Source organism: Ranitomeya variabilis, chromosome 2 (genome assembly GCF_051348905.1).
Source record: "Ranitomeya variabilis isolate aRanVar5 chromosome 2, aRanVar5.hap1, whole genome shotgun sequence".
Lineage (NCBI taxonomy): Eukaryota > Metazoa > Chordata > Amphibia > Anura > Dendrobatidae > Ranitomeya > Ranitomeya variabilis.
In genome coordinates this window covers 388,475,662-388,619,840 of record NC_135233.1, presented here as the reverse complement: position 1 = coordinate 388,619,840, position 144,179 = coordinate 388,475,662, and the positions used below count along the sequence as shown (strand labels likewise).

At 47.3% G+C, this 144,179-nt stretch overlaps 1 protein-coding gene and 1 long non-coding RNA gene across 10 annotated transcripts; one reads left to right on the top strand and one right to left on the bottom strand.

Moving 5' to 3' along the window:
• Positions 1-39,499: 39,499 nt before the first annotated feature.
• Positions 39,500-62,775, bottom strand: TENT5D (terminal nucleotidyltransferase 5D). Of its 8 annotated transcripts, none has more exons than XM_077286441.1 (3): positions 62,721-62,775; positions 52,287-52,389; positions 39,500-41,646 (listed from the first exon to the last, which is right to left on the bottom strand). In XM_077286441.1, exon 3 carries the CDS (start codon positions 41,623-41,625, stop codon positions 40,450-40,452), a length of 1,176 nt encoding a protein of 391 aa, XP_077142556.1. In that variant the 5' UTR covers positions 41,626-41,646; positions 52,287-52,389; positions 62,721-62,775; the 3' UTR covers positions 39,500-40,449. The 8 variants fall into 8 exon arrangements, with proteins under 8 accessions (XP_077142556.1, XP_077142551.1, XP_077142552.1 ...); XM_077286436.1 differs by lacking the exon at positions 62,721-62,775 and adding an exon at positions 62,373-62,583; XM_077286437.1 differs by lacking the exon at positions 62,721-62,775 and adding an exon at positions 62,351-62,579.
• On the top strand, positions 62,642-94,153 carry LOC143806255 (uncharacterized). 2 transcript variants are annotated; one of them, XR_013221417.1, is made up of 4 exons: positions 62,642-62,756; positions 90,902-90,992; positions 91,289-91,391; positions 94,105-94,153. It is a non-coding gene; the product is annotated as an uncharacterized LOC143806255 (long non-coding RNA). The 2 variants fall into 2 exon arrangements; XR_013221416.1 differs by having other exon boundaries at positions 91,098-91,391.
• Positions 94,154-144,179: the final 50,026 nt, after the last annotated feature.

Below are 144,179 nucleotides of genomic sequence, written 5' to 3'. Positions count from 1 at the left end.
TTATATTTAATTCAGCGCGAGATAGCACAAAAGCCGGTAATTCAATTGCCGGCTTTGGCTATCTCCTTCACAAACCCGACAGGATATGAGACATGGTTTACATACAGTAAACCATCTCATATCCCTTTTTTTTTGCATATTCCACACTACTAATGTTAGTAGTGTGTATGTGCAAAATTTGGGCGCTGTAGCTTGTAAAATAAAGGGTTAAATCGTGGAAAAAATTGGCGTGGGCTCCCGCGCAATTTTCTCCGCCAGAGTGGTAAAGCCAGTGACTGACAGCAGAGATTAATAGACTAGAGAGGGTCCATGGTTATTGGCCCCCTTGACTAAAAACATCTGCCCCCAGCCACCCCAGAAAAGGCACATCTGGAAGATGCGCCTATTCTGTCACTTGGCCACTCTCTTCCCACTCCCCGTGTAGCAGTGGGATATGGGGTAATGAAGGGTTAATGTCACCTTGCTATTGTAAGGTGACATTAAGCCAGATTAATAATGGAGAGGCGTCAATTATGACACCTATCCATTATTATTCCAATAGTACGAAATGGTTAACCCCTTCCCGACATGTGACGGTATAGTACGTCACATGTCGGGACCCCCGCTTTGATGTGCGCTCCGGCGGTGAGCGCACATCAAAGTCGCGACATGTCAGCTGTTTTTTACAGCTGACATGTGCGCGCAATAGCGGCGGCCGGCGGGTGAAATCGCGATCACCCGCCGCTATTAACTAGTTAAATGCCGCTGTCAAGCGCAGACAGCGGCATTTAACTACCGCATCCGGCCGTGCGGCCGGATATGAGCGCATCGCCGACCCCTGTCACATGATCGGGGGTCGGCGATGCTCCTCCATTGTAACCATAGAGGTCCTTGAGACCTCTATGGTTACTGATTGCCGGTGGCTGTGAGCGCCCCCCTGTGGTCGGCGCTCACAGCACACCTGCATTTTAATAATAATAATAATAATAATTTTATTTATATAGCGCCAACATATTCCGCAGCGCTTTACAACTTATAGAGGGGACTTATACAGACAACAGACATTACAGCATAACAGAAATCACAGTTCAAAACAGATACCAGGAGGAATGAGGGCCCTGCTGCTCTGATGATCGCTGTTATGTAGCAGAGCCGATCGGGCTGTGCCTGCTTCTAGCCTCCCATGGAGGCTATAGAAGCATGGCAAAAGTAAAAAAAAAAAGTTTTTAAAAATGTGAAAAAAATAAAAAAAACATAAAAGTTTAAATCACCCCCCTTTCGCCCCAATCAAAATAAATCAATAAAAAAACCAAAAACCTACACATATTTGGTATCGCCGCGTTCAGAATCGCCCGATCTATCAATTAAAAAAAAGCATTAACCTGATCGCTAAATGGCGTAATGAGAAAAAAATTCGAAACGCCAGATTTACGTTTTTTTGGTCGCCACGACATTGCATTAAAATGCAATAACGGGCGATCAAAAGAACGTATCTACACCAAAATGCTATCATTAAAAACGCCAGCTCGGCACGCAAAAAATAAGCCCTCACCTGACCCCAGATCACGAAAAATGGAGACGCTACGAGTATCGGAAAATGGCGCAATTTTGTTTTGTTTTGTTTTTTGCAAAGTTTGGAATTTTTTTTCACCACTTAGGTGAAAAATAACCTAGTCATGTTAGGTGTCTATGAACTCGTAGTGACCTGGAGAATCATAATGGCAGGTCAGTTTTAGCATTTAGTGAACCTAGCAAAATAGGCAAGCAAAAAACAAGTGTGGGATTGCACTTTTTTTGCAATTTCACTGCACTTGGAATTTTTTTCCCGTTTTCTAGTACACGACATGCTAAAACCAATGATGTCGTTCAAAAGTACAACTCGTCCCGCAAAAAATAAGCCCTCACATGGCCAAATTGACGGAAAAATAAAAAAGTTATGGCTCTGGGAAGGAGGGGAGCGAAAAACGAAAACGGAAAAACGGAAAAAGCTCCGGGGGTGAAGGGGTTAATAAAACACACACACATTATTAAAAAGTATTTTAATGAAATAAAGACACAGGGTGTTTTAATATTTTATTATACTCTTAATCCACCTGAAGACCCTCGTTCTGTAAAAAAGGAAAAATAAAAAATCAACAATATCCCCCATACCTTCTGTCGTTCTGTCACGTCCCACGATGTAAATCCATCTGAAGGGGTTAAATCATTTTACACCCAGGAGCTCTGCTAATGCAGCTGTGCTCCTGTGTGTAAAATTTTGTGAATGAATGGAGAGCAGGGGAATGTCCTGTAGTTACCTTGAGTTGCGGTGATGCGCCCTCTGCTGGATGAACTCATATGAACTCGAGCCTGGGAAAAGTTCCCACGCTCGAGTTTATATGAGTTAATCCAGCAGAGGGCGCATCGCTGCGCTTTTACCGGCTTTTCTATAGAACACCGCTGCGTATTTCTCGCAAGTCACACTGCTGGTCCGTGTGTAATCCGTATTTTTCTCGCCCCCATAGACTTTCATTGGCGATTTTTTTTACGCAATATGGTGACAAACGCAGCATGCTGCGATTTTGTACGGCCGTACAAGACCATATAAATGGATCCGTAAAATACGGCTGATAGGAGCTGGGCCATAGAGAATCATTGTACCGTATGCAATCCGTATTTTCTGCACCTCTCATACGTCCGTAAAACTCGCTAGTGTGACGCCGGCCTCAGTCTTCCACGCTGGTCACACCTGGAGCCTCCGTCTAACACAACAATAACACCATAGGCCTCCATCTTACACACTGGTCAAACCTGGGCCTCCGTCTCCCACACCACTCACACCGGGGCCTCGTTCTTCCATGTTGGTCGCACCCGGGGCCTCAGTCTTCCATGCTGGTCACACCCGGGGCCTCAGTCTTCCACGCTGGTCAAACCCGGGGCCTCCGTCTCCATGCTGGTCACACCTGGGGCCTCAGTCTTCCACGCTGGTCACACCCGGGGCCTCCGTCTCCACGCTCGTCACACCTGGGGCCTACGTCTTCCATGACAATAACACCACAGGCCTCCTTCTTACACACTGATCAAACCTGGGCCTCCATCTCCCACAACACTCACACCTAGGGCTTGTTCTTCCATGCTGGTCCCACCCGAGCCTCTGTCTTCCACGCCAGTCATACCCAGAACTCCCCACACAATTTTCTATTTACATCATGTCTTGTACTCTAGTCATATCCAGAGCTGCAGCAACAAATAGCCCTGGTAATAATACTGCCATCTGAGTAGCTGCCAGTTATCAGCGCCATTTCTGGCTTTAAAATCATCCCTCACAGTAACGTCATTAACAACGTCATTAACAACAGCGCCATCCGAGTGTGTGATACTAGTACCCCGTAATTCTGCCATCACAGCTCTCATAGTGCAGATTCATTGTACCATCTGTGCCCCTTTTATGAGGTCATTGTAGCCCCTCATTACTAGCAGCACCCGCGGGGTGTCCTCATTACTGGCACTGAGTACTCCCAGTAATAGTGTAGCGCCCCCACTGCCGCAGGGCCGAGGGGTACCCGGTACCGGGCCTCTGAGTCTCTGTTCTGGGGTTGTCACGGTGGCTAGACCCGGTCCGTGACCCTGCTGAGAGGCGTACAATGAAGGTGGAGGTATGGTGATGATGTTATGATGTGGTGCAGGTCGCAGTAAATAACGAGGACACCAGGTTGCAGTCTCTTTACCTCTTTACTGAAGGCTTCAGGATCCTCAGTCCGAAATACGGTTAACCGGGCTGCGCAAGTCCGGCCGGTCCGATGGCACCTCCAGAGTTCCCTTTGCAGGTGGAAATCTGTGCCGACCTTCTAGCGCTTGTGTGTTGTGGTCCTCCCCTGCTGTGCTTACGGGATAGTCCCCACAACTGTTGTGTCTGTTTCTGAAGTTCCCTCACAACTCGATTCTGATGTTCTTCTCCGTCCCCCAGATGATATGGCTAGGATGCACCCGTATGACGGGTAGGCTCGGAGCTCTTCCTGGACCCTAGTGTCGCCCTTCTCCTGTTGTTGCCCCCTGTGTCTTCATAGGTGATTTGTGTGAGACAGCTCGCCTATAGCTGACTGTCCTGCCGTAGGTTTGAAGTTAGGCCTGGAGCTCTATACTTCCTCGGCGTTCCGGCCACCGGCTGCGCGCCTCAGTAGGATGTTGCCTCGTCTTACAGCACGACTCCTACTGGTGTTTCTCCTTGTTGCGTTGATCTCGTTTCTCACTCAGCACAATAAACCTCGCTTCTTGTCCTTTCTTAGGGTACCGCCGCGATCAGGTGCAGGCGCGGTCCCGTAATGTTCTCTCAGTTCGCTAGGCCTCTGTCAGGATCCCACCCCTGACAGGGACCCCCCTGAGTCTCTCCCCACAACACCCTCTGCCACAGGATGTTGCCTGTTCGATTCCCAGTCAGCTTCTGTCTAACTTCCTGCCTAACCCCCAGTTTTACCAGATTGTGAGGAGTGGCCTAATACATAGCACCCTTAGCTCCCCCTGGAGGCCAGACTGTGAAGTGTATTGGTGTCTGTGATACCTGGTCAGGTGGACTCCTTCAGTGCCATCAGACGTACCATAGCCCCCCTTAGCGGCGGAGCATCAGTACTGCAACGACCAGGACTCTGGGGCGCTGCACTCCCCCCCCGGTTAAATCCAGTACTCCTGGACTGGGAAGAAAACAACAATACATGTCAGCAAAAAGACATACAATTTTGAAATGCAATAACAATAAGTAAGTTTAAACAGAGCTTCCCTTTATGGGAGGTGAGGACACTTGAACGTTACAAACATAGCTAAATACTTTAAATAACATACTATAAATAACTTTTCTTACCCAACCGGGTATTCTACTAAGTGCAAAATTTCGAACAATAATTTAACGTTGCCTTTAAGGACGTACACGCTGAATCCACTAAAGATCTTCTTATAAAACATTATAAGGCTAATCAACTTTTCTTCATTTTCCATCTTTACATCTGCAGGACCGCCTGTCTACTTGCCCAGGCCTACCGCCTCTCGTTCTAGTACAGGACCGCCCCTTTCTGCCCGGGCCTACTGCCTTTCTACTACTATACACAGTATAGAACTTATCATCCATCTCTCATTTTAGGACCGCGGAGCCATCTCTGTATGGCTCCTAGGAGGACTCAGTGACTAACCCCGTACGGGTTTACTTCCTGTCCTCATTCTCTCATCACATTATCAAACATTTCTCACAATCAGTCAAGTAACTACTCATAACTTTTCCGGGAAAGCATTATTACTATTTCTTCTCTTTAAGGCATCATTATACTTTAAGTACTATAGGTGAACATTCCCTTTAAGAGGGGACCAAGTCTCTATGAGGTAGTGCAACTTCTCAAGCTGCAAGTCCGTATGCAGCAAGGACTCCTGTACTGTTTCCAGGAACAGTTTCTTCGCAAAGAGTCCTTTTCTTTTATGTAAAACCAGTAGAGAACACCTTTAAGAAGGTGTAAACTATTTACAATAAGTTTGGTATCATGCAGCGTTCATGATCCAGGAGTTCTTTTCAACATGAATAGACAAAAACAAAAACAAAAGACAAAAATAGGGATCCCGGGTAAACTAAGGGATCCCTTTAAGAGTTAACCCTAATCGGGTTGCAGCAGCAATAAAGCAGGAAGACAAACAGTTAAATAACTATATACAGTTTCAGGTTTCCGAGGTTTACTCCTGCTCTGGCGGCCGTAGCTCCGCATAGACCTCGCCCGGCAAGGGGATCGGCGAGCTCGGGGCCTTTAAGAAGTGCTCCATACCCGGGACCTGATCCCAGGGTGTAAGGCGCCGGAGTCTATAGGTCCCAGGGAGAGGGGGTGCCGCAACGGGGCCTATCAGCAGGTCCTCTGCTGGCGAGGCAGGGTCGTTCTTCATACCTGCTTCAGATGCGGTCCCTCCGGTGCCGATCTGCTCCGTCTCCGCTGGGATCTGGAACGCTGGTTGCAGGGCCTTGCGCTGCGGCGTTGCCATCTCCGTTTGCAGCATCTCGCTTTTTGGCAGGGCATTGCTTTCTGGCTTTGGAGCACTGGAACTTCTTTCTTGCTCCGGACCAGATGAGGCTGCCGACAGATGTCTGGTGAGGCTCCCGATGATGGTCTTCTTCCACCCGGCCTCAGTGCTCAGCTGCATCTGCAGGAGTTGGTGGATCAGCTCGTCCGCTCCGGTCTGCAGGAGGTCAGCGTGAACTGTGGAGGTCTGGCTGCGGTGCCTCTCCGGGTAGCTGGGGGAGTCCTCTGCTCCTACCCCACGCTCCGACTCCGGGTGGCTCGCCATGGCGTCCTCCATGTCGCTGACTCCTTCCTGGTCCTTTTCCCGCTCTCTCCTTCGTGGGCGGTATCGCTTTCTTTGCCTCCGCCCTCCATTAAGGATTATGAGGCGGATCTCGGCTGCTGACGGACACGTCCTCAAGGGACAGAAATACTTAGACTGGGCGGCCATTGTCTTTCGCGCTCTTCAGCTTGTTTACGCCCACTTCACGCCCCTCTTCTTCTTGTGCGCTCTCCTTAGCGCTGTAATGGCGGCTGTTCTTGGCGGGAACTTTTGGCGGCAAGTGGCAATGCACAGTCTTTGCAATAAGTCACAGTCCAAGTACAACAAATCACAGTTCCAAGGCACACATGACCTGATTCTTCAGGCTTAAGTAGATCCTGTTCGTGACGCCAAGTTGTAGCTCCCCCACTGCAGCAGGGCCGAGGGGTACCCGGTACCGGGTCTCTGAGTCTCTGTTCTGGGGTTGTCACGGTGGCTAGACCCGGTCCGTGACCCTGCTGAGGGGCGTACAATGAAGGTGGAGGTATGGTGATGATGTTATGATGTGGTGCAGGTCGCAGTAAATAACGAGGACACCAGGTTGCAGTCTCTTTACCTCTTTACTGAAGGCTTCAGGATCCTCAGTCCGAAATACGGTTAACCGGGCTGCGCAAGTCCGGCCGGTCCGATGGCACCTCCAGAGTTCCCTTTGCAGGTGGAAATCTGTGCCTACCTTCTAGCGCTTGTGTGTTGTGGTCCTCCCCTGCTGTGCTTACGGGATAGTCCCCACAACTGTTGTGTCTGTTTCTGAAGTTCCCTCACAACTCGATTCTGATGTTCTTCTCCGTCCCCCAGATGATATGGCTAGGACGCACCCGTATGACGGGTAGGCTCGGAGCTCTTCCTGGACCCTAGTGTCGCCCTTCTCCTGTTGTTGCCCCCTGTGTCTTCATAGGTGATTTGTGTGAGACAGCTCGCCTATAGCTGACTGTCCTGCCGTAGGTTTGAAGTTAGGCCTGGAGCTCTATACTTCCTCGGCGTTCCGGCCACCGGCTGCGCGCCTCAGTAGGATGTTGCCTCGTCTTACAGCACGACTCCTACTGGTGTTTCTCCTTGTTGCGTTGATCTCGTTTCTCACTCAGCACAATAAACCTCGCTTCTTGTCCTTTCTTAGGGTACCGCCGCGATCAGGTGCAGGCGCGGTCCCGTAATGTTCTCTCAGTTCGCTAGGCCTCTGTCAGGATCCCACCCCTGACAGGGACCCCCCTGAGTCTCTCCCCGCAACACCCTCTGCCACAGGATGTTGCCTGTTCGATTCCCAGTCAGCTTCTGTCTAACTTCCTGCCTAACCCCCAGTTTTACCAGATTGTGAGGAGTGGCCTAATACATAGCACCCTTAGCTCCCCCTGGAGGCCAGACTGTGAAGTGTATTGGTGTCTGTGATACCTGGTCAGGTGGACTCCTTCAGTGCCATCAGACGTACCATAGCCCCCCTTAGCGGCGGAGCATCAGTACTGCAACGACCAGGACTCTGGGGCGCTGCAATAGCACTATTGATGCAATGTGATTGCACTGCTGATCTGTTCCTGGATAGTTATATGGTGCACGCATAAAGAATGGTGGTGGGGGTCTCCAGGGTGGGTCTGGATGATGGGATTTGAGGGAGTGGAAGTTTCCGGATCTTCCGCCTAACGAATAGTAATTCCCCTATTTACCAGGATGATGACAGTAATGACTCCCGCCCCTGGTGCCCACAAACATCTCATTTTTATCTGTCACAATACTTTCACATTAGTCATTAATTTGGTTAATTTAGGTAAATGAGATGCATTTCTCCCCTCCCGTGGTAACGAGCTTGTGCCGTAGAATCAAAGCCTAAGAATTATCTCATGAGTAGACGTGTGGATCTTGTATAATGTGCCGCCGTGACGTCTCCTCGCCCCGTTACCAGCCACTGGAGTCTACGTGTTGGTTTAGAAAATAAGATCGTTAACATGTCGTTATTCACGGCTTCGAGGTGACCGGCGCTGACTGTGAATATATTAGAGATGACACAAAGCGCAGTCTCAATAATCAACAGGAAATGTCCCGGAGCAGAAAAAAATCCTACCACACGTCTCCATCTGATGATCGATCCACCGGCTGCTGAATGGTCTATTAGTAAGTCTAATAATTGCCATGATTGGCTGCAGGAGGACCTGGTTGTGTGATCAGAGACTGTGATTGTCTGCAGGGAGCCCTGATTTTGAGATCCATGGCTGTGACTGGCTGCAGGGGACCTGGTTGTGTGATCCAAAGGCTGTGATTGGCTACAGGAGGAACTGGTTGTGTGATCCAAGGCTATGATTGGCTACAGGAGGACCTGGTTGTATGATCTGAGGCTATGATTGGCTGCAAGAAGACATGGTTTTGATATCTGAGAATGTGATTGGCTGGCTACTTTGATTGGCTGCAGGATTTGGTTGTATGATCGGTAACTGCTCCTTATGAGATGTCTCTGACATAGCGGCTGCCACTAACATGGAAGTAACTGTTATCCTTCAGTGCATCTTCATCTCGCTACAGTCTTCTCTTTTGTTCTCCTCGTACACAGAGATACATTTAATTTTTCAATTAACTGATGGTTACAATATCATAGAAGGGAAGGTCCGCTACACGCCGCATCAGGGGAGAATTTTCCTTTTTGACTATGAAAAATAGGATATCAGAGGCGTTGTGGACTTGAAGGAAGATCTGTGTTACGCACCTATCACAGATCTGTGCTTTGCTTCCTTCACCCCCGTCTGCTAGACTTTCTTGTCCTCCAAGTTGGACTTTGCAAGGTGTGGTGTGGACCCATGCGTTCTATTTCCTAGGCCTATATAAGGTCTCCCAGGACACAGCTGTGTCTTGGTTTTGCTAGTAACTCTTTTAGTTGTGTGTGCAGTTCCTGTCCACAGTTCAGGATGTCTCCTGGGTGTTTATGGATTCCAGTCCATGAGTTACTTGTTTGCAGCTCCCAGTAACCCTGCTACCTGTCATTGATCTCCAGACGTCACCTGTTTGTCTATGGCTTCCAAAACCCTGCTCCCTGTCTGCCTGCAGTTTCCAGGACTCTATGAAATACTTTTTAGTTTGCCTTTGCTACGTGTCCACTTGCGGTTTTCAGGACGTACCCGCCTCCTGCACTGACACCCTTGGCCTATGTGCCCACCTGGACCTTGGGCTTAGAGGATCCACCTCACCCAATGAGCCCACATTATGTAAAAAGCTGTAGCTGACCCACCAACTTATGCATCACACTGGTGATCCATCTACCCTCTGATTCGGCTCAGGATTCTTTGTGCCCCTTAAGCATAGAGGTTCGGATGTGTCTGATACCTCCGCGATCCCTGAAGCGCCCCTCGTGTCTTATGTGGCCCCTATGGCTCCAGAGCACAGATGGGACTAGAGGTATACCCATCTGTTACCTCTGCAGCCTTCTATCTACGCCCCAGACCGATACCCCTACATACCTACATCTAAGCCTCGGACCGATACCCCTACACACCTATATCTACGCCCCAGACCAATACCCCTACACACCTATATCTACGCCCTGGACCGATACCCCTACATAAATATATCTATGCCGCGGACCGATATCCCTACATATCTATATCTACGCCGCAGACCGATACCCCTACACACCAATATCTACGCCGCAGACCGATACCCCTACACACCAATATGTAAGCCCCAGTCCGATACCCCTACACACCTATATCTACGCCGCAGACCGATACCCCTACATACCTATATCTACGCCCCGGACCGATACCCCCACATACCTATATCTACGCCCCAGACCAATACCCCTACATACCTATATCTATGCCCCGGACCGATACCCCCACATACCTATATCTACGCCCCAGACCGATACCCCCACATACCTATATCTACGCCGCAGACCGATACCCCTACATACCTATATTGATGCCCCGGACCGATCTCCCTTCATACCTATATCTACACCCCAGACCGATACCCCTACATACCTATTTCTACGCCCCGTACCGATACCGCCACATACCTATATCTACGCCGCAGACCGATACCCCTACATACCTATATCTATGCCCCGGACCGATCCCCCTTCATACCTATATCTACACCCCAGACCGATACCCCTACACACCTATATCTACACTGCGGACCGATACCCCTACACACATATATCTACACTGCGGACCGATACCCCTACACATCTATATCTACGCCGCAGACAGATACCCCTACATACCTATATCTACGCCGCGGACCGATACCCCTACATACCTATATCTACATGGCGGACTCTACCTCTGCATCCTCCATTGCTGTGCCGTTGTCCCTGGGTATGTCTCTTAACCTCTGATTTCTCTGCATTTCACCTGAACACTTGGCGTCCACATGTAAAAGTGCCGTCGCTGCGTTGTCGCTATAACAACATGGCCTTGACAGCATTTGGCCGGTGACAGGTCTGTATGACTCACTGCCTGTCCTGACATTAAGGACATAATTATCTGTGCCGCTCGTATCTGTTAACATCACTCTGTTTCTAGAGTGAGAGAAAACAAAGTAACAATAAAACTCCATATGTAACATATCATGGTGGTTTCCATAGAGGCCAATCCGAGCTTAGCTGCGCGAGGAAGAAACCGCAACGCAGCACAGATGTAGAGTTCATGCAGTATTGTTAAAGATTGTGTCCACCAGCCCTGACCTGCCGCCCTGGCCCGCTAACTACCGCCCTGACCTCCCACTCTGACCCGCCACCTGCTGCCCTGACCCACCTACCTGCCGCTCTGATACCCCACCTGCCACCCTGACCTGCTAGCTACCGCCCTGACCTCCTACTATGACCTAGTACCTGCCGCTCTGTCCCACCAGCTGCTGCCCTGACCCACCACTCTGACCCGCCACCGACCACCTGCCGCCCTGACTCTCCACCTGCCACCCTGACCTCCTACTATGACCTACCACCTGCCGCTCTGACCCTCCACCTGCCACCCTGACCTGCTAGCTACTGCCCTGACCTCCTATGACCTACCACCTGCCGCTCTGTCCCGCCAGCTGCTGCCCTGACCCACCACTCTGACCCGCCACCTGCCGCCGATCACCTGCCGCCCTGACTCTCCACCTGCCACCCTGACCTGCTAGCTACCGCCCTGACCTCCTACTCTGACCTACCACCTGCTGCCCTGACCTCCCACTCTGACCTGCCGCCAAGCCGACCACCTGCTGCCCTGACTCTCCCCCTGCCACCCTGACCTGCTAGCTACCGCCCTGACCTCCCTGCTGCCGCCCTGACCTACCATCTGCCACTCTGACCTGCCACCCTGACCCCCCACCTGCTGCTATAACCCACCAGCTGCTGCCCTGATCTGCCAGCGGCCGCCCTAACCCGCCACCCCGACCTACCACCTGCCCGATCTACAGCACAGAACATGTCATCCTGACTTTAGAAATGTTTCACATATTTGTGTCCCCAGAAGCTCATACTCTGATCTCCACAAGACTTACAATGTATCACTCCCATCATCCCTGCCCCGGAGTATTTGAGCCATGGTCTCCATCAGGATCAGGAGCGCCGTCATCTTGTCTCACTGAATGAAGGCCATGCAAGCCGTAACGCTGGAGGCGGCAGTGATGTCCGGTCAGATTACGTTGTGCTTTGTTAGCTGATAATCTGTCATTTTCCTCATTGCACCGAGCTGTTAACTCCACGACCTCTGATATTTTTCCTGAAAATTACATCTGTCATTCCTCTCCCTGATCTCTACCAATTATGAGGGACTCCCAGCAATGGCCACAGAATGGAGATTAACCCCATCCCTACCACAAACTCATGTCATCATTCAGAAGGTCATCTTTTCTAAGGTTGAAGGTCGACGCAAGTCATCACGTTCAACCTATAATCGAGCATATTAATCCATAGGCAAAAACCCCACGAGGCCGATGCTAATTGCCTCATATTAGGGGAAGAATTAATTCCCGACGCCACAAAAACCAATCAGATGAGGTCCCATGATCAACGTCCATCACAGAATCTAGTGCCCATAGCCTGTAATATATTTATCAAGAAAGGCGTCTGGACCTCCTGGAACATCATCAAAATCTCTGCAGTTTAACCCCTTCATGACCCAGCCTATTTTTATCTTAATGACCTTGCCGTTTTTTGCAATTCTGACTAGTGTCCCTTTATGAGTTAATAACTCAGGAACACTTCAACAGATCCTAGCGGTTCTGAGACTGTTTTTTCATGACATATTGGGCTTCATGTTAGTGGTATATTTAGGTCGATATTTTTTGTGTTTATTTGTGAAAAAAATGCTAATTTGGCTAAAATTTTGAAATTTTGAAATTTTTATTCTGTTAAACAAGAGAGTTATGTGACACAAAATAGTTAATAAATAACATTACCCACATGTCTACTTTACATCAGCACAATTTTGCAAACAAATTTTTTTTTTTTGCTAGGAAGTTATAAGGGTTAAAATTTGACCAGCAATTTCTCATTTTTACAACGAAATTTACAAAACCATTTTTTTTAGGGACCACCTCACATTTGAAGTCAGTTTGAGGGGTCTATATGGCTGAAAATACCCAAAAGGAACACCATTCTAAAAACTGCACCCCTCAAGGTGCTCAAAACCACATTCAAGAAGTTTATTAACCCTTCAGGGGCTTCACATCAGCAGAAGCAACATGGAAGGAAAAAATGAACATTTAGCTTTTTAGTCACAAAAATGATCTTTTAGCAACAATTCTTTTATTTTGCCAAGGGTAAAAAGAGAAACTGGACACCAAAAGTTATTGCACAATTTGTCCTGAGTACGCCGATACCCCATATGTGGGGGGTAAACAACTGTTTGGGCGCACGACAGGGCTCGGAAGTGCCATTTGACTTTTTGAATGAAAAATTGGCTCCAATCTTTAGCGGACACCATGTCGCGTTTGGAGAGCCCCTGTGTGCCTAAACATTGGAACTCCCCCACAACTGACCCCATTTTGGAATCTAGACCCCCCAAGGAGCTCATCTAGATGCATAGTGAGCACTTTGAACCCCCAGGTGATTCAAAAATTTATCCGTAAAAATGAAAAAGTACTTTTTTTTTGCAAAAAATTTCTTTTATCCTCAATTTTTTCATTTTCACATGGGCAACAGGATAAAATGGATCCTAAAATGTGTTGGGCAATTGCTCCTGAGTAAGCAGATACCTTAAATGTGGTCACAAACCACTGTTTGTGCACACGGCAAGGCTCGGAAGGGAAGGAGCGCCATTTTACTTTTGAATGAAAAATTAGCTCCAATCGCTAGCGGACACCATGTCGCGTTTGGAGAGCCCCTGTGTGCCTAAACATTGGAGCTCCTCCACATGTGACCCCATTTTGGAAACTAGACCCCCCAAGGAACTTATCTAGATGCATAGTGAGCACTTTGAACCCCCAGGTGCTTCACAAATTGATTCGTAAAAATGAAAAAGTACTTTTTTTTTTCACAAAAAATTTCCTTTAGCCTCAATTTGTTCATTTCCACATGGGCAACAGGATAAAATGGATCCTAAAATTTATTGGGCAATTTCTCCTGACTATACTGATACCTCACATGTGGGGGTAAACCACTGTTTGGGCACATGGCAGGGCTCGGAAGGGAAGGAGCGCCATTTGACTTTTTGAATGAAAAATTAGCTCCAATCGTTAGCGGACACCATGTCGCGTTTGGAGAGCCCCTGTGTGCCTAAACATTGGAGCTCCCCCACATGTGACCCCATTTTGGAAACTAGACCTCCCATGGAACTAATCTAGATGTGCGGTGACCACTTTAAACCCCCAAGTGCTTCACAGAAGTTTATAACGCAGAGCTGTGAAAATAAAAAATCATTTTTCTTTCCTCAAAAATTATTTTTTAGCCCGCAATTTTTTATTTTCACAAGAGTAACAGGAGAAATTGGACCCCAAAAGTTATTGTCCAGTTTGTCCTGAGTACACTAGTACCCCATATGTGGGGGTAAACCACTAATTGGGCACACGTCGAGGCTCGGAAGGGAAGTAGTGACTTTTGAAATGCAGACTTTGATGGAATGGTCCGCGGGCGTCACGTTGCGTTTGCAGAGCCCCTGATGTGCCTAAACAGTAGAAACCCCCCACAAGTGACCCCATTTTGGAAACTAGATCCCCCAAGGAACTTATCTAGATATGTGGTGAGCACTTTGAACTCCCAAGTGCTGCACAGAAGTTTATGACGCAGAGCCGTGACAATAAAAAATAATTTTTCATTCCTCTAAAATTATGTTTTAGCAAGCAATTTTTTATTTTTGCAAGAGTAACAGGAGAAATTGGACTACAATAATTGTTGCCCAGTTTGTCCTGAGTATGCTGTTACCCCATATGTGGGGGTAAACCACTGATTGGGCGCATGTCGGGGCTCGGAAGGGAGGGAGCACCATTTGACTTTTTGAACGCAAGATTGGCTGGAATCAATGGTGGCGCCATGTTGCGTTTGGAGACCCCTGATGTGCCTAAAAAGTGGAAGCCCCTCAATTCTAACTCCAACACTCACCCCAACACACCTCTAACCCTAATCCCAACTCTAGCCATGACCCTAACCCCGACACACCCATAACCCTAATCCTAACCCTAATCCCAACCCTAACCCTAATCCCAACCCTAACCCCAACACACCCCTAACCCTAACCACAGGCCTAATCTTAACCCTATTTCCAATCCTAGCCCTAATTCCAACCCTAACTCTAATTCCAACCATAACCCTAAGGCTATGTGCCCACGTTGCGGATTCGTGTGAGATTTTTCTGCACCATTTTTGAAAAATCCGCAGGTAAAAGGCACTGCGTTTTACCTGCGGATTTACCGCGAATTTCCAGTGTTTTTTGTGCGGATTTCAGCTGCGGATTCCTATTGAAGAACAGGTGTAAAACGCTGCGGAATCCGCACAAAGAATTGACATGCTGCGGAAAATACAGCACAGCGTTTCCGCGTAGTATTTTCCGCACCATGGGCACAGCGGATTTGGTTATCCATAGGTTTACATGGTACTGTAAACCTGATGGAAAACTTCTACGAATCCGCAGCGGCCAATCCGCTGCGGATCCGCAGCCAACTCCGCACCGTGTGCACATAGCCTAATTCTAACCCTAATTCTAACCCTAACCCTAGCCCTAACCCTAATGCTAACCCTAGCCCTAACCCTAATCCTAGTGCAGAAAAAAAATATATATATTTTCTTTATTTTATTATTGTCCCTACCTATGGGGGTGATAAAGGGGGGGGTTCATTTACTATTTTTTTTATTTTGATCACTGTGATAAGTTTATCACAGTGATCAAAATATACCTGAAACGAATCTGCCGGCCGTCCGATTCGGCGGGCGCACTGCGCATGCGCCCGCCATTTTGGAAGATGGCGGCGCCCATGGAGAAGACGGACTGACTCCGGGAGGCTCGGTAAGTATGAGGGGGGGGATCAAAGCACGGGGGGTGGATCGGAGCACGGGGGGAGCAGGCAGGAGGACCGGGGAGCGGACAGGCGGACGGAGGGGACTACGGGACAGATCGGAGGACTGGGGAGGCGATCGGTGGCTGTGGGGGGGGGGGGCACATCAGGGTTTCCAGCCATGGCCGATGATTTTGCAGCATCGGCCATGGCTGGATTGTAATATTTCACCACTTTTTATAGGTGAAATATTACAAATTGCTCTGATTGGCTGTTGCACTTTCAACAGCCAATCAGAGCGATCGTAGCCACGAGGGGGTGATGCCACCCCCCCTGGGCTGAAGCACCACTCCCCCTGTCCCTGCAGATCGGGTGAAATTGGAGTTAACCCTTTCACCCGATCTGCAGGGACGCGATCATCCCATGATGCCACATAGGCGTCACAGGTCGGATTGGCACCGACTTTCATGATGCCTACGTGGCGTCACAGGTCGGGAAGGGGTTAAACTTATATTATATTGATCCCGAGTTACATCCTGTATTATACTCCAGAGCTGCACTCACTAGTCTGCTAGTGCAGTCACTGTGTACATACATTAAATTACTGATCCTGAGTTACATCCTGTAGATCTTTTATTATAAAAATGAAAAACATAACAACAATAATAGCAGAAAACATAACAAAAATATTAGCCAGAAAATAATCAATATACTGAACACTGGTCCAGCCGCTCATTCTCTCCTCTCACACATATACAGTATATACAGAACAATAACTACTTTGATTTTCAGGTCCGGTCACCAAACAAAATAATAACAAATAAAATAAACAATGGCAAACAGACTATATACATGAACTTTTTTTTTTTTTTTTTTTTTTTTTTTTTTTAAGTTTTAAATAAAATAACTACAAATATATACAATACTAAGCTATCCTCCATTCCCAACCCCCCGCACTGACCTGAGAGCTGGTCTTGCGTCTCATGCCTGAGTCCATGTCCAACGTCCATAGGCCAGATCAGGCAGTGCCAGTTTTTCCCCAAAACAACCCAGTGTCCCATAGTCCCACAAGATAAACCCACCTCCCCCCCTTTCCCACCACCCAACCTAACACCTACACCCAAATCTATATCCCTATATACAATATATACATTATATACAGCAGCACACACCACAATAATCACAACTCACGAAGCCCAAGTTCGGCGCTTGCAGCCCTACATCACTGTATAATCAAACAAAACAAAAATCTACAGTGTCAGCATCAGCCCACCACCAGGAAAGGAGATGACCAGACTAGGGCACACTAAAAGAAAAGCCCCTCCAGAGGAGCGCGGCTCTCCGTGCGCCCAGTCTCCCATACTCCAGAGAGCGCACCTTCACCAGGTCACCGAGTATGGTCCTAAACACATCGTCCACTGGGAGGATTTTTCGTTGCGTCGATACTAAGCACCGTGCGTTCCACGTGTGATACCTAACCACTGCGCTAACTAGAAATAAGGTGCAGCGGTCCCGACCACCCAGGTCTCCGAATGCTCCATAGGCCCATTCCGCATAGGAGAGACCGGCCAGCCGAGACCAGCCAATGAAGGCGCCCACCCTGTTGTACACCTCTGTGTTGAAGGGACAATGAAGCAGGAAGTGGTCCATGCTTTCCAGCAAGGTACCACAATGCTCCCGAGGACAATTCCTGTCCTCAGAGCTCCTACACTTCAGATTGTCCCTCACACACAGTTTCCCATGGAAGCAGCGCCAAGCCAAGTCCCAAAACTTCGAGGGGATCCTGATAGAATTCAAAAGATGCAAACCCACCCCAAGATCCCGACTTGGGCAGTCCCTGAGCGCCAGAGGCCTCTGGAAATGGGTCAAAAGAACCCTACTGTCAAGTAGTTTCCTTGGCAGAGTCCTGATCTCCCACATTCCCAGACCCCACCGACGAATTACCTTCAGAACCAAGGTAGCGTAAGCCGGAAGATGTCCATGCGGTGTGCGAAGATCCTTCACTTGCCCTCCTGTCTCCCATTCCTGGAAGAAAGGCTGAAACCATCCCCTACAGGAGAATACCCACGGAGGAGCCCTCTCTTTCCAGAGGTTTGCGATATTGATCTTAATGAAGGTATCCACAAGGAATACCACAGGGTTGACCATACCCAACCCTCCTAGTCTCCTCGTACGGTAAGTAACCTCCCTCTTGACCAGGTTCAGTCTATTCCCCCATAACAGTTGGAAGAACAAACTGTAGACCCGAGTCCAGAGAGATTCCGGCAAGATGCACACACTGCCCAGATAAATCAGTAAAGGGAGCAGGTAAGTTTTGCTCAGGTTTACCCTTTCCCTTAGGGTCAAAGACCAACCCTTCCATTGGTTCACCTTCTGAGTGGCGATCTCTAGCCTGCTGTCCCAATTTTGTTTGGGGTAATCCCCCTGGCCAAATTCGATGCCAAGGACTTTTGCAGAGACTTTGGGTCCTGGAAGGGTGTCCGGGAGATCAAAACCAGGATCTCCTCCTCCCAGCCAGAGACTCTCACACTTATCCCGGTTGATCTTGGACCCGGATGCCTCCGAGTAGCGATCTACCTCTGACATCAGCCACCCTGCCTCCTCGTGAGAGGAAGCAAACACAGTGACATCATCGGCATACGCCACCACCCTCAGAGTGGCCTCCGGTGCTGCCTGATCCATCCCGATCCCGGCCAACGGTCCACGCTCCACCCTCCTAAGAAGAGGGTCAATCGCAAACACGTACAGCAGCGGGCTCAAGGGACAACCTTGGCAAACACCGGACCCAACCTCAAAAGAGCTACCAATCCAACCATTCACAAGCGGGAAACTCTCTGCCCCACTGTACAAGGTCTTAAGCCAATCAACAAACCCCCCCGGCAGGCCATATCTCAGAAGGACGGACCAGAGGTACTCGTGATTAACCCGATCAAACGCTTTTGCCTGGTCCAGTGACAGCATGTACCCCTTCCAGTGACCAGCCCTACCCTGCTCCACTGCCTCCCGGACACAGAGCACAGCACTAAATGTGCTGCGGCCTGGAACAGAGCAATGCTGGGCCCCCGAAAGGAGTCGGGGTGCAAATTTCACCAGCCGATTAAACAGCACCTTTGCCAGAACCTTCCTGTCTGCATTGAGAAGCGCTATGGGACGCCAATTCTCAATGCAAGACGGGTCCTTACCCTTTGACAAGATGATCAGAGCAGACCTCCTCATTGACTTCGGCAGAGTGCCCGAGGAAAGACACTCATTGAATACCTCAGTCAAGAGGGGAACCAAAACGTCCTTAAAGGTCTTATAGAATTCAGATGTTAAGCCATCTGGACCAGGCGATTTTTTGGGGGCAAGCCCTTCAATCGCCAACTGAACTTCCTCTTCCCTGATCATTTCTGTCAAAACGTCAAGAGAGGGGTCTACCCCTGGTTCGGGGACAGCTTCTGCCAGGAAAGCCGACATCTCATCCCAATCAAGATCCCTCTTCCCCAAGAGGTGCGAGTAGAAGGATCTGACAACCTCCAGGATCCCTGATCTGGATCGCCTCAAAGACCCCGTAGTGTCGACCAGTCCTGTAACCACTTTACTATTCACTGACATCTTGCAGTTTCTGTAAGGGTCGGGCGAGCGGTACTTCCCGTAATCCCTCTCAAAAACCAAAGATGCGTGTCTATCGTACTGACACCTCATAAGCAAAGATTTCACTCTGGAGATCTCCTCGCGGCTACCTCCAGTTGAGACAAGATGCTCGAGTTTCCTCCTCAGACCCTGATACAGGCGGTACCTGCTCAGACTCCTGAGGCTCGAGAGCTGGCGGAAGAATCTCGCCACCCTTTCCTTGAACATCTCCCACCACTCTGACCTACTACTACAAAGATCCAGTAAGGGTACCTGGCTCTGAAGAAAATCCTCAAAGGACTGTCTTATCTCCGCTTCTTCCAAGAGAGACGAATTGAGCCTCCAAAAGCCTCTTCCCATCCGGAGGGTCTCTGTAACATTCAGAGAAAACAAAATTAAACAGTGGTCGGAGAACTCCACCTCAACAACAGACACTGCTGAAGAGACAGCTTCCTCCTTTAAATAAAACCTATCTATTCTGGACCTACAGTTACCTCTATGATAGGTGAACCCCTCGTGGCCTGGGGTGTGCTGAATGTGGACATCCACCAGGCGAGCCTCACTAGCTATACTATTAAGGGCGACGCTATCGTAAGTCAGCTTGTCTCTGGAACCTCCTCTATCTCGGGGCCTCGTGACAGCATTGAAGTCCCCTCCAAAGACAACCTGCCGACTTGTAAAAAGGTAGGGCTTGATCCTCATAAAGAGACACTTCCGGTCCCACTTAGATTGGGGACCATAGATGTTAATGAGCCGGAGCTCTTGTCCCTTCATGAGGACATCTAAGATCAGGCACCTCCCCATTTCTAACTCAATAACCCGTCGGCATTCCACTGGTGCGGTAAAAAGGACCGCCACTCCGCTATACGGCTCGGCCGCAAGAGACCAATAGGAGGGCCCGAGTCTCCACTCCCTCTTAGCTTTAAACACATCTGCCATGTTTGGCAGCCTGGTCTGTTGCAAAAAGAAAATGTCAGCTTCAACCCGGCTGAGAAAATCAAAGGCCGCAAATCTAGCTGTATTTGACTTTATGCTGGCGACATTAATGGACGCCAGCGTCAACGGAGTGGGTTCCGCTATCATTGGTGATTGAGTTAGATGGCTTTCTTTTTCCCACTCCCCTTATCCTCTGCCTCAGAGGAGGAATCCTTCCCCCTCTTTAATGACATGGAGGTATCCATTTCCACGCGTTTTTTATTTTTTTCGTCCTCGTCTCCGGACTCTGGGCCAGTCCCTCCCTCCAAAGATCTTATGTTCCCAGAAGGAGGAGACTCGGCGCCCCCTGTGAGCCCCGCCGAAGCCAGAACCTCACCCTCAGCTTCCCCCTCAGAGGAAGAGATGTTTTCAAGGGCTTGGAACCGGTTAGAAAGACCAACCAGAGGGGAGTCGGTTTTTCCTTCCTTAGGTACCTTGGTCAGAGTGAGAGAAGATTTTTTTTTTTCTCCCTTCTTTCTCTTCTTTTTGGTGCCGAGCTTACGCTTGTCCTCTAGCCACTGCCTATTATCCTCATCCATACTTTCATAATAGGAGGACTCTGAGGCAGTGGCATTCTCCTCCCTGTGGATCCTCCTGACCTCCTCATCCAACTCATCATCCCTTGGGGCCTCAGCAGCAAGACTGGCGTCCAGGACAGGGGCCGCCCCAGTAGCCCGAGGCTCGCCCAGCTCCCTATCCTGTCTGCGCTTGTCTAGACGCCTTAGCTGGGCAGGCGTCTTTTTATTGCTTTTCTTCCTTGGCCCCTCAGCTCCCTCACCCTTGCTAGTCCCTTCCCCAGCAGAATCAGCCTCACGGCTTTCTCCCACCGGGGTCACGACTGCGTTAGCGAAGGAGCGAGGACAATGGCTGAATGGGTGACCTAACTCACCACACAGGTGGCACCTAATCTCCACACAAGATGCAGCAAGATGGCCGACATCCCCACACAATGCACACTTCTGCACAGTGCAGTTTGCGCTGAAGTGTGTGGGGTCGCCGCACCTTCGGTTGCCCCTGGTAGAAGACCAGGATACGATCCCTACCCAGGAAGGCAGATGATGGTATGTGGGCAACCGTACCACCTGAACGCTTAAGTTTTACCATAAACGTCCAGGCCCCTGACCAGATACCAAACTCGTTGCGGTTTTTCTTTGGCATCTCCACTACCTCTCCATACCGGCCAAGCCACGTCATGATGTCATAACAAGAAAGCGACTCGTTACACGTCATCACGGTCACTTTCTTGACTTGATTTTGGCGAGACACCGCCTGAACGGCAAAGTCTCGCCAGCCGGGCTCATTTTTTGCCAACTCATAGTTCGACCAGAAAAGTTCAAGCCCCTCCGGCCGAACAAAGCTGACATCAAACTCAGGTGTGGAATAGGGATGTATCAAGGCATAGATGTCAATCGCCTTGAAGCCCATCCTCAGCAGGAGCTCCACAACCTTCGACCTTGGAGGACATGCATCACTGCCCCTCCACCGAAGACGGACCACATTCCTACGCACACTACCCGGCCCGGCTGTTGGGAGGGACCACACTGTATCCCCCCCTCTTTGCTCTCGGAAGGCCCCGAGGCCATGCCTCTCTATCCAGAAGGATAGATCAACCTCTCGACCCTCTACCATTAGTGATCTCTCTCCCCTCTTTAGAGCCTCCAGGAGACGCCGTTGCAACATGCCGTCCCCAGAGCCCAGAGACGAGGAAGACGCCCTATTTCCCCCGGAGGTGACAGCGGCATAACTCCTGACAGGTGCTGCCACCACCGGGAGGGCAACCGGACCAGTGACCACATCCACACCAACAGCATCACCATTACCCACCTCCATAACCTCCTCACCCTCTACCAAACCAGCAACCACACCACTAGACAAAGACTTTTCCTCATCCATACCCACCACCACATTCACTCCTGCTGGACCAGTGACAACAGGGGGTGACATTTTGGCCTCCGCATCATCAGGCACAAGGGGCTGAGTCTCCTCCACAGAACTGGAGGTGACCTCACCCCTGGTTTTATGTGTGCCCTCCGCATCATCAGTTGATATTTTCCGCTGCTTCATGGTTGCTACCAGGCGCCGTTGATCTTTAGCTCCTGTGAGGCACCGCTGATCCTTAGCATCAGGATCTTGTTGACCAGCGGCGCCAACACAGAACAGGACTTTGGTGGGAGGACCGGAACGCCCCGCCCCGGTAACCCCCTCACACTGCCGCCGCTTCTCAACTAAGTGATCAGCGGCAACAGCATTCAGGGGCACCGAGGCTACCGGAGCTGCCCCTGACACCGGGCTGCTCCCCTGTTGTGATCCGCTTTTTGGGCTCCCCTAGTGGTGGCTGGTGGTACTGGAGACTTGTGTGTTCTTTTCTGCCTCAGCTCACCTGCTTCCATCAGTTTTGGGAGTTCCCTATTTAGCCTTGCTCTCCAGTCACTTCCTTGCCGGTCATCATTGTAACCTGAGTCTTTCAGTTGCATGTTCCTGCTACCAGTCTGCTGATCAGCTAAGTGGACTCTTGTCCTTTTTGTTTTGTATTTTTTGTCCAGTTTACAGTTTGTCATTTCCTGTTACTGGAAGCTCTTGTGGACTGAAATTGCCACTCCTGTGTCATGAGTTGACACAGGAGTCTTAAAGTAATTTTCAGGATGGGTTTTTGAAAGGGTTTTTCAGCTGACCGTGAAGTCCTCTTTTGTATCCTTCCTCTATCTAGTAAGTGGACCTCGCTTTGCTAAATCTACCTTCATACTGTGAATGTCTTTTCCTCTGAACTCACCGTTAATATATGTGGGGGCTACTATCATCTTTGGGGAATTTCACTAGAGGTAAGCCAGGTCTGTTCCTTCCTCTTCCAGGCGTAGTTAGTTCTCCGGCTGGCGCATGGCATCTAGGCAGCCGTAGGAATGCTTCCTGGCTACTGTTAGTTGTGTGGTAGATTTAGGTCACGGTCAGCTTGAGTTTCCATCACCCGAGGGCTAGTCTGTTATTTTGTGTTTCTGATGTTCCCATGCCATTGGGGAATCATGACAGTATGACCGGCCACTGTTGAAGTAATTGGCAGAAGAAAGGAGAGTAAAAGAAGTCTGTAGATTTTTTTTTTTTTTTTTTTCCTCACATGTTTGCTACTTAGTTGGCTCAGTTGTATTTCTGCTCTAATTACAGCCTTGCCTTTCTCTCCTTCTAATCCTTGAATGGCTCTGATCTCTCCGGTTTAAGGATGGACTCTCAGAGTTTGGCTGCAGGTTTAAATAATCTTGCTACGAAGGTTCAGAATTTACAAGATTGTGTTATACGTACTCCTATTTCTGAACCTAAGATTCCTACACCAGAGGTATTTTCCGGAGATAGATCTCGGTTTCTGAATTTCAAATGTAATTGTAAATTATTCCTTTCTCTCAGACCTCACTCCTCTGGAGATCCTGTTCAGCAGGTTAAGATTGTGATTTCTTTGCTGCGAGGTGACCCTCAAAATTGGGCATTTTCATTGACACCAGGGGATCCTGCGTTGCTCAATGTGGATGCGTTTTTTCTGGCTTTAGGGTTGCTGTATGAGGAACCTAATTTGGAGATTCAAGCTGAAAAAGCTTTGATAGCCCTGTCTCAAGGGCAAGATGAAGCTGAGATATACTGCCAAAAATTTCGTAGATGGTCTGTGCTTACTCAGTGGAATGAGTGTGCCCTAGCGGCAATTTTCAGAGAAGGCCTTTCTGATGCCGTTAAGGATGTCATGGTGGGGTTTCCTACGCCCACAGGTCTGAATGAGTCCATCACAATGGCGATTCAGATTGATCGGCGTTTGCGGGAGCGCAAACCCGTGCACCATTTGGCGGTATCTTCTGAAGGGACGCCAGAGAAAATGCAATGTGACAGAATTCTGTCAAGAAGCGAGCGGCAGAATTATAGGCGCAAAAATGGCTTGTGCTTCTACTGTGGTGATTCCGCGCATGTTATATCAGCATGCTCTAAACGTACTAGGAAGGTTGACAAGTCTGTTTCTATTGGCACTTTACAGTCTAAATTTCTTCTGTCTGTAACTCTGATTTGTTCATTATCAGTTATTACCGTGGATGCCTATGTGGACTCTGGCGCCGCTCTGTCTCATGGATTGGTCCTTCGCCAGGCGCTGTGGGTTTGATTTGGAGCCTCTGGAAGTTCCTATACCTCTGAAGGGTATTGATTCTACACCTCTGGCTTGTAATAGACCACAGTTCTGGACGCAAGTGACTATGCGTATGACTCCAGACCATCAGGAGATGATTCGCTTCCTCGTGTTGCATAATTTACATGATGTGTTAGTGCTTGGATTACCATGGTTGCAATCTCATAACCCAGTACTGGACTGGAAAACTATGACTGTGTTAAGCTGGGGATGTCCGGGGGCTCATGGGGACATACCTTTGGTTTCTATCTCGTCATCTATTCCCTCTGAGGTTCCGGCATTTTTGTCGGATTTTGGGGATATTTTTGAAGAGCCTAAAATTGGTTCTCTCCCTCCCCACAGAGAGTGTGATTGCGCCATAGATCTGATTCCAGGCAGTAAATTTCCAAAGGGTCGTTTGTTTAACCTATCTGTACCTGAGCATGCTGCCATGCGAGAGTATGTTAAGGAGTCCCTGGAAAAGGGACATATTCGTCCTTCTTCATCACCTTTAGGAGCTGGGTTTTTCTTTGTCTCTAAAAAGGATGGCTCGCTGAGGCCTTGTATTGATTATCGACTCCTGAATAAAATTACTGTCAAATATCAGTATCCGTTGCCGCTGCTTACTGTTTTGTTTGCTCGCATAAGGGGGGCTAAGTGGTTCTCCAAGATTGATCTCCGTGGGGCGTATAATTTGGTGCGAATTAAGCAAGGGGATGAGTGGAAAACCGCATTTAATACGCCTGAGGGCCACTTTGAGTATTTAGTAATGCCTTTCGGCCTTTCTAATGCACCTTCAGTTTTTCAGTCCTTTATGCATGATATTTTCCGTGAATATCTGGATAAATTTATGATTGTGTATTTGGACGATATTTTGATTTTTTCTGAGGACTGGGAGTCTCATGTTCAGCAGGTCAGGAGGGTTTTTCAGGTCTTGCGGGAGAATTCTCTGTGTGTAAAGGGTTCTAAGTGTGTTTTTGGGGTTCAGAAGATTTCCTTTTTGCGGTACATTTTTTCCCCTTCTTCTGTTGAGATGGACCCTGTCAAGGTTCGGGCTATTTGTGACTGGACGCAGCCTACTTCTCTAAAGGGTCTTCAGAAGTTCTTGGGCTTTGCTAATTTTTATCGTCGATTTATAACTGGTTTTTCTGGTGTTGCTAAGCCTCTTACGGATTTGACTAAGAAGGGTGCTGATGTTGCCAATTGGTCCTCTGCCGCTGTGGAGGCCTTTCGGGAACTTAAGCGCCGCTTTTCGTCTGCCCCTGTGTTGCGCCAGCCTGATGTCTCTCTCCCCTTTCAGGTTGAGGTCGATGCTTCCGAGATCGGAGCGGGGGCGGTTTTGTCGCAGAAAAGTTCCGATTGCTCAGTGATGAGACCTTGTGCGTTCTTTTCTCGAAAATTTTCTGCCGCCGAAAGAAATTATGATGTCGGTAATCGGGAGCTTTTGGCCATGAAGTGGGCATTTGAGGAGTGGCGTCATTGGCTTGAGGGTGCTAGGCATCAGGTGGTGGTTTTGACTGATCACAAGAATCTGATTTATCTTGAGTCTGCCAGGCGCCTGAATCCTAGACAGGCGCGCTGGTCGTTGTTTTTCTCTCGGTTTAATTTTGTGGTCTCATATCTACCAGGTTCTAAGAATGTGAAGGCAGATGCCCTTTCTAGGAGTTTTGAGCCTGATTCCCCTGGTGATTCGGAACCTACAGGTATCCTTAAGGATGGGGTGATATTATCCGCTATTTCCCCAGATCTGCGACGTGCTTTGCAAGAGTTTCAGGCGGATAGACCTGATCGCTGTCCACCTGGTAGACTGTTTGTTCCTGATGATTGGACCAGTAGAGTCATCTCGGAGGTTCATTCTTCTACGCTGGCGGGTCATCCTGGAATTTTTGGTACCAGGGATTTGGTGGCTAGATCCTTCTGGTGGCCATCTCTGTCTCGAGATGTGCGTGTTTTTGTGCAGTCTTGTGATGTGTGTGCTCGGGCCAAGCCTTGTTGTTCTAGGGCTAGCGGGTTGTTGTTGCCCTTGCCTATTCCGAAGAGGCCTTGGACGCACATCTCGATGGACTTTATTTCTGATCTTCCTGTCTCTCAGAGGATGTCTGTTATCTGGGTGGTGTGTGACCGTTTTTCTAAGATGGTTCATTTGGTACCATTGCCGAAGTTGCCTTCCTCGTCTGAGTTGGTTCCTTTGTTTTTTCAAAATGTGGTTCGCTTGCATGGTATTCCTGAAAATATCGTTTCTGATAGGGGTACCCAGTTCGTTTCTAGATTTTGGCGGGCATTCTGTGCCAGGTTGGGCATTGATTTGTCTTTTTCGTCTGCCTTCCATCCTCAGACTAATGGCCAGACGGAGCGAAAGGGTTTCCCCTTTCTTTTGCAATTCGGGGTTTCATCCCCGTTTTTCTTCTGGTCAGGCGGAGTCTTCGGATTGTCCTGGAGTAGATGCTGTGGTGGATCGGTTGTATCGGATTTGGGAACAAGTGGTGGACAATTTGAATTTGTCCCAGGAGAGGACTCAGCGGTTTGCTAACCGCCAGCGTCGGGTTGGTCCTCGCCTTCGTGTTGGGGACTTGGTGTGGTTGTCTTCCCGTTTTGTCCCAATGAGGGTTTCTTCTTCTAAATTTAAGCCTCGGTTCATCGGTCCCTATAGGATTTTGGAGATTATTAACCCTGTTTCCTTTCGTTTGGACCTCCCGGCATCTTTCGCTATCCATAATGTGTTCCATCGGTCGTTGTTGCGGAGATACGAGGTGCCGGTGGTTCCTTCTGCTGAGCCTCCTGCTCCTGTGCTGGTTGAGGGTGAATTGGAGTACGTTATCGAGAAGATCTTGGACTCCCGTATTTCCAGGCGGAGACTCCAGTATCTGGTTAAATGGAAGGGCTATGGTCAGGAAGATAATTCTTGGGTAACTGCCTCTGATGTTCATGCCTCGGATTTGGTTCGTGCCTTTCATAGGGCTCATCCAGGTCGCCCTGGCGGTTCTTGTGAGGGTTCGGTGCCCCCTCCTTAAGGGGGGGGTACTGTTGTGATCCGCTTTTTGGGCTCCCCTAGTGGTGGCTGGTGGTACTGGAGACTTGTGTGTTCTTTTCTGCCTCAGCTCACCTGCTTCCATCAGTTTTGGGAGTTCCCTATTTAGCCTTGCTCTCCAGTCACTTCCTTGCCGGTCATCATTGTAACCTGAGTCTTTCAGTTGCATGTTCCTGCTACCAGTCTGCTGATCAGCTAAGTGGACTCTTGTCCTTTTTGTTTTGTATTTTTTGTCCAGTTTACAGTTTGTCATTTCCTGTTACTGGAAGCTCTTGTGGACTGAAATTGCCACTCCTGTGTCATGAGTTGACACAGGAGTCTTAAAGTAATTTCAGGATGGGTTTTTGAAAGGGTTTTTCAGCTGACCGTGAAGTCCTCTTTTGTATCCTTCCTCTATCTAGTAAGTGGACCTCGCTTTGCTAAATCTACCTTCATACTGTGTATGTATTTTCCTCTGAACTCACCGTTAATATATGTGGGGGCTACTATCATCTTTGGGGAATTTCACTAGAGGTAAGCCAGGTCTGTTCCTTCCTCTTCCAGGCGTAGTTAGTTCTCCGGCTGGCGCATGGCATCTAGGCAGCCGTAGGAATGCTTCCTGGCTACTGTTAGTTGTGTGGTAGATTTAGGTCACGGTCAGCTTGAGTTTCCATCACCCGAGGGCTAGTCTGTTATTTTGTGTTTCTGATGTTCCCATGCCATTGGGGAATCATGACACTCCCCCCTCCCACTGGGGAGCGCACCACAGTATCGTGGCCTGATTTTTCGCCCGCCGCCAGGCCGCCCTCACTGTCCAGCCTCTCGGCTGATGCACCTGCTGTTACGTCCCAGCTACTATAAGCAGAGACGGAGCTCAGCGCCTCACTACCGTGCTTTGTAGTCTCCCCGCACCTTTGCACCGGATCCACAGCAGAACCCAGGCTGGGCTGGGCAACGGGGCTTATACAGCGAGCTGACCCTGCAGCCGACTCAGGGGGTACAGGGAGGGGGGGCATACACATAGCTTACCGCTTCCTGGAGCTTAGGTTTGATCTTCTTCACCTTTTTTTTCTTGCCCCCAGGTGCCTCCTCTGGCAAATCATCACCAAGATGGAAGTTCTGAAGGCACACTGGGGACTCCAGGAGCTTGATCTCTGCCATTAGTGCCCCTCCCTGGCCGATGTCACTGTCCTTCCCAGAGCCAGCAGAACTGCGACGAGATGTCATTGTCGCCTGTCCAGCAGGGAGCTCGCTGCACGTGGCCTGTGAGTGACTAAGCAGGCTGCCAGGTGGGGCTTTCTGCTGGTCATCCTCCTCCTTCTCATCATCATCATCATCATCATCATCCACCTGGCTCCCAGGCTGCAGCCCTATCTGCCTTTGCTCTCTGTTATCAGCCATTTCTCTGAATCGATCTTCATTTTGCAATTTTTCTTTAAATGGTCCACTTTTTTCTTGGATAAACGCTTTTCTCACCTCCAGGTCATTAATTTCAAGCTTCAGCCTCTTTACCTCAGCCTGGAATTGCATCTTCCTGGGTCTGGAGGCGCCTGCAGCTTTTGCGCTTGTGCAGCGCAGCTCCTCCTGGAGCCTTCTCAATCTCTTGCTTGCGTCTTCATACTCACGGAGGTGGCTCATGACCCGGGAGGCATAAGTGGACACAGACTCCCGGGGTCTCTGCAGCGCCCAACCCTCCTCCGTGAGGTCGGCCTCACCTCCGTGAGCACTCAGCTTTCCTCCAGAAGGGCCGTCATCCTGCACGCTAGCAGGCTTCTCCTCCATGGAAGCCTTGCGGCTTCTCTGGGTCTCTGCAGACCTGGGGGGAGTAGGAGCCACATTGCTGCGACTCCTGGTGGAGCGTCTCACCCCCGAATCTTCTGATGTGCAGGCTGGTTGCTGGTTCCTTCTGCCCCCCGCCAGCCTGGTCCGGGAAGCAGAAGCCTGGGACTTGGCTCCTTCACTCATCCCAGGAAACCCACTCACTCCCTGGGTAAGAGAGAGAGCAGGTCCCCGGGTGGAGAGGTGGTGGTTCTCAGGAGCTCAGGAGCACACAGCAGGATCAGTGGCGACCACACCCACAATCAACACAGTGAGCAGCAGCTGAGCTGCACTCACTACTCTGAAGGTGCAGTCACTGTGTACATACATTACTGATCCTAAGTTACCTCCTGTATTATACTCCGTAGCTGCACTCACTATTCTGCTGGTGCAGTCACTGTGTACATACATTACATAACTGATCCTGAGTTACATCCTGTATTATACTCCAGAGCTGCGCTCACTATTCTGCTGGTGCAGTCACTGTGTACATACATCACATTACTGATCCTGAGTTACATCCTGTATTATACCCCAGAGCTGCACTCCCTATTCTGCTGGTGCAGTCACTGTGTACATACATTACATTACTGATCCTAAGTTACCTACTGTATTATACTCCAGAGCTGCACTCACTATTCTGCTGGTGCAGTCACTGTGTACATACATTACATTACTGATCCTAAGTTACCTCCTGTATTATACTCCAGAGTTGCACTCACTATTCTGCTGGTGCAGTCACTGTGTGCACTTCTTCTCCTGTATATTACTGTATATACCTGTACATCAGTGTCTCATAGGACAGAGGTCCTGATGTTATAACCCCCCAGTCTGACACCTGTGATAGGACGACTCACTCAGCTTCATACATAGATAGACACAGGAACCGTTTCTATTTAACGTCCCCCTGGTTTATTGCAATCCCCATAAACCACGTCACCAGAAAACGTAAATCCGGCCTTTCTCCGGCAAAAGGTAAAACAAAGTAACAAGTGCATACAATAGTGCTGGTTAGAACCTGGCTAAAGGTACCGTCACACTAAACGATATCGCTAGCGATCCGTGACGTTGCAGCGTCCTCGCTAGCGATATCGTTTAGTTTGACACGCAGCAGCGATCAGGATCCTGCTGTGATATCGCTGGTCGTTGAACAAAGTTCAGAACTTTATTTGGTCGTCAGACCGGTGTGTATCGTCGTGTTTGACACCAAAAGCAACGATACCAGCGATGTTTTACACTGGTAACCAGGGTAAACATCGGGTTACTAAGCGCAGGGCCGCGCTTAGTAACCCGATGTTTACCCTGGTTACCAGTGTAAAATGTAAAAAAACCAAACAGTACATACTCATCTTCGCGTCCCCCGGCGTCCGCTTCCCACACTGACTGAGCGCCGTAAAGTGAAAGTGAAAGTACAGCACAGCGGTGACGTCACCGCTCTGCTGTTAGGGCCGGCGCTCAGTCAGTGCAGGAAGCGGACGCCGGGGGACGCGAATGTAAGTATGTACTGTTTGTTTTTTTTACATTTTACGCTGGTAACCAGGGTAAACATCGGGTTACTAAGCGCGGCCCTGCGCTTAGTAACCCGTTGTTTACCCTGGTTACCCGGGGACCTCGGCATCGTTGGTCGCTGGAGAGCGGTCTGTGTGACAGCTCTCCAGTGATCAAACAGCGACGCTGCAGCAATCGGCATCGTTGTCTGTATCACTGCAGCGTCGCTTAGTGTGACGGTACCTTTAGGTTCCAGCTTCCATGTCCTTTAGCAAAGGACATTAAATCCAGGATATCTGCAATTTCCATATGTACAGTTTTGCTTAACCCCTTAACAACCGCTGATACGCCTTTTAACAGTGGCAGTTGAGTATTTATTCCTCAGTGCCGCTTTTTAAGGGCCCCGAGAAATAATGGTATAGCACCCCCCCAGCGTCGGAAAATCTACAGAGTCACTGCTACCTGGGGTAGCCGAGACCCTGGAGAACATGATCAGGGCAGGTTTTTATGGTCCTCTGTCACCTGATCGCTTTTATTCATCAAATAAGGGTGATCACAAAAAAAAAAAGTCTGATTTACAATTCATTTCTCTCTCCTCTAATATGATCTAGCATATCAGTAGAGAGAGAAATGGGGTCCCGCGAGCCCCCACCCCAATACCTCGGCCATCCCTGGACCCTCCTGCTCCGTCCCTCCATGTCATCTTCTTGGAAGAAAATGGCGGTTGCATGTGCCGTGTGCCCACCAAAATCTGCCAGTCTGTACCCGGCGACAATAGGAAATCTTTCCTTTTGGTTCATTTTGATCACTGTGATAGGGTCTATCACAGTGTTCGAAATAAAAATAAAAAAAAATAGTAAATCAAACTCCCCTTTGTCACATAAAAATTATCATTTTTTCCATTCTTTGCACTTAGGGTTAGGGATTGGGTAAGGTAGTGTTAGGGTTGGGGCTGTGTTAGGGTTAGTGTTGTGTTAGGGTTGGGGCGGTGTTGGGGTTAGGGTTGAGTTAGGGCTGGGTTTGGAATTAGAATAGGGGGGTTTCAAAGTAAAAAAAAAAAAAAGTGATGACGATATGATGGCTAGTCTCGACTGCACGACTCTAGTTTGCATCGGGTGCTCTGGTATGCACAGAGTATCGCAGATCCCCACATGTCTTTTGGGTGTGTCTAAGAGCCACGAAACATGAGGGGCAGGGACTCGAGCACCCGCGATATTTGGTGCACACCAGAGCATCCGATGCAAACTGGAGTAGCGAGCACTTGCGCTCAACACTAATGGCGACATATTCAATATGACGACCTAATGTTATCAAATTCTGTGTCGTACCTGTGGGTTCAAAATGCCCACTACACCCCTGGATAAAATCCTTGAGGGGTGTGGTTTCCACAATGGTGTCACTTGTGGGGGGTTTCCACTGTTTGAGCACATCAGGGGCTCTCCAAACGCGACATGGTGCCCGCCTTCGATTCCAACCAATTTTGCGTTCAAAAAGTCAAATGGCGCTCCTTCTGTTCCAAGCTCTGCCGTGCGCCCAAATAATAGTATTCCTCGACATATGGAGTATTGGTGTACTCAGGAGAAATTGCACAACAAATTCTATGGTCTATTTTCTCCTGTTACCCTTGTGAAAATAAAAAAGTTAGAGCTAAAATAAATTTTTTGTGAAAAAAGTTAAATGTTAATTTTTTTCCTTCCATATTTCTTCAGCTCTCATGAAGCACCTGAAGAGTTAACAGACTTCTTGAATGTGGTTTTCACGCCTTGAGGGGTGCAGTTTTTAGACCGGTGTCACTTTTGGGTATTTTCTGTCATACAGACCTCCTCGGAGTCACCTCAAATGTGATGTGGTCCCTAAAAAAAATGGTTTTGTAAATTTTGTTGGAAAAATGAGAGATCACTGGTCAACTTTTAATGTCCTAACAAAAAATGATTAGGTTTCCTAAATTGTGCTCATGTAAATAAGCGGGAAATGTTATTTCTGAATTATTTTGTGCGATATGACTGATTTAAGCACACAAAAATTAAAAGTTTGAAAATTGCAAAATTTTCTAATTTTTTTGCCAAATTTCTGCTTTTTTCATAAATAAACACAAGTCATATCTAAGAAATTTTGCCATTATTATGAAGTACAATATGTTACGGAAAAAAAAAAACCAGTATCAGAATCAGTGGGATACGTTGAAGTGATCCAGTTATTAACACATAAAGTGACAGTGGTCAGAATTGTCAAAATTGTCTCGGTCACTAACAGGTTAACACAAAAGCTCATCTCCAGAAATTGCACCTTCAGACCCATTCACACTAACATGCTCTAGAAAGCTGGGTATTCATCCTCTGGACTCCTCCCACTCTACAGCTGTTCAATCACCCTAGCACTAAACATGGCTGATTAACCTCTCTCATCACTTAGTGTGCTGGATGATTTTTCCAAGGTTTATATTACTGAAGCCAACAACCTCAGTGATACATATCTCCCCTCTAGAACTTTGCCAGTGACTTTGTCACACATCCCACAAGTTTCTCTTCTTTCTGGGAGTCATGTTACTATGCCTCCCCTTAGTATCACATTATTGCTATTATTATTTTGATCTTGGTCTCTTCCATACGATTCCTCTCGGTGGTGTGACGCCCTCGGGGTGTTCCCGCTTGTACCGAAGCTCCTCATATCTTCTCCTTGGAATCTTCAGACATTTCTAGATATTATTGTAGTGGAACATGTAATCAGGGTCATGTCCTAAAACTGGGGGTCATGGAGGGGGGGGGGGGGCAGCCGTATGTTCTTCCAGCCACCACCTGCACGCTGGCTGTTATCAGGACGTAGCCCGTTCTGTGGGCAGGCTGATATACAATTCCCATGATGTGCTGCCTCTAGAATCTCTAGAATCTCTCGAGTAATTTCGGTGCACTCTGTGGTTATGGATAATTATCACGTGGTCTCCAGGGTTTCTGTGTTCAGCTTCTCTGCTCTCTATGGTGACAAAATTATGTGCCGAGTCCTCATGTATAGAGTGCAGATATTCAGAAACACGCAAGACCGTGGCCCCAGAGACTGGCACAAGCCCAAGCCTGCCCGCTGCTGTGAAACTAATGTGCCTCTCCAACCTCTGCACACAGCCGCCGCTCTGTCCCTCCACATGGGCTATGACCAGACCCCCAATTTCTCAGGGTGCGTGAGGCCGTGTCATGTCAGCGCAGACAGCTCATAAAATACACTTTAGATTATGGAGGACCCATGCAGAACAGCAAGAACCACAGGAGGCGCCGCTCATCATAAAGCTTTATTGTCAGCGCCAGGTAAATCAGATTTCATACATCTGATTAATCTCCACAGGTTTCTGTACAGGATTCACATTCCCTAAACAGGGAGTTAAGGTGCAGATCAGTCGCGCTACAGCAAAGAAATAACTGCAAAACACAACAAGTATCGAGACAATGTGACTGAGTAGTGGACCACTGTAACCAGTCGTGGATCCTCCGGAGACAGTGTAACCGAGCTCTAGACCACTGTAACCAGTCGTGGATCCTCCGGAGACAGTGTAACCAAGCTCTGGACCGCTGTAACCAGTCGTGGACCCTGCGGAGACAGTGTAACCAAGCTCTAGACCACTGTAACCAGTCGTGGATCGTCCAGAGACAGTGTAACCAGTCGTGAACCCTTCCGGAGACAGTGTAACCGAGCACTGGACCACTGTAACCAGTGGTGGATCGTCCGGAGACAGAGTAACCGAGCACTGGACCACTGTAACCAGTCGTAGATCGTCCGGAGACAGTGTAACCGAGCACTGGATCACTGTAACCAGTCGTGGATTGTCCAGAGACAGTGTAACCAGTCGTGAACCCTTCCGGAGACAGTGTAACCGAGCACTGGACCATTGTAACCAGTGGTGTATCGTCCGGAGACAGTGTAACCGGGCACTGGACCACTGTAACCAGTCGTAGACCCTCCAGAGACAGTGTAACTGAGCACTGGACCACTGTAACCAGTCATGGATCGTCCGGAGACAGTGTAACCGAGCACTGGATCACTGTAACCAGTCGTGGATCGTCCGGAGACAGTGCAACCGAGCACTGGACCACTGTAACCAGTCGTGGATTGTCCAGAGACAGTGTAACCAGTCGTGAACCCTTCCGGAGACAGTGTAACCGAGCACTGGACCACTGTAACCAGTCGTGGATCGTCCGGAGACAGTGTAACCGAGCACTGGACCACTGTAACCAGTCGTGGATCGTCCAGAGACAGTGCAACCAGTCGTGGACCCTTCCGGAGACAGTGTAACCGAGCACTGGATCACTGTAACCAGTCGTGGATCGTCCGGAGACAGTGTAACCGAGCACTGGACCACTGTAACCAGTCGTGGATCGTCCGGAGACAGTGTAACCGAGCACTGGACCACTGTAACCAGTCGTGGATCGTCCAGAGACAGTGTAACCAGTCGTGGACCCTTCCGGAGACAGTGTAACCGAGCACTGGACCACTGTAACCAGTCGTGGATCCTCCGGGAGACAGTGTAACCGAGCTCTGGACAACTGTAACCAGTTGTGGACCCTCTGGAAAAACAGTGTAACCGAGCACTGGACCACTGTAACCAGTGGTGAACCCTCCAGAGACAGTGTAGCCGAGCACTGGATCACTGTAACCAGTCGTGGACCCTCCGGAGACAGTGTAACTGACCAGTGGACCACTATAAGCAGTTGTGGATCCGCATTAGACGATGCAACCAAGCAGTGGACCACTAACCAGTTGTGGACCCGCTATAACAGAGCAGTGGACCACTGTAACCAGGAGACAAAGTAACTAAGCTTCAGCCCCACTGGAAACAATGTTACAGAGCAGTGGACCACTGAAACTACCGTAACTGTATACCCCACAGAGATGATGCAACCAAGCAGTGGACCACTGTAAACAGCTACAGACCCACTGGAAACTATGTAACCGAGCAGTGGACCATGTAACCAGCTGCTGACCCACCAGAGATGAAGTAATTGAGCAATGGACCACTGTAACCAGTAGTGGACTCACTGGAGACAACGTAACTGAGCAGTGGACCACTGTAACTAGCTGTAGATCCACCAGAGATGACATAGCCAAGAAGGACCACTGTAACACTCATGGACTCAGCGGAGACAGTGTAACTTAACAGTGGACCATTGTAATCAGTCGAGACAATGTAAACGTTAGGTGAACTACTGTAATGATAGGTTGGACCCATCAGAGACGATGTAACCAAATGGGCACCTCATCAAAAATAAAATATGTGTATGTGGTCAACCCACTGGAAACAATGTATCTATGAGCTCACCCCACCAAGGACAATAAGGAGAATCTATCACAGTGTTGCAGCACTATTTTGAAATACAAATGTAGCAAATTTTGGTATGTACTGATACTTGGACACATTTTTCTTTATGCTGACACTTCTAAAAAGTGTTTACAAAAAGTAGGTGGGTAATAGGGAGGGGATGGGACCACCACTGGTAGGGCAGATTAATTATCAACTATAATGGAAATGGTTGTAAAATATAAAGAAAATGGACCGTTGATTTCAATGTCTTTTTCTTTTTTTTCTTTTACTTTCAAGATTTGCCAAATTTACTAAGAAATCCAGTTTTGAAGCCACATGCAAATAACCTGCAGGTGCATTGGGGGGGGGGGGGGGGGGGGGAAAACAAAGGCCAAAAATATGGAGATACTGTACTGCCAGGTTTATTTTTGTTAGTTCTAATTGAAAAAGGCTACAGTCACTTCAAAAATACAGCAATTACATATTCAATTATGGAATACCACAAAAAGAAAAGAAGTGAAGAAGAAGTAGTATTAAAAATAGTGAATTTATTGATAAATATTTTAAAATATGAATAGATAATACAAAAAGACACCAAAAAAAGGGGGGGGGAGGGGGTTTAAAACCAAGGGGATAGCACTGCAAAAATCCACCAGGTTAATGAGGTAAAATTAACCAGATTATATCATGAAAAGATGAAAATGATGATAAGATGATATAAGATGAAATCAAAGAATCAGGCAAGATACACAGTAATCATATGCATGCACCTACAGGAAATAAATCAAAGTATTCCATTCATTTGGTCTTCCCAATAAGAAAAGTAAGTATGGAGTGTATATCCAGCAATAACTACAACATCTAGTTGTTAATGAACTGGAGAGTAAAAGCACTATGTACGCCAAAAGAGGAGAAGTACCAAGAGGGGGGAAAAGATCCCGTATCGTGGGCTGATTACCTGCTGTGCGGATGTAAAGCTGGTGGTGCCTTGCACTGTTGGTGTAGTGCTAATGCTATTCACCCGCGCCCGACGAGCGCAGTTTCGCAAAAGCTTCTTCTGTTGGGGCAGGACAAGTTATAAAAGGTATTGAGGGGTTTTTATGCGGTGTGCTGGGGGAAAAATGAACCCGGACATGTCTCTGAGAAGTTCATGGGTGCGCATGCGGATTTTGATGTATTTCCTGTAGGTGCATGTATATGATTACTGTGTATCTTCCCTGATTCTTTGATTTCATCTTATATCATCATAATTTTCATCTTTTCATGATATAATCTGGTTAATTTTACCTCATTAACCTGGTGGATTTTTGCAGTGCTATCCCCTTTCTTAAGGTACCTTCACACTCAGCAACTTTACAACGAGAACGACAACGATCCGTGACGTTGCAGCGTCCTGGATAGCGATCTCGTTGTGTTTGACACGCAGCAGCGATCAGGATCCCGCTGTGATATCGCTGGTCGGAGCTAGAAGTCCAGAACTTTATTTGGTCGTCACGTCGGCGTGTATCGTCGTGTTTGACAGCAAAAGCAACGATGTCAGCAATGTTTTACATGGAGCTAACGACCTGTGAGAACGATCAGTGAGTCACCGTTACATCACAGGATCGCTCCTGCATCGTTCTGGAGCTGCTGTGTTTGACGTCTCTACAGCTGCAGCGATCGGATCGTTGTCTATATCGCTGCAGCGTCGCTGAGTGTGACGGTACCTTTAGTCTGGTGGTTTTAAACCCCCCCTTTTTTTGGGTGTCTTTTTGTATTATCTATTCATATTTTAAAATATTTATCAATAAATTCACTATTTTTAATACTACTTCTTCTTCACTTATTTTCTTTTGTGGTATTCCATAATTGAATATGTAATTGCTGCCAGGTTTATTTGCACAGCGCCGGCTTGTAAAATCATCCCGACAGGTTCCCTTTAAGGCAACATTTGAGCTTCAGTTGGGTAAAAGAGGCGAATGTTTATCAATTCTAATCTGAAGTAGTGAGATCAGGCCAGAGACCGAGTCCCCTCCTTCCCTCCACGAAAAAATGGTGTCCTGCTCCACCCAACAGGTAAGAACATTTTTTGTGGCCCCGGCCTGAGGATCTGTAAACATGTATAGAAATCACAGACAGTTCTGCAACCAATCTGCCGCGTGTGACTACACCCCACCATATAATGCAGAGTCACAAATCACATTATGTCCTCTACTCTAGTCACATCCAAAGCTGCAGTCACAATCTGACTGGTTGTTAATTTGAGGGGAAATCAGTGCATTATGGGAGGTCAGAAGTCACATGGCTGCGGAGCAAAACCAATTTATATCCAAGGGCAACCAGCTGATTAGTGAATGCAGCTTTGGTTGTGACTGGAGTAATACAAGTAAAAAAAAAAACCTTAAAAAACCCCAGTGAAGTATTTAACGTCACTCTTATGTATTTGCCATGAAAGGTTGTAAAATGTTGAGTTTCCCTTTAACTACAGAACAGAAACATCGAGATGACAGAGTTCATGTCAGAGCATTCATGGTCCATAGAAAAATAGTGTCGATCTATGTACAGGTCAGAGGCAGAGGGGAACGCTGCTCGTCTCCACAGACACGATACAATAGAAATGTTCACATTGCTCCTGTAAATAAACCTCGAGGGTGTGACCCCATTGGCCGCACAGAAGGGTCGATCCTGGAAATCAGGATAGAGGACGGTAGAACAAACTCCAGGGCGGGATCTGGGGTGCAGGCACTTTGGGGACATCGTCACAAACCATTGCCAGAAGAACCAGGATTAGGAACCCTCCAGAATGCTATAAGTATGGATCTCCATAGTATTCGATCTGTGGCATTTAGTCCCTGGGAGGTGGGAGGCCCGTGTGACCCCTCCTCCGAGGAGCTACAGCGTGACTACCTCCCATCTATAAACTTTATTGATAGTTTCTTGCTGGTCATAACAGAACCACAGACATCAGGCTTGTGGGTTTACATTTCTGAAGAAGGTAATGTGGGAAACCCGTCCTGGAGGTTGGAGGCTCGTGCTATAATAAGCATTAACTGGAAGCGCACAGACCTAGACACATGATTGGATAACTTGGGCCAGCTTTGCTCTGGTGCTCCACATTCTCAGTTGGCGACTTTTTCCTCCACCAAATGTCATGTGCTTTACTCATCTACAATTGAAGTTTTATACTCCAGTCACATCCCAAGCTGCATTCACAAGTCTACATTTCCCATGACGCACCACAGCAGAACATGCTCTGTACTGACACTGAACCAGCAGGCAGCCTTGTGAGGTCATGCAGCCTGAGAGCCAACAGAAGAGCAGCAGTATTGAGAGTGCAGCTCTGGATGTGATTGGAGATGGGATCAGCACAAGAGAAGTAAAGCCAATATACAAAGTGACTCATCATGAAAGCGAACGCGCAGGGGTGCAACACCCTACATCAGGGCGCAGGCAGCGCAGTCCCACCTCCCCACAAATTACACACAGCACAAGGACCCCGACATGGAATAGAAAATCACTTCTTGCTACTAAAGCCCCACAAACATCAAAGACATAAGAAACCCATTAATGACACGAGTTCCCTTGTAGAGCAGCTTCTCGTGGCACCGCAGCCGCTCCCCACAGCAGAGGCTTCTCCACCATCACATTAAATACGGGATCAATTCTGATCATCGCCGCACAGGTCACCGCCAGAATTAGTCCCATAAACTGCAGGACCCGTATGATATTACAGATTCCTGAATCTGCAGAATAGCGAGTGCAGCTCTGAAGCCCAAGATAACATTTCCCAGCATTCCGTTTGCTCAGGATCGCCTTCACACCTGGTGTCCATTCACATTGGGCTAAAACTGACAAAAATGGATGAGAAATGATCATCCGCCAGGCAATCAATCATTGGCTCAAGGGCTGGTTATCCAATACCCTACTTATCACATATGTGGCCTACTTTAAGGGGTATTCTGGTTTGTCCACCGCATTGCTGATAATTGTTAGATTAAGGTAGGTCTCACCACGGATACCTCCAGGGCCGGTCATACGTGCACCCTGTGACTGCAAGGTACTGATGAAGATCACCAAGCTCCGTGTCTTCCAACTCTTCCTGCGCAAAGTTGGCCAAGGGAGAGTGGGGGTTCAAAAAGCCTCGATTCTAGAAATCGGTGGGACCCACACTGCTCTGACAGTTATCACCTATGTACAGCATAGGTGAAAAGGTATGTAAGCCACAGTAACCCTTTAGCTGCTATTATAAAAGTGTCAAGAAGCAGAACAGAGAGTGCAGCTCTTGAGTACAGTCATTGGCTCTGCAGTTTATGTAGGACAATTCTGTGTGGCCTGTACGGCGCTGCTCATATTCTTACAGTCTTTACATAAAGTGATGTTTTGCAGAACAAACAGTCATTTCCCGACGTGCGCTGAGGGAAGAGTTTATTTCACAGTTGGGAACGCGGCTCCTTACACCAGCCCGCTCTGCAGGTGTATGTGAAACTGGTAGGGCTGGTAGAAGATGGCCGACTGTCCTTGAGGGATGTAATAGTTGCTGAAGTTTCTGTCGCTCATGTAAGGGGCCGGCTGGTAATAACACGTCACGTTGGCCGTGTTCGGGATGATGTTCTGTTCTCCGAGGACTTTCAGAGCTAAGATGGTGATCATATTAAGAGTCTGCCTGCGTTCGTGCCCCATCAGACACACCGTGCTCTCATTGACCACGGAGCGCAGGGTCATCAAATAGTCGTACTTGGTCTTCTCTTCCCCGATGAAATGATTGCGCAGGTAAGACTCGATTTTCCTCTGCTGTTCAGTCACGTCAGGAAAGTCAATGAAGAACCGGGAACACATGTAACGCTCCAGGGACTTGATCTCTGCCTCACTGGCCGGCTTGTAATCACGGACCAGGAGGTTGCTGTATTTTAGAAGTCCTCCCCCGCGGATCTCCTCCGGATTCCTGGTGGAGATAAGCTTGCCCCTTAAATGTTCCATTGCTTCCTGGAAATCTCCGTACATGCTCTCGGCCACCACGGTGGGGTAGGTATCTGAGGTCAGCTCACTGTCCTCATCCGTGTAGACATCGAGAATGGAGTCCAGGATGATCTGGAAAGAGTCCACACTAAACTCAAACTGTCTACGGAGGGAGTTCACAAACTTCAGCTCCACGTTCTTCCCGCTGTTGTTGGATAGAGAGATTAAGCTCCAGCGGTCATGGTCTGTGGACACCTTCACCATCTTCTGGACGTACGCCTCGTTCATGGTGACCGCGGTGATCTTCTCCTTGTTGACGCATTTTGGAAGAAAGTCTAAGAGGGAATCCAAGACGATGTCCTTGACTGTCTGGAAGGCTTGCTCATCTGGAAGTTCCACACCAAAAATGATGTCCAAGTCCTTGCAGCTTGTCCCGTTCTGCTGCATGAGGATGTGACTGGCCGTGGAGCCGTTGAGTCGAATGTCTCGTATAGCGATTTTCTTCCTTATCAGCTGCTCCTTCACTACGTGAATAATGTCTTTGGGTTTTACCTCCATGGTGGGGAAGTTCCCCCTGCCATGGATGGGGACGATCTCCGTCAGAACTTGATTGAGGATGGTGACTTGATCTTGGCTCAGATTGCTGAATCTGCAGTCTGACTCTTCAGTCATGGCGGACAGTCAGTGATAAAACTGCATAAAAGAAAAGGTTATAAGGGCGTTAGTACAGTATACAGAGGACAAAAGAGCAAAATCCACCTGCTCTAAAAAAAAACAAAAAACCCTGCACAATTTTGGCCACGAAGTGTGAACAGTCTTTTTCTAAATCTCAGATTCGGTAACAATCTCTTTCAGAGATAATGAGAGATGGAGATGATGATGATGAGGCGAGTAATGAATGCTCAGAAACAATTTTGCCCTGAAGCGTCTAATGCAGAGTGAACATCATTCCTTGGAGGCCGATGACAGCGATGTGCGAGCTCTAAACGGCGCATCATCTCCCTGGTGTCTGCAGATAATTACAGGTTAATGAAAGGCGATGCACGAGTGCGGCTGCTGCCTGGGACCTGGGGGCTGCGCTGCTTAACCCCCTACGGGGGGCCGTCTCTGGAGCCCGCCACGTGGACATGACTGCTCTGCAGGGCCCCCGCCACGTGGACGCGGCCGCTCTGCGGAGGCTCCCTGTAATCTACTGCAGCAGTTGTGATGCAGATCGGAGTCAGTTGTGGTCAAAGTCATCGCACGATCTAATGATTATGTTAAAGGAAAGAGATCTTTGCACCATGTTTATTAGTAAATAGAAAACAATCAAAACTGAGAGTCCTCAGAGGTTGATGCCTTTTAATAGCTGAAAAGAAGGCAACAAATAGCCGCTTTCCTGACCCCGCTGGTCTCTTTGTCAGGCGTCAGTATAACACAAAATAGTGGAGTAATGAGAAGAGGAATGGGGAGAAGTATCAGTATGGGAAGAGACCGCATGGCCGGACATACTGGTGCTTCTCCCCTTCCACGCTCACACTTCATCAATAGTTCACCTGACACTTGATGAATGGACCGGAGGGGTCTAAGAAGCGGCTATTTGTCACCATCTCTCCAGTCAATATATAGAAAAAACGAGGCAGCACTCCATCATTGCAGTTTTAGACGTGCAGGATTTTAATCAACCCACTTGTCTGGGCGACGTTTCGGCTCAGACTGAGCCTTTCTCCTTGAGAAAGGCTCAGTCTGAGCCGAAACGTCGCCCAGACAAGTGGGTTGATTAAAATCCTGCACGTCTAAAACTGCAATGATGGAGTGCTGCCTCGTTTTTTCTATATATTGACTAACCTGGATATATGGACTATTATCCTGGGGGCTCTGCACCCGAAGATAAGTAGAAAGTGTGCTGTTCCTTTTCTTTTTATCCATCTCTCCAGTCAGCCATTAACCCTGCTATTCTCCTGGTTACCACTATACACTTGTTATCTTCCGGTCATTTTTGACCGGACCTAATAAATTCTTGATTTTTAGCTAATTTAAGTGTTTTAATTGAATAATTTTTGCAGTATTATATTGTATGTGAACCTGGTTGTTTATAAACAAATGAAAAATGGAAAGAAAAACTTACTTTTTATTTTTTTTTGTCAAAACATTTGACATGGCTTTATTGGAATATTTATGCATATTGCACATACAAAAATAATGATTCATCCAACTGTAAACTATAACTAATAACAAATGTATGTGTAAATCTGCATGGACCAAAATGACCTAAATAAATTGATAAATAGTAGTAGATGTAATATATAGTCCAAAATGAGATTATAGCTCCTTTATTTTACTCATAAAATGGCTGGAGATCACTATAAAAGGCTATCGGTCATTTTTGACCGAAGAGTACAAGTGTATAAAAAATTGTGGAGCAAAAAGTAAACATAAAAAAATATATATAAAAATACGCATAGTAAGAACCCCTCAAATGAGGAAAAGTCAATCAACCACAAGTTTCAGAACCGTATCTTGAATTTTTTTAAAAATATTAAAGTTCAAAATCGGTCGTTTTTGACCGAAAACAACAGCAGGGTTAAAAAGGCATCAACCTCTTTGGACTCTCGATTTTAACAATTTCGATTATGTTTTTCCAACTTGCTTAAAAGTTCAGGCTGCCCAATAAATCTCAGAGTGTCCCAGACAGAGCGACTGCAGACACCACTATAGAGGGGCCTTCATGGGCCGAGCTACAGGGGGTCACATTTAGTACAGAGCCATACACTATGTGATGTAGTCCTGTAGGGCCTGGTGTGATCAGTGCAGCGTATATACCACCGGATGTCTCTGCACAAAGTGCAACATGTCCCGTATACAGGAGAATATGTGACTATGTCAAATATAACAGATACCAGACATATACTAATCTGTGTGCCGGATGTGCACAGACATAGCAGTCACGTATTCTCCTGCATATAACATGGGATATCCTAGACTATGTGGATACACACCATATGGGACATGCAGGATAAGTGCCTGATACATCATATATGATCTGCTTCTACAGTGGGGGAAATAAGTATTTGATCCCTTGCTGATTTTGTAAGTTTGCAAACTGACAAAGACATGAACAGTCTATAATTTTAAGGGTAGGGTGATTTTAACATTGAGAGATAGAATATCAAAAATAAAATCCAGAAAATCACATTGTATAAATTATATAAATGTATTTGTATTTTGCAGTGAGAAATAAGTATTTGATCCCCTACAAACCATTAAGAGTTCTGGCTCCTACAGACCAGTAAGACGCTCCTAATCAACTCCTGTCCACAGACTCAGCTAATCAGTCAGACTCTAACCTCTACAACATGGGCAAGACCAAAGAGCTTTATAAAGATGTCAGGGACAAGATCATAGACCTGCACAAAGCTGGAATGGGCTACAAAACCATAAGTAAGACGCTGGGTGAGAAGAAGACAACTGTTGGTGCAATAGTAAGAAAATGGAAGAAATACAAAATGACTGTCAATCGACATCAATCTGGGGCACCATGCAAAATCTCACCTTGTGGGGTATCCTTGATCATGAGGAAGGTGAGAGATCAGCCTAAAACTACACGGGGGAACTTGTTAATGACCTCAAGGCAGCTGGGACCACCGTCACCAAGAAAACCATTGGTAACATTACGCCGTAAAGGTATAAAATCCTGCAGTGCCCGCAAGGTTCCCCTGCTCAAGAAGGCACATATGCAGCCCGTCTGAAGTTTGCCAGTGAACAACTGGATAATTCTGTGAGTGATTGGGAGAAGGTGCTGTGGTCAGATGAGACAAAAATTGAGGTCTTTGGCATTAACTCAACTCGCCGTATTTGGAAGAAGAGAAATGCTGCCTATGACCCAACTAACACCATCCCCACTGTTAAGCATGGAGGAGGAAACATTATGTTTTGGGGGTGTTTCTCTAATGGTACAGGACTACTTCACCGCATCAATGGGAGAATGGATGGAGCCATGTACTGTAAAATCCTGAGTGACAACCTCCTTCCCTCAACCAGGACATTAAAAATGGGTCGTGGCTGGGACTTACAGCACAACAATGACCCAAAACATACAGCCAAGGCAACAAAGGAGTGGCTCAAAAAGAAGCACATTAAGGTCATGGAGTGGCCTAGCCAGTCTGCAGACCTTAATCCCATTGAAAACTTATGGAGGGAGTTGAAGCTCCGAGTTGCCAAGCGACAGCCTCAAAATCGTAATGATTTAGAGATGATCTGCAAAAAGGAGTGGAGCAAAATTCCTCCAGTCATGTGCGCAAACCTCATCATCAACTACAGAAAACGTCTGACTGCTGTGCTTGCCAACAAGAGTTTTGCCACCAAGTATTAAGTCTTGTTTTGCCAAATACTTATTTTTCACTGCAAAATGCAAATATATTTATATAATTGACACAATGTGATTTTCTCAATTTTATTTTTGAAATTCTGTCTCTCAATCTTAAAATTAACCTACCCTTAAAATTATAAACTGTTAAACAGTAATACTTATTTCCCCCACTGTCTGTATTGTAGGGGCCTCACTCGCACTGGTAGGCATTAGTCCTTAGTTCACACAGGCAATGCAGTTTTGGTCCAAACACATGCAGTTTTTATTGAATTCCACAGGTTGCACAGCGCCAAAACAACAAACTCATGAACATAAATCCTTGTCCAGGCGCTAACTAAACAGGACCAACCTGGCTACTCATACGTGGCTGGGCTAGCCCCGGCTCGGTCACACAAAACAGCTATTGTCCATAGTAACTAGTGATACTTGCGGTTCTCCACACACGGCCTGTGCATTTACACCGTGATCCAAATTATTATGCAAATTGGATTTAAGTGTCATAAAGATTTACAGTAATTGTTTTGTTTTTCAAATAAACTCATGGATGGTATTGTGTCTCAGGGCTCAATGGATCACTGAAACCAATCTTAAAAGACATGTGAATTAGATTTCCAGGTGATTCTAATTAAAGGAAAACCACTTTACACTATGTGAAACACGTTGAGGATTCGTGTGCGGATTTTTCCGCACCATTTTTGAAAAATCCGCAGATAAAATGCTCTGTGTTTTAGGCTGCTTTCACACTAGCGTTGGTACGGGCCCGTCGAAGTGCGTCGGGCCGACGTACCGACGAATGCTGTGAAATAAATGCCCGACATGGGCAGCGGAAGCAGTCTTACGACGCTTCCGCTGCCCCATTGCAAGGTCCGGGGAGGAGGGGGCGGAGTTTCGGCCGCGCATGCGCAGTCGAAAATGGCGGACTCGACGCACATAAAAACGTTACATGTAACGCTTTTTTGTGCCGGCGGTCCGACAAAACACGACGCAACCGTCGCACGACGGTTGCGATGTGTGGCAATACGTCGCAATGCGTCGGTAATGTAAGTCTATGGGGAAAAAACGCATCCTGCAGACAACTTTGCAGGATGCGTTTTTTTCTCCTGAACGACGCATTGCGACATATTGCAAACGACGCTAGTGTGAAAGTAGCCTTACCCGCAGATTTCGTGCAGATTTCTCCTGCGGTTTTACACATGCGAATTCCTATTGTGGAGCAGGTGTAAAACGCTGCAGAATCCGCACAAAGAATTGACATGCTGGAGAAAATACAACGAAGCGTTTCCGCGCTGTATTTTCCGCACCATGGGCACTGCGGATTTGGTTTTCCATAGGTTTACATGGTACTGTAAACCTGATGGAAAACTGCTGCGAATCTGCAGCGGCCAATCCGCAACGTGTGCACATACCCTAAAAATGATGTTCCACATTATTAAGCAGGCCACAGTTTTCAAGTAACATGGGAAAGAAAAAGGATCTCTCTGCTGCCGAAAAGCATCAAGTAGTGCAATGCCTTGGTCAAGGGATGAAAACATCAGATGTTTCCCGAAAACTTAAGTGTGATCATCGCACTGTTAAGAGATTTGTGGCTGATTCTGAGCACAGATGTGTTCGTGCTGATAAAGGCATAATGAGGAAGGTTTCTGCCAGCCAAATTAATTGGATTAAGAGAGCAGCTGCCAAAATACCATTACAAAGTAGCAGTTATTTGAAGCTGCTGGTGCCTCTGGAATCCCTTGAACCTCAAGGTGTAGGATCCTTCAAAGGCTTGCTGTGGTGCGTAAACCTACTATTCGGCCACCCCTAAACAGTGTTCACAAGCAGAAACGGTTGCAGTTGGCCCAGACATACATGAAGACTAATTTCCAAACAGTCTTGGTTACTGATGAGTACCACCATGTCTCAACAAGGCTGCAACGTCAGCAAGGAGGTGGATGAGTCATGTTTTGGGCCGGAATCATGGGGAAACAGCTGGTAGGGCCCTTTAAGGTTCCTGAAGGTGTGAAAATGACCTCTGCAAAGTATATAGAGTTTCTGACTGACAACTTTCTTCCATGGTATAAAAGCAGAAACGTGCCTTCAAGAGCAAAATCATCTTCATGCTGACAATGCCCCATCTCATGCTGCAAAGAATACCTCTGAGTCATTGGCTGCTATGGGCATAATAGGAGATAAACTCATGGTGTGGCCACCATCTTCCCCTGACCTCAACCCTATAGAAAACCTTTGGAGGATCATCAAGCAAAAGATCTATGAGGGTGGGAGGCAGTTCACATCAAAACCGCAGCTCTGGGAGGCGATTCTGACTTCATGCAAAGAAATACAAGCAGAAACTCTCCAAAAACTCACAAGTTCAATGGATGCAAGAATTGTGAAGGTGATATCAAAGAAGGGGTCCTATGTTAACATATAACTTGGCCTGATAGGAGGTTTTGGAGTTAAATAGCTTTTTTGTTCAGTGAATGTGACCTCCTAATGCCACAAATTCCACAAATGAGCATTTTCAGTTCTTTATATCAAATGTTTAGAAATTCTACTGAGCCTAATAATTAGGAACAGTGCATTCTGGTATCCAACCGCATCTTTATGGAACTAAAACCACTTCTGAAGAAACGTGCACGAACAGTGCATTGTGAGTTTTTATTCATTTTGGAGATTATAGTGTTATTATTGGAAGGTTTCTTCAATAAAATTCGATGTATAATCTAACGGATGATGACTTTTATTAGACTGACTGTCATTGGAACTGACCATTTAGCAAAATCCGAGAAAAATGTAATTTGCATAATAATTTGGAACACAGTGTAGTGATGGAAACATATGTCAGTGCGGCTCACCCGCACAGATTAGTCCTTTCTCACGGAGCAGACTTCGTACACAGAAGAGGCCCGATCCCACCAGTCTCAGTATGACCTTCAGTCTGAGCTCCAGCATCAAACATAAGTGTTCAACTTTGAGCACAGTTCACACTAAACAGGCTGCAGCTTCCACACGGTTCTCAGCAGCTCTCTCAAACACACTGCTTAGCACAGTCTCCATCCAGAGAGAGACCCTGTCACGTGTCTCTTTCAGCTATAGTTCACATTTTGACTGATCACTCATCAGTAGCACACTCACTCTGCTTCATTCAGCAGACTGACACTTTCTCAGGAGACTGAGACTGACTCCCTGAAACTACTTCCTGCTTTGTAGAGAAACCCTGAAGGTGTATCTAATCAAGACCCTGCAGAGCTGGGATGTAACCCAATCCTTCCCAGCTATGCTACAGTATGTAAATTTTGTTCTGTAAAAGCATCTATGTAGTGAGCCTAGCTTTAGTACCATATATAATATATACACACACTGTATATAGATATAGACGTGCAGTGTGACTGGATATCTCTGTATTGAGCTTGGTTCTGTGTCTGTGTAATAAGTGCCGTACTTTTGTGAAGGTATTTCAGTATAAAGTGTTAGATGTGTTGAGTCCCTTGTATGGTCATTTCATAAACTTTCCATTTGGGATGATGATGTTTCATGTCTAAGACCACTATTTATAAAAAGGTCCTTACGTCACTGAATAGGTCTATGATGTCCCAATATCACACCATCTTTTGGCTTTTTTGAAAGCTATGTTCTCACGATAAACATTTGCTGAGTTTGCAGATTTTTTTGCATTTCTGCACTTATTTCCTAAATTAGATTACTTGCATTTTTTTCATAGTGTTTTTTTCTTCATTTTTAATGCTGCGGTTTTTGTCTCATTCTAGTATGTTATGTATTAAAGGGAATACGTCAAAAGGATCAACCCTCCAGCTCCGTCTATTTGGGCATGCAAGTCATAGAAAGATGAATAAAATGACACTTTGACATCTGTGATCTGACATCTTATTCCAAGAAAATTCAGTGTTTTCCTTTATATGTAAATGAACTGTTCAGGAGTATGGACGGGACAAAGATCTCGCGGATTATCTGCCTCCGGATTCTGTTGTAAATTAAAGCGGGGCTTTATCAGTTTGAGACATGTAATGACAGAGTACTTAGCAGAACTGAACTTTGTCTCCTTAGGCTACTTTCACACTAGCGTTTTTTTGCATACGTCGCAATGCGTCGTTTTGGAGAAAAAACGCATCCTGCAAAGTTGTCTGCAGGATGCGTTTTTTCCCCATAGCTTTACATTGGCGACGTATGCACACACGTTGCAACTGTCGTGCGACGGTTGCGTCGTGTTTTGGCGGACCGCCGGCAGCAAAAAACGTTACATGTAACTTTTTTTGTGCCGACGGTCCGCCATTTCTGACCTCGCATGCGCAGCCGGAACTCCGCCCCACCTCCCCGCACCTCACAATGGGGCAGCGGATGCGTGGAAAAACAGCATCCGCTGCCCCCGTTGTGCGGCGCATTCACTGCTAGCGTCGGTACGACGCACTGCGACGGGCAGAGTACGACGCTAGTGTGAAAGTAGCCTTAGCTTCCATATCAAAGGCAGCCAGTGGGGGGGGGGGGGGGGGAAGGGCAATACCGCAGAGCTGACAACACTAGGAAAGAACAACAGTGTTTCCAATAAAACAAAGTTCTGCTGTGCTCCCCTCCCCCCACACTGGCTGCCTGTGATACGGAAGTCTTAGTTGTAATCAGGCACAACTCTGCAATAGAGCATACAGCACTATGGAGGGAAAGCTGCAGCTGTGTTTGTAATGAGACAAAGCTCAGCTGTACTGTGCTGGATGCGATCCCAGTGCAGCTGTGTGTAATTTTGAGAACAAACGGTCAGTCATTACATGTCTCTCTGGTCTACACTGGTAACTCTTCCTCTCATTTAGAATTAATTCTGGAGACAGATTCTCAGGGAGATCCATGTCCGACCCACAGAGGTTAACAGGTCATTTACATATTAAGAAAAATGTGAATTTCTCTGGAATAAAAATGTACTTTTTATCAATGGATTATCCACATTTAAAGTGAACCTGTCACCAGGTTTGGCTGATAAGAGATACAGCCATCGCTTTTCAGGGCTGATATACAGCATTCTATAATGCTGTATATCTGCCACCAAGCCGACCTGCAAGAGAAGAAAAATAACTATTATTATACTTACCTGCGGGGTGGTCTGGTCCGGTTCGAGGGATGTCACTCTTCTTGGTCTGGCACCTCCCATCTTCTTATGATCCCCGTCCTCCTGCTTGCTTCTTGTGGATGACACGTCCCTTCGTCATTCACACAGTCTCCTCGGCACAGCGCTCCTGTGCAGGCGCACTTCTCTGCCATGTCGAGGGTAGAGCAAAGTACTGCAGTGCGCATGTGCCGGGGCTCCTTGACCTTTCCTGGCATCTGCGCACTGCAGTACTTTGCTTTACCCTCGACAAGGCAGAGAAGTGCGCCTGCACAGGAGCGCGGTGACGAGGAGACGCGTCATCCACACGAAGCAAGCAGGAGGGCGGCATCGCAAGAAAAAGGGAGGCGCCGGACCAAGACCAGTGAGGCCCATTGGACCAAGACCAGTGACGCCCATCGGACCGGACCGCCCGCGAGAATAATAAAAGTTACTTTTCTTCTCTTACAGGTCGGGTTGGGGGCAGATATAAGCATTATAGAATGCTGTACATCAGCCCTGAAAGGTGATGGCTGTATCTCTTATTGGCCAAAACTGGTGACATGTTCCCTTTAATGCAGTTCTGTGGGGAAAATCTGCATAACACACTCAGTGTATCCACAAGAGAAACGAATATGGAGCGGATTTAACAAAAAAAAAACAAAAAAAAAAAACCATGGCTCAGTTTAAGATGTATAAAAAAAAAAAGCCTTGTCACCCCTCTACGAACATGTTAGTCCACAGACTATACACATAAAATCACTATTTATTGGTATCAATTAAAACTAAAAAATCATCCCCACAAAAAAAATATTAAATCCAGAGTGGCACAGGAATATTATTCTGTCCCCTAGTCTTGACCCTACCCGTCAGCGGAGGTTGGCACCTTCTTGGACACAAATGGCGCCCTGGCTCCACAACCTATTCAAGAATACAGCAAAGAAATGTGCACAAATTGCTCGCAACAAAATACAGTGTATGCAACACAATGAGAGCTACTCAGCACGCTGTTATTTTTGGTTGAGAGCTAAAGGACAAAATAGGGAGACGGCCCTGTCCTCTCGTAATAGCCCGCTACCACTATGGAATTAATATTTTTTGTGGGGATGATTTTTTTTTTTTTTACATTTTAATTGATACCAATAAATAGTGATTTTGTGTGTATAGTCAGTAAACTAATAGTGAGAGTATACACTGCAATACTGATATTCGGTGATCCCTCTATGAACATGATAGAGATGGTCATTGGCCTCGGCTGTGTGCAGGCCCCCGGCTCCGATTTCCAGCCAGCCTCTCTATTGTAGCGAGATTCCAAAAACCAAAACTTATTATGTCCTGTATATTCCATAAATTATGGGTGCACATACTTTTTTCATGGTAATCAGAAAATAGCCATTGTCTAATGTACTATTGTGTAAGTGCAAAGCTGCTCCTCCATCTATGTTACACCTGTCTCAGGTTACTCTCAGACTCCCGTTATTCTGGGATGGGTGCCAGGTGGCATTATTTATACTACACCCTATAAAGATGAACTCCGCCTGCAGAAATTAAAGGGGTGGTGCCGCACAGATTTGTTTCCCAGAAAGCACCCAGCAAGGTGAAAAATAAAGTATAATTATCTTACCAAATCCCCATCGGTCCTCTACAGCGATTGGCTGCAGCAGTCATACCAGTCCTCTACAGTGATTGGCTGCAGCAGTCATATGCCCACCAGCCAGAAGAGGAAGCACAAGACCAGTGAAACGCTATAAGATTATTATGTCTTCCTTTTCCACTTTGCTGAGTGTTCTTTTAAACCACAGATTGGGGGGTGGACAATCCCTTGAACCCACATCAGGTGCAGACTTATTGTGAGCCGCAGTAACATGGAGGCAGCGACTGGTTAAAGGTCGCCATACGCATATCTGCGCCACTCACCAGAGACGTCTCTGCCGCTCGCTACTTTATAGAGGGGGATTAGTCCGATGACTCATGTGATGATCAGGAGATTCTCGTCCGATCACATACAAACAGGAGACACCTGCAGGGAGACAAGAGACGACAATGGAAGAGAAAGAGAAGACTGCGGCACAGCTGAGTTGCGTTACTGTGTGCAATGACATCCGGATTATACGGCATGGGAGATTATACTCAGGGGATTAGTCCTCTGTAATTGATGATTAATCACTATGGAAAGAAGTTCTGCAGCTCTGGACACATTTCACACCCCATTCAGTATTGCATTTGCGCCTGTTTATATTTATTTGCAACAAATTAATCTTTCCTTTTGTGCCTCTTTTTAAGTCTTTTATCATTTATCATTTGCGACCTTTCAAAAAGTTGAAAAATTTGTTGCAAATGTACCCTCGTTAATGTACTGTACGTCAGACATTTTTGATGAATTTTTGCAGCATTTTGAGAAAGATGCAATATTTTGATCTAAAAGTGACAAAAATGGTTAAAAACAGAAAAGACGAGACTTTTTGACTTTGCGCAAATTTCATGAACCGAATACACCATTTTGATCAATTGGGTGCAATAAACGTCAGCGAATACCACAAGGTAAAAAAAAGCAAAGTGACCAAAAAAAAACAAAACAAAAAAAAAAACAGGGCGCTTGGTATCTCATTTCTCAGCATTATTAAGATCTATGCTTGCGATCACTGAATAGAAACCCATCCTGCACCTATTCCTGCTCTCAAAGCTGAGCTTCTGTTACAATTACATCCTGTATGGGTGACCTCTTTGATAAGACTCAGTCGATACATTGTAGCACACATGAAAAAAACTTCTACTTTACAGAATAGTCTATACTAAAGGGGCAACAACTTGCGGCAGGTGAGCTGCTGGGAAACTAAGGCTGTGAGGACATGTTGGGAGTTGTAGTTTCCTAACAGCTGGAGTGCCGCAGGTTGCTGATCTAGTCGTGTCAAATAGAATAACCAATAACAAAAAATAAATCAATTAAAAACAGTCTTGGCCTCGCCGCGTGCAGCAGCGATAGGAGCGTCTTCCAGAGATCCGGCGATCCTCCAGCACTACAGGTCTCAGCATTACCTGCTGATACGAGCTGCGCTCTCTGCTCCGTGCAGAGAGCGCAAGCTAAGCGCAAGCTAATTTGAAAGCCGTTTTCTCTCACTCGTCATCTCTGATGGATCCAGAAGTGGAGGGAGGCGCACACACCACCTGCGCTCGCTGACATTTCACTGTCTGCAGCGATTTCCCTGCCCGGCACTAATAACCTCACGAGCAGCGATCAGATGCCTCATGCATTATACATCCCGTGTAATGTGCGCTCGTCTATCCAGAGACGGCTACATCCAGGTGCGCACCCAGGAGCCTTCCCCACCGCCACCAGCCTCATCATCTTCACACTGCCGCTAACAAGAGACCAGATAACTGAAGCAACAGGAAGGAAGCGCGGAATCTGGCAGCACAGCCTCATGAAAAGCGAGATGTCCCCCCGTGCCCAATAATTAGAATCTGTTACACTCAGTGGAAAGTCGGCTTCCTACTGATGTACATTGTGCTTCAATTCATTACGGTTTAAATACCTCTGCTTGCTGTCACCAAACATGCACATTCGTACAGATTGCACAGCTGATGAGCTTGTTACAGTGTATCATTGCAGAGAAGATTTATCAGACTGTGAACCAGAACAAGAGATGTCGGCTGCGGAGCTTAGCCCATAGAGGATTGTGCACACTGGACATACGGCAACACCAGATGTGAAAACTCCAATCCTAAGGGTATGTGTCCACGTTCAGGATTGCATCAGGATTTGGTCAGGATTTTTCATCAGTTTTTGTAAGCCAAAACCAGGAGTGGAACAATTAGAGGAAAAGTATAACAGAAACATATGCACCACTTCTGTATTTATCACCCACTCCTGGTTTTGGCTTACAAATACTGATGAAAAATCCTGACCAAATCCTGATGCAATCCTGAACGTGGACACATACCCTAAGGGTATGTGCACACGATGCAGATTTAGTGCAGAATTGGTGCAGAACTGCAGCAGATTTTTCTGCTGCAGAAACGCTGCAGAACTGCACTGTGATTTACAGTACAATGTAAATCAATGGGAAAAAAAAAAGCTGTGCACAAGGTGCAGAAAAATCTGCGCAGAAACGCTGCAGATTTCAAAGAAGTGCACGTCGCTTCTTTTGTGCAGTTCTGCAGCGTTTCTGCTGCAGATTTTTCTGCACCATGTGCACAGCTTTTTTTTTCCCCCATTGATTTACATTGTACTGCACAGAAACTGCACAGAAACTGCAGATGCAGATTTAGTGCAGAAAATTCTGCGCCACATTTCCTACGTGTGCACATAGCCTTACACTAATAGCAAGCCAACATTACTTCAATTCTGCACCGTGTTCACAAAGTCTAGAAAGTCGCAGAACTTCATGCACGGATTATAGCAGATTATTTATTAGCACATCTATTAAGGATTATCGCTGACCAGGATTCAGTGTACTTAAAAGGGTTGTCCTTAAAGAGTGGACAACCCCTTTAAGGGTCATGACCATTGGCTGTGAATGTGGAAAATATTAAATATTAGACGTTCTCATCTATCTTTTCACATTCATGCACATTACAGCCGCGATTTTTGAACGAAGAAGGCGCTAATGTGGGGAAACTGTATCAATGGAATTGTCCATGTGGTGCAACAAATATAGATCCGGGTGAGGGTCCAAGCGCAGAGGGGAAGGCAGAATATGTGATAGCAGAGGGATGTGAGGGTCCAGAAGAGCCAGACAAGGCGGGATTGTGACAGGAGTGGGGTGTGATGGGTCTAGAAAAAAGAGGCAAATGTGACAACAGCAATATGCAAGGGTCTATGAGAGGAAGACAAGCCCAACATGTGGGGTGTGAGGGTCCAGGAGGGGAGGAAGAGGCAAATGTGACAACAGCAATGTGCAAGGGTCTATGAGAGGAAGACTAGCCCAACATGTGGGGTGTGAGGGTCCAAAAGGTGAGGATGAGGCAAATGTGACAACAGCAATGTGTAACGGTCTATGAGAGGAAGACTAGCCCAACATGTGGGGTGTGAGGGTCCAGGAGGGGAGGAAGAGGCAAATGTGACAACAGCAATGTGCAAGGGTCTATGAGAGGAAGACTAGCCCAACATGTGGGGTGTGAGGGTCCAAAAGGTGAGGATGAGGCAATGTGCAAGGGTCTATGAGAGGAAGACTAGCCCAACATGTGGGGTGTGAGGGTCCAAAAGGTGAGGATGAGGCAAATGTGACAACAGCAATGTGTAACGGTCTATGAGAGGAAGACTAGCCCAACATGTGGGGTGTGAGGGTCCAAAAGGTGAGGATGAGGCAAATGTGACAACAGCAATGTGTAACGGTCTATGAGAGGAAGACTAGCCCAACATGTGGGGTGTGAGGGTCCAGGAGGGGAGGAAGAGGCAAATGTGACAACAGCAATGTGCAAGGGTCTATGAGAGGAAGACTAGCCCAACATGTGGGGTGTGAGGGTCCAAAAGGTGAGGATGAGGCAAATGTGACAACAGCAATGTGCAAGGGTCTATGAGAGGAAGACTAGCCCAACATGTGGGGTGTGAGGGTCCAGAAGGTGAGGATGAGGCAAATGTGACAACAGCAATGTGTAACGGTCTATGAGAGGAAGACTAGCCCAACATGTGGGGTGTGAGGGTCCAAAAGGTGAGGATGAGGCAATGTGCAAGGGTCTATGAGAGGAAGACTAGCCCAACAAGTGTGGTGTGACGGGTCCAAAGGGGAGGATGAGGCAAATGTGACAATAGCAATGTGCAAGGGTCTATGGGAGGAAGACTAGCCCAACATGTGGGGTGTGACGGGTCCAAAGGGGAGGATGAGGCAAATGTGACAATAGCAATGTGCAAGGGTCTATGGGAGGAAGACTAGCCCAACATGTGGGGTGTGAGGGTCCAGGAGGGAAGGAAGAGGCAAATGTGACAACAGCAATGTGCAAGGGTCTATGGGAGGAAGACTAGCCCAACATGTGAGGTGTGAGGGTCCAGGAGGGAAGGAAGAGGCAGATATTGTGACTGTGACAGTGTTTGTCAGTGAATAGGACAAGAATAAGCAGTCGCAGGTGAAGACCAGCACCAGATTAATGAATAATGGAGCAGCGCCTCACCGCCCTCATCCTCTAGGCACAGGAGCCCCGCACAGGCGGCAGGATGAGGCTCTAGTATTCACACCCCACCCTGGTCCTCCCCGCTGAGGGTCTGAGTCAGGGGGTACGCAGGTTCTGTTGAGGTCAGCTTGCGCGGTGGACAGAATCTTTTGGGACCCCAAAGCACAGACATTTTATAGACTTCAAAAGACCAAAACTCACAGCAGTTCAGCTTCCTCCAGGGAGTTGTCAGGTCAGAAGGGCCAACCTCCACTCACTGGTGCCCCCTACAGAAGAAGTGGTCGGTCCCCATTACCTCCCACTGCAGGGAACGTTCAGCCTCCTGGAGATCCCCTCTTTCTCAGCTCCACTTCTTTTCAGGCAGAATTATCCATAAATTCATATGACCTTACTGAAGCTCCGCATGTGTTCAGTCCACAGCAGCTCCTGCTGTGAGGCTGGCGCTGATCCAGATCTGCTCTATCTACATCTTCAGGACCATTCCAGAAATATAATGAAAGGGGGCATCCTCCCGGAGCTGCGGTGGAGGATCAGGGGCATCCTGGCAGCACTGAGCGGCGGTGTCATTTCACAGTCCGGCAGCTCCGGGGCTGATACAATCCGATGCTGCTGTCATTAATATCCCCGACGCTCGCTCACATGGGCCGGAGCCAGCAGCTTCTGGAGAGCATCCCTGTGTGGATCCAACACGCGGCTCATTCACAAATCCAACAGCAACAATGACGACACGTCACAGTCATCAGCCCGAGCACAGGAGAGCGCCGGCAATCACTGATCCAGCACTGCACGGCCAATATAACAACACATAGCGCAGCACCACAACTAACAGCATAACACAGTGCAGCACCACAACCCACAGTATAACATAACAGTGCAGCACCACAACTACCAGCATAACACACGGCCCAGCACCACAAACCACAGTATAACACATAGCGCAGCACTACAACTACCAGCATAACATATAGCGCAGCACCACAACTACCAGCATAACACATAGCGCAGCATCACAACTAACAGCATAACAGTGCAGCACAACCCTCAGTATAACACAGTGCAGCACCACAACTACCAGCATAACACACGGCTCAGCACCACAACCCCCAGTATAACAGTACAGCACCACAACTACCAGCATAATACACGGCCCTGCACCACAACACCCGCTGTAATATAACAGTGCAGCACCACAAATACCAGCATAGCACATGACAGAACCACAACCCCCAGAATAACATAACACACAGTGCAGCACAACAACAATCTTATTATCAGACAATAGTACAGGATGCACAGCGCCCTCAATATGACATAATACACAACATACTACAAGTCCCAGGATATCATATCATGCATTAAAGTGTACTACAATAGATATAACCACAGCTGTCTGAGCGAACATCTGCCATCATCAGTCACTATGTCAGGGGACGCTCAGCCGCTCTCTCCACTTGTTTATGTCTCACTTCCTCATATTTAAGATCTCTGCTTGCAGTCAGTGAATGAGAACATTATTTACATCTGAACCCGACCTTAGAAGCAGCGGCTGCGCAGATGAGGACACAAGTATCACTGCTGGTCGTATAGGCGCACTGACTGTTAGCGGCTTTGGTGAGAGATCAGACGTCACATCCCAGCGGTGTCATGAATCCCTGCTCTGCTACAGCCCCGAGTGCTCCGCGCAGTCACTACCTAGCAGCAAAGCCACGAACACACAGAGATGCAACCCCGTATGTAGGACGGCACATCACCGTATTGACTGTGTCACCAATATAATATAATCATAGGCGGACATTATAGCAGCTCTATATATCCTAGACGAGCATTATACTGCACACACATCTGCCTATATTATGTGTATCTATAATGTATACATGTCATAGCTGTACATTATATCACCTGTATACAGCACCCAGCCGTACATTATTGACCTGTATACAGCAACCAGCTGTAAATTATATCACCTGTATAGAGCACCCTGGTGTACATTATATCACCTGTATACAGCACACACCTGTACAATATATCACCTGTATACAGCACACACCTGTACATTATATCACCTGTATACAGCACACACCTGTACAATATATCACCTGTATACAGCACACACCTGTACATTATATCACCTGTATAAAGCACCCTGCTGTACATTATATCACCTGTATACAGCACCCTGCTGTACATTATATCACCTGTATACAGCACCCTGCTGTACATTATATCACCTGTATACAGCACCCTGCTGTACATTATATCACCTGTATACAGCACCCTGCAGTACATTATATCACCTGTATAGAGCACCCTGAGGTACATTATATCACCTGTATACAGCACCCTGCTGTACATTATATCACCTGTATACAGCACACACCTGTACATTATATCACCTGTATACAGCACACACCTGTACAATATATCACCTGTATACAGCACACACCTGTACATTATATCACCTGTATAAAGCACCCTGCTGTACATTATATCACCTGTATATAGCACCCTGCTGTACATTATATCACCTGTATACAGCACCCTGCAGTACATTATATCACCTGTATAGAGCACCCTGCTGAACATTATATCACCTGTATACAGCACCCTGCTGAACATTATATCACCTGTATACAGCACACACCTGTACAATATATCACCTGTATACAGCACACACCTGTACATTATATCACGTGTATACAGCACCCAGCTGTACATTATATCACCTGTATACAGCACCCAGCTGGACATTATATCACCTGTATACAGCACCCAGCTGGACATTATATCACCTGTATACAGCACACACACCTGTACATTATATCACCTGTATTACAGCACACGCCTGTACAATATATCACCTGTATACAGCGCACACCTGTACATTATATCACCTGTATACAGCACCCTGCTGTACATTACATCACCTGTATACAACACCCACCTGTAGATTATATCACCTATACATTATATCACACGTATACACTACAGCGCACATAGACACAATACGATAGGAGGCAGCCGCGCTGTGAAACAGTTTTATGGCGCAGCTGCAGCATTGTTTTGCAGTTTTTATGATCTGAGGATCTGGATGGAGCTGGGCAATGAATGAGGCACGAGCCACAGCCGAGGGGTGAGGTATATCCAGATATGAGGCATAATGAGGCACGAGCCACAGCTTCTATATATGAGTTACGAGGCAAAACGTCAGGACGGGCAGGAAAAATCATGCCATATACTTCTAAGACAAAACCTCACTGTGACCTCTTGTTCCTCACCTGTCTCTCCCGTCTCTGCCCCGCGCTCCTCACCTGTCTCTCCCATCTCTCCCCGCGCTCCTCACCTGTCTCTCCCGTCTCTGCCCCGCGCTCCTGACCTGTCTCTCTCATCTCTGCCAGCGCTCCTCACCTGTCTCTCCCATCTCTGCCCCGCGCTCTTCACCTGTCTCTCCCGTCTCTGCCCCGCGCTCCTCACCTGTCTCTCCCGTCTCTGCCCCGCGCTCCTCACCTGTCTCTCCCATCTCTCCCCGCGCTCCTCACCTGTTTCTCCCATCTCTCCCCGCGCTCCTCACCTGTCTCTCCCATCTCTGCCTCGCGCTCCTCACCTGTCTCTCCCATCTCTCCCCGTGCTCCTCACCTGCTTCTCCCGTCTCTGCCCCGCGCTCCTCACCTGTCTCTCCCGTCTCTGCCCCGCGCTCCTCACCTGTTTCTCCCATCTCTGCCCCGCGCTCCTCACCTGTCTCTCCCATCTCTCCCCGCGCTCCTCACCTGTCTCTCCCATCTCTGCCCCGCGCTCCTCACCTGTCTCTCCCATCTCTGCCCCGCGCTCCTCACCTGTCTCTCCCATCTCTGCCCCGCGCTCCTCACCTGTCTCTCCCATCTCTGCCCCGCGCTCCTCACCTGTCTCTCCCATCTCTGCCCCGCGCTCCTCACCTGTCTCTCCCATCTCTGCCCCGCGCTCCTCACCTGTCTCTCCCGTCTCTGCCCCGCGCTCCTCACCTGTCTCTCCCGTCTCTGCCCCGCGCTCCTCACCTGTCTCTCCCGTCTCTGCCCCGCGCTCCTCACCTGTCTCTCTCGTCTCTGCCCGCGCTCCTCACCTGTCTCTCCCATCTCTCCCCGCGCTCCTCACCTGTTTCTCCCATCTCTCCCCGCGCTCCTCACCTGTCTCTCCCATCTCTCCCCGCGCTCCTCACCTGTTTCTCCCATCTCTCCCCGCGCTCCTCACCTGTTTCTCCCATCTCTGCCCCGCGCTCCTCACCTGTTTCTCCCATCTCTGCCCCGCGCTCCTCACCTGTCTCTCCCATCTCTCCCCGCGCTCCTCACCTGTTTCTCCCATCTCTCCCCGCGCTCCTCACCTGTTTCTCCCATCTCTCCCGGCGCTCCTCACCTGTCTCTCCCATCTCTGCCCCGCGCTCCTCACCTGTTTCTCCCATCTCTCCCCGCGCTCCTCACCTGTCTCTCCCATCTCTGCCCCGCGCTCCTCACCTGTCTCTCCCATCTCTCCCCGCGCTCCTCACCTGTTTCTCCCATCTCTGCCCCGCGCTCCTCACCTGTCTCTCCCATCTCTGCCCCGCGCTCCTCACCTGTCTCTCCCATCTCTGCCCCGCGCTCCTCACCTGTCTCTCCCGTCTCTGCCCCGCGCTCCTCACCTGTCTCTCCCGTCTCTGCCCCGCGCTCCTCACCTGTCTCTCCCGTCTCTGCCCCGCGCTCCTCACCTGTCTCTCTCGTCTCTGCCCGCGCTCCTCACCTGTCTCTCCCATCTCTCCCCGCGCTCCTCACCTGTTTCTCCCATCTCTCCCCGCGCTCCTCACCTGTCTCTCCCATCTCTCCCCGCGCTCCTCACCTGTTTCTCCCATCTCTCCCCGCGCTCCTCACCTGTTTCTCCCATCTCTGCCCCGCGCTCCTCACCTGTTTCTCCCATCTCTGCCCCGCGCTCCTCACCTGTCTCTCCCATCTCTCCCCGCGCTCCTCACCTGTTTCTCCCATCTCTCCCCGCGCTCCTCACCTGTTTCTCCCATCTCTCCCGGCGCTCCTCACCTGTCTCTCCCATCTCTGCCCCGCGCTCCTCACCTGTTTCTCCCATCTCTCCCCGCGCTCCTCACCTGTCTCTCCCATCTCTGCCCCGCGCTCCTCACCTGTCTCTCCCATCTCTCCCCGCGCTCCTCACCTGTTTCTCCCATCTCTGCCCCGCGCTCCTCACCTGTCTCTCCCATCTCTCCCCGCGCTCCTCACCTGTCTCTCCCATCTCTCCCCGCGCTCCTCACCTGTCTCTCCCATCTCTGCCCCGCGCTCCTCACCTGTTTCTCCCATCTCTCCCCGCGCTCCTCACCTGTCTCTCCCATCTCTCCCCGCGCTCCTCACCTGTTTCTCCCATCTCTGCCCCGCGCTCCTCACCTGTCTCTCCCATCTCTCCCCGCGCTCCTCACCTGTTTCTCCCATCTCTCCCCGCGCTCCTCACCTGTTTCTCCCATCTCTCCCCGCGCTCCTCACCTGTCTCTCCCATCTCTCCCCGCGCTCCTCACCTGTCTCTCCCATCTCTCCCCGCGCTCCTCACCTGTCTCTCCCATCTCTGCCCCGCGCTCCTCACCTGTTTCTCCCATCTCTCCCCGCGCTCCTCACCTGTCTCTCCCATCTCTCCCCGCGCTCCTCACCTGTTTCTCCCATCTCTGCCCCGCGCTCCTCACCTGTCTCTCCCATCTCTCCCCGCGCTCCTCACCTGTTTCTCCCATCTCTCCCCGCGCTCCTCACCTGTTTCTCCCATCTCTCCCCGCGCTCCTCACCTGTCTCTCCCATCTCTCCCCGCGCTCCTCACCTGTCTCTCCCATCTCTCCCCGCGCTCCTCACCTGTCTCTCCCATCTCTGCCCCGCGCTCCTCACCTGTTGCTGCCCCGGGTCTCACCTGTCTCTTTCCCCGCACACCTCCCCGCTGGACGCCCCGGCTGTCGGGAGAGATGTGCGGGCCTCCGGGGTTGGTGTTGGGGACAGTGGTAGAGGTGAAGCGGGAGCGGTTCCAGGGAGCGGTGTAGCCGAGGAGTGAGGAGCCGGAATAGCGGAGCCTCTACCTCATCTGCCTCATTATCTGTCCGGCGTAATCCTGTCTCCATGACTACGTGACGTCACTAACATGAGCCCGCCCTGTAGACAGAGACCGCCTGCCTTGTGACGTCACAGGGAGCCGCGAGAGCCGCGCATCACTCAGGAGCAGGACCCGAATAGTCCCGTCCAGAAGCACGTCGGTGTGTCTCACCTGCGGCTGCGCGAAGACACAGGACCGCATGACATGGTGAATAATAGGAGGACCCAACGTGACACCTCAGTCACACATCCCACTGAGGCGCTGAGCTCTGCGGTTACATTTCATACTGAGGTGCTGAGCTCAGCGGTTACATTTCATACTGAGGTGCTGAGCTCAGCGGTTACATTTCATACTGAGGTGCTGAGCTCAGCGGTTACATTTCATACTGAGGCGCTGAGCTGGGCGGTTACATTTCATACTGAGGCGCTGAATTCGGCGGTTACACTTCATGCTGAGGCGCTGAGCTCTGCGGTTACACTTCATACTGAGGCGCTGAGCTCTGCGGTTACTCTTCATACTGAGGCACTGAGCTCTGCGGTTACACTTCATACTGAGGCGCTGAGCTCTGCGGTTACTCTTCATACTGAGGCGCTGAGCTCTGCGGTTACACTTCATACTGAGGCACTGAGCTCTGCGGTTACACTTCATACTGAGGCGCTGAGCTCTGCGGTTACTCTTCATACTGAGGCGCTGAGCTCTGGGGTTACACTTCATACTGAGGTGCTGAGCTCGGCGGTTACACTTCATGCTGAGGCTGTGCTCGGCGGTTACACTTCATACTGAGGCGCTGAGCTCTGCGGTTACTCTTCATACTGAGGCGCTGAGCTCTGCGGTTACACTTCATACTGAGGCACTGAGCTCTGCGGTTACTCTTCATACTGAGGCGCTGAGCTCTGCGGTTACTCTTCATACTGAGGCGCTGAGCTCTGCGGTTACTCTTCATACTGAAGCGCTGAGCTCTGCGGTTACACTTCATACTGAGGCGCTGAGCTCTGCGGGTACTCTTCATACTGAGAAGCTGAACTCGGTTACATTTCATACTGAGGCGCTAAGCTGGGCGGTTACATTTCAAACTGAGGCAGAGGCGCTGAGCTCGGCGGTTACACTTCATGCTGAGGCTGTGCTCGGCGGTTACACTTCATACTGAGGCGCTGAGCTCAGCGGTTACACTTCATACTGAGGCGCTGAGCTCGGCGGTTACACTTCATACTGAGGCTGTGCTCGGCGGTTACATTTCATACTGAGGCGCTGAGCTGGGTGGTTACACTTCATACTGAGGCGCTGAGCTCTGCCGTTACTCTTCATACTGAAGCGCTGAGCTCTGCGGTTACACTTCATACTGAGGCGCTGAGCTCTGCGGTTACTCTTCATACTGAGAAGCTGAACTCGGCGGTTACATTTCATACTGAGGCGCTAAGCTGGGCGGTTACATTTCAAACTGAGGCGCTGAGCTTGGCGGTTACACTTCATGCTGAGGCTGTGCTCGGCGGTTACACTTCATGCTGAGGCGCTGAGCTCAGCGGTTACACTTCATACTGAGGCGCTGAGCTCGGCGGTTACACTTCATACTGAGGCTGTGCTCGGCGGTTACATTTCATACTGAGGCGCTGAGCTCGGCGGTTACACTTCATACTGAGGCGCTGAGCTCGGCGGTTACACTTCATGCTGAGGCGCTGAGCTCAGCGGTTACACTTCATACTGAGGCGCTGAGCTCGGCGGTTACACTTCATACTGAGGCTGTGCTCGGCGGTTACATTTCATACTGAGGCGCTGAGCTCAGCGGTTACACTTCATACTGAGGCGCTGAGCTCGGCGGTTACACTTCATACTGAGGCTGTGCTCGGCGGTTACATTTCATACTGAGGCGCTGAGCTCAGCGGTTACACTTTATACTGAGGCGCTGAGCTCAGCGGTTACACTTCATACTGAGGCGCTGAGCTCGGCGGTTACACTTCATACTGAGGCGCTGAGCTGGGCGGTTACACTTCGTACTGAGGCGCTGAGCTCGGCGGTTACATTTCATACTGAGGCGCTGAGCTGGGCGGTTACACTTCATACTGAGGCGCTGAATTCGGCGGTTACACTTCATACTGAGGCGCTGAGCTGGGCGGTTACACTTCATACTGAGGCACTGAATTCGGCGGTTACACTTCATGCTGAGGCGCTGAGCTCTGCGGTTACTCTTCATACTGAGGCGCTGAGCTCTGCGGTTACACTTCATACTGAGGCACTGAGCTCTGCGGTTACACTTCATACTGAGGCGCTGAGCTCTGCGGTTACTCTTCATACTGAGGCGCTGAGCTCTGCGGTTACACTTCATACTGAGGCACTGAGCTCTGCGATTACTCTTCATACTGAGGCGCTGAGCTCTGCGGTTACTCTTCATACTGAGGCGCTGAGCTCTGCGGTTACTCTTCATACTGAAGCGCTGAGCTCTGCGGTTACTCTTCATACTGAGGCGCTGAGCTCTGCGGTTACTCTTCATACTGAGGCGCTGAGCTCTGCGGTTACACTTCATACTGAGGCGCTGAGCTCTGCGGTTACTCTTCATACTGAGAAGCTGAACTCGGTTACATTTCATACTGAGGCGCTAAGCTGGGCGGTTACATTTCAAACTGAGGCAGAGGCGCTGAGCTCTGCGGTTACACTTCATGCTGAGGCTGTGCTCGGCGGTTACACTTCATACTGAGGCGCTGAGCTCAGCGGTTACACTTCATACTGAGGCGCTGAGCTCGGCGGTTACACTTCATACTGAGGCTGTGCTCGGCGGTTACATTTCATACTGAGGCGCTGAGCTGGGTGGTTACACTTCATACTGAGGCGCTGAGCTCTGCGGTTACTCTTCATACTGAAGCGCTGAGCTCTGCAGTTACACTTCATACTGAGGCGCTGAGCTCTGCGGTTACTCTTCATACTGAGAAGCTGAACTCGGCGGTTACATTTCATACTGAGGCGCTAAGCTTGGCGGTTACATTTCAAACTGAGGCGCTGAGCTCGGCGGTTACACTTCATGCTGAGGCTGTGCTCGGCGGTTACACTTCATGCTGAGGCGCTGAGCTCAGCGGTTACACTTCATACTGAGGCGCTGAGCTCGGCGGTTACATTTCATACTGAGGCGCTGAGCTCAGCGGTTACACTTCATACTGAGGCGCTGAGCACGGCGGTTACACTTCATACTGAGGCTGTGCTCGGCGGTTACATTTCATACTGAGGCGCTGAGCTCAGCGGTTACACTTCATACTGAGGCGCTGAGCTCGGCGGTTACACTTCATACTGAGGCGCTGAGCTCGGCGGTTACACTTCATACTGAGGCGCTGAGCTGGGCGGTTACACTTCATACTGAGGTGCTGAGCTCGGCGGTTACACTTCATACTGAGGCGCTGAGCTGGGCGGTTACACTTCATACTGAGGCGCTGAGCTCGGCGGTTACTCTTCATACTGAGGCGCTGAGCTCGGTGGTTACATTTCATACTGAGGTGCTGAGCTGGGCGGTTACATTTCATACTGAGGCACTGAGCTGGGCGGTTACATTTCATACTGAGGCGCTGAGCTCGGCGGTTACACTTCATGCTGAGGCGCTGAGCTCTGCGGTTACTCTTCATACTTAGCTGGGCGGTTACACTTCATACTGAGGCGCTGAGCTCTGCGGTTACTCTTCATACTTAGCTTGGCGGCTACACTTCATACTGAGGCGCTGAGCTGGGCGGTTACACTTCATACTGAGGCGCTGAGCTCTGCGGTTACTCTTCATACTTAGCTCGGCCGTTACACTTCATACTGAGACGCTGAGCTCGGCGGTTACACTTCATGCTGAGGCGCTGAGCTCTGCGGTTACTCTTCATACTTAGCTCGGTGGTTATACTTCATACTGAGGCGCTGAGCTGGGTGGTTACACTTCATACTGAGGCACTGAGCTTGGCGGTTACACTTCATGCTGAGGCACTGAGCTCTGCGGTTACTCTTCATACTTAGCTCGGCGGTTACACTTCATACTGAGGCGCTGAGCTGGGCGGTTACACTTCATACTGAGGTGCTGAGCTCGGCGGTTACACTTCATGCTGAGGCGCTGAGCTCTGCGGTTACTCTTCATACTTAGCTCGGTGTTTACACTTCATACTGAGGCGCTGAGCTGGGCGGCTACACTTCACACTGAGGCACTGAGCTCTGCGGTTACACTTCATACTGAGGCGCTGAGCTCAGCGGTTACACTTCATACTGAGGCGCTGAGCTCGGCGGTTACACTTCATGCTGAGGCGCTGAGCTCTGCGCTTACTCTTCATACTGAGGCGCTGAGCTCGGTTACACTTCTTACTGAGGCGCTGAGCTCGGCGGTTACACTTCATACTGAGGCGCTGAACTCGGCGGTTACACTTCATACTGAGGTGCTGAGCTGGGCGATTACATTTCATGCTGAGATGCTGAGCTCTGCGGTTACACTTCATGCTGAGGCGATGAGCTCTGCGGTTACTCTTCATACTTAGCTCGGCAGTTACACTTCATACTGAGGCGCTGAGCTGGGCGGTTACACTTCATACTGAGGCGCTGAGCTGGGCGTTTACATTTCATACTGAGGCGCTGAGCTCGGCAGTTACACTTCATACTGAGGCGCTGAGCTCGGCGGTTACACTTCATACTGAGGCGCTGAACTCAGCGGTTACATTTCATACTGAGGCGCTGAGCTGGGCGGTTACATTTCATACTGAGGTGCTGAGATCGGCGGTTACACTTCATGCTGAGGCGCTAAGCTCTGCGGTTACATTTCATACTGAGGCGCTGAGCTCGGCGGTTACACTTCATACTGAGGCGCTGAGTTCGGCGGTTACACTTCATACTGAGGCGCTGAGCTGGGCGGTTACATTTCATACTGAGGCGCTGAGCTGGGCGGTTACATTTCATTCTTTCACCACCTACCGAGGACTTCCATACTCCTTCCTCGCTCTTTATCAAGTGACAGACTATACACTAAGGGAATTTTCCTCCTGCCCAACTTCTGTCACCTTTATACATTTAATCGAGAATCAAGTAACCCCATGAGTAAGACCCAGGAGGGTCGAAACGTTGGGTTTCTATCTGCACGTATCTTTTGGGGGCAACCTTGTTTGTTAACATAATAAACTTATGTAATATTTTTTGCATCATACCAGTTCTACGTGTGCGGTAATTTCTTGACATATAACTGTTTGGACCACATGGTCTGTTTTACCAGCAGCTCCTTGTCCTTGACCTGAGTGCACACCATTACTCCCTTATACATTTCATACTGAGGCGCTGAGCTGGGTGGTTACATTTCATACTGAGGCGCTGAGCTCGGCAGTTACACTTCATGCTGAGGCGCTGAGCTCAGTGGTTACATTTCATACTGAGGCGCTGAGCTCGGCGGTTACACTTCACACTGAGGCGCTGAGCTGGGTGGTTACATTTCATACTGAGGCGCTGAGCTGGGTGGTTACACTTCATACTGAGGCGCTGAGCTGGGCGGTTACATTTCATACTGAGGCGCTGAGCTCAGCGGTTACACTTCATACTGAGGCGTTGAGCTGGGCGGTTACATTTCATACTGAGGCGCTGAGCTCGGCGGCTACACTTCATACTGAGGCACTGAGCTCTGCGGTTACTCTTCATACTTAGCTCGCCAGCTACACTTCATACTGAGGCGCTGAGCTCGGCGGTTACACTTCATACTGAGGCGCTGAGCTCGGCGGCTACACTTCATACTGAGGCACTGAGCTCTGCGGTTACTCTTCATACTTAGCTCGCCAGCTACACTTCATACTGAGGCACTGAGCTCGGCGGTTACACTTCATGCTGAGGCGCTGAGCTCTGCGGTTACTCTTCATACTTAGCTCGGTGGTTACACTTCATGCTGAGGCGCTGAGCTGGGCGGTTACACTTCATACTGAGGCGGTGAGCTCGGCGGTAACACTTCATGCTGAGGCGCTGAGCTCTGCGGTTACTCTTCATACTTAGCTCGGTGGTTACACTTCATACTGAGGCACTGAGCTCTGTGGCTACACTTCATACTGAGGCACTGAGCTCAGCGGTTACACTTCATACTGAGGCGCTGAGCTGGGCCGTTACACTTCATACTGAGGCGCTGACCTGGGTGGTTACACTTCATACTGAGGCACTGAGCTTGGCGGTTACACTTCATGCTGAGGCGCTGAGCTCTGCGGTTACTCTTCATACTTAGCTCGGCGGTTACACTTCATACTGAGGCGCTGAGCTGGGCGGTTAACCCCTTAACGACCGCCGATACGCCTTTTAACGGCGGCCGCTAAGGGTACTTAAACCACAGCGCCGTTAATTAACGGCGCTGTGGAAAAAAGTGAATAGCGCCCCCCAGAGTCGGATTTTCTCTGGGGTCTCGGTTACCGGGGGTAGCCGACATGATTTGGGTGTTTTTTACCGACCTCCAAGTTGCGATCGCCGGTAATTAACCGTTTACCGGCGGTCGCAAAAAAACCCACCGCGATTTCCCATTTAATTTCTCTGTCCTCCAATGTGATCGCACATCAGAGGACAGAGAAATGAGGTCCCCGATAGCCCCCCCATACTCACCTGTCTCCCCCGGTGCTCCTCGTGGCTCCTGATGGGCGCCGCCATCTTCTGGCAAAAAAAATGGCGGGCGCATGCGCAGTGCGCCGGCCGACACCCGGGAGATCTTTGGGGTCTCGGCTGCCGGGGGTAGCCGAGACCCCAAAGAACATGATCGGGGTCGGTTTTTACCGACCCCTGTTTTGCGATCGCCGTTAATTAACTTTACCGGCGACCACAAAAAAAAAGCGATGTGTAATTCTCTGTCCTCTGATGTGATCACACATCAGAGGACAGAGAAATAGGGGGATTCGGGGAACCTATCATACTTACCGGTGTCCCTGGGTCCTCCTGTGTCCTCTTCTGGCCACCGGCTTCTTCCTTCTGTAAGAAAATGGCGGTCGCATGCGCAGTGCGCCCGCCATGATCTGCCGGCCGGCAGCTAGAGGAGTTGGGGCTAAATTTAGGGCTAGGGTTAGGGTTAGGAGTAGGGTTAGGGCTAGGGTTGGGGCTAAATTTAGGGTTAGGGTTGGGGCTAAATTTAGGGTTAGGGTTGGGGCTAAATTTAGGGTTAGGGCTGGGGCTAAATTTAGGGCTAGGGTTAGGGTTGGGGCTAAAGTTAGGGCTATAGTTAGATTTGAGGCTAAATTTAGGGTTAGGGTTGGGGCTAAATTTAGGGTTGGGGCTAAAGTTAGGGCTAGGGTTAGAGTTGAGGCTAAATTTAGGGTTAGGGTTGGGGCTAAAGTTAGGGTTAGGGTTGGGGCTAAAGTTAGGGCTAGGGTTGGGGCTAAAGTTAGGACTAGGGTTGCGGCTAAAGTTAGGGTTAGAGTTGGGATTAGGGTTTGGATTAGGGTTGGCATTAGGGTTACGTTTGGAATTAGGGTTAGGTTTGGGATTAGGGTTAAGGTTAGGGTTGGGATTAGGGGTGTATTGGGATTAGGGTTAGGTTTGAGGTAAGGGTTGAGATTAGGATTAGGGGTGTGTTGGATTTAGGGTTCTGATTAGGGTTATGGTTGTTTTGGGGTTAGGGTTGCGATTATCCTTAGGGTTGTGATTAGGATTATGGATCGGGTTGGCATTAGGGTTAGGGGTGTGTTGGAGTTAGGTTTGGAGTTAGATTTGGGGGTTTCCACTGTTTAGGTACATCAGGGAGTCTCTAAACGCCACAGCCAATTTTGCGCTCAAAAAGTCAAATGGTGCTCCCTCCCTTCCGAGCTCTGCCGTGCACCCAAACAGTGGTTTACCCCCACATATAGGGCATCAGCGTACTCGGGATAAATTGTACAACAACTTTTGGGGTCCAATTTCTCCTGTTACCCTTGTGAAAATAAAAACTTGGAGGCTAAAAAGCTTTTTTGTGGGAAAAAAAAATATTTTTTATTTTCACAACTCTGCATTATAAACTTCTGTGAAGCACTTGGGCATTCAAAGTTCTCACCACACATCTAGATAAGTTCCTTGGGGGCTCTAGTTTCCAAAATGGGGTCACTTTTGGGGTTTCTACTGTTTAGGTACATCACGGTCTCTGCAAACGCAACATAATGCCCGCAGACCATTCTATCAAAGTCTGCATTCCAAAATGGCGTTCCTTCCCTTCCGAGCTCTGCCATGCGCTCAAGCAGTGGTCCCCCCCACACATGGGGTATCAGTGTACTCAGGACAAATTATACAACAACTTTTGGGGTCCAATTTCTCTTGTTACCCTTGTCGAAATAAAAATTTGGGGGCTTAAAAATCTTTTATGTGGAAAAAATGTTTTATTTTCACAACTCTGCATTATAAACTTCTGTGAAGCACTTGGGAATTCAAAGTTCTCACCACACATCTAGATAAGTTCCTTGGTGGGTCTAGTTTCGAAAATGGGGTCACTTGGGGGGGGGTTTTACTGTTTAGGTACATCAGGGGCTCTGCAAATGCAACATAACGCCAGCAGACCATTCTATCAAAGTCTGCATTCCAAAACGGCGCTCCTTCCCTTCCGAGCTCTGCCGTGCACCCAAACAGTGGTCCTCCCACACACATGGGGTATCAGTGTACTCAGGACAAATTGGACAACAACTTTTGGTGTCCAATTTCTCTTGTTACCCTTGTCAAAATAAAAATTTGGGGGCTTAAAAATCTTTTGTGTAAAAAATTTTTATTTTTATTTTCACGACTCTGCATTATAAACTTCTCTGAAGCACTTGGGCATTCAAAGTTCTCAACACACATCTAGATAAGTTCCTTGTGGGGTCTAGTTTCCAAAATGGGGTCACTTGTGGGGGGTTTCTACTGTTTAGGCACATCAGGGGCTCTCCAAACGCGACATGGTGTCCGATCTCAATTCCAGCCAATTCTACATTGAAAAAGTAAAACGGCACTCCTTCTCTTCCAAGCTCTGCGGTGCGCCCAAACAGTGGTTTACCCCCACATATGGGGTATCAATGTACTCAGGAGAAATTGCACAACAACCTCTGTCGTCTAATTTCTCCTGTTACCCTTGTGAAAATAAAAATTTGGGGGCAAAAAGATAATTTTTGTAGAAAAAATGTGATTTTTTATTTTCACAGCTCTACGTTATAAACTTCTGAGAAGCACCTGGGGGTCTAAAGTGCTCACCACACATCTAGTTAAGTTCCTTAAGGGGTCTAGTTTCCAAAATGGGGTCAGTTGTGGGGGGTTTCCACTGTTTAGGCACATCAGGGGCTCTCTAAACGTGACATGGCATCCGATCTCAATTCCAGCCAATTCTGCATTGAAAAAGTCAAACGGCGCTCCTTCTCTTCCAATCTCTGCGGTGCGCCCAAACAGTGGTTTACTCCCACATATGGGGTATCGGCGTATTCAGGAGAAATTGCACAACAACATTTATGGTAAATTTCTGTTTTTACACTTGTGAAAATAAAAAAAAATGGTTCTGAAGTAAAATGTTTGCAAAAAAAAAGTTAAATGTTAATTTTTTCCTTCCACATTGCTTCAGTTCCTGTGAAGCACGTAAAGGGTTAATAAACTTCTTGAATGTGGTTTAGAGCAGCTTGAGGGGTGCAGTTTTTAGAATGGTGTCACACTTGGTTATTTTCTATCATATAGACCCCTCAAAATGACTTCAAATGTGATGTGGTCCCTAAAAAAAATGGTGTTGTAAAAATGAGAAATTGCTGGTCAACTTTTAACCCTTATAACTCCCTAACCCAAAAAAATTTTGTTTCCAAAATTGTGCTGATGTAAAGTAGACATGTGGGAAATGTTATTTATTAACAATTTTTTGTGACATATCTCTCTGATTTAAGGGGATAAAAATACAAAGTTTGAAAATTGCAAAATTTTTAAATTTTTTGCCATATTTCTGGTTTTTTCATAAATCATCGCAAGTAATATCGAAGAAATGGTACCACTAACATGAAGCACAATATGTCACGAAAAAACAGTCTCAGAATCAGCAGGATCCGTTGAAGCGTTCCAGAGTTATAACCTCATAAAGTAACAGTGGTCAGAATTGTAAAAATTGGCCTGGTCATTAAGTACCAAATTGGCTCTGTCACTAAGGGGTTAAACTTCATACTGAGGCGCTGAGCTCGGCGGTTACACTTCATGCTGAGGCGCTGAGCTCGGCGGTTACTCTTCATACTTAGCTCGGTGGTTACACTTCATACTGAGTCGCTGAGCTGGGCGGCTACACTTCATACTGAGGCGCTGAGCTCAGCGGTTACACTTCATACTGAGGCGCTGAGCTGGGCGGTTACACTTCATACTGAGGCGCTGAGCTGGGTGGTTACACTTCATACTGAGGCGCTGAGCTCGGCGGTTACACTTCATACTGAGGCGCTGAGCTCGGCGGTTACATTTCATACTGAGGTGCTGAGCTGGGCGGTTACATTTCATACTGAGGCGCTGAGCTCGGCGGTTACACTTCATGCTGAGGCGCTGAGCTCGGCGGTTACTCTTCATACTTAGCTCGGTGGTTACACTTCATACTGAGTCGCTGAGCTGGGCGGCTACACTTCATACTGAGGCGCTGAGCTCAGCGGTTACACTTCATACTGAGGCGCTGAGCTGGGCGGTTACACTTCATACTGAGGCGCTGAGCTGGGTGGTTACACTTCATACTGAGGCGCTGAGCTCGGCGGTTACACTTCATACTGAGTCGCTGAGCTCGGCGGTTACATTTCATACTGAGGTGCTGAGCTGGGTGGTTACATTTCATACTGAGGCGCTGAGCTCGGCGGTTACACTTCATGCTGAGGCGCTGAGCTCTGCGGTTACTCTTCATACTTAGCTCTGCGGTTACACTTCATTCTGAGGGACTGAGCTCTGCAGTTACTCTTCATACTTAGCTCGCCGGCTACACTTCATACTGAGGCGCTGAGGTGGGTAGTTACACTTCATACTGAGGCACTGAGCTCGGCGGTTACTCTTCATGCTGAGGCGCTGAGCTCTGCGGTTACTCTTCATACTTAGCTCGGCGGTTACACTTCATACTGATGCGCTGAGCTGTGTGGTTACACTTCATACTGAGGCGCTGAACTCGGCGGTTACACTTCATGCTGAGGCGCTGAGCTGGGCAGCTACACTTCATACTGAGGCACTAAGCTCAGCGGGTTACACTTCACACTGAGGCGCTGAGCTGGGCGGTTACACTTCATACTGAGGCGCTGAGCTCTGCGGTTACTCTTCATACTGAGGCGCTGAGCTCAGCGGTTACACTTCATACTGAGGCGCTGAGCTGGGCCGTTACACTTCATACTGAGGCGCTGAGGTCGGCGGTTACACTTCATGCTGAGGCGCTGAGCTCTGCGGTTACTCTTCATACTGAGGCTCTGAGCTCGGCGGTTACATTTCATACTGAGGCGCTGAGCTGGGCGGTTACACTTCATACTGAGGCACTGAGCTCGGCGGTTACACTTCATGCTGAGGCGCTGAGCTCGGCGGTTACTCTTCATACTTAGCTTGGCAGTTACACTTCATGCTGAGGCGCTGAGCTCGGCGGTTACACTTCATGCTGAGGCGCTGAGCTCTGCGGTTACTCTTCATACTTAGCTCGGTGGTTACACTTCATACTGAGGCGCTGAGCTGGGTGGTTACACTTCATACTGAGGCGCTGAGCTCGGCGGTTACATTTCATACTGAGGCGCTGAGCTCGGCGGTTACTCTTGTGTTGTGAACTCTTTTTTTGGGCTCCCTCTGGTGGTCACAAGCGGTACTGTGTAGTGTTGTCTTTCTGCAGGTTGTAGCATCAGCTGGTTCGTTATCCTGGTTGGTTTCCTATTTAGCTCACTTGTATACTCAGTTCCTTGCCTGCTATCAATGTATTCAGTGCTCTTCAGATTCCTTGTGTCTACCTTGCTCCCAGTCTCTCCAAGACAAGCTAAGTTTTTGTTTGATAATTTTTTGATTATCAGCGTTCATTATGTTTTTAGTCCAGCTCGCTAAAATGTGATTTCCTCGCTTGCTGGTTGCTCTAGGGGACTGAGTTTCTCCCCCCACACCGTTAGTTGGTGTGGGGGTTCTTGAAATCTCAGAGTGGATATTTTGTAAGGGTTTTTTACTGACCGCATAGATTCCCTTCTGCTTTCTGCTATCTAGTATTAGTGGGCCTCATTTGCTGAATCTGCTTTCACCCCTGTGTATGTGCCTTCCTCTTACTTCACCGTTATTATTTGTTGGGGGCTTCTATATCTTTGGGGATTATTTCTTTGGAGGCAAGAGAGGTCTTTCTTTCTCTCTAGGGGTAGTTAGTTCCTCAGGCTGGCTCGAGACGTCTAGAATTTTTAGGCACGTTCACCGGCTACTTCTAGTGTGTTTGGATAGGTTCAGATTTGCGGTCAGTCCAGTTTGCACCTCCCTAGAGCTTGTCCTACGTTTGTTACTTAGCTGGAGTAATTTGTGATCCTCAACCACTAAGGATCATAACAGTATAGCAGGCCAAAAAGTGTTTAATGCATCGCAGAAGTGGGATAAAAAGAAGACCTGAGTACTTTTTTTTTTCCTCCCGCTTTTCCTTTGCTGCAGTCTGTTTAGCTTCTTTCATCCCCTTGAACTCTGGGTGGTTTTGAGCTCAGCTGCAGACATGAATGTTCAGACTCTGACTTCTAGTGTGGATCATCTTACTGCACGGGTGCAAAGTATTCAGGATTTTGTTATTCATAGCCCTATGTCAGAACCAAAGATACCCATTCCTGAATTGTTTTCTGGAGATAGATCTAGGTTTCTAAATTTTAAGAATAATTGTAAGTTATTTCTATCTCTGAGACCTCGTTCCTCTGGTGATTCCGCTCAGCAAGTTAAAATTGTTATCTCCTTGTTGCGTGGCGACCCTCAAGATTGGGCTTTCTCTCTGGCGCCAGGAGATCCTGCATTGCTTAATGTAGATGCATTTTTTCTGGCTCTTGGACTGCTTTATGAGGAGCCTAATCTTGAGAATCAGGCAGAAAAAGCGTTGCTGGCTATCTCTCAAGGTCAGGATGAAGCAGAGGTGTATTGTCAAAAATTTCGGAAATGGTCGGTGCTTACTCAATGTAATGAGTGTGCCCTGGCTGCAAATTTCAGAGAAGGTCTTTCTGAGGCCGTTAAGAATGTTATGGTGGGGTTTCCCACCCCTACAAGTCTGAGTGATTCTATGGCTTTAGCCATTCAGGTTGATCGGCGTTTGCGGGAGCGCAAATCTGCTCATCCTTTGGCGGTATTTTCTGGACAGAGACCTGAGTCTATGCAGTGTGACCGAACTCTGACCAGAATTGAGCGACAAAGTCATAGACGTCAAAATGGGTTGTGCTTTTACTGTGGTGATTCTACTCATGTTATCTCAGCATGCTCTAAACGCTTAAAAAAAATCGCTAAACCTGTCACCATTGGTACTATGCAGCCTAAATTTATTTTGTCTGTTACTTTGATTTGTTCTTTGTCGTCCTACCCGGTTATGGCTTTTGTGGATTCGGGTGCTGCCCTGAATCTGATGGATTTGTCGTTTGCCAGGCGCTGTGGTTTTGTCCTGGAGCCTTTGGAATTTCCTATTCCTCTGATGGGAATTGATGCTACGCCATTGGCTGAGAATAAGCCTCAGTATTGGACGTAAATGACCATGTGCATGACTCCCGTACATCAGGAGGTGATTCGCTTTCTTGTTCTGCATAGTTTGCATGATGTTGTCGTTTTGGGTCTGCCATGGCTGCAAGCTCATAATCCAGTTTTAGATTGGAAAGCTATGTCTGTGTCAAGTTGGGGTTGTCAGGGAATTCATGGCGATACTCCATTGGTGTCTATTGCTTCTTCCACTCCTTCTGAGGTCCCTGAGTTTTTGTCTGACTACCAGGATGTATTTGATGAGCCCAGGTCCAGTGCCCTGCCCCCTCATAGGGATTGTGACTGTGCTATAAATTTAATTCCTGGTAGTAAATTCCCTAAGGGACGACTTTTTAATTTGTCTATACCAGAGCATGCCGCGATGCGGAGTTATATAAAGGAGTCTTTGGAGAAGGGACATATTCGCCCATCCTCTTCCCCTCTTGGTGCAGGATTTTTTTTTGTGGCCAAGAAGGACGGTTCTTTGAGACCTTGTATAGATTATCGTCTTCTGAATAAAATTACAGTCAAATTTCAGTATCCTTTGCCACTATTGTCTGATTTGTTTGCTCGGATTAAGGGTGCCAGTTGGTTCACCAAGATAGATCTCCGTGGTGCGTATAACCTTGTGCGCATTAAGCAGGGAGATGAATGGAAAACAGCATTTAATACGCCCGAAGGCCATTTTGAGTACTTAGTGATGCCTTTTGGACTCTCTAATGCTCCTTCTGTGTTTCAGTCCTTCATGCATGACATCTTCCGAGAATATCTGGATAAATTTATGATTGTTTATCTGGATGACATTTTGGTCTTTTCTGATGATTGGGAGTCCCATGTGAAGCAGGTCAGGATGGTGTTTCAGGTCCTGCGTGCTAATGCTTTATTTGTGAAGGGCTCAAAATGCCTCTTCGGAGTACAGAAGGTCTCCTTTTTGGGTTTTATTTTTTCTCCTTCTACTGTGGAGATGGACCCAGTCAAGGTCCAGGCTATTCATGATTGGACTCAGCCCACGTCTGTTAAGAGTCTTCAGAAGTTCTTGGGTTTTGCTAATTTTTACCGTCGTTTCATCGCTAATTTTTCTAGCGTGGTTAAACCTTTGACGGATTTGACCAAGAAGGGTTCTGATGTGACTAATTGGTCTCCTGCGGCCGTGGAGGCCTTTCGGGAGCTGAAGCTCCGGTTTTCTTCAGCTCCAGTCTTATGTCAGCCAGATGTCTCTCTCCCCTTCCAGGTCGAGGTTGATGCTTCTGAGATTGGAGCAGGGGCTGTTTTGTCTCAGAGAAGCTCTGAGGGCTCTGTGATGAAGCCATGTGCTTTCTTTTCAAGAAAGTTTTCGCCTGCCGAGCGGAATTATGATGTTGGTAATCGGGAGTTGTTGGCTATGAAGTGGGCATTTGAGGAGTGGCGACATTGGCTCGAAGGAGCTAAACATCGTGTGGTGGTCTTGACTGATCACAAAAATCTGATTTACCTTGAATCTGCCAAGCGCCTGAATCCTAGACAGGCTCGTTGGTCGTTTCTTTTTCTCCCGTTTCAACTTCGTGGTCTCATACCTGCCTGGTTCGAAGAACGTGAAAGCTGATGCACTTTCTAGGAGTTTTGTGCCTGACTCTCCGGGAGTTTCTGAGCCGGCTGGTATTCTCAGAGAGGGAGTGATTTTGTCTGCCATTTCCCCAGATTTGCGACGAGTGCTGCAGAAGTTTCAGGCGGATAGACCTGACCGTTGTCCACCAGAGAGACTGTTTGTCCCGGATAGATGGACCAGCAGAGTTATTTCCGAGGTTCATTCTTCGGTGTTGGCGGGTCATCCTGGGATTTTTGGTACCAGAGATTTGATGGCTAGGTCCTTCTGGTGGCCTTCCTTGTCGCGGGATGTGCGTTCCTTTGTGCAGTCTTGTGGGATTTGTGCTCGGGCTAAGCCTTGCTGTTCTCGTGCCAGCGGTTTGCTTTTGCCTTTGCCTGTTCCGAAAAGGCCTTGGACGCACATTTCCATGGATTTTATTTCGGATCTTCCAGTATCTCAGAGAATGTCTGTCATCTGGGTGGTGTGTGATCGTTTTTCCAAGATGGTCCATTTGGTGCCCTTGCCTAAGTTGCCTTCTTCCTCCGATTTGGTTCCTCTATTTTTTCAGAATGTGGTTCGCTTGCACGGCATTCCTGAAAATATTGTGTCTGATAGAGGATCCCAGTTTGTGTCCAGGTTTTGGCGGACTTTTTGTGCTAAGATGGGCATTGATTTGTCTTTTTCGTCGGCCTTCCATCCTCAGACTAATGGCCAAACCGAGCGAACTAATCAGACGTTGGAAACTTATTTGAGGTGTTTTGTTTCTGCTGATCAGGATGATTGGGTGACTTTTTTGCCTTTGGCCGAGTTTGCCCTTAATAATCGGGCTAGTTCTGCTACTTTGGTTTCGCCTTTTTTCTGCAATTCTGGTTTCCATCCTCGTTTTTCCTCGGGTCAGGTTGAGCCGTCTGACTGTCCTGGGGTGGATTCTGTGGTGGATAGGTTGCAGCAGATTTGGAACCATGTGGTGGACAATTTGAGGTTGTCACAGGAGAAGGCTCAGCGCTTTGCCATCTGCCGCCGCGGTGTGGGTCCCCGACTTCGTGTTGGGGATTTGGTGTGGCTGCCTTTTCGGTATGTTCCTATGAAGGTCTCCTCTCCTAAATTCAAGCCTCGCTTCATCGGTCCTTATAAGATCTTGGAAATCCTTAACCTGGTGTCTTTTCGTTTGGATCTCCCAGCATCGTTTGCCATTCATAATGTGTTCCATAGGTCTTTGTTGCGGAGGTATGTGGTACCTGTGGTTCCTTCTGTTGAGCCTCCTGCTCCGGTGCTGGTCGAGGGCGAATTGGAGTACGTGGTGGAGAAGATTTTGGATTCTCGTATCTCTAGACGGAGGCTTCAGTATTTGGTTAAGTGGAAGGGCTATGGTCAGGAGGATAATTCCTGGGTTGTCGCCTCTGATGTTCATGCGGCCGATTTGGTTCGTGCCTTCCACGCGGCTCATCCTGATCGCCCTGAGGGTCTTGATGAGGGTTCGGTGACCCCTCCTCAAGGAGGGGGTACTGTTGTGAACTCTATTTTTGGGCTCCCTCTGGTGGTCACAAGCGGTACTGTGTAGTGTTGTCTTTCTGCAGGTTGCAGCATCAGCTGGTTCGTTATCCTGGTTGGTTTCCTATTTAGCTCACCTGGATACTCAGTTCCTTGCCTGCTATCAATGTATTCAGTGCTCTTCAGATTCCTTGTGTCTACCTTGCTCCCAGAGTCTCCAAGACAAGCTAAGTTTTTGTTTGATCATTTTTTGATTATCAGCGTTCATTATGTTTTTAGTCCAGCTCGCTAAAATGTGATTTCCTCGCTTGCTGGTTGCTCTAGGGGACTGAGTTTCTCCCCCCACACCGTTAGTTGGTGTGCGGGTTCTTGAAATCTCAGAGTGGATATTTTGTAAGGGTTTTTTACTGACCGCATAGATTCCCTTTTCTATTTTCTGCTATCTAGTATTAGTGGGCCTCATTTGCTGAATCTGCTTTCACCCCTGTGTATGTGCCTTCCTCTTACTTCACCGTTATTATTTGTTGGGGGCTTCTATATCTTTGGGGATTATTTCTCTGGAGGCAAGAGAGGTCTTTCTTTCTCTCTAGGGGTAGTTAGTTCCTCAGGCTGGCTCGAGACGTCTAGGATTTTTAGGCACGTTCACCGGCTACTTCTAGTGTGTTTGGATAGGTTCAGATTTGCGGTCAGTCCAGTTTGCACCTCCCTAGAGCTTGTCCTACGTTTGTTACTTAGCTGGAGTAATTTGTGATCCTCAACCACTAAGGATCATAACACTCTTCATACTGAGGCGCTGAGCTCGGCGGTTACATTTCATAGTGAGGCTCTGAGATCGGCATTTACATTTCATAGTGAGGCGATGAGCTCGGCGGTTACATTTCATACTGAGGCGCTGAGCTCGGCGGTTACTCTTCATACTGAGGCGCTGAGCTGATTGCACATCTGAGATGACCACTGCTAATATCTGCCATTCTCTGTTCTCCAAACCATGAAATATTATATCTGTGATGTCACCACTAGGGGGCGGGGCTGAGAACCACGCAGAATACACAGGCCGATTGTCAGCAGTAATTGATGACGAGGGCAGGAGGATTATAGTGGCTACATGCAGATGTTGCTATTATTCCGGGATTGTGGAAAGCTGAGTGTTGCAGTAATGGCTCCAGGGGTGACACATTAGCCAATATTTAGGCTCCTGCATCTTATTCCCGGAGTTCTCCTCTTGTCAGGGAGAGGGGGGGCTCAGCTACTGTTTCTGATTTTAGTGTTGGGAGAGACCGTGCTCCTCACCCCCACTCGCCCACACACTCGCCCCGACTCCCATACATCGCCTGCAGCGTCACCAGGTTTAATGCGATGAATTTATGTAAAGTCACAGTGTGGACAGGGAATTCATGGCGGCTGCTGCTGCTGATGACTCATGGAGGGGGCTGCAGGGACCTCAACATTTACATCTCTGCTTCCATTAACTCTTATATAGGTCACATGTAAGAGAGCGAAACAAGGGGAAGGAAAATGTCCGTAGTCTGTGCAGATTAGCCCCATGCAGACTGAGGCAGCCTCATTGTCCCCCTTGACATCACTCTGTATTGTGACCGCACTTACAGTACAGAGCTCCATAGTGTGACCACTCTTACAGTACAGAGCTCCATAGTGTGACCGCTCTTACAGTACAGAGCTCTATAGTGTGACCGCTCTTACAGTACAGAGCTCTATAGTGTGACCGCTCTTACAGTACAGAGGTCTATAGTGTGACCACTCTTACAGTACAGAGCTCTATGGCGTAACCTCTCTTACACTACAGAGCTCTATAGTGTGATCACTTTTACAGTACAGAGCTCCATAGTGTGACCGCTCTTACAGTACAGAACTCTATATTGTGACCGCTCTTACAGTGCAGAGCTCCATAGTGTGACCGCTCTTACAATACAGAGCTCTGTAGTGTAACCACTCTTACAGTACAGAGCTCCATAGTGTGAACGCTCTTACAGTACAGAGCTCTATAGTGTGACCGCTCTTACAGTAAAGAGCTCTATAGTGTGACCGCTCTTACAGCACAGAGCTCTATAGTGTGACCACTCTTACAGTACAGAGCTCTATAGTGTAACCTCTCTTACACTACAGAGCTCTATAGTGTGATCACTCTTACAGTACAGAGCTCCATAGTGTGACCGCTCTTACAGTGCAGAGCTCCATAGTGTGACTGCTCTTACAGTACAGAGCTCTATAGTGTGACCACTCTTACAGTACAGAGCTCTATAGTGTGACCATAGATGAGGGACAAAAAATGAAGCCCAAAAAAGAAACCTTCTGCACCCCAAAGAGGCACTTAGGCACCGGTTAAGGTTCAGGCCATTTATGATTGGATTCAACCCACATCCGTGAAGAGCCTTCAGAAATTTTTGGGTTTTGCAAATTTTTATCGCCGTTTCATTGCTCATTTCTCCAGCGTGGTTAAACCCTTGACCGATTTGACGAAGAAAGGCACTAATGTGGCGAATTGGTCCTCTGCGGCTGTCTCTGCCTTTCAGGAGCTTAAACGCCGATTTACTTCTGCTCCGGTGTTGCGCCAACCGGATGTTTCCCTTCCGTTTCAGGTTGAGATTGATGCCTCTGAGATTGGGGCAGGGGCCGTTTTGTCTCAGAGGGATTCTGTGGGTTCCTTGATGAAACCGTGTGCCTTCTTCTCCCGCAAGTTTTCGCCTGCTGAACGCAATTATGATGTCGGCAATCGGGAGTTGTTGGCTTTGAAGTGGGCGTTTGAGGAGTGGTGACATTGGCTTGAGGGAGCTAAGCATCGTATTGTGGTCCTAACTGATCATAAGAATCTGATTTACCTCGAGTCTGCCAAACGGCTGAGTCCTAGACAGGCTCGATGGTCCTTGTTTTTTTCCAGTTTTGATTTCGTGGTTTCGTATCTTCCGGGTTCTAAGAATATTAAGGCTGATGCCCTTTCTAGGAGTTTTTTGCCTGATTCTCCTGAGGTCCTTGAACCGGTCGGCATTCTGAAAGAAGGGGTGGTCCTTTCTGCCATTTCCCCTGATTTACGGCGGGTTCTTCAGGAATTTCAGGCTGACAGACCTGACCGCTGTCCTGTGGGGAAATTGTTTGTTCCTGACAGATGGAATAGTAGAGTGATTTCTGAGGTTCACTGTTCCGTGTTGGCTGGTCATCCTGGTATTTTTGGTACCAGAGATTTGGTTGGTAGGTCCTTTTGGTGGCCTTCCTTGTCGTGTGATGTGCGTTCTTTTGTGCAGTCCTGTGGGACTTGTGCGCGGGCCAAGCCTTGTTGTTCCCGTGCTAGTGGGTTACTTTTGCCATTGCCGGTCCCTGAGAGGCCCTGGACGCATATTTCAATGGATTTTATTTCTGATCTTCCGGTTTCCCAGAGGATGTCGGTTATCTGGGTTGTTTGTGACCGGTTTTCTAAGATGGTTCATTTGGTGCCTTTGCCTAAATTGCCTTCCTCTTCAGATTTGGTTCCGTTGTTTTTTCAGCATATGGTTCGTTTGCATGGTATTCCGGAGAATATTGTGTCCGACAGAGGTTCCCAGTTTGTTTCTAGGTTTTGGCGGGCCTTTTGTGCTAGGCTGGGCATTGATTTGTCTTTTTCTTCTCCATTTCATCCTCAGACAAATGGCCAGACCGAGCAAACTAATCAGACCTTGGAGACCTATTTGAGATGCTTTGTGTCTGCTGATCAGGATGATTGGGTGGCCTTTTTGCCATTGGCCGAGTTTGCCCTTAATAATCGGGCTAGTTCAGCTACTTTGGTTTCGCCTTTCTTTTGTAATTTTGGTTTTCATCCTCGTTTTTCTTCTGGGCAGGTTGAGCCTTCTGACTGTCCTGGTGTGGATTCTGTGGTTGACAGGTTGCAGCAGATTTGGGCTCATGTGGTGGACAATTTGGTGTTGTCTCAGGAGGAGGCTCAACGTTTTGCTAACCGTCGTTGGTGTGTTGGTTCCTGGCTTCGGGTTGGGGATCTGGTTTGGTTGTCTTCTCGTCATGTTCCTATGAAGGTTTCTTCCCCGAAGTTTAAGCCTCGGTTTATTGGTCCTTATAGGATTTCTGGGATTATTAATCCGGTGTCTTTTCGATTGGCGCTTCCGGCCTCTTTTGCTATCCATAATGTCTTCCATAGATCTTTATTGCGGAAATATGTGGTGCCCGTTGTTCCCTCTGTTGATCCTCCGGCCCCTGTGTTGGTTGATGGGGAGTTGGAGTATGTGGTTGAGAAGATTTTGGATTCTCGTTTTTCGAGGCGGAGGCTTCAGTACCTTGTCAAATGGAAGGGTTATGGCCAGGAGGATAATTCTTGGGTTTTTGCTTCTGATGTCCATGCTGCTGATTTGGTCCGTGCCTTTCATCTGGCTCGTCCTGATCAGCCTGGGGGCGCTGGTGAGGGTTCGGTGACCCCTCCTCAAGGGGGGGGTACTGTTGTGAATTCTGCTTTTGGGTTCCCTCCGATGGTGGTAGGTGGTAATGCAGTTGTCCCTGAGTTGCAGTCCTGGTCAGGTGTTTCTGCTGATTGCAGTTCTGACTGGGGTATTTAGGTGTGCAGGATCCATTAGTCCTTGCCAGTTGTCAATTGTTGTTGGGAGGTGTTGGACCTCTGCCTGGTTCCTCCTGCCTTTCTGCCAAATCAGCAAAGATAAGTGTCTTTTTTTTTCTGTGGCACACATGCTGTGTGCTTCATGATTCAGTGCTATTCTTTTGTGTTTTCTTGTCCAGCTTAGATTGTGTCAGTATTTTCTCAGTCTTGTTGGATTCTCTGGGGTTGCAGATATTCATTCCACGTCTTTAGTTAGATTGTGGAATTTTTTGTATTATCTGCTGTGGATATTTTTTGAAGGGTTTTAATACTGACCGCCTAGTATTCTGTCCTATCCTTTCCTATTTAGCTAGAGTGGCCTCTTTTGCTAAATCTTGTTTTCTGCCTGCGTGTGTCTTTTCTTCTCCTACTCACAGTCAATATTTGTGGGGGCTGCCTATCCTTTGGGGTTCTGCTCTGAGGCAAGGTAGTATTCCTATTTCCATCTATAGGGGTATTTAGTCCTCCGGCTGTGTCGAGGTGTCTAGGGTTTGTTACGCACACCCCACGGCTACTTCTAGTTGCGGTGTTAGTTCAGGATCTGCAGTCAGTATAGTTTCCACCTACTCCAGAGAAAGTTTCATGCGGCTCCAAGGTCACCTGATCATAACAAACCTCTCAGTACAGATCTCTATACTGTAACCTCTCACAGTACAGAGCTCTATAGTGTGACCGCTCTTACAGTATAGAGCTCTATAGTGTTACCGCTTACAGTACAGAGATCCATAGTGTGACCGCTCTTACAGTACAGAGCTCCATAGTGTGACCGCTCTTACAGTACAGAGCTCTTTAGTGTGACTGCTCTTACAGTACAGAGCTATATAGTGTGACTGCTCTTACAGTACAAAGCTCCATAGTGTGACCGCTCTTACAGTACAGAGCTCCATAATGTGACCGCTCCTATAGTACAGAGCTCTATAGTGTGACCGCTCTTACAGTACAGAGCTCCATAGTGTGACCGCTCTTACAGTACAGAGCTCCATGGTGTGACCGCTCCTATAGTACAGAGCTCTATAGTGTGACCGCTTACAGTACAGAGCTCCATAGGGTGACCGCTCTTACAGTACAGAGCTCCATAGTGTAACCGCTCTTACAGTACAGAGCTCCATAGTGTGACCGCTCTTACAGTACAGAGCTCTATAGTGTGACCTGTCATGGTTCCCAATGGCAGGGACATAGGCAAAAACAAGACTAGCTCTAGGAAGATGGAATCTAAGCTGACCGCGATGCTGAACCTCACGCACAACTACCAGTGGCCGGGGAACGTACCTGCGTTTTATCCCTAGACGTCTCGCACCAGCCGGAGATCTAGCTACCCCTAATAGAGGAAACACAGACCTGGCTTGCCTCCAGAGAAAACCCCAAAGTGATAGTAGCCCCCAACATATAATGACGGTTAGTTAAGAGGAAAACACATACGCAGGATGAATACAGGTTCAGCAAAGAGAGGCCCATTAACTAGATAGCAGAAAATACAAAAGTGGACTTCGCGGTCAACTCAAAACCCTACAAAATACCATCCTGAAATGACTTTAAACTCCGGTATCAACTCATGACACCGGAGTGGTCATTTCAGTTCACTAGAGCTTCCAGCAGCAAGATTCATATAAATGCCCGCAAAACCTGAAAAACCTTCCTGACCTGTTGAACATGCGACTCCCAGTCATCAGAAAAAATCAAAATATCATCCAAATACACAATCATAAATTTATCCAGATATTCACGGAAAATATTGTGCATAAAGGACTGAAAGACTTAAGGGGCATTAGAAAGACCAAAAGGCATCACCAGATACTCAAAATGGCCCTCGGGCGTATTAAATGCAGTTTTCCACTCATCTCCCTGCTTAATCCGCACCAAATTATACGCACCCCGAAGGTCAATCTTAGAGAACCACCTTGCCTCCTTAATACGAGCAAACAAATCAGTCAACAGTGGCAAAGGATACTGATATTTGACCGTAATCTTATTCAACAGCCGATCAATACAAGGCCTCAGGGAACCATCCTTTTTACCCACGAAAAAAAAACCTGCTCCTAAAGGGGATGAGGATGGACGGATATGTCCTTTTTCCAAGGACTCCTTAATATACTCTCGCATAGCAGCATGCTCTGGCACAGACAGATTGAACAAACGACCTTTAGGAAACTTGGTGCCAGGAATCAACTCTATAGCACAATCACACTCCCTGTGAGGAGGGAGCGAACTAAGTTTAGGCTCCTCAAAAACATCACAGTAATCAGACAAAAATGCCGGAACCTCAGAGGGAGTAGATGAAGCAATGGAAACCAAAGGTACTTCCCCATGAGCCCCCTGACATCCCCAGCTTAATACGGACAATGTTTTCCAGTCAAGAACTGGGTTATGAGTTTGTAACCATGGCAAACCAAGCACTAAAACATCATGCAAATTATGCAACACAAGGAATCGAATCACCTCCTGATGGTCTGGAGTCATACACATAGTCACTTGTGTCCAGTATTGAGGTTTATTCCTAGCCAATGGTGTGGAGTCAATACCCTTCAAAGGGATAGGGACTTCCAGAGGTTCTAGACTAAACCCACAGCGCCTGGCAAAGGACCAATCCATAAGACTCAGGGCGGCGCCAGAATCCACATAGGCATTCGCGGTAATAGATGATAACGAACAAATCAAGGTCACAGACAAAATAAACTTAGACTGCAAAGTGCTAACTGCAAAAGACTTATCAACCCTTTTTGTGCGTTTAGAGCATGCTGATATAACATGAGCAGAATCGCCACAATAGAAGCACAACCCATTTTTACGCCTATAATTCTGCCGTTCACTTCTGGACAGAATTCTATCACATTGCATATTCTCCGGTGCCTGCTCAGAAGACACCGCCAAATGGTGCACAAGTTTGCGCTCCCGTAAACGCCGGTCAATCTGAATAGCCATTGTCATGGACTCATTCAGACCTGTGGGCGTAGGAAACCCCACCATGACATCTTTAACGGCGTCAGAGAGACCCTCTCTGAAATTCGCCGCCAGGGCGCACTCATTCCACTGAGTAAGCACAGACCATTTTCGAATTTTTTGACAATATATCTCAGCTTCATCATGCCCTTGAGAGATGGCTATCAAGGCTTTTTCAGCCTGAATCTCCAAATTAGGTTCCTCATAGAGCAACCCCAACGCCAGAAAAAACGCATCCACATTGAGCAACGCAGGGTCCCCTGGCGCCAAAGCAAATGCCCAATTCTGGGGGTCACCCCGCAGCAAGGAAATAACAATCTTAACCTGCTGAGCGGGGTCTCCAGCGGAGTAAGATCTCAGAGAAAGATACAATTTACAATTGTACTTAAAATTCAAAAAACGAGATCTATCTCCAGAAAAAAACTCTGGTATAGGAATTTTAGGTTCAGACATAGGAGCATGTATGACAAAGTCTTGTAAATTTTGAACCCTAGAAGCGAGATTATTCAGATTTGAAGCTAAACTCTGGATATCCATTTCTCAGCAGCTGAGATCTGAGCCATTCAGGGATTAAGAGGAGGGAAAAGCAGCAGACTGCAATTATGGCTAGCAGACTTCAGAGTTAAAAAAAAAAAAAAAAAAAAAAAGGTGTCAAAGACTTCTTTTCTCTTTTTCTTCAGCCACTGCACAACTACCAGTGGCCGGGGAACGTACCTGCGTTTTATCCCTAGACGTCTCGCACCAGCCGGAGATCTAGCTACCCCTAATAGAGGAAACACAGACCTGGCTTGCCTCCAGAGAAAACCCCAAAGTGATAGTAGCCCCCAACATATAATGACGGTTAGTTAAGAGGAAAACACATACGCAGGATGAATACAGGTTCAGCAAAGAGAGGCCCACTAACTAGATAGCAGAAAATACAAAAGTGGACTTCGCGGTCAACTCAAAACCCTACAAAATACCATCCTGAAATGACTTTAAACTCCGGTATCAACTCATGACACCGGAGTGATCATTTCAGTTCACTAGAGCTTCCAGCAGCAAGATTCATATAAATGCACGCTGGACAAAAGGTACAACTGATCCAAATGGACGCTGGACAAAACTTTCACAAAAGGTACAGATGATCCAACTTATCTGAAACAGCAGACTTGGAGCAGGTAGCAAGTAACAGAGGAGCTCTGGTAACATTGATAGCCGGCAAGTAAATGACTGAGAAGCCAGACTATATAGGAAACTCCCATTTCCTGATGGGAACAGGTGCACTGGAGATAAAAGACAGAAGTCAACCAGTACCACCAGTAGCCACTAGAGGGAGCCCACAAACAGAATTCACAACAGTGACCGCTCTTACAGTACAGAGCTCCATAGTGTGACCGCTCTTACAGTACAGAGCTCTATAGTGTGACCGCTCTTACAGTACAGAGCTCTATAGTGTGACCGCTCTTACAGTACAGAGCTCTATAGTGTAACCTCTCTTACACTACAGAGTTCTATAGTGTGATCACTGTTACAGTACAGAGCTCCATAGTGTGACCGCTCTTACAGTACAGAACTCTATATTGTGACCGCTCTTACAGTGCAGAGCTCCATAGTGTGACCGCTCTTACAGTACAGAGCTCCGTAGTGTAACCACTCTTACAGTACAGGGCTCCATAGTGTGAACGCTCTTACAGTACAGAGCTCTATAGTGTGACCGCTCTTACATTACAGAGCTCTATAGTGTGACTGCTCTTACAGTACAGAGCTCCATAGTGTGACTGCTCTTACAGTACAGAGCTCCATAGTGTGACCGCTCTTACAGTACAGAGCTCTATAGTGTGACCGCTCTTACAGTACCGAGCTCTATAGTGTGACCGCTCTTACAGTACAGAGCACCATAGTGTGACCGCTCTTACAGTACAAAGCTCCATAGTGTGACCGCTCTTACAGTACAGAGCTCCATAGTGTGACCGCTCCTATAGTACAGAGCTCTATAGTGTGACCGCTCTTACAGTACAGAGCTCCATAGTGTGACCGCTCTTACAGTACAGAGCTCCATAGTGTGACCGCTCTTACTGTACAGAGCTCCATAGTGTGACCGCTCCTATAGTACAGAGCTCTATAGTGTGACCGCTTACAGTACAGAGCTCCATAGTGTGACCGCTCTTACAGTACAGAGCTCTATAGTGTGACCGCTCCTTACAGTACAGAGCTCCATAGTGTGACCACTCTTACAGTACAGAGCTCTATAGTGTAACCTCTTACAGTATAGAGCTCTATAGTGTGACCGCTCTTACAGTATAGAGCTCTATAGTGTGACCGCTCTTACAGTACAGAGCTCCATAGTGTGACCGCTGTTACAGTACAGAGCTCCATAGTGTGACTGCTCTTACAGTGCAGAGCTCCATAGTGTGACCACTCTTACAGTACAGAGCTCTATAGTGTGACCGCTCCTTACAGTACAGAGCTCCATAGTGTGACCACTCTTACAGTACAGAGCTCTATAGTGTAACCTCTTACAGTATAGAGCTCTATAGTGTGACCGCTCTTACAGTATAGAGCTCTATAGTGTGACCGCTCTTACAGTATAGAGCTCCATAGTGTGACCGCTCTTACAGTACAGAGCTCCATAGTGTGACCGCTCTTACAATACAGAGCTCCATAGTGTGACCGCTCTTACAGTACAGAGCTCCATAATGTGACCGCTCTTACAGTGCAGAGCTCCATAGTGTTACCGCTCTTAGAGTACAGAGCTCTGTAGTGTAACCACTCTTACAGTACAAAGCTCCATAGTGTGACCGCTCTTATAAGTACAGAGCTCTATAGTGTGACTGCTCTTACAGTACAGAGCTCTATAGTGTGACCGCTTTTACAGTATAGAGCTCTATAGTGTGACCGCTTACAGTGCAGAGCTCCATAGTGTGACCACTCTTACAGTACAGAGCTCTATAGTGTGACCGCTCCTTACAGTACAGAGCTCCATAGTGTGACCACTCTTACAGTACAGAGCTCTATAGTGTAACCTCTTACAGTATAGAGCTCTATAGTGTGACCGCTCTTACAGTATAGAGCTCCATAGTGTGACCGCTCTTACAGTACAGAGCTCCATAGTGTGACCGCTCTTACAATACAGAGCTCCATAGTGTGACCGCTCTTACAGTACAGAGCTCCATAATGTGACCGCTCTTACAGTGCAGAGCTCCATAGTGTTACCGCTCTTAGAGTACAGAGCTCTGTAGTGTAACCACTCTTACAGTACAAAGCTCCATAGTGTGACCGCTCTTATAAGTACAGAGCTCTATAGTGTGACTGCTCTTACAGTACAGAGCTCTATAGTGTGACCGCTCTTACAGTACAGAGCTCCATTGTGTGACCACTCTTACTGTACAGAGCTCTATAGTGTAACTTCTCTTACAGTATAGAGCTCTATAGTGTGACCGCTTTTACAGTATAGAGCTCTATAGTGTGACCGCTTACAGTACAGAGCTCCATAGTGTGACCGCTCTTACAGTACAGAGCTCCATAGTGTGACCGCTCTTACAGTACAGAGCTCCATAGTGTGACCGCTCTTACAGTACAGAGCTCTATAGTGTGACCGCTCTTACAGTACAGAGCTCTATAGTGTGACCGCTCTTACAGTACAGAGCTCTATACTGTGACCGCTCTTACAGTACAGAGCTCTGTAGCGTGACCGCTCTTTCAGTACAGAGCTCTATAGTGTGACCACTCTTACAGTACAGAGCTCTATAGTGTGACCGCTCTTACAGTAGACACATAAGGGAGAATACATAGTGAAGCTTCTATATGTCTCCCGGGTTCCTCATTCTGCTCCCATGCATTTTGCTCAGGGCGGCCACGTGTGGATGATACAGACAGTGACTACAATGTGGGATGTGACAGAGGAGAAGGTGGCACAATGACATTATATCTACTGACAGATGCATTGTTGGCTCCGAGACTGTGCGGCGATCTCCCAGTCTGTGATTATCACACTTCGAGTTGACAGTTCAGTGTTGCGTATCCTCATTACCGTGTTAATTCGGCAGCATCTGAACCAGTGTGTACAAGGCCAATGTTCGGGGTCTCTGGGGTAAATTGGCGCTGATTGCAATAAGCATGCTGAAATCATCTGTAAGTGTAATGTTTAAGGGGTTGAATACTTTTGAATAGCACTGTTTGTGCACTTGTTAACATTCTCATTCTTTTATTACCCAGTAACGAGTGTTGGTAGTTAGTACGACCCCCCGAGATTAGTGACATGACAGGTTATCACAGGGGAACGCTTGAAGACGAGAATTCACAACAGGTAAATATAAAACCGCACAACGACGCCATGCAAGTGCAGTAAACCGTTTTGTCCTTTAGGATTGGAAGAATCGTTTTATGTATATGAACTTCACTGCGCCCACAGATTTCCGCATGTTATAACCTGACACGACTGTGCATCTCCGCATTTCATCACCGCCGATCGTCTTCGCCATCCTGACACTTATGCAGCGTAACATGCCGCGCTGACAGTGAATCTCGCTCACAGCCATCTGTGGTTATGAATATTTCAGGATGGTGTTTAGAGATGGAGGATTAAACTGTTTTTTGCTCCAGGAGGAATACATAACCAAAAATCCATCGCCCGGACGCAAATACGAAGGGCGAGTGATGAGGCGTTGTCCATGTACAATTACTGAATAGGAATTTAGGCATTGAGGTTAGTCCATAGGGAAGGGGGTTATCTATTTATTTGCATTAGTCTTTTAATTTATGGAATCCTTCCTATAGTCTCCTCATAATACTATAATTATACATACACTTTGATGTTTGGAATTTTTTCTTGCCCTTCCTTACATGCCCTACGTCCCCTACGGTATTCTTCGCTATCTATATACAGGTAGATTATGCTGTATTTAGGGGACGATGATTGGCACTTTATAAAAGAGACAGATTCTGAAACTGTATATGAGGAAAGTCTTGACACTGTATATAAAGGGCATTGTATGTAGGGGCAGAGGCCTAACACTATAGGGAGCTGATCACTAACACTATATATAGGGGCAGTGATCTGACATTGTATATACTTTTTCTGTATACGAGGGTATATTTCTGTATATGGGGGCAGGTGCCTGATATTTGACTTACACTACGGTTCCAAAGTTTAGGGTCACCCAGACAATTTTGTGTTTTCCATGAAAACGCATACTTTTATTAATCTAATGAGTTGCCAAATGAATGTAAAATCTCATCCAGACATTGACAAGGTTCAAAAAAAGATTTTTATTTGAAATAATAATTTTGTCCTTCAAACTTTGGTTTCGTCACAGAATGCTCCCTTTGCAACAATTCCAGCATTGCAGACCTTTGGCATTCTAGCAGTTAATTTGCTGAGGTAATCTGGAGAAAATTCCCCCCATGCTTCCAGAAGCCCCTCCACAAGTTGGTTTGGCTTAATGGCTACTTTTTGGCACCATACGGTCAAGCTGCTCCCATAAAAGCTCAATGGGGCTGAGATCTAGTGACTGCGCTGGCCGCTCCATTACAGATAGATACCAGCTGCCGGATTCTTCCCTAAATAGTTCCTGTATAATTTGGAGGTGTGCTTTTGGGTCCTTGTCCTGTTGTAGGATGAAATTGGCTCCAATCAAGCGCTGTCCACAGGGTATGGCATGGAGTTGCAAAATGGAGAGATAGCCTTCCTTATTCAAAATCCCTTTTACCTTGTACAAATCTCCCACTTTACAAGCAGCAAAGCAACCCCAGACCATCACATTACCTCCACCATGCTTGACAGATGGCGTCAGGCAGTCTTCCAGCATCTTTTCAGTTGTTTTGCGTCTCACAAATGTTCTTCTGTGTGATCCAAACACCTCAAGCTTGGATTCGCCTGTCCATAACACTTTTTTCCAATGTCTGTGTTCTTTTGTCCATATTAATCTTTTCCTTTTATTAGCCAGTCTCAGATATGGGTTTTTCTTTGCCACTTTGCCCTGACGTTGACACTGGCGTTTTGCCTGTACTATTTAATGAAGCTGCCAGTTCAGGAGCTGTCGATTTCTCAAACTACAGACTCTAATGTACTGGTCTTGTTGCTCAGTTGTGCAGCGGGGCCTCCCACTTCTCTTTCTACTCTGGTTAGAGCCTGTTTGTGCTCTTCTCTGAAGGGAGTAGTACACACCGTTGTAGGAAATCTTCAGTTTCTTGGCAATTTCTCGCATGGAATAGCCTTAATTTCTAAGAACAAAAATAGACTGTTGAGTTTCACATGAAAGTTCTTTTTTTTCTGGCCATTTTGAGACTTTAATGGAACCAACAAATGTAATGCTCCCGATTCTGAACTAGCTCAAAGGAAGGTCAAGTTTATAGGCTCTCTAATCAGCCAAACTGTTTTCAGCTGTGCTAGCATACTTGCACATCGGTTTTCAAGGGTATTCTAACCATCCATTAGCCTACTTACACAGTTAGCACACACAAAGTACCATAAGAACACTGGAGTGATGGTTGTTGGAAATGGGCCTCTATACACCTATGAAGATATTGCATTACAAACCAGACGTCTGCAGCTAAAATAGTCATTACCACATTAACAATGTATAGAGTGTATTTCTGAATCATTTAATGTTAGCTTCATTGGAAAAAACTGTGCTTTTCTTTAAAAATAAGGACATTTCTAAGTGTCCCTAAACTTTAGAACGGTAGTGTATGGAGCAAGCCAGCACTGTATACCAGAAGTTTCTGATACTGTTTATATGGGACTTGTTACCAGAACTGTATATAGTTGACAGATTCAACACTGTGTAGGAGTGGTGGAGATGATGTTCTACTGTCTGACACCCCAAGTGGTTAAATGTATTTTATAGTAATGTATGTTATCTTAAAGTAAACCCCCTGGGACTGAGTATAGCCTAGACAGGGTTAACTGTAACAGCTGGCGCAGATTGGGATGGGGCAACTGAGATTCAAGTGTCAGGTTCAGATGGAGAAAGTGTAGTGAAGTGATAGCAGTGGTTATAGGCAGTAGGCTGCTAGGGACAACTTGAGCCTGTTACTCGGGCAGTGGATTGCCATAGAACCCTTCCGTTTGAATCCGTCTATCAACCTGGAAACCTTGCAATGGACATCGGGGTCCCTGGGCGCACTAAGCCTGCAGAGCTGCAGGGAAAGATGGACTCAAACTCTCAGAGGCGGGAAGGAATAAAATCTGGGTGCGCTGCTTGTGGTGGAGAAAAATTCCTAGTGCTAGAGGAGTTAGCAAGAAGGTTATCTACCCACATAGAGAATCAGGGCTGAAGTTGTGTACGGTACCTGTGGGAAAGACTGTAACCCGTTGGGCCCTATACTATATGCTTCATTGTAATGACCGTAAACTGCCAAGTAAAAGTTAGACTGTTTTAACTAATTCCGTGTCCCATGGATTGTGTGCTGCAAAGGTTCTGGAAAATGAAAACCTGGAGCCAGTGGAGGCCCATGGGGCACAAGTAAGTGTGATGCACCCCACACACCGCAGCAGCGGGACTGGGACATGATTTTCCTGTAGGGTGCCAGAAGCAATAGCGCGCCCACGACTACCTCGCTCAGGCGACTTACAACTGTATATGTGGGCACATGCCGAAGACTATTTTTGGAGATTGCTAACACTGTTTATAAAGGCAATTACATGGCACTCTACATAGGGGTAGATTACCTGCACTGTACATAGTGAACAGATTGAAGCGTTGTATATAGGGGAAGATGACTGACTCTCCCTATATAGATACTGTGTACAGAGATAAGTGCCAAGCACTGTATTCTTCCATCTTTCTGTCTACAACTTCCGTCACGGAAATCCCGCGTCACTGATTGGTCTCGCCAGCTGCCTGTCATGGCTGCCGCGACCAATCAGCGACGGGCACAGTCCGATTAGTCCCTCCCTACTCCCCTGCAGTCAGTGCCTGGCGCCCGCTCCATACTCCCCGCAGTCAGTGCCAGGTGCCCGCTCCATACTCCCCTCACCGCTCACACAGGGTTAATGCCAGCGGTAACGTACCGCGCTATGCCGCGGGTAACGTTACCGCTGCTATTAACCCTGTGTGTCCCCAACTTTTTACTATTGATGCTGCCTATGCAGCGTCAATAGTAAAAACATCTAATATTAAAAATAATAAAAAAAAAAAAAACCTGCTATACTCACCCTCCGTAGTCCGACGATGCGCTCACGGCTGCTGCCATCTTCCGTTACCAGAGATGCTTTGCAAAATTACCCAGAAGACTTAGCGGTCTCGCGAGACCGCTAAGTCATCTGGGTAATTTCGCAATGCATCCTGGGAACGGAAGATGGCGGCAGCCGCGCGCATAGGGACAGCTTCGCTGGATCCCAGGGGGTGAGTATATAACTATTTTTTGTTTTAATTATCTTTTTTTAACTTGGATATGTGCCCACACTGCTATATACTACGTGAGCAGTGTTATATAGCGCGTGGGCTGCGTTATATACAGCGTGGCTGCTATATACTACGTGACCAGTGTTATATACTACGTGGCTGTGTTCTATACTGCGTGGGCAGTGTTATATAACGCGTGTGCTGCTATAAACTACGTGGGCAGTATTATATACTACGTGGGCAGTGTTATATACCGCGTGGGCAGTGTTATATACCACGTGGGCTGCGTTATATACCGCGTGGCTGCTATATACTATGTGGCCAGTGTTACAGTGGGGCAAAAAAGTATTTAGTCAGTCAGCAATAGTGCAAGTTCCACCACTTAAAAAGATGAGAGGCGTCTGTAATTTACATCATAGGTAGACCTCAACTATGGGAGACAAACTGAGAAAAAAAAATCCAGAAAATCACATTGTCTGTGTTTTTATCATTTTATTTGCATATTATGGTGGAAAATAAGTATTTGGTCAGAAACAAACAATCAAGATTTCTGGCTCTCACAGACCTGTAACTTCTTCTTTAAGAGTCTCCTCTTTCCTCCACTCATTACCTGTAGTAATGGCACCTGTTTAAACTTGTTATCAGTATAAAAAGACACCTGTGCACACCCTCAAACAGTCTGACTCCAAACTCCACTATGGTGAAGACCAAAGAGCTGTCAAAGGACACCAGAAACAAAATTGTAGCCCTGCACCAGGCTGGGAAGACTGAATCTGCAATAGCCAACCAGCTTGGAGTGAAGAAATCAACAGTGGGAGCAATAATTAGAAAATGGAAGACATTCAAGACCACTGATAATCTCCCTCGATCTGGGGCTCCACGCAAAATCCCACCCCGTGGGGTCAGAATGATCACAAGAACGGTGAGCAAAAATCCCAGAACCACGCGGGGGGACCTAGTGAATGAACTGCAGAGAGCTGGGACCAGTGTAACAAGGCCTACCATAAGTCACACACAACGCCGCCATGGACTCAGATCCTGCAGTGCCAGACGTGTCCCACTGCTTAAGCCAGTACATGTCCGGGCCCGTCTGAAGTTTGCTAGAGAGCATTTGGATGATCCAGAGGAGTTTTGGGAGAATGTCCTATGGTCTGATGAAACCAAACTGGAACTGTTTGGTAGAAACACAACTTGTCGTGTTTGGAGGAAAAAGAATACTGAGTTGCATCCATCCAACACCATACCTACTGTAAAGCATGGTGGTGGAAACATCATGCTTTGGGGCTGTTTCTCTGCAAAGGGGCCAGGACGACTGATCCAGGTACATGAAAGAATGAATGGGGCCATGTATCGTGAGATTTTGAGTGCAAACCTCCTTCCATCAGCAAGGGTATTGAAGATGAAACGTGGCTGGGTCTTTCAACATGACAATGATCCAAAGCACACTGCCAGGGCAACGAAGGAGTGGCTTCGTAAGAATCATTTCAAGGTCCTGGAGTGGCCTAGCCAGTCTCCAGATCTCAACCCTATAGAAAACCTTTGGAGGGAGTTGAAAGTCCGTGTTGCCAAGCGAAAAGCCAAAAACATCACTGCTCTAGAGGAGATCTGCATGGAGGAATGGGCCAACATACCAACAACAGTGTGTGGCAACCTTGTGAAGACTTACAGAAAACGTTTGACCTCTGTCATTGCCAACAAAGGATATATTACAAAGTATTGAGATGAAATTTTGTTTCTGACCAAATACTTATTTTCCACCATAATATGCAAATAAAATGATAAAAAAACAGACAATGTGATTTTCTGGATTTTTTTTCTCAGTTTGTCTCCCATAGTTGAGGTCTACCTATGATGTAAATTACAGACGCCTCTCATCTTTTTAAGTGGTGGAACTTGCACTATTGCTGACTGACTAAATACTTTTTTGCCCCACTGTATATACTACGTGGGCAGTATTATATACCGCGTGGGCAGTGTTATATACCGCATGGGCTGCGTTATATACCGCGTGGCTGCTATATACTATGTGGCCAGTGTTATATACTACATGGGCAGTATTATATACCGCGTGGGCAGTGTTATATACTGCATGGGCTGCGTTATATACCGCATGGGCTGCGTTATATACCGCGTGGCTGCTATATACTACGTGGCCAGTGTTAGATACTATGTGGGCTGTGTACTGCGTGGCCTGTGCTATATATTACGTGGCCACTGTTATATACTGCATGGCCTGTGTTATATACTACGTCGCCTGTGTTATATACTGCGTTGCTGCTATATACTGCGTGGGCTGTGTTATATACTATTTGGGCTGTGTTATATACTGCGTGGCCAGTGTTATATATTGTGTGGCCTGTATTAACGCATCGGGTATTCTACAATATGTATGTATGTATATAGCAGCCACATAGTATATAGCACAGACCACGTAGTTTTTGTCTGCTATATACTACATGGCTCCTATATACAGTACTACGTGGCCTGTGCTATATACTATGTGGCTGCTATATACATACATACATACATACATATTCTAGAATACCCGATGCGTTAGAATCGGGCCACCATCTAGTCATTACATAGAGATTTATCACTGTCTTTGTGATACTTATAATGGGTACACATAAGACTCAACCCAACATTATTCCATCCTCAGATTGGTATAATTTATTTATAAGTTATTAATCAGGAAACAAATTAAGTAGCGGATAATCTGTCAGAATCCTCGGGCCATCCTGAGGTTTCTTCCCTCATCACAGAGCACCCCAAAGGAAATTATATTAGAATATCCATCAACAGGTAATTAGTCTGGTACCAAGATGGACAGTTCATGGTTGTCAATCAGTTGACCGCCATCACTAACCACTAATAACCACCCCAAGATATGGCAATATGAGACAGAAGATCAATGAACCTGAGTATACAGATCAATGACATTTATTACACTGGCCTGCTGTTATTTGTCACAGGACGAGAAGAACAGATAATCTAACCGCATCCTCATACAGGTGTAATATATCAGCTTGACCCATCATGTACGTCATGTACAAAGTCTAACTAAACTATCATAATACTGCCCTCTATATACAAGAATATAACTACTATAATACTGCTCCTATGTACAAGAATATAACTACTATAATACTGCCCCTATGTACAAGAATATAACTACTATAATACTGCTCCTATATACAAGAATATAACTACTATAATACTGCTCCCTATGTACAATAGTATAACTACTATAATACTGCCCCCTATGTACAAGAATATATATATATAATTTATTAATAGGATTGGACCCACTTACTGGGGGAATAGTACTGAGCATTCCTTTATATATTATATCTGGGTGTCATTATTGTGTTTTTTTGATTTATATGTAACACAGGCCACGCAGTATATAGCAGCCACGCAGTATATAACACAGGCGACGTAGTATATATAAAAGGCCACACAGTATATAACACAGGGCACGTAGTATATAGCACAGCCCACGCAGTATATAACACAGCCCACGCAGTATATAACACTGCCCATGTAGTATATAGCACAGCCCCCGCAGTATATCACACAGCCTACGTAGTATATAACACTGCCCATGTAGTATACAGCACAGCCCCGCAGTATATCACACAGCCCATGTAGTATATAACACTGCCCATGTAGTATATAGCACAGCCCCCGCAGTATATCACACAGCCCATGCAGTATATCACGCTGGCCATGTAGTATATAGCGCAGCCCCCGCAGTATATCACACAGCCCCCGCAGTATATCACACAGCCCCCGCAGTATATTGCACAGCCTACGCAGTATTTAGCAGTGTGGGCACCATATCCCTTTAAAAAAAAAATAATTAAACTAAAAAATAGTTATATACTCACCCACCGGGATCCACCGAAGCTCCGGCGATGCGCACGCGGCTGCCGCCATCTTCCGTTCCCAGGATGCATTGCGAAATTACCCAGAAGACTTAGCGGTCTCGCGATACCGCTAAGTCTATTGGGTAATTTCGCAATGCATCTCTGGGAACGGAAGATGGCGGCAGCCGCGTGCAGCTCGGCGAACTACGGAGGGTGAGAATAGCAGTTTTTTTGGGTTTTTTTTCATTATTTTTAACATTACATTTTTTTTACTATTGATGCTGCATAGGCAGCATCAATAGTAAAATTTTGGGACACACATGGTTAATAGCAGAGATAATGGAGCGCGTTACCCGCAGCATAACGCGGTCCGTTACCGCTGGCATTAACCCTGGGTTAGCGGTGACCGGAGGGGAGTATGCGGGCGCCGGGCACTGACTGCAGGGGAATAGGGAGGGACTAATCGGACTGTGGCCGTCGCTGATTGGTCGCGGCAGCCATGACAGGCAGCTGGCGAGACCAATCAGCGACGCGGGATTTCCGTTACGGAAGTTGAGGACAGAAAGACGGAAGTACCCCTTAGACAATTATATATATAGATAATACTGCTCCCTATGTACAAGAATATAACTACTATAATACTGCCCCCATGTACAAGAATATAACTACTATAATACTGCTCCCTATGTACAAGAATATAACTACTATAATACTGCCCCTATGTACAAGAATATAACTACTATAATACTGCCCCCATGTACAAGAATATAACTACTATAATACTGCTCCTATGTACAAGAATATAACTACTATAATACTGCCCCCATGTACAAGAATATAATTACTATAATAATGCCCCTATGTACAAGAATATAACTACTATAATGCTGCTCCCCATATACAAGAATATAACTACAATACTGCTCCTATGTACAAGAATATAACTACTATAATACTGCCCCTATGTACAAGAATATAACTACTACTAGATGGTAGCCCAATTCTAACGCATCGGGTATTCTAGAATATGTATGTAGTTTATTTATGAAGATTTTAGAATAATACATTGAATACACAGCATTCAGCCGGTCGCGACCAATTAGCGAAGCGTGGTTCAAATCCCGCACCAATTCGCGGCCGGACTGCGCCTGTCGCTGATTGTTCGCGGCCGGCCATGTAGTATATAACAGCCCACGTAGTAAATAGCACAGCCACGTAGTATATTGCACAGCCCACGTAGTGTATAACACAGGCCACGTAGTGTTTAACACAGCCCACGTAGTGTATAACACAGCCCACGCAGTGTATAACACAGCCCACGCAGTGAATAACACAGCCCACGTAGTGTATAACACAGCCCACGCAGTGTATAACACAGCCCACGCAGTGAATAACACAGCCCACGCAGTGTATAACACAGCCCATGTAGTGTATGCACAGCCCACGTAGTATATTGCACAGCCCACGTAGTATATTGCACAGCCCATGTAGTATATAGCACAGCCCATGCAGTATATTGCACAGCCCATGTAGTACATTGCACAGCCCACGTAGTACATTGCACAGCTGTTGTGAACTGTGTTTCTGGGCTCCCTCTGGTGGTCACTAACGGTATTGTGTTAGGCATGTCTTGTTGCAGGCCTGAGCTCCAGCTGTGTCGTTAAGCAGCGGGTGTTCCCTATTTAAGTCTCCTCCGGACTCAGTCTCTTGCCTGGCATCGTTGTATCCAGACCTATATGGTCTCCTCCGGATTCCTTTCAGTCTGTCTCATGCAAGAAAAGCTAAGTCCGTTTTGTATAATTTGGATCGTTTGCATTTTTCAGTGTCTTTGTCCAGCTTGCTTAATATTTGATTTTCTGGCTCGCTGGAAGCTCTAGGGGGCTGATATTCTCCCTCCGCACCGTCAGTCAGTGTGGGGGTTCTTGAATGTTCAGCGTGGATGTTTTTGTAGGGTTTTCTGCTGACCGCATAGTCCACTATCTATTTTCTGTCTATCTAGACTAGTGGGCCTCACTTTGCTGAATCTAGTTCATCTCTACGTTTGTGTTTTCCTCTTGCCTCACCGTTATTATTTGTTGGGGGCTTTCTATATCTTTGGGGTTCAATTTCTCTGGAGGCAAGTGAGGTCTTATTTTCCCTCTAGGGGTAGTCAGTTCTCCGGCTGGCTCGAGACGTCTAGAACCAATGTAGGCACGTTCACCGGCTGCTTCTAGTTGTGTGTGTTAGGATCAGGTATGCGGTTAGCCCAGTTTCCACCTCCCTAGAGCAGTATTTATGTTTTTGCTATCTTGCCGGAATATCAGAGATCCTCTACCACTGGGATCATAACAGTATGCCAGGCCGAAAGAAAATGTTTATTGCATCGCAGAAGCGGGATTAAAAAGAAGTTCTGAGTTTTTTGGGGTTTTTTTTTTTTTTTTTTTTGTTGCTGCAGTTTGCCTAGCTTCTTCCATCCCCTTTTTTTCTGAGTGGCTGGAACTCTGCTGCAGATATGAATGTCCAGACTCTGACTTCTAGTGTGGATCAGCTTGCTGCTAGGGTGCAAAGCATTCAGGATTTTGTTATCCATAGCCCTATGTCTGAACCAAAAATACCTATTCCTGAGCCGTTTTTTGGAGATAGATCTAAGTTCCTGAATTTTAGGAATAATTGCAAATTGTTTCTGTCTCTGAAACCTCGTTCCTCTGGTGATTCCGCTCAGCAAGTTAAGATTGTTATTTCCTTCTTGCGTGGCGACCCTCAAGATTGGGCCTTCTCTCTGGTGCCAGGAGATCCTGCATTGGTGAATGTTGATGCGTTTTTCCTGGCACTTGGTTTGCTTTATGAGGAGCCTAATCTTGAAAATCAGGCTGAAAAGATGTTGCTGGCTATCTCTCAGGGTCAGGACGAAGCTGAGGTATATTGTCAAAAATTTCGGAAATGGTCCGTGCTTACTCAATGGAATGAGTGTGCACTGGCCGCAAATTTCAGAAATGGTCTTTCTGAAGCCATTAGGGATGTGATGGTGGGGTTTCCTATCCCTACAGGTCTGAATGATTCAATGGCTCTGGCCATTCAAATTGATCGACGTTTGCGGGAGCGCAAATCTGTTAATCCTTCGGCGATGCTGTCTGAACGGTCACCTGATTCTATGCAATGTGACAGAATTCTGACCAGAGTCGAGCGACAAAATCATAGACGTAAAAATGGGTTGTGTTTCTACTGTGGTGATTCAACACATGTTATCTCAGCATGCTCTAAACGCTTAAAAAAAATTGTTAATCCTGTCGCCATTGGTACTTTTCAGCCTAAGTTTATTTTGTCTGTGACTTTAATTTGTTCATTATCTTCTTACTCAGTTATGGCTTTTGTGGATTCTGGTGCTGCTTTAAGTCTGATAGATTTGTCGTTTGCCAAGCGCTGCGGTTTTGTCCTGAAGCCTTTGGAAAATCCTATTCCTCTTAGAGGAATTGATTCTACGCCATTGGCAGAGAATAAACCTCAGTATTGGACGCAAGTGACCATGTGCATGACTCCTGTACATCAGGAGGTGATTCGTTTTCTGGTACTGCATAAAATGCATGATGTTGTCGTTTTGGGTCTGCCATGGTTACAGGCCCATAATCCAGTTTTAGATTGGAAAGCTATGACTGTGTCTAGTTGGGGGTGTCAGGGGATTCATGGCGATTCTCCATTGGTGTCTATTGCTTCTTCTACTCCTTCTGAGATCCCTGAGTTTTTGTCAGACTTTCAGGATGTATTTAATGAGGCCAGGTCCAGTGCCCTTCTTCCTCATAGGGACTGTGATTGTGCTATAGATTTGATTCCTGGTAGTAAGTTTCCTAAGGGACGACTCTTTAATTTATCTGTGCCAGAGCATGCCGCAATGCGGAGTTATATAAAGGAGTCTTTGGAGAAGGGACATATTCGTCCATCCTCTTCTCCTCTTGGTGCAGGATTCTTTTTTGTGGGCAAGAAAGACGGGTCTTTGAGACCTTGTATAGATTATCGTCTTCTGAATAAGATCACGGTTAAATTTCAGTATCCTTTGCCATTGTTGTCTGATTTGTTTGCTCGGATTAAGGGATCCAGTTGGTTCACCAAGATAGATCTTCGTGGTGCGTATAACCTTGTGCGCATAAAGCAGGGAGATGAATGGAAAACGGCATTTAATACGCCCGAGGGTCATTTTGAGTACCTGGTGATGCCTTTTGGATTATCGAATGCCCCTTCTGTGTTTCAGTCCTTCATGCATGACATCTTCCGGAAATATCTGGATAAATTTATGATTATTTATCTGGATGATATTTTGTTTTTTTCTGATGATTGGGAGTCCCATGTGAACCAGGTCAGGATGGTGTTTCAGGTTCTGCGGGAGAATGCTCTATTTGTGAAGGGCTCAAAATGTATCTTTGGGGTACAGAAGGTTTCTTTTTTGGGTTTTATTTTTTCCCCTTCTACTGTGGAGATGGACCCAGTCAAGGTCCGTGCCATTCATGACTGGACTCAGCCCACGTCTGTTAAGAGCCTGCAGAAGTTCTTGGGCTTTGCTAATTTTTACCGTCGTTTTATCGCTAATTTTTCCAGCGTGGTGAAACCTTTGACGGATATGACCAAGAAGGGTTCTGATGTTGCTAATTGGTCTCCTGCGGCCGCGGAGGCCTTTCGGGAGCTGAAGCGTCGGTTTACTTCAGCGCCAGTCTTGTGCCAGCCGGATGTCTCTCTTCCCTTCCAGGTTGAAGTTGATGCTTCTGAGATTGGTGCAGGGGCTGTTTTGTCGCAAAAAAGTTCTGATGGCTCCGTGATGAAGCCATGCGCCTTCTTTTCAAGAAAATTTTCGCCTGCTGAGCGGAACTATGATGTTGGTAATCGGGAGTTGTTGGCTATGAAGTGGGCATTTGAGGAGTGGCGACATTGGCTCGAGGGAGCTAGACATCGTGTGGTGGTCTTGACTGATCATAAAAATCTGATTTACCTCGAGACTGCCAAGCGCCTGAATCCTAGACAGGCTCGTTGGTCGTTGTTTTTCTCCCGTTTTGACTTTGTGGTCTCGTACCTGCCTGGTTCGAAGAACGTGAAGGCTGATGCACTTTCTAGGAGTTTTGTGCCTGACTCTCCGGGAGTCTCGGAGCCGGCTGGTATTCTCAGAGAGGGAGTGATTTTGTCTGCCATTTCCCCAGATTTGCGACGAGTGCTGCAGAAATTTCAGGCTGATAGGCCTGATCGTTGCCCACCAGAGAGACTGTTTGTCCCTGACAGATGGACCAGCAGAGTTATTTCTGCGGTTCATTCTTCAGTGTTGGCGGGACATCCTGGGATTTTCGGTACCAGAGATTTGGTGGCTAGGTCCTTTTGGTGGCCTTCCTTGTCGCGGGATGTGCGTTCTTTTGTGCAGTCCTGTGGGATTTGTGCTCGGGCTAAGCCTTGCTGTTCTCGTGCCAGCGGGTTGCTTTTGCCCTTGCCTATCCCGAAGAGGCCTTGGACGCACATTTCCATGGATTTCATTTCGGATCTTCCGGTATCTCGGAAGATGTCTGTCATCTGGGTGGTGTGCGATCGTTTTTCTAAAATGGTCCATTTGGTGCCCTTGCCTAAGTTGCCTTCCTCCTCTGATTTGGTCCCTTTGTTCTTTCAGAATGTGGTTCGTTTGCACGGCATCCCTGAGAATATTGTGTCTGACAGAGGATCCCAGTTTGTGTCCAGATTCTGGCGATCCTTTTGTGCTAAGATGGGTATTGATTTGTCTTTTTCGTCGGCTTTTCATCCTCAGACTAATGGCCAGACCGAGCGAACTAATCAGACGGTGGAGACTTATTTGAGATGTTTTGTTTCTGCTGATCAGGACGACTGGGTTACCTTTTTGCCACTGGCCGAGTTTGCCCTTAATAATCGGACTAGTTCTGCCACTTTGGTTTCACCCTTTTTCTGCAACTCTGGTTTTCATCCTCGTTTCTCCTCGGGCCAGGTTGAACCTTCTGACTGTCCTGGGGTTGATTCTGTGGTGGATAGGTTGCAGCGGATTTGGAACCATGTGGTGGACAATTTGAAATTGTCACAAGACAAGGCCCAGCGTTTTGCCAACCGCCGCCGCAGTGTGGGTCCCCGACTTCGTGTTGGGGATTTGGTTTGGTTGTCTTCTCGGCATGTTCCTTTGAAAGTCTCCTCTCCTAAGTTCAAGCCTCGCTTTATCGGTCCTTATAAGATTTTGGAAATCCTTAATCCGGTGTCTTTTCGCTTGGACCTTCCAGCGTCATTTGCTATTCATAATGTGTTCCATAGGTCCTTGTTGCGGCGGTACGTGGTGCCTATGGTTCCTGCTGTTGAGCCTCCTGCCCCGGTTTTGGTTGAGGGCGAGTTGGAGTACGTGGTGGAGAAGATTCTGGATTCTCGTATCTCTAGACGGAAACTCCAGTATTTAGTTAAGTGGAAAGGCTATGGTCAGGAGGATAATTCCTGGGTTGTCGCCTCTGATGTTCATGCGGCTGATTTGGTTCATGCCTTTCACGCTGCTCATCCTGATCGCCCTGGGGGTCTTGGTGAGGGTTCGGTGACCCCTCCTCAAGGGGGGGTACTGTTGTGAACTGTGTTTCTGGGCTCCCTCTGGTGGTCACTAACGGTATTGTGTTAGGCATGTCTTGTTGCAGGCCTGAGCTCCAGCTGTGTCGTTAAGCAGCGGGTGTTCCCTATTTAAGTCTCCTCCGGACTCAGTCTCTTGCCTGGCATCGTTGTATCCAGACCTATATGGTCTCCTCCGGATTCCTTTCAGTCTGTCTCATGCAAGAAAAGCTAAGTCCGTTTTGTATAATTTGGATCGTTTGCATTTTTCAGTGTCTTTGTCCAGCTTGCTTAATATTTGATTTTCTGGCTCGCTGGAAGCTCTAGGGGGCTGATATTCTCCCTCCGCACCGTCAGTCGGTGTGGGGGTTCTTGAATGTTCAGCGTGGATGTTTTTGTAGGGTTTTCTGCTGACCGCATAGTCCACTATCTATTTTCTGTCTATCTAGACTAGTGGGCCTCACTTTGCTGAATCTAGTTCATCTCTACGTTTGTGTTTTCCTCTTGCCTCACCGTTATTATTTGTTGGGGGCTTTCTATATCTTTGGGGTTCAATTTCTCTGGAGGCAAGTGAGGTCTTGTTTTCGCTCTAGGGGTAGTCAGTTCTCCGGCTGGCTCGAGACGTCTAGAACCAACGTAGGCACGTTCACCGGCTGCTTCTAGTTGTGTGTGTTAGGATCAGGTATGCGGTTAGCCCAGTTTCCACCTCCCTAGAGCAATATTTATGTTTTTGCTATCTTGCCGGAATATCAGAGATCCTCTACCACTGGGATCATAACACACAGCCCACGTAGTACATTGCACAGCCCATGTAGTACATTGCACAGCCCACGTAGTACATTGCACAGCCCACGTAGTATATTGCACAGCCCACGCAGTATATAGCACAGCCCACGCAGTATATAGCACAGCCCACGCAGTATATAGCACAGCCCACGCAGTATATTGCACAGCCCACGCAGTATATTGCACAGCCCACGCAGTATATTGCACAGCCCATGTAGTATATTGCACAGCCCACGTAGTATATTGCACAGCCCACATAGTATATTGCACAGCCCATGTAGTACATTGCACAGCCCACGCAGTGTATAGCAATGTGGGCATCATATCCCTGTTAAAAAAAAGAATTAAAATAAAAAATAGTTATATACTCACCTTCCGTTGGCCCCGGATCCACGCGAAGCGTTTACTGATGCTCCTCGCGCACTCCAGTCCCAAGAGTGCATTGCGGTCTCGCAAGATGATGACGTAGCGGTCTCGCAAGACCGCTACGTCATCATCTCGCGAGACCGCAATGCATGGAGCGGTCACCGGAGCGTCGCGAGGAGCGGGAAAGGCCTGTTCCTGATCTGGGGGCCAACGGACGGTGAGTATATAACTATTTTTAATTTTTTAATTATTTTTAACATTAGATTTTTTTACTATTGATGCCGCATAGGCAGCATCAATAGTAAAAAGTTGGTCACACAGGGTTAATAGCAGCGGTAACGGAGTGTTACCCGTGGCCCGTTACCGATGCCATTAACCCTGTGTGAGCGCTAAGTGGAGGGGAGTATGGAGCGGGCACTGACAGCGGGGAGTATAGAGCGGGCACTGACTGCAGGGAGGAAGGAGTGGCCATTTTGCCACCGGACTATGCCCGTCGCTGATTAGTCGTGGCCGTTTTGCCGCGACCAATCAGCGACTTGGATTTCCATGACAGACAGAGGCCGCGACCAATGAATATCCGTGACAGACAGACAGACAGAAGGACAGACAGACAGACGGAAGTGACCCTTAGACAATTATATAGTAGATAATGCTGCCCCCTATATACAAGAATATAACTACTATAATACTGCCCCTATGTACAAGAATATAACCACTATAATACTGCTCCTATGTACAAGAATATAACTACTATAATACTGCTCCTATGTACAAGAATATAACTACTATAATACTGTCCCTATGTACAAGAATATAACTACTATAATGCTGCCCCTATATACAAGAATATAACTACAATAATACTGCTCCTATGTACAAGAATATAGCTACTATAATACTGCCACTATGTACAAGAATATAACTACTATATTACTGACCCCATGTACAAGAATATAACTACTATAATACTGCTCCTATGTACAAGAATATAACTACTATAATACTGCCACTATGTACAAGAATATAACTACTATAATACTGACCCCTATGTACAAGAATATAACTACAATAATACTGCTCCTATGTACAAGAATATAACTACTACAATACTGCCACTATGTACAAGAATATAACTACTATAATGTTGCCCCCTATGTACAAGAATATAACTACTATAATACTGCCCTCTATGTACAAGAATATAACTACTATAATACTGCTCCTATGTACAAGAATATAACTACTATAATACTGCTCCTATGTACAAGAATATAACTACTATAATACTGCCACTATGTACAAGAATATAACTACTATAATACTGACCCCTATGTACAAGAATATAACTACAATAATACTGCTCCTATGTACAAGAATATAACTACTATAATACTGCCACTATGTACAAGAATATAGCTACTATAATGCTGCCCCTATGTACAGGAATATATCTACTATAATACTGCTCCTATGTACAAGAATATAACTACTATAATGCTGCCCCCTATGTACAAGAATATAACTACTATAACATTGAACCTATGTACAAGAATATAACTACTATAATACTGTACCTATGTACAAGAATATAACTACTATAATACTGCCCCCTATGTACAAGAATATAACTACTATAATATTGAAAAAAAAAATCATTATAGAAGAACTTCAAACTTTCAGAGACTGAGCTCTCAGAAGGGCTTCTACTGTATTTCTGATATATTGAGAAACTTTACAAATTTCAAATGTCCACTCAAGGTATCTTACGAACCTCAATTTAACCATAATAAACAAAATCCCATGTGCATAACTAGGGATAAAGAGGCCTAGGCAAAAAATGTAGTAAAATTCCATCTTTTATTCAAACTATATTGAGGAAGCCAGTCAGGCATAACGGCGCTGTCGTGGTACGGCTGATTTGTGCCATAGGCCAGGCGAGACATCCATGTAGGTACTTGTGATTTTCATTTTGTGGCAGTGTTTACCAGAATGCACTTATGCACCTTATGACTTATTTTTTACATATATACTGTGTTTTTGATCATAGTTATAAGTCCGTGAATGACATTGTTTTGCAAAATATTAGCAATATGCATGTTATTTTTTTATTGCAGACAATATTTGTAATGGTTTATCACTGTACAAGGTCTCATTATACAGTATTTGTGATTTATTTGCTGCCTTTTGTTGCTATCACTGGCCTTTGTTCAAATTTTCCTATGTTACATATTTATATATTTTAATATATTTAGAATAAAAGATGGAATTTTAATACATTTTTTTGCCTTGGCCTCTTTATCCCTAGTTATGCACATGGGATTTTGTTTATTATGTTGAGAAACGTGTTTCTTTTGTTGCCATCTATAGATTTTATTCTCTTCATAATCTGCAATGTTCTCTTGGAATTTTGTCAATTTGCTTTGGCTCACTTCCCCTTCCCATTTATCTACTTCCTTATTTATTTCCAGGAACCACTTTTCCAGATGGTCAGTCTAAACAGATATTTTTAAACAACCTACGGCAACGAATACACTTCTTCTTCTGACATCTTCACATTTGCGAGCTACAATCCGAGAAATTCCCATTGGATAATTTTTAGGGGTAAAGCGTATTTGTTAAAACGAAAAACAGTCCATGGAATTACCCCAAAGGTTTGAAGATAGGGGGTATAGTTGTAGGCAAATTCGACAGGGCTACAAAAGAGATAGAGACACTCCCAGAGATGGACCAATCTATAACCCCAAATATGATGCAAAATTCAAGTGCAAATAATGAGGTAAGACTAATAAGATTTAATAACCAATGGCAGGATATCGACAACATAGTACTCAAACATTGGGGGTCTTTATAACAAACCCAATCTTAGCCCCTTAGTGACAGCGCCAATTTGGTACTTAATGACCAAGCCAATTTTTACAATTCTGACCACTGTCACTTTATGAAGTTATAGCTCTGGAACGCTTGAACGTATCCCACTGATTCTGAGAATGTTTTTTTAATGACATTTTGTACTTTATGTTAGTGTTTCTTTGATATACCTTGTGCTTATTTATGAAAAAAACAGACATTTGGCAAAAATTTAGAAAATGTTGCAATTTTCAAACTTTAAATTCTTGTACCCTTAAATCAGAGAGTGGTGTCACACAAAATACTTAATCAATAACATTTCCCACATGTCTACTTTCCATCAGCACAGTTTTGGAAACATAATTTTTTTTTGTTAGGACGTTATAAGGGTTAAAAGTTGACCAGCGATTTCTCATTTTTCCAACAAAATTTACATAACCATTTTTTTTAGGGACCACCTCACATTTGAAGTGAGTTTGGGGGTCAATATAACAGAAAATAACCAAAAGTGACACCATTCTAAAAACTGCACTCCTCAACGTGTTCAAAGCCACATTCAAGAAGTTTATTAACCCTTCAGGTGATTCACGAGAACTAAAGCAAGGTAGAAGGATAAAATGAACATTTTACATTTTTAATTTGAACCAATTTTTTTTATTTTGACAAGGGTATCAGGAGAAAATAGACCACAAAATTTTTTGTGCAATTTCTCCTGAGTACGGCAATACCCTGTATATGTGGGAAAGCCACTATTTGGGCTAAGAATGGAGAGAGCAACATTTAACTTTTTGAAGGCAAAATTGTCTGGAATCAATGGCGGCGCCCTGTCGCGTTTGGAGACCCCCTGATGTACTTAAACAGTGGATACCCCCAATTCTAACTCCAACCCTAACCGCAACATACCCCTAACCCTAATCCCAACCAGAACCCTAACCCCAACACACCCCTAACCCTAATCCCAACCCTAACACACCCCTAATCCTAACTTTAGCCTAACGCTATCTTTATCCCAACCCTAATTTTAGCCCAACCCTAACGGAAATAAATACATTTTTTTTATTTTATTATTTTTACCTAACTCAGGGGGTGATAAAAGGTGTTTGATTTACTATTTTTTATTTCATTTTGATCACTATCACAGTGATCAAAATGAGCCAATAGGAAACATTTCCTATTGTTGCCGGGTGCTGGCCGGCAGATCTTGGCGGGCACACTGCGCATGCGCCCGCCATTTTCTTCCCGGAAGAAGGGGGACTTCACGGGGGATGCAGGGACACCGGAGGTATCGGGGGATCGGGGAACCCCATTTCTCTCTCCTCTGATGTGCGATCACATCAGAGGAGGGAGAAATTAAATGGGAAATTGGATTTTTATTTTATTTTTTTTGAAGTTGCTGTTATTCCATTAATAACAGAGATCGCAACACTGGGGTCAGTTAAAAACGACCCATATCATGTTCTCCGGCGTCTTGGCTACCCCCGGTAGCAGAGACCCTGGAGAAATTCCAATGCTGGGGGGCGCTATACACTTATTTCTCAGTGCCGTTAAAAATTGGCGCTGAGGAATAAGTACCTTTAACTGCCACTGTTAAAAGGCGTATCGGCGGTCATTGAGGGGTTAAGGAAAGTTCTCCCTCCACTACCCTCTATTGTGGCCAGAAGATCTAATAATCTTTGTGATCTGATAGTTCGTAGTCGTTTTAACTTTCCTAAGACATCAGAATCGAGAACCAGCAATAAAGGGGTTCTTCCCATGTGGTCTATGTAAAGCCTGCATAAATTGAGTAAAAAACAAGTTTCCGTATTTAGAAACAGTGAACCTACTAGAACCTATGAGATCAGGAAACATCTAACCTGTTCCTCTAAAGGAGAAATTTACCAAGCAGAATTCCCTTGTGGCAAACTTTTACATTGGTTTAACACCAGGTGAACTGAAAATTTGTGTCTGGGAACATACAGGAAATACAGTGGGTACGGAAAGTACCGTATTTTTTGCACTATAAGACGCACTTTTTCACCCCAAAAAAGGGAGAAAAATGGGGGGTGCATCTTATAGTTGGAATGCAGGCTTACCGGCAGTGGTGTGGCGGCGGCAGAGGTGCGGGGATGAAGAGGCACAGTGAGCAGGGTCCCTTGCACAGGTGAGGTGACGCAGCGGCCCGGTATCCAAGGTAAGCAGCAGAGCCGGGTGAATCATGGCTTTGTCGGTGGCGGCGGCCATCTTCTTGAGGCCGCGCGTCCGCAGATGGAGTGCTCTGCTTCACGAGGCTTCAGGAAATGGCCGAGGGAGGCCGCGCGTGCGGCGGCCATTTTCCTGAAGCCGAAATCTAAATCTGTGAACTCGGCTTCAGGAAAATGGCCGCCGCACGCGCGGCCTCCCTCGGCCATTTCCTGAAGCCCCGGGAAGCAGAGCACTCCATCTGCGGACGCGCGGCCTCAGGAAGATGGCCGCCGCCACCGACAAAGCCATGATTCACCCGGCTCTGCTGCTTACCTTGGCCTCCCGCTACCATTTTCCTGAAGCCCTGGGAAGCAGAGCACTACATCTGCGCACGCGTGGCCTCAGGAAGATGGCCGCCACCGATAAAGCCATGATTCACCCGGCTCTGCTGCTTACCTTGGATACCGCTGCGTCACCTCACCTTTGGAAGGGACCCTGCTCACACCATACCGCTCACTGCACCTCATCACCCCACATCTCTGCCGCCGCCACAGCATTGCTGCAACCCCCCATGGACACCAGGCCGTGGCGTCGCCCACCTAAACAGGAAGGGACCCTGCTCAGGTGCACGCCATATCGCCCACCGCATCACTGCACCTATGCCGACACCATGCCTCCTGTGACCCTGCTCTGCCACCGCCAGCCCTCAGGTAAGATACTGTAAATTCGGACAATAAGACGGACCCCCATCTTTCTGCAATTTTCACCCCAAATTTGGGGTGTGTCTTATGGTCCGGTGCGTCTTATAGTCCGAAAAAAAACGGTATTCAGACCCCTTTAAATTTTTCACTCTTTGTTTCATTGCAGCCATTTTGGTAAATTAAAAAAAGTTTTTTTTTTTCTCATTAATGTACACTCTTCACCCCATCTTGACTGAAAAAAAACCCCAGAAATGTAGAAATGTTTGCAAATTTAATAAAAAAGAAAAACTGAAATATCACAGGGTCATAAGTCTTCAGCCCCTTTGCTCAGTATTGAGTAGAAGCCCCTTTTGAGCTAGTACAGTCATGAGTCTTCTTGGGAATGCTGCAACGTTTTTCACCCCTGGATTTGGGGATCCTCGGCCATTCTTCCTTGCAGATCCTCTCCAGTTCCATCAGGTTGGATGGTGAACGTTGGTGGACAGCCATTTTCATGTCTCTCCAGAGAAGCTCCATTGGGTTTAGGTCAGGGCTCTGGCTGAGCCAGTCAAGAATGGTCACAGGGTTGTTCTGAAGCCGCTCCTTTGTCATTTTAGCTGTGTGCTTAGGGTCATTGTCTGGTTGGAAGGTGAACCTTTGTCCAAGTCTGAGGTCCAGAGCACTCTGGAAGAGGTTTTCATCCAGGATATCTCTGTACTTGGCCGCATTCATGTTTCCTTCAATGGCAACCAGTCGTCCTGTCCCTGCAGCTGAAAACACCCCCATGATACTCCCACCACCATGTTTCACTGTGGGGATTGTATTGGGCAGGTGATGAGCAGTGCCTGGTTTTCTCCACACATACCACTTTGAATTATCACCAGAAAGGTCTATCTTCATCTCATCAGATCAGAGAATCTTATTTCTCATAGTCTGGGAGTCCTTCATGTGTTTTTTAGCAAACTCTATGCGGCTTTCATATGTCTTGCACTGAGGAGAGGCTTCCATCCGGCCACTCTGCCATAAAGGCCCTACTGGTGGAGGGCTGCAGTGATAGTTGACTTTGTGGAAATTTCTCCCATCTCCCTACTGCATCTCTGGAGCTCAGCCATAGTGATCTTGGGGTTCTTCTTTACCTCTCTCACCAATACTCTTCTCCCACGATTGCTCAGTTTGGCTGGACGGCCAGGTCTAGGAAGACTTTTGGTGGTCCCAAACTTCTTCCATTTAAGGATTATGGAGGCCACTGTGCTCTTAGGAACCTTGAGTACTGCAGAAATTCTGCTGTAACCTTGGCCAGATCTGTGCCTTGCCACCATTCTGTCTCTGAGCTCCTTGGCCAGTTCCTTTGACCTCCTGATTCTCATTTGGTCTGACATGCACTGTGAGCTGTGAGGTCTTATATAGACAGGTGTGCGCCTTTCCAAATCAAGTCCTATCAGTTTAATTAAACAGCCGGACTCCGATGAAGGAGTAGAACCATCTCAAGGAGGATCACAAGGAAATGGACAGCATGTGACTTAAATATGAGAGTCTGAACAAAGGGTCTGAAGACTTATGACTATGTGATATTTCAGTTTTTCTTTTTTAATAAATATGCAGAAATGTCTTCATTTCTGGGGTTTTTTTTCAGTCAAGATGGGGTGCAGAGTGTACATTAATGAGAAAAAATGAACTTTTTTGAATTTGCCAAATGGCTGCAATGAAACAGAATGAAAAAATTTAAAGGAGTCCGAATACTTTCCGTACCCACTGTATAGAAACAGCTAGGACTATAGAAGATATTTCTCTGTTAAAAACACTCCCTAGAGTCGCATCATGGGCGAAATTCCAAGAGCCTCACCTCTCCTCTCTCTCATACTATTATAAAAATAAATATTATATAACAGCCTACATGCATTTTAGCATGGACTGTTACATTTTATTTTATTGGACTTTACAACCAAAAATAGTATATTTATTGTCGGAAGTTAATTTACTATAGGGGTAAAAATAGAATATGCACCAGATTCCTAGTATTTTGTATGCACTTCATATAACACTAGTCCCTCTCATATAGATAGTTCCTATATGTGGGGCATATTTTCAGTATGTTTAAATTCTGATACATATTTTGCACTATTTGTACTTTACATCACTTATAATAAAATGTTTATCTTCACGGCATTAGATGAATTATTGTAGCACCTGCACTTTAGTATACTGTACCCATTCACACTATCAGTAATTTCAGTCATTAGCCCACGTTATTGAACAACTAGTGGGGTCTTGTCACGATCAGCTGCAGCCGCAGATGCGGCCCAGCCCATAGACGCCCCCAAGCCGACCAACCTCAGAAGGCGTGGGGCGCGCGTCCCCCGGGGACAAATTACGGACCCTTTAAACCGCAGAGGGGGACCCGGGCCTACCCGAACTAGGGGAGGGCAGAGACCGGGGTTCTGTGGCAGCTGAGCATGTGGACAAGGAACGAGACACGTAGGACTTGATTACACCGCACAACTTCAAGTATAGAGAAAGTAAATTTACTAAAGTAAAGTCACACAGTACATAAACAAAACATGACGATGTCAGGCTCCCGATTCCACACCTCCAGAAGGGTACCACCCAGTGGACCCCAAGGCACCAACGGATCACCGAGGCACACATAGGCAGGACATCAGGGTACAGGCAAGACATCAGGATACAGACAGGACATCAGGATATCTGGACTCAGGAAAGACCTCAGGACATAGGCAGGGCATCAGGACACAGGAATACCGGATAGACATCTGGGACACTGGCGTGGCAGCCCAGGTCATCAGCTGGGACACTGGCGTGGCAGCCCAGGTCATCAGTTACATCAGGACATAGAACACAGGAAGGACATCAGGGAACATGAGGTCATCAGGATGCAGGTAAGACATCAGGACATCAGGAATACCGGATAGACATCTGGGACACTGACGTGGCAGCCCAGGTCATCAGCTGGGACACTGGTGTGGCAGCCCAGGGCATCAGTTATATATCAGGATATCAGACACAGGGAGGACATTAGGACATCAGGGAACAGACAGGATATCAGGACGTCAGGGTCCATGAGGTCATCAAGACACAGGCAGGACATCAGAGTACAGACAGGACATCAAGACATCTGGACCAAGGGTCACCGGCAGACATCAGACAGGAGTCGCTCGGTTCCGGACATCTGACACGACCTACAGGCACCACCAGTCATCAGGCTCCAAGCTCCAGGCAGCGGTCATCAGGTTCCAGACTGCGGTCGTCAGGTTCCGGGCATCGGACCTAGGAAGGAACTCAAGCGTGATGGTGCAAGCACTGCCGTACTGGACGTGAGCCAGACGGGGAAAACACCACATGGTAGTCAGAACACAGAGTAGTAGATGCTCAGCAGAAACACCGGTTACAAGAGACTCAAAGTCACTGGGAATGAGGCTCCAGATGCAGGGGGAATCCAGGAACATAATCACAGCAGACACAGTTCAGACAGGTTCAGGTACAGGATCAGGGCCTCGATATATCGCCTCCAGGACAGGCGCCAGAACAGGACAAAACAGGAATCAAGGCAAGGACTTTGGTGCCAAAACATAGACAGGAGAGGCGCAGGAACACAAACACTCATAGCAAAGTTCAAGAGCTTTGTGAGTGTAGCTCAGGCCCCGCCCATAGGGCAGGGGAGCTTTGTATATGAGCTGCCCCTCAGCAATTGGCTGGGGACAGCATTTGAAGTACACACCCTAACCCTGATAAAAGCAGGGGAGGTGTGGCCGCGCATGCCCTAAGCACACACAGAAACCATTACAGCACCAACAGTGCAGGTTCTGAGACTCAGGGCACCTGACTGAAACTGCATGCACTGAGCCACGTAGAAAGTCATGCACCAGCTGCAAATTACCTCACAACCCGCAGACAGCTTCACAGCAGCAACCAGGGACCGCACATAAGGAAGGTATGCAGCAGGGCAAATACCTAAACACCCATGTACGACTGCGCAGCAGAGCAGGGAACTGAGAAGGCTCCATTAAGGTAACAGCCAACAGTATCCCAGCTCAAATTAGGGGAAAAAGAGTAAAGGGTTAAAGCAAACATATGCATTGTCACGCCGAAAACCAAATACAGACAGAACGGCGTGACAGGTCTTTTTACATAACAATAGAGTTGAGCGACTTTTACTTTTTTAGGATCGAGTCGGGTATCGCGAAACCCGACTTTGTCAAAAGTCGGGTCGGGTGAAAACGGCCGATTATTGCGAAAAGTTGGGGATCCGACTGAAACACGAAACCCAATGCAAGTCAATGGGGAAGCAAAGTCGGCAGTGAGTGGAGAACAGGAAAACACCTACAGTGCCCATTTTAATGCCAAAAACATCCATTCTTGTTACTTAAGCTTGTCAATCTTAATTTACCTTATAATAATAGTTAGGCATTGAAAATTGGGGATCATTTGGCTAAAGTTGTGGGGGGGGTAGGGCTGGCTCAAGTTTTTCGTGGGCCCAGGAAACGCGGACTGTGTCACGGCGGTGGAGCAGGGAGAGGTAAGTATTTCAACTTTGCAAGTGCTGTGATCCTGAGCAAGCAGGGGGGGCACACTCGTTCGCATTGGCACTGGCACAGGGCCCCTCAAAGTACAGCGGTGTGTTTGACGGCGGGGGCGCCTCCCACCGGCAGAGACACTTTTGCGTACTATGAGGGGCCCTGTGACAGTGACGTCACCAACGAGTATGCCCTCCCCACCAGATGAAGGAACCTGCACTTTCATCTGCGCCTTCCTCTTTGTCCCCATGTAAGGTGGTATAGTATGCGGGAAGGGGAACCTGACTTTCAGCAGGGTCAGATTCTGGCTGTGTAGAGTGCAAGGGGAATGTAGTGGTCTGGGTCAATGTACCAGCAGACTCATCTAGCAGTGGCTGGGCAATGGGCAGGATGAGGAGGAAACACAGTTAGTAGGTCCAAATAATAAAGTAGGCTAAATGCAGTTCAAAATTGGTAACAGGACTAAACTGGCGGCATTGCTTTGTTCAGTGGAGGACAACTGTAATGAGGGGCAGACACAGTTAGAAGGCCCAAGTAATAAAGTAGGCTAAAAGCAGTTCAAAATTGGTAACAGGACTAAACTGGCGGCATTGCTTTGTTCAGTGGAGGACAACTGTAATGAGGGGCAGACACAGTTAGTAGGCCCAAGTAATAAAGTAGGCTAAAAGCAGTTCAAAATTGGTAACAGGACTAAACAGGCGGCATTGCTTTGTTCAGCAGAGGACAATTGTAAGGAGTGGCAGACACAGTGAGTAGGCCCAAATAAGTAAGTAGGCTAAATGCAGTTCAAAATTGGTAACAGGACTAACCAGGCGGCATTGCTTTGTTCAGTGGAAGACAACTGTAATGAGAGGCTGACACAGTGAGTAGGCCCAAATAAGTAACTAGGCTAAATGCAGTTCAAAATTGGTAACAGGACTAACCAGGCGGCATTGCTTTGTTCAGTGGAGGACAACTGTAATGAGTGGCAGACACAGTTAGTAGGGCCCAACCAAACTAGTAGGCCAAATGCATTTTCATATTCAAAATATAGGCCGAAAGCCTGAAGATTGAAGCTCCGCTTTGTTCAGTGGAGGAGAACACCAAGGAGCGGCAGACACCGTTAGTAGGGCCCAACCAAACTAGTAGGCCAAATGCATTTTCATATTCTAAATATAGGCCGAAAGCCTAAAGATTGAAGCTCAGCTTTGTTCAGTGGAGGAGAACACCAAGGAGCAGCAGACACCATTATTAGGCCCAACCAAACAAGAAGGCCAAATGCATTTTCATATTCTAAATATAGGCCAAAAGCCTGAAGATTGAAGATCAGCTTTGTTCAGTGGAGGACAGCTGTATTGAGTGGCGCAGACAGACACATGTAGTAGGCCTAAAATAAAAAAGTAGGCTCAATGCAGTTTAAAATAGGTTACAGGGGTACACAGGCAGCATTGGTTTGGTCAGCGGAGGACGATTGCAATGAGTGGCGCAGACAGACTTACTAGGCCTAAAATAAAAAAGTAGGCTCAATGCAGTTTAAAATAGGTTACAGGGGTACACAGGCAGCATTGGTTTGGTCAGCGGAGGACAATTGCAAGGAGTGGCGCAGACTTACTAGGCCTAAAATAAAAAAGTAGGCTCAATGCAGTTTAAAATGGGTTACAGGGGTACACAGGCAGCATTGGTTTGGTCAGCGGAGGACAATTGCAAGGAGTGGCGCAGACTTACTAGGCCTAAAATAAAAAAGTAGGCTCAATGCAGTTTAAAATGGGTTACAGCGGTACACAGGCAGCATTGGTTTGGTCAGCGGAGGACGATTGCAAGGAGTGACGCAGACAGACTTACTAGGCCTAAAATAAAAAAGTAGCCTCAATGCAGTTTAAAATGGGTTACAGGGGTACACAGGCAGCATTGGTTTGGTCAGTGGAGGACAATTGTAAGGTGTGGCGCAGACTTACTACGCCTAAAATAAAAAAGTAGGCTCTATGCTGTTCTAAACTGGTAACAGGAGTAAACTGGCGGCACTGCTTTGTTCGGTGGAGGACAACTGGAAGATGTGGCTGACACAGTAAGTTGGCCAAAATAGTAAAGTGGGCTAAATGTCTGCAAAAAAAATGTTTCTAAATAAACAAGTGGCAAAGCTAGGTACAGGGGTAGGTTCCTCTGCTGAGTAGCAGACAGTGGTAGTTCGTGCACAGTATTCACAGGTCTAAATGGAGGGCAGGGCACCTGTATATTTTTACTATCATCTATCATTTCAACAAATTTGTATTGGCAGTGCCATTGAAGGATTTAACAGCACAAACTAAACAGTGGTGCAGCAGTGAGAGGTAAGTTTTCCAAGTGGTATAGCACTGTTTGAGCTGGGGGGGAACACTCTCGTGGACGGCGGTACTGGCCCAGGGCCCCTCATATTACGACGGTGTGTCTGACGTTGGGTGTGCACCACCATTGCCAGAGACATTTCATTGTACTATGAGGGACCCTGTGCCAGTGCCGTCGGGTAAAAGTGGGCACACCCACCTGTCCAGGCAAACGGCACTCGCAAGGGTGCTTGCGCCAAGTGGTGACCACGGCCCCGTGGGGGGAGTCAGCCCATTTAGGGAGGTGTAAAAATGGCCTATAGTGGACATTCAGCAGCTGCAAATGGAGGAATTGGAGCAGTCAGTAAGAGGAGTCCAAAAGCAAGACCTTTTTACAGGAAAGCTACGTGTCAGCAGGGGAAGGTGGGGCAAAATAATTAGAAATCCATGATTGGTTCATTTTAATGAAGGTTAGATCATCAACATTTTGGGTAGCCAGACGAGTCCTTTTTTCGGTCAGTATTGAACCAGCAGCACTGAATACTCTTTCTGATAGCACACTAGCAGCTGGGCAAGCGAGCTCCTGTAATGCATATTCTGCCAATTCAGGCCAGGTGTCTATTTTAGATGCCCAGTAATCAAAAGGGAATGACGTGTGAGGGAGAACATCGATAAGGGAGGAAAAATAGTTCGTAACCATACTGGACAAATGTCTCCTGTCACTTTGAATTGATGCAGCTGTACCTGTCGTGTCTGCGGTCATTGTGAAATCACTCCACAACCTGGTCATAAAACCCCTCTGTCCAACGCCACTTCTGATTTGTGCACCTCTAACACCTCTGCCATGTTGCCCCCTGCAGCTCGTGTGAGAACCATCACCGCCGCTGTGTGCTGGGAATGCCTGAACCAAACGGTCTACAAGAGTTGCTTGTTTGGTAGCCAATATTTGCTCAAGGTTCTCATGTGGCATGATATTTTGCAATTTCCCTTTATAGCGTGGATCCAGGAGGCAGGCCAACCAGTAATCGTCATCGGTCATCATTTTGATAATGCGGAAGTCCCTTTTTAGGATACACAAGGCATAATCAGCCATGTGGGCCAATGTTCCAGGTGTCAAATCACTGCTTGTGCTGGGTTGAGGAGCACTTTCTGGCAAATCAACATCACTTGTCTCCCGCAAAAACCCTGTACCTGACCTTGCAATGCCACCAGTTTCTATTGCCCCCTGAGAAGCTTCCTCCTCCCATAAATATTCATCCCCATCATCCTCCTCCTCCTCTTCGTCCGCCACCTTGTCCAGGAGAGTTCCCTGAGCAGATAATGGCTGACTGTCATCAAGGCTTCCCTCCTCCTCGGCTGCAGACGCCTGCTCCTTAATGTGCGTCAAACTTTGCATCAGCAGACGCATTAGTGGGATGCTCATGCTTAGGATGGCGTCGTCTGCACTTACTAGCCGTGTGCATTCCTCAAAACACTGAAGGACTTGACAGAGGTCTTGTAGCTTCGACCACTGCAAACCTGACAACTCCATGTCTGCCATCCAACTGCCTGCCCGTGTATGTGTATCCTCCCACAAATACATTACAGCACGCCTCTGTTCGCACAGCCTCTGAAGCATGTGCAGTGTGGAGTTCCACCTTGTTTCAACATCGATTATTAGGTGGTGCTGGGGAAGCTTCAACGATTGCTGATGGTTCTGCATACGGCTGGAGTGTACGGGCGACCAGCGGATGTGCGAGCAAAGTCTTCGCACCTTCAGGAGCAGGGCTGGTAACCCCGGATAACTTCAGGAAGCACTACACCACCAGGTTCAAGGTGTGAGCCAGGCAAGGTATGTGTTTCAGTTCTGAAAGGGCTATGGCAGCCATAAAATTCCTTCCGTTATCACTGACTACCTTGCCTGCCTCAAGATGTACACAGCCCAGCCATGAATGAGTTTCTTGCTGCAAGAACTCAGACAGAACTTCCGCGGTGTGTCTGTTGTCGCCCAAACACTTCATTTCCAACACAGCCTGCTGACACTTACCACTTGCTGTTCCATAATGGGACACCTCGTGTGCAACACTGGCAGCTGCGGATGGAGTGGTAGGGCGACTGCGCTCTGTGGATGAGCTTTCGCTTCTGGAGGAGGAGGAGGGGTGTCGAACGCCTACTGCCAACTGTTTCCTAGACCGTGGGCTAGGCAGAACTGTCTCACTATGGCTGTCCCCTGTGGACCCTGCATCCACCACATTAACCCAGTGCGCCGTGATGGACACGTAACGTCCCTGGCCATGCCCACTGGTCCATGCATCTGTTGTGAGGTGCACCTTTCTACTGACTGATTGCCTGAGTGCATGGACAATGCGGTCTTTGACATGCTGGTGGAGGGCTGGGATGGCTTTTCTCGCAAAGAAGTGTCGACTGGGTAGGTAATAGCGTGGTACTGCGTAGGCCATCAGGGCTTTGAAAGCTTCGCTTTCAACCAACCGTAAGGGCATCATCTCTAACGAGATTAGTCTAGCAATGTGGGCGTTCAAACCCTGTGTATGCGGATGTGAGGATAAGTAGTTCCTTTTCCTAACGAGAGTCTCTTGTAGGGTGAGCTGGACTGGAGAGCTGCATATGGTGGAACAAGCAGCGGTGGTGGTGGATATGGCGGATTGAGAGAGGGTTGGTGATGGTATTCTTGATGTTGACCTACATACAGTGTTTCCTACCAAAAACCTTGTGATTCCCTGACTGCTTTGGCCTTGCGACGATACCTCCGCATTTGCTGGAGGTGGTGTCCTAAACGGTGGGCTTACAGTGAGGGAAGCAATGTAGCGTTGCTGACTACCTTCATTCTGAGCGGGTGCACCAACGTAACGGGACGTTTGCTAGTTAGTCCAGGCTTGCAAGTGCATGCTGGTCAAATGTCTACGGATGCACGTTGTATTTAAATTTTTGACATTCTGCCCTCTGCTAAAGGTCTTTGAGCATTTCTTACAGATAACTTTTGACTGATCATTCGGATCTTGGTTAAAAAATTGCCACACTGCACTCTTCCTACTATCGAATACCTTTTCAGGCATTGCACGCTGTGCTACTTTCACCGGATGGCCACGCTGTCCTAAAACTGGTTTTGTTTTTGACACACATTTTTGGCCTGATACGGGCCTGCCAGATGAAAGCTGTTGCGATGTTGATGCCTGCTGCGGCTCATCCTCCTCCGCTTCTGAGCTACTGCCAGCGGCACCCTGTTCCCCCAATGGCTGCCAATCTGGGTCAACAACTGGGTCATCTATCACCTCCTCTTCAATGTCCTGTGCACCTTCCTCTGTGTCACCGTGTAAGGTGCTATAGCGTTCGGGACGGGGCACCATATTTTCATCAGGGTCAGATTCTGGCTCAGTACACTGCGAGGGCAATGTAGTGATCTGAGTCAATGGAACAGCATAATAATCTAGCTGTGGCTGTGCATCTGTGCACTCCATGTCCAATTCATCTTGTAATGGGCTGTTAACAATCTCCCTTTCTAACCCAGGCACGGTATGTGTAAAGAGCTCCATGGAGTAAACTGTAGTGTCGCCTGCCGCATCCTTCACTTTTGGTTTGGGTGAAGGACACAAGGAAGCGACTTGTTCCTGCCCGGGAGCACACACTGACAACTCGCTGCTTTTCAATTTGGAACTTTCGGAAGAGGAGGCGAAAGAGCTAGAGGCTGAGTCAGCAAGGAAAGCCAAAACTTTTTCCTGCTGCTCCAGCTTTAAAAGCGGTTTTCCTACTCCAAGATAAGGGAGCCTTCGAGGCCTTGTGTAGCCAGATGATGACGCTGGCTCAACAACTCGAGCCTTAGGTGCTATTTTGCTTTTCCCACTACCACCAGATGCTCCACCACCACCACCACCATCATTACCAGCTGGCAATGACCGCCCACGGCCTCTTCCACCAGACTTCCTCATTTTTGGGAAAATGTAACCAAAGTAACAACCGTTATATGGTACTGTAAAACTAGGTAGAAGGTGTATATAAACGTGTTGAGAATTTAAATCTCCCTTTTTTGTGTGGGAGACTGCTGCAAAAAAAAAACAAACATGCCCACTATATTACACTACACAGTATAAGTGGCTGAAAGTGGCTGGCAGATATACGCCAAACAGAACGGACGCAGATGCACTTAGTGGCAATATAAATCTCCCTTTTTATGTGTGGGACACTGCTGCAAAAAACAGGCCCACTGTATTACACTACACAGTATAAGTGGCAGAAAGTGGCTGGAAGATATATAAAAAAAGAGAACTGACGCAGATGCACTTAGTGGCAATATAAATTTTTTCTCCATAGACTTAAATTAGCGATGCAGTGCGACGCATTGCCACACGTCGCAACCGTCGTGCGACGGTTGCGTCGGACCGTCGGCACAAAAAAACGTTGCATGTAACTTTTTTTGTGCGGCGATAGCGTCTTTTACGACCGCGCATGCGTGGCCGGAACTCCGCCCCCGCCTCCCCGCACATCACAATGGGGCAGTGGATGCGTTGAAAAACAGCATCCGCTGCCCCCGTTGTGCGGCGCTTCCACACTATGCGTCAGTGTGCTGCAACGTCGCATAGTGACGTGCAGTGCACGACGCTAGTGTGAAAGTAGGCTTACACTACACAGTTTTAGTGGCAGAAAATGGCTGGAAGATATATAAAAAAAGAGAACTGACGCAGATGCACTTAGTGGCAATATAAATCTCCCTTTTTATGTGTGGGAGACTGCTGGGAAAATCAGGCCCACTGTATTACACTACACAGTTTCAGCAGGGCCGCCATCAGGGCATGACAGCCATTACTGCTGTATGGGGCCCGGTCAGCAGCAGTGCACAGAGGGGCCCGCAGATCTGGGGCCCCACTGTTGTGCTTCTACTGATCGGGCCCCATCGTGCACTAAAATACTGTGCACTGCGGCGCACACGTCGGCGCTGGGGCCCGGGAGCCGTCTTGGAGCTGTGCACGGCCGTCTTTTACCTAGTCGGCTGCGCAGGTCCTGCTCTGCTGTAGCTAGAATGGATGGGCTCCCTGCAGGTCCTGACTACAGCCCATCCATTCTAGCCAGTAGCGTAGGGGGGGGGGCATCGCCCCGGGCCCTGTCACATGAAGGGGCCCACGGGGAGCCAGGGCAGGGCCACTTCTGTGACGAGGCAGAACACATAGGAGCAGAGCAGTATAATGTCTGACAAGCTGCACGCTGGCTATTAGCACAGTGGCCGGCTGCAGTCTCCCCCCTGCAGTGAATGGTTTCGCCCCCTCTGACCTGATCATGAAGCTTTTCCCCGGCTGCAGTTTTCTTCACTCTGTGCACGCTGGGATTGGCTCAGGCACGCTGGGTCCTAGTGCCCACACCCTGCATTTCACCTAGACACTTCCTGGTCCTGCAGTGCAAACGTTATCAGTAAGTGCTGGGGATGGGACATTTTAGGTTTATTAAATTCAGGTATGTCACTATGAGACTGTTGGGGTATTGTGGGGGCTGAAAGTGGGTGAGGGGGGACAGGGTACTGGGGGGTGAATGTGAGCCCATGGGGGTATTGTGGGGGAGGGGAGACAGGGTACTGGGGGGTGAATGTGAGACCATGGGGGTGTTGTGGGGGCTGAAGGTGGGTGAGGTGGGACAGGGCACTGAGGGGTGGATGTGAGACGATGGGGGTATTGTGGGGGAGGGGGAGAGGAGACAGGTCACTGGGGGCTGAATATTATAATGTTATGATAGTATATGTACGGGGAGGCTGGAGATGGGGGGTAGGGGGCCTTTGATACGTACCACCTGGATATTTTATGAGTGTTAGTATAAGGAGCCCGCATACAGTAACCTAGAGCTGCATCACATTTACAGCACCACTTCCAGGTGCTGAATATCCCCGTCCCCTGCCCCCTGTCTGATACTCACCTTCTGGCGTCTTCATCTGTTTTAGTCTCCGCTCGGCTCCGTCTCCTGCAGTTTGCGGCCTGTCCGAGGCTCCAGTGTTTCATGGAGCAGCGCAGAGGTCACTAATCAGTGTGAGTCTGTGGCAGCCTCGTTCTGGCCTCTTTCTCACTGTCAGGCTATGTGCACACGGTGCGGATTGGCCGCTGCGGATCTGCAGCAGTTTTCCATCTGGTTTACAGTACCATTTAAACCTATGGAAAACCAAATCCACAGTGCACATGGTGCGGAAACGCTGCATTGTATTTTCCGTAGCATGTCAGTTCTATTTGCAGATTCCGCAGCATTTTACACCTGCTCCTGTATAGGATTCCGCAGGTGGTAAAACGCAGGTGAAATCTGCACAAAAAACACAGGAAATCCGCAGTAAATCCGCAACAAAGTGCACATAGCCTCATAGTCTTACATTGAGCGCTTGTGACATAGCTTCTAACTTCTGATCTGTCAGAAGCTGCGCTCACAAGTTTGAGCAGCGGCACTGCAGCAGTGCCACAAAATAGTGAATATGCCGGAGGATGAGTATTGTCCATCATACTTTGTATACGGGAGCTGCGGGTCCATCATACTGTGTATACGGGAGCTGCAGGTCCATCATACTGTGTATACGGGAGCTGCAGGTCCATCATACTGTGTATAAGGGAGCTGTGAGTCCATCATACTGTGTATAAGGGAGCTGTGGGCTCATCATACTGTGTATACGGGAGCTGCGGGCCCATCATACTGTGTATACAGGAGCTGCAGGTCCATCATACTGTGTATAAGGAAGCTGTGGGCTCATCATACTGTGTATAACGGAGCTGTGGGCTCATCATACTGTGTATAAGAGAGCTGCGGGCCCATCATACTGTGTATAAGGGAGCTGTGCACACATCATACTGTGTATACGGGAGCTGCAGGTCCATCATACTGTGTATAAGGGAGCTGCAGGTCCATCATACTGTGTATAAGGGAGCTGCAGGTCCATCATACTGTGTATAAGGGAGCTGCAGGTCCATCATACTGTGTATAAGAGAGCTGCGGGCCCATCATAATATGTATAAGGGAGCTGTGCACACATCATACTGTGTATAAGGGAGCTGCAGGTCCATCATACTGTGTATAAGGGAGCTGCAGGTCCATCATACTGTGTATAAGGGAGCTGCAGGTCCATCATACTGTGTATAAGGGAGCTGTGAGTCCATCATACTGTGTATAAGGGAGCTGTGGGCTCATCATACTGTGTATACGGGAGCTGCGGGCCCATCATACTGTGTATACAGGAGCTGCGGGCCCATCATACTGTGTATAAGGAAGCTGTGGGCTCATCATACGGTGTATAAGGGAGCTGTGGGCTCATCATACTGTGTATAAGAGAGCTGCGGGCCTATCACACTGTGTATAAGGGAGCTGCGGGCCCATCATACTGTGTATAAGGGAGCTGTGGTCCCATCATACTGTGTATAGAGGAGCTGCAGGCCCATCACACTGTGTATAAGGGAGCTGTGGTCCCATCATACTGTGTATACAGGAGCTGCGGCCCTATCATACTGTGTATAAGGGAGCTGGGGGTCCATCATACTGTGTATACGGGAGCTGTGAATCCATCATACTATGTATACGGGAGCTGCGGGCCCATCATACTATGTATAAGGGAGCTGTGGGCCCATCATACTGTGTATAAGGGAGCTGGGGGTCAATCATACTGTGTATACGGGAGCTGCGGGCCCATCATACTCTGTATAAGGGAGCTGGGGTCCATCATACTGTGTATACGGACGGGAGCTGCGGGCCCATCATACTGTGTATAAGGGAGCTGTGGGTCCATCATACTGTGTATACGGGAGCTGCGGGTCCATCATACTGTGTATAAGGGAGCTGCGGGCCCATCATACTATGTATACGGGAGCTGCGGGCCCATCATCCTGTGTATACGGGAGCTGCGGGCCCATCATACTGTGTATACGGGAGCTGCGGGCCCATCATACTGTGTATAAGGAAGCTGTGGGCCCATCATACTGTTTATATGGGAGCTGCGGGCCCATCATACTACATATAAGGGAGCTGTGGGCCCATCATACTGTGTATACGGGAGCTGCGGGCCCATCATACTGTGTATAAGGAAGCTGTGGGCCCATCATACTGTGTATAAGGGAGCTGCGGGCTCATCATACTGTGTATAAGGGAGCTGCGGGCCCATTATACTGTGTATAAGGAAGCTGTGAGTCCATCATACTGTGTATAAGGGAGCTGCGGGCCCATCATACTGTGTACAGGAGAACTGTGAGGGACATCATACTGTTTGACGGGAGCTGCCGGCCCATCATACTGTGTATAAGGGAGCTGTGGTCCCATCACACTGTGTATAAGGGAGCTGCCGGCCCATCATACTGTGTATAGGAAACTGTGAAGGCATATTGTGCATATGGGAGCTGTTGGCCCATTACACTGTATATAGGGGAGCTCTGGGGGGCATTCTACTTTCTATAGTAGAGTTCTGTCAGCATTATACTGTGTATAGGGGAGCATTGGGCTCATTATCTATAGGGGAGCAGTGGGAACATCATACTGTGTAAATAGGGGAGAAGTGGGAACATCATACGGTGTATCGAGGAGTTATAGAATCACCATACTGTGTATAGGGGAGCTGTGGGGGCCTTATACAGTGTATATGGAAGCTTTAAGCTCACCATACTGTGTATAATGGAGCAGTACAAGGGGGAACTTAGGGGACATTATTAAATGTTAAGTGGGCACTTAAGCATCATTGTTATAGGGGCACTCGGAGTATTGTGACCATCAAAGTTGCATATTATCACAATATGGCGGTAAAATCAATGTTCGTTTTTGTATAGAGATTTATTTTCAATAACAGTAGGGTCATATTCTGAGGTTCCCCTATATTCACAATAAGTGCTCAACCGTAGCTGTAATCAGGGTTAGCTGGTTAGGGGCCCACTCAGATGTTTCTCCCCCCCTAAGTTGAAACCCTAGCTACGCCTCTGATTCTAGCAGTCTCAGTAGTGAATGTGCTAGAATGTATGGGCTCCTGTCAGGTCCTCTCAGCAGCCCATACATTCTAGCTGCTGCTTCACTGCTGGAAACACTAGACGCCCCGGGAACGACTGAGGTAAGTATAAAAAACATTTTTATTTTTTTAAATGGGTGAGGTGGGGGGGGAGTGAGACTGCAGATGATGAAGTGTGTTTGAGGGGGTACTGCACATGATGAAATGATAGGGGGCTGCAGATGATGAAGTGTGGTTGAGGGGGTACTGCACATGATGAAATGATAGGGGGCTGCAGATGATGAAGTGTGGTTGAGGGGGCACTGCGCATGATGAAATGATAGGGGGCTGCAGATGATGAAGTGTGTTTGAGGGGGCACTGCGCATGATGAAATGATAGGGGGCTGCAGATGAAGTGTGTTTAAGGGGGCACTGCGCAAGATGAAATGATAGGGGGCTGCAGATGATGAAGTGTGTTTAAGGGGGCACTGCGCATGATGAAATGATAGGGGGCTGCAAATGATGAAGTGTGGTTGACGGGGCACTGCACATGATGAAATGATAGGGGGCTGCAGATGATGAAGTGTGTTTGAGGGGGCACTGCGCATGATGAAATGATAGGGGGCTGCAGATGATGAAGTGTGTTTAAGGGGGCACTGCGCATGATGAAATGATAGGGGGCTGCAAATGATGAAGTGTGGTTGACGGGGCACTGCACATGATGAAATGATAGGGGGCTGCAGATGATGAAGTGTGTTTGAGGGGGTACTGCACATAATGAAATGATAGAGGGCTGCAAATGATGAAGTGGGGGTGATGGGGAATGCAGATGATGAAGTGGGGGTGATGGGGACTGGAAATGATGAATTGTGTTTGAGGGGGTACTGCACATGATGAAATGATAGGGGGCTGCAAATGATAAAGTAAGGGTGATGGGGACTGCATGCACATCAAGTGAGTGTGAGGGACGATGGACAGCAATTGATTTGTAGGTGGGGGTGGGGAGAGCCAATGGTATATTGAAGGTAGGGAGAGCAAATAATGAATTTTGAGGGTGGGGAAGAGCAGTTGATAATGAATAGAGGGTGGGAGAGAGAGAAGACATGGCAATGAATTGAGGCAGAAGGGGCATGTAACTATAATGAATCGGAGTTAGGGTTAGAGCGGGAGGTGCATAGTGGGATCGTTGAGGATAAAGTGACTGGAAATAAATTGGGAGAAAGAGTACAGGTGCTAATTAATTTATATATTAAATGGGGAAAGTGGCTATGTATAGCTAGAAGGGGCTCAGTGGTGTATTATAATTTATATTTGGAATGGTGGGTTGCATAATAACCAATTACAGTATATATTAATGGTGGGTGAATGTCTGTATTCAGATGGGTAGTGTAGAAGAAAGGAAAAAAGTGGGGAATGTGCTCTGAAAGCGGTGCTCTAGATAACTGTGTTATTTTATGCAGAGACGAGTCCTAGCTGAAAGAAGTGATGGCGGTCTGCGCTGGATTAAAAAGAAACGCAAAGATGAAGGACTTCAGCTAGAGACATCACTGGTGAGTCAGTATGTTACCTGTACACTGACACCATACGCTATATACTGTATACAGAGCTCCTGTGTATAATGTCACTGGTGATCACTATATTATCTGTACACTAAACACTATATACAGAGCTCCTGTGTATAATGTCACTAGTGGTCACTGTATTACATGTACACTGACACTATATATAGAGCTCCTGTGTATAATGTCACTGGTGATCCCTGTATTACCTGTACACTGACACTATATATAGAGCTCCTGTGTATAATGGCATCGGTGACCACTGTATTACCTGTACACAGACACTGCATACTAAGTACAGATCTCCTATGTATAATAGCACTTATGGTGATAGTATTTTTTTTTATTAATGATCAGTATTGTACTATTCAGTCACAATGTGGTGGTAATATGTTGTCCGGCCATGGTGTGGCGGTATTTGTTCCTTGTATGTGCTATTATTTGGTCACTATTTGGTGGTAATATGTGGTCTGGTCATGGTGTGGTGAAAATTTGTTCCTTGTACGTGCTATTATTCGGTCACCGTGTGGTGGTAATATGTGGTCTGGTCATGTTGTGTTGGTATTTGTTCCTTGTATGTAGTTGGTCACCATGTGGTGGTAATATGTGGTCTGTACATGCTGCTTTGGTATTTGTCCCTTGTATGCGATATTGTTCGGTCACTGTGGTGGTAATATGTGGTCTGCACATGGGTGTGGCAGTATTTATTCCTTGTAGATAGTATTATAGGTCGCTATGTGGTGATAATGTGGTGTCTGGTCATGGTGTTGTGTTATTTGTCCCTTGTATGTGGAATTATTGGTCATTTGAAAAATTGAAAAATAAATAAAAATATACCTAAATTGTATTGCATATTTTAACAAATGTTTAATAAGTTAGAGTAGAGTAGGGCCCGGCCAAAAGAGTCTACCTTGTCATCGTGGCAGATTAAAAAAACCTTTTGGCCAAAACAAAATCTGCTGGCTATGTGTGTGATCTGGTGATGGGAACTGTTAATGTGTGATTGGTGAGAAGTGTAGTTTTTCCAAGAGTCAGCGGTGGTGCTGTAGACAGTTCGAGGGTTGGAGGCGGGGCTGGGGTGGAGCCTGGGCGGAGTCTTAAGGGGGCCCCGAAAATGTTGCCAGTATGGGGCCCCGAAATTTCTAGTGGCAGCCCTGAGTTTCAGTGGCAGAAAGTGGCTGGCAGATATACCACAAACAGGACTGCCGCAGATGCACTTAGTGGCAATATAAATCTCCCTTTTTATGTGTGGGAGACTGCTGGAAAAATCAGGCCCACTGTATTACACTACACAGTTTTAGTGGCAGAAAATGGCTGGAAGATATATATATTAAAAAAAAGGGACTGTACTACAATAACAATCTCCCTACAATTATCTCAGGAAAAGTATGGCAGCCAGCAATAAAAAGGACTGCTGCACACAAAAGTGTGGACAATTAAACAATAGAACTGTGCAGAAAGGAGCAACAGGACTTTTGCTTTTAAAAAAGCAGTTGGTTTGCACAGCGGTGTACAAACAGCAATGCAGCTATCAAGGAGCCTAATAAGCTACAGAGCTGATGCACAAAGATATAGCCTCCACTGTCCCTGCAAAGAAAAGGTGGTGTTGGACAGTGGAAATCGCTACAGCACAAGCGGTTTGGGGGTTAATATTTCCTCCCTAACAATATCCCTGCTTCTGACGAAGCTGCAGCAACCTCTCCCTATGCTCAGATCGGCAGAAGTAAGATGGCGGTCGCCGACAGTGTGGCCGATCCCCCGCTGGGATCGCGTCGGGTTTCAAGAAACCCGACTTTGCCGAAAGTCGGCGATTTTTGAAAATGTCCGATCCGTTTCGCTCAACCCCACATAACAGTAAGAAAGCCATCTTTTTTAAGTTATACCATCCAAAATATAATAGATTTTTTTTAATATACAGTACAGGCCAAAAGTTTGGACACACCTTCTCATTTAAAGATTTTTCTGTATTTTCATGACTATGAAAATTGCACATTCACATTGAAGGCATCAAAACTATGAATTAGCACATGTGGAATTATATATTTAACAAAAAAGTGTGAAACAACTGAAATTATGTCTTATATTCTAGGTTCTTCAAAGTAGCCACCTTTTGCTTTGATGACTGCTTTGCACACTCTTGGCGAGCTTCAAGAGGTAGTCACCGGGAATGGTCTTCCAACAATCTTGAAGGAGTTCCCAGAGATGCTTAGCACTTGTTGGCCCTTTTGCCTTCACTCTGCGGGTCCAGCTCACCCCAAATCATCTCTATTGGGTTCAGGTCTGGTGACTGTGGAGGCCAGGTCATCTGGCGTAGCACCCCATCACTCTCCTTCTTGGTCAAATAGCCCTTACACAGCCTGGAGGTGTGTTTGGGGTCATTGTGCTGTTGAAAAATAAATGATGGTCCAACTAAACACAAACCGGATGGAATAGCATGCCGCTGCAAGATGCTGTGGTAGCCATGCTGGTGCAGTACGCCTTCAATTTTGAATAAATCCCCAACAGTGTCACCAGAAAAGCACCCCCACACCATCACACCTCCTCCTCCATGCTTCACGGTGGGAACCAGGCATGTAGAGTCCATCCGTTCACCTTTTCTGCGTCGCACAAAAACACGGTGGTTGGAACCAAAGATCTCAAATTTGGACTCATCAGATCAAAGCACAGATTTCCACTGGTCTAATGTCCATTCCTTGTGTTCTTTAGCCCAAACAAGTCTCTTCTGCTTGTTGCCTGTCCTTAGCAGTGGTTTCCTAGCAGCTATTTTACCATGAAAGCCTGCTGCACAAAGTCTCCTCTTAACAGTTGTTGTAGAGATGTGTCTGCTGCTAGAACTCTGTGTGGCATTGACCTGGTCTCTAATCTGAGCTGCTGTTAACCTGCGATTTCTGAGGCTGGTGACTTGGATAAACTTATCCTCAGAAGCAGAGGTGACTCTTGGTCTTCCTTTCCTGGGGCGGTGTGTTGTGAACTCTGTTTTCAGGCTCCCTCTTGTGGTCACAGGTGGTATTGTGTGACTTTTGTTTTGGGCTCCCCCTGGTGGCTTTGTTTGTTATCCTGCGGGTCTGTGGCTGATCAGCTGCCTCGTTATTCACTTGGGAGTTTCCTATTTAGCTCTGTTTCACTTCCACTTGTTGCCGGCTGTCAATGTACTCAGTGCTATTCTGATTACTCCTGATTATCTTCGGTTTCAGTCTCTTCAGGAGAAGCTAAGTTCTGTTTAATTATTTTTTGCTCATCAGTCTGCAATATGATTTCTGTGTATGATGAGTTTAGTCCAGCTTGCTAATATGTGATTTCTTCTGCTGGTTTGCTCTGGGGTACAGAGTTGCTTCCCCCACACCGTTAGTTGGTGCGGGGGCTCGAGCGATCTCTGCGTGGATATTTTGAATAGGGTTTTTAATTGACCGCACAGTTCCCTTTCTATTTTCTGCTTTCTAGTGTTAGCGGGCCTCATTTGCTAAATCTAATTTCATCTCTGCGTTTGTGCTTTCCCCTTAACTCACCATTAATATTTGTGGGGGGCTATTCTATATCTTTGGGGTCATTTCACTGAGGCAAGTGAGGACTTTCGTTCCCTCTAGGAATAGTCAGTTTCTCAGGCCGTGAAGAGACGTCTAGGATTTTCAGGTAACGTTCCACAGCTGCTTATAGTTGTTTGCGGATAGGATCAGGTTGCGGTCAATTCAGTTACCAGTTCCCCCGAGTTTGTAGTCGGTTTAGTTACTTAGCTAGTCCTACTTGCGATCCTTGCCACTAGGATCATAACAGCGGTGCTCATGTGAGCCAGTTTCTTTGTAGCTCTTGATGGTTTTTGCCACTGTACTTGGGCACACTTTCTTTACTTAGCTGCTTTTTTCTTGCCATAATACAAATTCTAACAGTCTATTCAGTAGGACTATCAGCTGTGTGTCCACCAGACTTCTGCACAACACCACTGATGATCCCAACCCCATTTATAAGGCAAGAAATCCCACTTATTAAACCTGACAGGGCACACCTGTGAAGTGAAAACCATTCCCGGTGACTACCTCTTGAAGCTCATCAAGAGAATGCCAAGAGTGTGCAAAGCTTCATCAAAGCAAAAGGTGGCTACTTTGAAGAACCTAGAATATAAGACATAATTTCAGTGGTTTCACACTTTTTTGTTAAGTATATAATTCCACATGTGTTAATTCATAGTTTTGATCCCTTCAGTGTGAATGTACAATTTTCATAGTCATGAAAATACAGAAAAATGTGTGTCCAAACTTTTGGTCTGTACTGTATATAATTTTCCCTTTGCAAAAATAATTGCTATGCGTTATACACTTCTCCAAAAAATAAAGGGAACACTTAAACAACACAGTATAAGTTGACTCCTGAGACGTATCGTCAGAAGCTCCGGAGTATGAAGCGGTGTATGCAGCGGGGTCCTGCAGACTGTTGGGCCGATCACATGCAAGTCCTATTGAGAGCAGTTGACCCAATGTACCACGGGACTGGTGTTTACCACCGTCCAGCAGCTGTAGGAGCTCATCAGGACTGAGCAGTTTTTGTGGAACTGCCTGGAGGACCTTCAGCAGTATCTCTGTGTTTGGAAGCCAAAGGGGGCCTAGCAACAGCAACACTTCCTGATGAGGACTCCAACAACAGGACTCCAGAGACCAAGAAAGCTACCGGCTGGAGGGGGAGTAAGATAAACACGGTGCCTGCTGTCCCTGCCCCCAATCCCAAGGGGGCACCTGCCCATGCTTCTTTCTCCACGTCGGTGCGGGAACTCCAACAATGTAATATCTGCAGACAGCCAGGACACTTGAAAGCCATGTGTCCCTAGCGCTTGTAAGGCCTGTCCCAGAAACTGTCCACTGTTTCGTGTGTTGGTGGGGGTGGTGGGAGGTCCCTTGACAACCTTTAGCCTATCACCATAGGCCAGGCTATGGCCATGGGACTATGGGACACTGGCACTGAAATGACTCTAATGCGGCCTAAGTTGGTGTCCCCACAGGATTTTGTACCTGGGAAAACCCTTGCCGTATCCGGGATTGGTGGTGTAGAACCGTCGCTGCTCATCATCAAGGTATATTTAGACTGGGGTACCTGGAGGGGAGTGCGTGAGGTAAGGGTAACCTTGAATATTCCCGTGTTTTGCTTAGGACAGATTTGGGACGGCAAGTGTCCCAGTATATGGCCGCTGAACCCCAAAGGCCTGATCCTCCAGACAACATAATGTCCACTCTTGTTGATGTCAATGTGATTAACATGTCTACTGATGGGAATGTTGGGGTGGGTGATGTACCTTGTTCCTATCCCCTCGGAGGGGGGAGATCAATCAAGCAAGCTGTATTAATGCCTTAGATGAGTGTGGCCAGTAGGCATGCTGGAACCAGTTGTCCTGTGAGGTTGTCACTAAGGGACAGACAGGGGAAGACAGGTGCAGAGGGGGAGCATGCAACTGAGGGCGGGGCTGTCCCAGGAGAAGTTGGGCTCACAGGTAAGTGGTAAGTACGGCAACTTGGTCAGAAGCAGAGGAGAAGCGGGTACTAGATATAAACATTGAGGGGGCACCACAGTCGAAGCAGTGGGATAAACACCCTGGCCTACCAAATTGAACAAGGTAAAAGTAAAGACAGAAAAGCGTAGGCCATGAAAACGGGGATCACCACACACATGGAATTGGCTAAAGTGAACACAGCTCTTTATTCAAGTACAATAACAAATCAGAACATATAGTAGAAAAAACACACACAGTTTAAAAACAGTTAAAAAAGGAAACACACTTTTCCCTTATGCACAAAGCCCACAATATGGCTAACACCTGCACAGGTTTACTAGGACCCCTGACCCTAAATAGGGTGCCTATATGGACAGCACTGTGATTCACTGTCAAGTCTTAGGATACAACCCATAAATGCATTCAAAAGGTGTAATAACCTCTAGATATCACTATTCCCTACTAAAGTACAAAATAGGCAGTAATAGGGGAAAGAGTTATTATGTGCAAAATAAACTCGACAGATGGAATAACCTTTAAATGTAACACCTCCCTACTAAAGTGCAATATAGGCAATAATAAGGGAGAATGGTTGCTATGTGCAAATAAACCTGACAGTATCCCACCTGTACAAGGTGGCACTATACCACACAAGGAAACACAGTGCTGCTGGTTATATAGCCAATACCGCTCCCACTCATAGAGGATCCCTCTATTATGTGTACACAAGAATCTTTTTTTTTGTTTTTTATATGCTGTTGTGCATAAATATGTGATTCTTCAGAATTTGTTTTAGTCTTTGCCTGATGAAGAGACCTGTGCAGTCTCGAAAGCTTGCAATTTGTTACCATCTTTTCAGCTAGCCATTAAAAGGTATCAACCACTGTGGACTCTCAATTTTAAATATTTTTCACAAGAATCATGGTAATCCTAACTCTCATTAGCAGCTATAGCTGACAGTGGATAATAACAGAGGACCTCCCATAGAGCCAAACACATACGATACCATGAGCCAGCTACAAGCGGACCGGTGAGCAACCTAGTATTATCAAGCGCAGGTAAAGCGGTAACCCGACGCGTGTCGCCACACTACGGTGGCTTCGTCAGGGGTAATGACCGCTATTCATGTTTTTAGCTTTAATATATGTTCCTTAATTAGTCATACCTATTGCAGCTCCGTACGATCTGCCGCCTAGGGATACGGTTCCTTAATAGAGCATGGCCGCGCAGGCACCCAAGAAGAGGAAGTACACGGCTGACCCCGAGATGCTATAGCAACGCTCCAAGCACACAGGTAGCTGCGCCTGCGCACTGGATCAAATCGCCGATGTATTACACGTAAGCCTAACGAGCCGTAATTACTGAACGAAAACTCTTACTGTCAGCCCTAACCAACAGTTTAGGAGGGCTGGCAACATTCTTGGTAGTCGATTATCTTAAAGATAAAAATATAAATGCGTCCGATGCTACAAATATGCGCAGGCGCATAGCATACCTCTGGTGAATAGGGAAACACCGAACCCAAGCCAGAGTGTATGCACATATTTGTCAATGAGCTTGCATAGTGAAAGCACCAAGGCGCATTTTGCTCAAACGACGTTCTCCATAATGGACAGCAAAGTAAGCCAGCGATTGACTTATGGCGTATGAGGCTAGTAACTAATTATTGTACAACTGTCACACTAGCAGCACACAAGCTTCTATAGGAAGCCTGGGACATTAAATCCAAATCCAACTTGGCATTTGATAGTGCAGACTGATGTTTTTTTAAATGCATCTCATGACATGGGTGTGATGCTTCCCCCGAATTTCTCAAGAAAAACCTGAGCGCAGCAAAGTGTTATCATAAAACTGCCATATAAATATATTTCATACACTTAGGTATCGAGTCAGTCTAGGTTAAACCAATTGGTTCACCATTGTAACGGGGCATAGCCAGTAGTATCCGCTGTAAGATTGCACTTACTGAGTGTATTGGGGGACACTCATTTGGCAGCGGATTAACGTAGTCAGGCACGGGTTTTCACTTTAACAGTCCATGTGGTTTATTATGGAGTCATAAGCCACAGAAATATCATCAAGCAGTCTTTACATCAATCTTCACAATACGGCTGTGAAACGTGGTCACTAAACACGCTGGACCTCTGTGTCCAGTTATCGTGGGTGACCGCACGCCATACAGTTCATTAATGTCCATGGAGCACAAAAGGCATCAACATACGACAATATGGTTACAGTCTCTAATCATGCTGGACTTTACTCCGTCCAGTTACCATGGGTGACTGCACGGTTCCCCATATGCTGGGTTACCTTCCAGGAGCTCCTGCTCCATACGCTGACTCCTGTCAGTACTCTCTCTCAGGGAAGTTGCCGAACTGGGATCACCGTCCCGGGCAATGCCTTGCTCACCAGGCCACCTGACAATCCAGATCCTCAGAGGGGCTGTAGCTTCCCCAAACGCAGTGCCATCACGGACTCTGCACACGCGTCCTCTCTGTGCACTATTCAGGATGTCCATCCCCATTTGGGACCGTCCAACACACAGGCCCCAGGTCCAAGGCCTCCCCCATGTGCTCTTCAGGGATCTAGTCTTACTCCCAGGACCTCCCAACACAGAGGCCCTCCAGGACCTGGGACCTGGCACACAGATCACTCAGGTCCATTCATCTTCCCCCATGTGACCCACATGGTCACATTATATACTTGTAGCCACTCCCATAGGTGGGAGGTGTGTGTGGCTAGTTCAACCATTACAACTACAGATATGCCTCTATGCATATCCTGAGGAGCACATGCAGCGCCACCTAGCTGTAGCAGGGGTCACTGCATCACACCGCCTACCCACTTGGTCATCAGATGGAATATCATTCCAACCAACCGGCCAAAAATAAAGTATAGACGCTTCAGATAAGAAAATAGATCTCGAAATGTTATACATCCACCAATACATATCAAGCCCACCACAGATGACGTTATATCACAACCAATTATTTCATGGGTACACTCAAACTGAAACTATGTCAAACATATCAGGTGAGGCCAACATCCAAGTATTGCGTCTCTTGAACCAGTTGAAAAAAAAAAAAAAAAAAGGATTTTTTATGTATGTACATATGTCTGACCTATTTACCTCCAATACCCAAGAAGGTGTCCCCAAAACCATGTGACGTTCTGGAAACACCAAGGTGTGCCACATTGATATGTGGTCAAATCTGGACATGAACTGAAGGCCCATAAACATGAGAAATGATGCATGACCAACACTGTACAATACAAGGCGAAATCTGGCATATAGAGGATTAAGGGCTGACTGCCCCGCAAAATGCCTGTCAGATGGGGGGGGGGGGAAGGGGGAAAGGCCGAAAAGGAAAAGAACAAGGTCCATGATGTAATGCATGATCCCCTTTATGGTGTACCCCCTTGAAAACATTCCTGAGACCAGTTACAGAGGGGAAAACTCTCTGAAGATTAGAACAAAGGTCCTGTGAAAAATAAGCTAGACCTATCACAATACCCCCCACAATATCACAATATTTTTGGCCGGTTGGTTGGAATGATATTCCATCTGACGACCAAGTGGGTAGGCGGATACTGCTGGCTATGCCCCGTTACAATGGTGAACCAACTGGTTTAACCTAGACTGACTCGATACCTAAGTGTATGAAATATATTTATATGGCAGTTTTATGATAACACTTTGCTGCGCTCAGGTTTTTCTTGAGAAATTCGGGGGAAGCATCACACCCATGTCATGAGATGCATTTAAAAAAACATCGGTCTGCACTATCAAATGCCAAGTTGGATTTGGATTTAATGTCCCAGGCTTCCTATAGAAGCTTGTGTGCTGCTAGTGTGACAGTTGTACAATAATTAGTTACTAGCCTCATACGCCATAAGTCAATCGCTGGCTTACTTTGCTGTCCATTATGGAGAACGTCGTTTGAGCAAAATGCGCCTTGGTGCTTTCACTATGCAAGCTCATTGACAAATATGTGCATACACTCTGGCTTGGGTTCGGTGTTTCCCTATTCACCAGAGGTATGCTATGCGCCTGCGCATATTTGTAGCATCGGACGCGTTTATATTTTTATCTTTAAGATAATCGACTACCAAGAATGTTGCCAGCCCTCCTAAACTGTTGGTTAGGGCTGACAGTAAGAGTTTTCGTTCAGTAATTGCGGCTCGTTAGGCTTACGTGTAATACATCGGCGATTTGATCCAGTGCGCAGGCGCAGCTACCTGTGTGCTTGGAGCGTTGCTATAGCATCTCGGGGTCAGCCGTGTACTTCCTCTTCTTGGGCGCCTGTGCGGCCATGCTCCATTAAGGAACCGTATCCCTAGGTGGCAGATCGTACGCAGCTGCAATAGGTATGACTAATTAAGGAACATATATTAAAGCTAAAAACATGAATAGCGGTCATTACCCCTGACGAAGCCACCGTAGTGTGGCGACACGCGTCGGGTTACCGCTTTACCTGCGCTTGATAATACTAGGTTGCTCACCGCACCGCTTGTAGCTGGCTCATGGTATCGTATGTGTTTGGCTCTATGGGAGGTCCTCTGTTATTATCCACTGTCAGCTATAGCTGCTAATGAGAGTTAGGATTACCATGATTCTTGTGAAAAATATTTAGAATTGAGAGTCCTCAGTGGTTGATACCTTTTAATGGCTAGCTGAAAAGATGGTAACAAATTGCAAGCTTTCGAGACTGCACAGGTCTCTTCATCAGGTATAGACTAAAACAAATTCTGAAGAATCACATATTTATGCATAACAGCATATAAAAAAAAAAAAAATGATTCTTGTGTACACCTAATAGAGGGATCCTCTATGAGTGGGAGCGGTATTGGCTATATAACCAGCAGCACTGTGTTTCCTTGTGTGGTATAGTGCCACCTAGGGTTGAGCGACTTTCATTTTTTTAAGGTCGAGTCGGGTTTTGTGAAACCCGACTTTGTCCAGAGTCGAGTCGAGTGCAGTCGGCCGATTATCGCTGAAAGTCGGGGATCGACCGAAACACGAAACCCAATGCAAGTCAATGGGGAAGCATAGTCGGCAGTGAGTGGAGGCCAGCAAAACACCTACAGTGCCCATTTTAATGCCAAAAACATCCATTCTTGTTTCTGAAGCTTGTCAATCTTAATTAACTTTATAATAATAGTTGGGCATTGGAAATTGGGGGTCATTTGGCAAAAGTTGTGGGGGGTAGGGCTGGTTCAAGGTTTTAGTAGGCACAGGAAACGTGGACTACGTCACGGCGGTGGAGCAGTGAGAGGTAAGTATGTCAAGTTTGCAAGTGCTGTGATCCTAAGCAAGCAGGGGGGCCCACTCGTTAGCATTGGCACTGGCACAGGGCCCCTCAAAGTACAGCGGTGTGTTTGCACGGCGGGGGCGCCTCCCACCAGCAGCGACACTTTTGCGTACTCTGAGGGGCCCTGTGCCAGTGACGTCGCCAACGAGTATGCCCCCCCCACCTGATGAAGGAACCTGCACTTTCATCTGCACCTTCCTCTTTGTCCCTGTGTAAGGTGGTATAACATGCGGGAAGGGGAACCTTACTTTCAGCAGGGTCAGATTCTGGCTGTGTAGAGTGCAAGGGGAATGTAGTGGTCTGGGTCAATGTACCAGCAGACTCATCTAGCAGTGGCTGGGCAATGGGCAGGATGAGGAGGAAACAGATATAGGGCCAAAGAATAAAGTAGGCTAAATGTCGTTCAAAATTGGTAACAGGACTAAACAGGCGGCACTGCTTTGTTCAGTGGAGTAGCAAACCCAAGAGCAGCAGACACTGTTTTAAGGGCCCAACCACACTAGTAGGCCAAATGCAGTTTAATATATGATACTATAGGCCAAAAGACAGAAGGTAGAAGCTCAGCTGTATTCAGTTGAGGGCAACACCAGGGAGGGGCAGACACTGTTAGTAGGCCCTAACCACCAATTTTTAAAAACACAGCACTTAATGAGAGCCAGAAGGTTGAAGCACAGCTGTATTCAGTTGAGAACAAACACAAGGCAGGGGAAGACACCGTTAGTAGGCCGGAACCACCAATCTTTTAAAAAACAGCACTTAAAGAGAGCCAGAAGGTAGAAGCTCAGCTTTATTCAGTTGAGGACAACACCAGGCAGGGGCAGACACCGTTAGTAGGCCGGAACCACCAATCTTTTAAACAACAGCACTTAATGAGAGACAGAAGGTAGAAGCTCAGCTTTATTCAGTTGAGGACAACACCAGGCAGGGGCAGACACCGTTAGTAGGCCCATAACCACCAATTTTTAAAAACACAGCACTTAAAGAGAGCCAGAAGGTAGAAGCTCAGCTTTATTCAGTTGAGGACAACACCAGGCAGGGGAAGACACCGTTAGTAGGCCGGAACCACCAATCTTTTAAAAAACAGCAGTTAAAGAGAGCCAGAAGGTAGAAGCTCAGCTTTATTCAGTTGAGGACAACACCAGGCAGGGGCAGACACCGTTAGTAGGCCCATAACCACCAATTTTTAAAAACACAGCACTTAAAGAGAGCCAGAAGGTAGAAGCTCAGCTTTATTCAGTTGAGGACAACACCAGGCAGGGGCAGACACCGTTAGTAGGCCGGAACCACCAATCTTTTAAAAAACAGCACTTAATGAGAGACAGAAGGTAGAAGCTCAGCTTTATTCAGTTGAGGACAACACCAGGCAGGGGCAGACACCGTTAGTAGGCCCATAACCACCAATTTTTAAAAACACAGCACTTAAAGAGAGCCAGAAGGTAGAAGCTCAGCTTTATTCAGTTGAGGACAACACCAGGCAGGGGAAGACACCGTTAGTAGGCCGGAACCACCAATCTTTTAAAAAACAGCACTTAAAGAGAGCCAGAAGGTAGAAGCTCAGCTTTATTCAGTTGAGGACAACACCAGGCAGGGGCAGACACCGTTAGTAGGCCCATAACCACCAATTTTTAAAAACACAGCACTTAAAGAGAGCCAGAAGGTAGAAGCTCAGCTTTATTCAGTTGAGGACAACACCAGGCAGGGGCAGACACCGTTAGTAGGCCGGAACCACCAATCTTTTAAAAAACAGCACTTAATGAGAGCCAGAAGGTAGAAGCTCAGCTTTATTCAGTTGAGGACAACACCAGGCAGGGGAAGACACCGTTAGTAGGCCGGAACCACCAATCTTTTAAAAAACAGCACTTATTGAGAGCCAGAAGGTAGAAGCTCAGCTTTATTCAGTTGAGGACAACACCAGGCAGGGGCAGACACCGTTAGTAGGCCGGAACCACCAATTTTTAAAAACACAGCACTTAAAGAGAGCCAGAAGGTAGAAGCTCAGCTTTATTCAGTTGAGGACAACACCAGGCAGGGGAAGACACTGTTAGTAGGCCCATAACCACCAATTTTTAAAAACACAGCACTTAAAGAGAGCCAGAAGGTAGAAGCTCAGCTTTATTCAGTTGAGGACAACACCAGGCAGGGGCAGACACCGTTAGTAGGCCGGAACCACCAATCTTTTAAAAAACAGCACTTAAAGAGAGCCAGAAGGTAGAAGCTCAGCTTTATTCAGTTGAGGACAACACCAGGCAGGGGCAGACACCGTTAATAGGCCGGAACCACCAATCTTTTAAAAAACAGCACTTAATGAGAGCCAGAAGGTAGAAGCTCAGCTTTATTCAGTTGAGGACAAACACCAGGGAGCAGCAAACAGAGGTATTAGGCCCCATCCAGCAATTAAAAAAAAAAAAAGCTTAATCAGAGCCAGAAGGTAGAAGCTCAGCTTTATTCAGTTGAGGACAACACCAGGCAGGGGCAGACACCGTTAGTAGGCCCATAACCACCAATTTTTTAAAAAACAGCACTTAATGAGAGCCAGAAGGTGGAAGCTCAGATTTATTCATTTGAGGACAACTTGAATTAGGGACTGCAGACAGACTTACCAGGCTGTCCCCTGTGTGGACCATGCATCCAATACATTAACCCATTGCGCCACAAAGGACACGTAACCTTCCGTGGCCATGCCTACCGCTCCATGTGTCTGTTGTCAGGTGTACCTTTGGACTCACAGATTGACAGAATGAAAGGACAATGTGGTCTTTAACATGCTGGTGGAGGGGTGGGATGGCTTTTCTCGCAAAAGAATTGTCAACTGGGTAGCTCATAGCGTGGTACAGCGTAGTCCATCATGGCTTTATTAATATTAAATAAAATAAAAAAATAGGCTCTATGCACTGTAAAATTGGTTCCAGGGGTACACGGGCAGCAGTGGTCAGGTCAGTGGAGGTCTAGTGGAAGGAGGGACCGCAGACAGGCTTCCAAGGCCTAACATACTAAAATGGGCTGGCTGTAGGCACTTTATAATTGGTCCCAGGGGTACACGGGCAGCAGTGGTCAGGTCAGTGGAGGCCTAGTGGAAGGAGGGACCGCAGACAGGCTTCCAAGGCCTAACATACTAAAATGGGCTGGCTGTAGGCACTTTATAATTGGTTCCAGGGGTACACGGGCAGCAGTGGTCAGGTGAGTGGAGGCCTAGTGGAAGGAGGGACCGCAGACAGGCTTCCAAGGCCTAACATACTAAAATGGGCTGGCTGTAGGCACTTTATAATTGGTTCCAGGGGTACACGGGCAGCAGTGGTCAGGTGAGTGGAGGCCTAGTGGAAGGAGGGACCGCAGACAGGCTTCCAAGGCCTAACATACTAAAATGGGCTGGCTGTAGGCACTTTATAATTGGTTCCAGGGGTACACGGGCAGCAGTGGTCTGGTCAACGGAGGCCGATTGTAATGAGTGTCTGCCAGTTAGTAGTCCAAAACAACAAATAAATGTGAATGTCTCGCATTAAAACAAAACAAAACACTAAAGGGTGCAATCATTAGGTTCAGGGGTGGGATCCTCTGCATTGTTTCAGACCTACTAATTTAGCGCAAAGTATTTACTGTGGTAAATAGAGGACACTGCCCCTGACTATGTTAAGTACCATCATACATGTCAACACAATGGTATTGTCAGTGGCAGGTATGGAAGGATGTCAGCGCATAGACTAAACATTGGTGTGAGAGATAACTGTGGAAGTGGTAGAGCAATGTTTGACCTGGGGGTGGGTGAACTCTCTTGTGGCCGGCGGTACAGGCCCAGGGCCCCTCATGTTACAACAGTGTGTCTGACGTTGGGTGCGCACCACC

What these genes read in the sequence shown, in the direction of transcription:
- TENT5D (XM_077286441.1), bottom strand. Translation starts at nt 41,625, where the DNA reads ATGACTGAAGAGTCAGACTGCAGATTCAGCAATCTGAGCCAAGATCAA.